The following is a 103,312-nucleotide window of genomic DNA, read 5'->3' as shown; positions in this document are numbered from 1 at the left end:
CTCAAAGTTGAATTAGATAACTCAGGCAATACTTGCATGTATTTCTTCTTTCTAATCTCTCTCAAAGTTTCATTAACCTTTTTTTTTTTAACTAGTTCATGCTCCATTTGGTTGCATAATGCTATGTGAAAAAGGAAATGGTCATTTATTTCATAACTCTCACAATTAACCATTTTCGATTTTGGCCCTTTCATGATCCAATTTTAAATTCATCTTCTTCAATCCATATTACAAAGTTTTATTTCATATAAGAAGTATACAATCACTCCCTTGTTTCCTCTCTCAGTGAATATAAACTACATATATCAGAAATCCACTTTCGAAACGAACACGGTCACAAACCCGCAAAACCCAAATGCAATAGGTACGTACCATAGCTGAGGGCTCAAAGCTTTTTAATGAATTCAATGATATAGGTATTGAAAGCAGAACACACTACTCTGAACCCTTGAAATCCGGCCCCTTTAGCCAAGGCCTCAAACTCCTTTTCGGTCCTCTCTTTCCCACCAGGATTATGAGCCAACATGATAACGTCAATGTGGATGACTCCCTTAGCAGCAAGGCTAGTGTCCGGGGCTACAGGAAGAATGCATTCAGCAAGAATCACCTTTCCATTGTCTGGAAGAGCAGCATAGCAGTTCTTCAAAAAATTCGAGCAGTGCTCATCACTCCAATCGTGACATATCCACTGTACGTAGGAGCACACACATGTCAATAACATAAATCAAGGATAGAATGCCTTTGACTAACCAAATTTTCTTATAATTTCATTTTCACTCTATGATTCATGTACTAGTTAATACAATTGTTTGCACACCCTATAGTTGAATTAGACTGTAAAGTTTAGTGCTAGTGGTGCCTTCCAATTGTCAACTATCAATTGCACCATTGAAGTTTTATAAAACTGGACCCAACTAAAAAGTCAAGCAAGTATGTGGGTAAGAAAGTCAAAGGATCTCGGGTAAGTTTAAACCCACCTTCATGAAAATGGCATCTCCTTTAGGAACACTAACAAACATGTCTCCCCCAACATGCTCCACACCTGCAGCCAACACTCATATCTAGCCCATGAGATCATTATTAAACCCAAAAAACATTACAAAAAGAATAGCATTATAATGCATTATACAGGGTTTTAGTTTGGGAATCAAGTATTACATATTAAAAAAAAAAACTTTACAATTGACCACCAATCTGCATGCAACAACCCTCCAGAAAAAGTCTTTAACTTATTAAAAACAAAGGTCTAAATAGGCAGGCGCTTAACTCTACTTTGCCATATAAAAGATAGCTTAAGTTAAGCATACAAATAAGTATATGGCTTTACTAATGGACAAGAAACATCATTATAATAATAATTAAAAAAAAAAAAAAAAGCATTATGCTGCGGTACATATGGTTTTAGTTTGGGAATAAAGTAATAAATATAAAAAAGACTTTAGAATAGGCCACTGCCCACCAGTCTGCATCCAACAACCCTCTTGAAAAGTCTGATTTACTAAAGACAAAGGTAATAGGCAAGCGCTTAAATCTACATTGCCATTATAAAATATAGCTTAGATTAAGCATACTATCAACCATATGACTTTTACAATAGATACTATAGATTTGAACCTATGGACAAGAAACTTTGTCAGATGAGATAACTTGAAACTACTTAATTTAATATATGACATAAATAAAAATAAAATAGTGTCAATACCGGGATAAGATGGTGCATCCTCGATCACGTGGGGCAAATCAAAATTGATGCCCTTAATAGAGGGGTATTTTGCGACGATCATGCTAAGGACAGCTCCAGTACCACCACCAACATCAACCACTGATGTGAGACCCTCAAAGCCTTTGTAGGTCTCCAATATTTTCTTCATGGTAATGGTAGAGTGATCAGACATTCCCTTGTTGAATACCTTGTTGAATCTAAGATCTTTACCATGATACTCAAATGAGGTCATTCCATGGGCCTTGTTAAATGGAATCCCACCTTCAAGAACTGCATCTTTCAAGTAGTACCTATAGAAAATAGAATTAGTCAATTAAGTGAAAATTTTAGTTTTCTACTTTTCTTTGGCTGGAAGGTGAATGAATTCTCATGTAAAATGCCAAAATGTCTATGCAATACAATACACGTAGATGACAAAGTACCATCTTTTTCCAACTTTTACATCAAATACAAGGCCTATCTTTATTTAATAGTAGTTGACAGTTAAAGTCCTAGTTTTTTCTCAAAAAAAGAAGTCCTAGTTTGGTATATACCGTTGTTAATGCTCAAAGATCTAACGAAGCATGGACAGGTCATAAACATCAAGTCATGAAGCTAGTGTGAATTGAAAGTGAAAGGTGAGTCCATTATTGAGGCCAGAAAAGAAGAGCTAGTGTGAAATGGTGGACTTTTCTTAATTACAAACCTGATCCATAGCATTCAAAAATGCAAAACCAAACCTTTCTTTCATTATTTTTTTTTTCAATTTTTCTTCACCTCTTCTAGAAAAAAATCTTATGATTATGATACATGCATCATCTTTCTCACATCGTATGGATCCCACATAATTATAGGTCCACGTACTAGGAGATGGATGATACATATTTTTTTTAATGATACATAAATCCAATACTATAGATAATTGTTACTTCTTTTATAGGAACCTGTGAAATCTATACACCATAAAAGGGAATATACATATGGAAAATTCTTAGCTTACATTACTAGTACAATGTGTTTTTTTCAGAAGATTACTAGTAAAATGTAAACCTATAAAAGCCCTATACATATATCTAATATCTTTTCTTTAGAGGTTACATATATCTAATATCTCACACATAAGATACTTGGAATCATGTTGTGCAAATTGTTAGGTATAATGATTTGATGCATACAAAATAGAAGTTATGCACAGCCTTAGTAAAGCACTAAGCAGTAAGCAATCATTGGAATCATGTAAATGCCAATTGTTGGGTATAATAATTGAGGCATAGAAAATAGATCATGCTATGCACAGCCTTAGTAAAGCACTAAGCAGCAAGCAATTAGGAGATCATAGATGCAATGGTGGTTGATTGTTTTAGACTCCTAAGTGGAGGGTCCCCTATGCCCATCAGCATCTAGTGACTATCTATCCCACAAATCACCCTAAACATTTTTTAAGGGTCCCACTAAGGTTTTTCTTTCTAATTTTTCTTTGCAAAGTGTCGCATAAAGAAAGAGAAAGAAACAAAGTACAACTTATTAGTAGTCCTAATAGTAATGTTATGCTATTAATTATAAAAAGAGTGAAAATCACTCTGACTAATCTAAAGGGACTTAAAAATTGTTGATCATGACTCATGACTTCATTTATATATATCACAATCCACCACCCAATCCAAGTTGGTTGAAGCAACTACTTGGCACGGCAACTTGCCTAGCGATAGACAATAGTATACTCCAAATCCAATTGATTGTATATTATTATCCCCAAATATATAAAATAAAAAAAATTTTGACTCGCAATCCACCTTGGTATATTTAATGTTGCCGCCATATCTTTTGTTTTGTTTATTTATTTATTATAAAATTTTAATCTATGATTTTAGAGATTTTATCAATTTAGCTCTAAAACTCGATAGACACAATATTAATAATTTTTTAATTTAATTTTTTATTTGATTTGAAAAAAATGGATAGCCTTATTTAAACTGAATTTATTTTATATGTTTTTTCATTTGAAAATTGAAAGACAATAAACCCTTTTTTTTTTTTTTTTTTTGTCTTTTAAGGATTGCTTGAGGTACTGCGGCTGGACGTAATAAGATTAAGCATCAACTGTACTTTTTTATTTACCAAAAAAAAAAAAAAAGATTTGGCACCCACCAACAACTCAGGGAAAAAGATAATAAAAAAAAAAAAAAAAAGTTACAAAGGCCATTTTCAAGGGGCGGGCCCTTTATATTTTTCTTTAAAATAAAAAAAAAAACCTTTAAAATTATAAAGGATGATTTTTCCAAGTTTCAAAAATGTTGGTGGGGCCCTTTTACCAACCCATTGAATGATTCACAAGTTTCTATTTTTTTTTTTTTTTTAAAGAAAAAATATATATTGGTCATCACTCGTCACTAAACCCAAGAGACAGGACTCCAACCTGTACAGACCGAGGTAAAGGTAAAGGAAAATTATATGAACAAACTATTCATATATTCAAACTTCCTAATCATTTGATGACGGAGGTGTTTTTTAGTAGGAAAAAAAAAATGGTTAGAGGCACCAGTGTAGCTTTCTTGAGCATTATTATAGTAGCATCCTAATGATCTCGAGTTAAAATCAACTCTGTGTATGCAATGATACAAGGAGAGACCTCGTTGTGCATGCAAATGCAACCCATTAAAAACAACATCAAGAATACATTACTATTTTTCATTATAATGAATTGTTGAAACAGACCCACTTCTCTCCATTGATTGAAAGTGAATAATTTCTCAGACGACATAGGAGAAAGGCTTCTCTGTTCAGCTTAAAAAGAATGACAGTGTGACTCTTTTAAAATCAAGGAATAATTTTTTTTTTTTTTTTTAGGAATAAGTAGAAAAGAAAGTGTGACATGTATTTTATTATCAACTATTAGCCCAATTAATCAATAATTTCAATTCCACCAGTTTATAAAATTATTTAACTGATGTTTAAGAAATATTTTTAGAATATTTTTATAAAATTTATCAAAAGAAAAAAAAAAGGGTATCAAAATTTTTCTAAAATCATTTATAAACTGGACCCATTTGTCCAAAAAAAAAGAAAAAGAAAAAGAAGAGGATGAGATTGAGAAGAGATTACCAGCTCTCCATGAGGACCTTATCTTGATTCATGAGAGAGAGAGCAGCAAGAGACACACCTTCTTCATTCTTGGTCAAGAACTTACACACAGGAGCTGTACCATACAGCCTCTCAATTTTCCCATCAGGGAGTGTGCGCAGAGAGTATGTGAGAACAGAGTAGCTAGCCAGGAGCCTCAATATGCGGTCCACAATCACAGGTGCATCTGGGTTTTTTGTAGGGAGCTGGGAAGCAATCTCTGCAGGAGAAAGGTAAGCCCCCGGTCCAGCCTTGGCTATGATCTCCAAGAGATCAAGTTCTATGGCAGATTTAAGGACCATGGGGAGCACTGAAGCACTGGCTAGTTGCATGGCAAAGAGGTTGGCTTCTTCATCTGAGACTTGGGTTGGAGTCATCTGGGTTTCGCCACTTGAGCCCATTTTTTTGCGGCTTGGGTATGTGGGTTTTGAGTATGAATAAGAAAAGCTAAGTGAGAGAGAGAGAGAGGTTTGAGAAGATGAGTATATGCTATGACAAGGCTGGAATCGTTAATATATATGGTTTTTCCTCAACCACCACCAAGCATTTTGACTCTACAGCACCAACTATTTGACCTTTGTCTCGGTAATCGTTTGAGAGTACTATAGAAATATTTGATGAGATTCATAATTTATATGAGATTGGAAGTATATTTTTATGTCCTTTGTTATATTTTTTACTTCAAAAGAGGAAAAAAAAAAACTTTTACTCGTTAGTCTTTGTTTTTTTTGCTACTTTGTTAATATCAACTCTTGGTCTTTAGCATATACTCACCTCTGTCTTAAAAAATTTTATAAAAAAAAGGGTGTCACAACCTTTGATTGGATTATTTCACTTTTTGTTCAGGAGAAATTGAGATATTCCAAATATTTTAAGAACTAACTGTGGTGGTTTATTTTTATAACCTCTAAATTTATGTTACATAAACCCAACACCCAGGTACTATATTTCAATTTTCTTTTCCATAGTATTAACTCTAGGTCTTACTTTTAGAAGGGCTGAAGAAATAATCTAACCACTATATATATACTTTCACATTGCAAAAAAAAAAAAAAAAAAAAAAACCCAGTATATATATACACGCACTAGACATTTAAGATGTCTTATAAATCCAAATCTATTACTTTTAGAAGAAGTATTCTTAATTTCTTACCTTTGGTAATACATTTAAAACTAGATATTTAAGACGCCTTATAAATCCGAAGTATATTACTTCTAAAAGAAGTATTCTTAATTTCTTACTTCTAAGGCATTTAAAACTAGACATTAGGAGCTCTCATAAAGCCGAAGTCTATTACTTTAAAAAAAAATATTCTTAATTTCTTACTTTTAAGACATTTAAAACATCTATTAAAACTGATAAAGAGTTATTATCAAAAGCAGATGCTTTAGGTAGAAACTCTCTTTAAAAAAAAAAAAAAAAACTATTAAAACGCTTCTCATTGCTCTCCAGAGTAGATGAGTGATTGGTCTCCAAAGTAGAATTGCAAATTTTGTAGAAGAAAAAAAAAAAGGACAAAAGACTGAAGTTTATAGGCATCCTTTGCACCACTAATCCTCACATCTAAGGGTGTTCACCAAATTGCACAAACCGCAAAAATTGCACCAAAACCGCCCGTAAAATGGCATAACCGCACCGCACTACAAGTAATAGTGCACCGCACCGCACCACACCTCATGGTGCAGTGCGGTTTGCGGTTTTATCATAAGAAAATTGCACTGCACCGCACCCTCTCTATATATTACTATATTTATTTATTTTAATATTAAATATATTGATAATGTTCGAAATCAGTAAGGTAGAATGGCCTGGCTTCGGTGGGCTGTTCAAGCGATTGATGGCCTGCAAGGAAGAGAATGCGATCAAAAGAGGAGACCGGAGAAGACCGGTCGAACCCCCTCCGATGGCGAAGTTAGATTTGTAGAAGAATAAGTTCCAAGTGTTTTGGAAATGTGTCTGAGAGAAAAGACTTACCTCTGTCGGGTCCAGACCGGTCTCTTATATAGGGAGCCAGGGGCGGTTATTTGTTCGATAACCTCCCCAGGTTTTGTGGAATCCAACAACTCCGGAGTAACCTCCCTCAACGGATATAAAATGGTAACTGCTAAATGGAGGTTAATTTATTCGAAGGGTTTGTCGAGATAGTTGAGGGTTGCTGAAAGTCTAAGTGTTGAGGGTTCGTCCGTCTGGTGTAGGGTGGTTTAGTCGTCCAAGGATATTTGACGACTTCTCATGGACGAACCTCATGGACGATCTTTTCGTCCTTGGGAGACTTAAACTTATGGAGTGGTGCTATTATTTAATGGACGTCTCTCCTTCTTCTGGGTTGACTCTTGGATCAATCTGCGCTGTAGGCTCTGGACGAACCCTTTGGACGAGCTGGAGATGGATTATTTTCCGCTTCTCTATCAGTTGCCCCTTTGTTCAAAGGGTCGTCCAGGACATCGTTGTGATTTTGGCTAAATTTCACTTTTTCGTACGCCACGTGTCGCGAGACTGTTGGTTGGCCAGTCCTGTCGATCTCGTTTCCCAAAAGAATCGCCACGTGTCTGTCTCTGAGTGGCGAACGTCGTTTCGTTGACCCTGTTGCTGGGGCCTATAAATAGTACATTCTCTTTCATGCCCCTCACTTTTTTCCTCATTCTCTCTTCTGCCAATTCGTCCAAGATTCTCGTCTAGCTCTCGTCCTAGTTTCATCAGGTATTTCTTCTTTTTTTTTTTTTTTTTAGGCTCTCATTTTAAGTCTTCTACATTCCAAACATGTCTTCATCGTCTAGTTTAGAGAGAGAGATAGACGACTACCTGGACGGCTCTGAGAGTGAGGGTAGTATAAGTAGTTCGTCCTGTAGTGATTCCTCAGACGAGCATTACTCGTCTGGGGTTCCTGGCATTCCTTTAGAGGAATTTCAGGAACAACGACGTAGGGCAGCTTCTGGATCTAAGGCTAGTTCGTCCAGAGAGCCATCTAGTCCTCCTCAAGACGAGGAGGAGGACGAAGAGGATGTAATCTATAGTTGTGCCCCAGAGGTAGCATCCACCTTAGACGGCGCTAAGTTAAAAACTCTTGTAGATAGATACCAAATCCCTAAAGAGCTTAACCCTCGTCTACCCCAGCCTGGTGAATGGTGTTGTTCCCCTTCCTCTGGCTTAGGGGTATATACTTCTTACCTATTAGCTGGCCTTAGGTTTCCCTTAAACTCTTTCTGCAGAGAACTCCTCCAAAGGTTGGGTATTGGGCCAAACCAGCTCAATCCCAATGGCTGGAGGACGATTGTTGCCATGCAAGTATTATGGCGTGAGGCATTGGAAGGGAACCGTCCAATTACAGTGGACGAGTTCCTTTACTGCTATAAACCCTCAGAGATCAAAAAATCTGCTGGGTTCTACCAGTTTTCGTCCAGAGGTACATATTACAGTTTAATAACGGGCCGTAGTTCGTCTGACCGGCTTTGGAAAAAAGAATTTTTTATTATTTCTGGAAATTGGGCTGGGGACCCAGCTGATGTGGGTATTCCCCTCTTCCCACCTTTTACCAGCCCTCTAGGTCGTCTTCGTCCTGAGGGTATGTCTTTCTTTCCATTTTACCCTGTTTGTCCCTTAAAATTTCTTATCTGTTACTCGTCTAACCATTTATCTTGGTGATGCAGCTGTTGTTCGTCCACGCTTGGACAAGTTTTCCTTGGACCGGATAGACGTGGTTCGCACCTTTCCAGGAAGGACTTTCCACGACTTAGTTACTCTTAGTCGTCTAGCAACTTGGGGACTTGGTCCACTTCCTACGGCTGAGAACCTAAGTCACGAGGAGGTCACTCGTCGAAGTAAGTGTCGTCCATAATATTCTATTATTTCAGCTCTTCTTTTTTTTTTTTTTTTTTTTTTAATTTTTCTGATTAATTTTTCTCGTCATAGGGATAAGCACAATGAGGGAAAACAAGGAAAAAACAGTGGCTAGCGGGGACGAGGATGTTGCTGCTCCAACTCCCAAAGTGGCTTCCGTCCAGGCTGGGAAGAGGAAGTCCAAGGGTATTTCAAGCAATGTGGACCTGGACGACCTTCCCAGTCGTCGTGGCCACAAGAAGCAAAAACTAAGTAAGAATTCCCTTCCCAAGGTTCCAAAGTTCGTACCACCAACAGTGAACTTGGACGAGCCTGTGGACGTGGAGCCCGTCCAAATAGTTCATCCTGTCCAGTCTGATCCTCCCCCTGCTCCCAAAACTTCTTACAAGCCTAGCCCGTCTGAGCCTTCTGATCATCCCTCTAATTTGGTTCTGGACGAGGGTTATGCATGGAGGACGTTCAAAGGGATCGTCACTGATCATGAAGTTAACGAATGTTACAACATGTCAGTGAAGGAGTTTGAGCGTTCTGGCATCCATGACCTTTTCAAGGTAAGTTTTTTTTTTCTCGTCCTTGTGTGTAAACATTTAACTTTGAATGAAATGTCTAACTCCTTTTCGTCCAAATGCAGGCTATGTCAAAGTTTTATACAGCGACTTGCCAGGCCAAGGAGCTTGCTACAGAGGCCAAGACTGCCAAGGATAAGGCTAAGGAGCTAAGCCATGAGGTCTTATCCAAGAAGGGGGAGGTCATTAGGTTGACCGAGGACTTTAATCGTCTGCTGGGAAGCGAGACGAAGCTGAAGAACGATGTTGAGGAGCTCAAAGCTGACAACTTAGAGAAGGATACCCGCATCGTCCATCTAGAAGGACAAGTTGCAGAGCTTACCTCGTCCTTGGAGAAGGCACGTGAAGAAGCAATTGCTGCTTTTAAGAAGTCTGACGAGTATAAGAATCGTCTAGACAGTCATTATGCAGCTGGTTATGAAGACTTCCGTGCTGATGCAAAAGACGCGTATCCTGATTTGGACTTTAACTCGTTCAAGCTTCCTCTTGCTACAGAGAGTTCTGTGTTGCAGACGAGTTCCGAGGACGTCAACATCATGGACGATGCTAACACTGAAGTTACTCAGGACGAACCCAAGTGAAGTCTATTTCCTTAGAGAATTTGTTTTTATTTGCTTTTCATGGAAGTGCCCGTTGTTTTGGGCTTTTTACTTCTCCTTTTTTTTTTTTTTAATTTTAAAGCTCATGCAAGTACAATCATCTCGTCCAGGATTGTGGACGAGCTTTATATACATTCAAAACTAAATGGGTTTTTGGACGTTGGTCGTCCACCCTTTAAATGAAAGAAATGAATAATTCTATTTTCACTTCCATTGTTGCTTGAATATATATGTTTTCAGCTTTATGTATGAACTTTTTATTATTATATCAGCAATGTGGTTCGTCCATCTAGGAATTCAGTTCACCTCATCTTGGTCATGGGGGTGAATTTTATTACATCACCAAGATAAAGTATGTTGATTCCTTTGGCTAGATTTTCCATCATTCCGAAATTATGGACGATCATTTTGTCGTCCTGGATGATTAGACTTTTAGCGTTTCTCGTCCAAGGTAATGGATTGTTAAGCTAATTTTGAAGTCTTGGCTCGTCTGCGTTTCGGACGAATACTTTTGGGAATTCATCTCGTCTTGGGGTCTAGACGAGTATGCCCTTTTCATCTCGTCCCATGTTCTGGACGGATGAATCATGCTTTATTTTTCGCATGGGTTTCATCTCGTCCTGTGTTCTGGACGGATGGACTTATGTATTTGGGTTTCATCTCGTCCTATGTTCTGGACGGATGGACCTCTGTATTTAGGTTTCATCTCGTCCTATGTTCTGGACGGATGAAACTTGCTATGTATTTAGCTTGGGTTTCATCTTCGTCCTATGTTCTGGACGGATGAACCTCCGTATTTTAGCTTAGGTTTCACCTCGTCCCATGTTCTGGACGGATGAAACTTTTCATATTTCCTTTGGAGAAAGGTTTATGGACGATATATCCTTGCGTCCAAGGATTTCATTCGTCCATGCTTTCTTTTTGCGGATCAATCTGAATGAACATATAAGGATTCCAATAATATATTTGAAAACAATATATATATATTTGAAAACCCAAACTTATGTAATCATTCGTCCACAGGCATGGCACATGCTTATTAGCTAGTGCCTTATTGAATTTAAAAATACAAACCAATTCGTCCATGAATAGCACAAAAGTGAAAACACTAATGTACCTTCTAGGGGATTATTAAAATACTTAAAAACACTTAACAGTAGTAAAATACTTCTTCTCGTCCATACATCTCGTCCAAGGACATCGGTGAAGAGTCAGCACTTATTGATGGTACTTCCTGAGGTGCTCAACATTCCAAGGGTGTTCCAGCCTCCGCCCATCCAAAGCTTCCAAATAATAGGATCCTTGCCTTTTGCAGTTGACAACCCTATAAGGTCCTTCCCAATTTGGGCCAAGTTTCCCGTAGGCTGGGTTTCTTGTTGCCAAGGTAACCCTCTTCAAGACAAGATCTCCAATGTTGAAACGCCTAGGCTTTACCATAGCATCATATTGTCTTGCCATGAGATTCTTGTACCTTGCTGTCCTTTGTTCTGCATCCATCCTGACCTCGTCCATAAGGTCAAGGTTAAGACGGAGCTGTTCGTCATTTTCTTCAGTTTGGTACTTTCTGACCCTGTGGCTCGTCATGTGTACTTCTGCTGGTATAACTGCCTCGCTTCCGTAGGCTAGCTTAAAAGGAGTTTCTCCTGTTGGAGTTCTCGCTGTAGTTCTATAAGCCCATAAAACACCTGGTAATTCATCCGGCCATATCCCCTTTGCCCCTTCGAGCCGAGTCTTGATGATCTTTAGCAAGGATCGGTTCGCTACTTCTGCCTGGCCATTGGCCTGTGGATGGGAGGGTGAGGAGTAATGGTTCTTCATTCCAAGCTGTTCACAAAATTCCCTGAAGGGTGTGTTGTCAAACTGTCGTCCATTGTCAGACACTAGTACTCTAGGTACTCCGAATCTGCATACAATGTTCTTCCAGACGAAGTTCTTGACATTCTGCTGTGTAATTTTGGCTAAGGGTTCGGCTTCCACCCATTTCGTGAAGTAATCTATTCCCACCACCAGAAATTTCATTTGCCGAGTTTCAGTCGGAAAGGGCCCCAAAATATCTAGTCCCCATTGTGCGAAAAGCCAAGGGGCCATCATTGGCGTGAGATATTCTGCTGGCTGTCTGGGAATGTTACTAAAGCGTTGGCATTGATCACAGACTTTGACATATGCTTTAGCGTCAGCTTGGATGGTTGGCCAATAGAATCCACTTCGGATGACTTTATGGACGAGTGATCTGGCTCCCGAATGGTTCCCGCATGCTCCTTCGTGAACTTCCCTCAACATGTAATTTGCCTCTTCTGGAGCCAAACATCTTAAGAGAGGCTGGGAAAAACCTCTCTTATATAACACCTCGTCCATAAGCACATACCTTGCTGACTTGACCCTGAGCTTTCTAGCTTCATCCTTCTCTTCTGGAAGCATTCCGTCCTTTAAGTATGACACTATCGGGGTCATCCAATTTCCTTCTCCCTCTATCTGCATCAGTTTTGGAAGGTCTATGCTTGGCATGTAGTGTACATCATTCATCTCGTCCAAGGCCTCATTCGCAGATGCTTCCTTCGCCAGAGTATCTGCCTCCACATTCTCTTCCCTTGGGATTTGAACAAAATCTGCTTTTTTGAATTTCTTCACAAGGCGTACTACCTTCCTTAGATATTTCTTCATTCTGTCTTCCTTGGCTTCACATGTCCCATTGACTTGGCCTATGACCAGTTGAGAATCTCCCAGGTCAAGTATTGAGTCTGCTTCTACGGACTTGGCCAGTTCCAACCCCTTTAAAAGGGCTTCATACTCCGCTTCATTGTTAGTAGTCTGGTATTGCAGACGGGCCTTGTATTTCAATTTGTCCCCTTCTGGCGACTGCAAAACAACTCCTATTCCTCCTGCATATAATGTAGACGATCCATCAACATGGACGACCCATTTGTTGTTGTCATCGCCTTCCCCCAGGTCTTCATAACATGGAGTGAACTCCGCAATGAAATCTGCCAAGGCTTGAGCCTTTATTGCACTTCTCGGTTGATACCGAATGTCGAATTCACTAAGTTCAACTGCCCATTGAACGAGTCGTCCTGCGGCTTCCAGCTTGTTCATTGCCTTCTTAAGCGGATGGTCCGTCATGACATTAATGATATGAACTTGGAAGTAATGTCTTAACTTCCTAGAAGCCGTTATTAGTGCGAAAGCCAATTTCTCCATGAGCGGATATCTTCCCTCTGCTCCTCTGAGTGCCCGGCTAGTGTAGTACACCGGCTTTTGTATTTTCCCTTCCTCTCTGATTAAAGCTGAACTTACGGCATGTGGGGACACCGCTAAGTATAGGTACTGTTCTTCTCCTTGCACAGATGGACTTAATAATGGGGCCGTTGTAAGATAATCTTTCAGGTCTTGGAAGGCCCTTTGGCATTCGTCCGTCCACTCAAATGCCTTCCTGAGGACTTTAAAGAAAGGTAAACACTTATCTGTGGCTTTTGAAACAAACCTGTTCAAAGCGGCAACTCGTCCTGTGAGGGATTGGACTTCCTTGATGCTCTTCGGTGGCTCCATGTTCAATATAGCCTGGATCTTATCCGGATTTGCTTCAATTCCTCTTTGCGAGACCATGAACCCCAGAAACTTTCCCGACGACACTCCGAATGCACACTTGCTTGGGTTCAACTTCATCTTATATCGCCGAAGTGTTTCGAAGGTTTCCTGTAGGTCATCTAGATGGCTTCCCTCGTCTATGCTCTTCACAAGCATGTCATCGACATAAACCTCCACATTCCGTCCTATCTGTGGACGAAACATGTGATTCACTAACCTCTGATAAGTTGCCCCTGCGTTCTTCAAGCCGAAGGGCATTACTTTGTAGCAAAACAAGCCTTGGCTGGTAATGAAGGAAGTTTTCTCCTGATCAGCTTCATCCATCCTGATTTGATTATATCCTGAGAAGGCATCCATGAAACTCAGCAACTGATGGCCAGCAGTAGAGTCCACCAATTGATCAATGCGTGGTAGAGGATAACTATCCTTGGGACATGCTTTATTCAAGTCCGTGAAGTCTACGCACATTCTCCACTTTCCATTAGCTTTCTTCACCATCACCACATTGGCTAACCAATCCGGGTAATAGACTTCCTTGATGAACTTTGCTGTGGTCAGTTTTTGAACCTCTTCCTTGATTGCTTTGTCCCTCTCGGGAGCGAATACCCTCTTCTTCTGACGGATGGGCTTAAAAAAGGGGTATACATTCAACCGATGAGTGATCACACTTGGGTCGATTCCTGGCATGTCGTCGTGACTCCATGCAAAAACGTCGATACTTTTTCTCAGGAACTGGATGAGGTCTTCTCTTGCCTTCTCCTTCATACATGTTCCAATTCTGGTAAATTTCTCTGGATCATCTTCTTGCAAGAGAACATCTTCCAACACTTCCGTGGGCTCTGCAATAACTCTTCTTTCCTCGATGCTCATTGTCTGCACCTGTTCGTCCAAAGCCATCATGGCTAAGTAGCATTCTCTAGCTGCCAACTGATCTCCTTGTGCTTGTCCTATCCCGTACTCCGTAGGGAATTTGACTGATAGATGGTAGGTCGAAGTTACCGCCTTCCAACTATTAAGAGTGGGTCTTCCAATAATGGCGTTGTATGAAGATGCACAATCTACCACAAGGAAATTGATTTCCTTGGTTATCTGTTGCGGGTATGACCCTACCACAACTGGTAATGTAATGGTACCCACAGGCTGCACCTTCATTCCTCCAAATCCTATCAGTGGCGAGCATGCTGGACGAAGTTGATCTCGTCCAAGCCTCATCTGTTGGAAGGCGGGGTAGTACAATATGTCTGCTGAACTTCCGTTGTCAACTAACACTCTCCTGGTTGTATAATCTGCAATGAGCAGTGTAATGACGATCGCATCATCATGCGGGTGATGGATCCTCTCAGCATCTTCGTCGGTGAAGGAAATGGTTGGCTCGTCCATTGATCTCGTCCTTGGTGTTCGTCCAGAGAGCTGGACGCTTTGTACCGCTTTGAGATACGTCTTCTTTGACTTGGAAGATTGCCCCGTCGAGTTCCCTCCAACGATAATCCTTATTTCTCCTAGTGGGGGCCGGGATGACTCCTCCATTTTGCCTTTCAGCTTCTCATCTGTACGATCCCTTCCAACAAAGTGCTTCAACTTTCCTTGTCTGATAAGGTTCTCTATTTGCTGTTTTAGGTCATAACACTCATCCGTGTCATGCCCATGGTCCCTGTGAAAGCGGCAATATTTGTTCTTATTGCGCTTGTTGGGATCCCCTTTCATCTTCTCTGGCCATTTTAAAGCAGGATCGTCTTTGATTTGCATGAGCACCTGATTAAGTGGAGCATTTAGGGGCGTATAGTTCTGGCTTCTTCCCGAGGGACCTGTCTTCCTGCTATCCCGTTCCTTCCTATCTTCCGTCCGTCCCTTCTTTGGACGTGGGGCTTGTTCTGAGTGTCGAGCTGGGTGCGCTTCCATCCTTTCAGCTCTTTTCCTCTTCTTGGCTATGATTGCATCTTCTGCATTCATGAAGTTCTGAGCCGAATGGACGAGCTCGGCCATGGTTTGAGGCTCCTTCTCATATAGCTTGTGGATAAATAAATCCGAATTAATCCCGTTGTGGAAGGCTGCCAGTAGAAGCTTGTCGTCCACCTCGTCCACACTAAGGGCTTCTCTGTTGAAGCGAGTGATGAATGACCGCAGGCTTTCATTCTCCCCTTGTTCTATGGTCAGCAAGCTGGACGAAGAGCGCTTGTGCCTCTGTCCCCCGATGAAATTGTTAACAAACAATTTGCTTAACTCTTCGAAAGAACTTACGGAACTTGGGGGGATTTTACTGAACCAAACCCGTGCCGGGCCTTTAAGGGTAGTAGGGAAGGCTCGACACATGATTTCATCAGGGACCCCCTGAAGGTGCATTGTTGTCTTGAATGTTGCAATGTGATCGAAGGGGTCACGCGTCCCGTCATACGAGTCCAGGGAAGGTAGTTTGAACTTTGATGGTAGAGGGTGGCCATTGATGGAAGCCGTAAAAGGAGAGTCAGTCCTGTGGACCAAATCCTCTATAGGATTCGTTCTTCTCATGTTCTCCTTCATCTCCTCCATGACTTTCTTCATTTGGTCCATCTCCTCTTTCAGGTGTGGCACTGTCCGTGAAGTGGTGCCTCTAAACTGACTTCCAATCTCAGTATTCTGTGTGTCACCATGGCCTTGCGTCTGCCCTGCATGCTCCTCACGTGTCTGTCTCCTGTGAGTGATCTCCATCCTTAACTCCTGGTTTTGGCGAGTCAATTCCGCCATTGCAGCCGCCATGGATTGCATATTTTGAACGGAAGACGTTTGCATGACTGGTGCGGATTGGCGATCACGCTGAGGATCACTTGAAGTGCCTCTGCTTCCCTGACGGCCAGGGCTAGTAGCCCTCGACCTGGTCCTGACCATCCTAACCTTTTTGTTGCGGAAAAGAAAATCGCAAAACAACCTTCGCTTCCCACAGACGGCGCCAACTGATAATGTTCGAAATCAGTAAGGTAGAATGGCCTGGCTTCGGTGGGCTGTTCAAGCGATTGATGGCCTGCAAGGAAGAGAATGCGATCAAAAGAGGAGACCGGAGAAGACCGGTCGAACCCCCTCCGATGGCGAAGTTAGATTTGTAGAAGAATAAGTTCCAAGTGTTTTGGAAATGTGTCTGAGAGAAAAGACTTACCTCTGTCGGGTCCAGACCGGTCTCTTATATAGGGAGCCAGGGGCGGTTATTTGTTCGATAACCTCCCCAGGTTTTGTGGAATCCAACAACTCCGGAGTAACCTCCCTCAACGGATATAAAATGGTAACTGCTAAATGGAGGTTAATTTATTCGAAGGGTTTGTCGAGATAGTTGAGGGTTGCTGAAAGTCTAAGTGTTGAGGGTTCGTCCGTCTGGTGTAGGGTGGTTTAGTCGTCCAAGGATATTTGACGACTTCTCATGGACGAACCTCATGGACGATCTTTTCGTCCTTGGGAGACTTAAACTTATGGAGTGGTGCTATTATTTAATGGACGTCTCTCCTTCTTCTGGGTTGACTCTTGGATCAATCTGCGCTGTAGGCTCTGGACGAACCCTTTGGACGAGCTGGAGATGGATTATTTTCCGCTTCTCTATCATATATTATTAATAGTTTAATAACCCTAGTTTTCCAAAAAGAAAAAGTTTAATAACCCTAGCAAGTGTTGACTAGAAAAGCCAACCCAAAATAAAGAAAAACTAGCTAAATAATTTAAAACTTAGCCAAAAAAAGGGGAAAAATTAGTTTTGGGGTGAGTAGAAAAAGCCCAAAATTTGAAAAATATACCGACTTCAAACTGCATCTTATACATAGTATTGCACATGTGACTGCAAAAATGAGGTGCGGTACGGTTATAGTTTTGGCTAAACTCTAAACCACACCATACCGCACCGCATATGTGATCGCAAAAATAAGGTACGGTACAGTTATGGTTTTAGCTAAATCACATCGCAAAGTATGGTGCTAAAAATGGCCCAAAACCGCACCGCACTGCATCACACTGCGAATACCCTCACATCAAAAAGTAAAAAAAGATTTAAAAGAACTGTTATTTATTTATTTATTATTATTATTATTATTTTAAGAGTTTAAAAACCATAGAATGAGTTTTGTCAATATAACTTATTTTAGTTCGTTTTTAATTGGATAAGTTTGTTTGTTACCCAAAAAAAAAAAAAATTGATTCAAAATGGTATAAACTATTAAATATATTATCTGATTCAAATTTTAATTATTCTCGTAAGGAAAAATAAGTATTATTGAGCTATAAAACTCTTAGCAAATTGGTTTTATTTTTTAGTTCGATTTATATAAGTAATTTTCCAAACATCCGAGCTTAAATAGTAGCTTAGCAAGAAACAAAAATATATATGGAAATTGTGGCCACCGATACTCCTCCAGTCCTTTGGTAACCTTTACAATTTAGTGAGCGTTTGGGGAGTGTTTATTCTTGCGTTTTCATTTCCACGTTTTGCCTTTTTTTTTTTTTTTTTTTTTTTTTTCTGCACGTGAACAGTAACCTCACATGGGTTCACTGTTCACATACTGTTCATATACTGTTCACGTATTAAAAATATTAAAAATGGGTCACACGATACTATTCACACATTTAAAAATTATTTTGCTACAGTACTTTTAGTTTCAACAACAATAAGCTCAATCCAAATGGACCCTTAGTGGCTAGTTTGTGCTTATCTTTAATTGACTTTTTACTCTCTTTTTTGCTCTTTTTTGCTTGAATAATAGACACTTTAGTCTGCTTCCTTCTCTAACCAACTTTGATTATTAAAAAAGAGGAATAAACTTGTGGTTAACTGGCTATTAATTTAGCTTTGGAATTAACTGAAACATGGTTGCTTTCTGTGACCGAAGAATCACTCCAGGATCTGAAATTCAAATCTGCTCAGGCCTTAATTGCACTAAGCCACATTTTTTAAGTTCTAGAAGACACACCTAATTAGATTTGCAGAAAACATCAATACGTGGAACAAAATGATGAGAGAAAAAAAAAGTTCGTAATCGCTATAAAATTCAAACTGAAATCTTCATTAAAAAAAGTCATTTTGACTTCCATTAAAAAAAAAAAAAAAAAAGTCAAAATGACTTCTTTAAAAACAAAACCCAAAAAAGTTCATCCAAAAAAAAAAAATTTATCTCAATAATTAATGAGTCACCAAACAAAAATTCATCATATGACTTGTAATACATAGGTTGAATACTTGCAACAAACATGAATTTTAGAACTTTTTTTATTATCATAAATATCTAATTTATTATTTTTATTAATTAAATAGCAGTAAGTGTTAGTTGAAATTAATTAAACCTAATATGTGGCTAGTTTTTTTTGACTAAATCAACTTATTACTAAAAAAATGTGAATAAATTACGTTTAATTCTCTCCAATCTAAACCAAATTTAATTGAGTTAATTTGATATTTTCTAACAAATTTTTTGATTTTATTTTTTATTTATTGATATTATTAACTATATCATTTTGCAAAACCATTCCTCAATTGCATTGCACAAGTTAGTGATTAATACAAATATTTTTTTAAATCATAGTTAGAACAATGCTATTCCATTAGTTTATACATCTATGGTACGTGTTCTGTTTATCAATTGAATAATATAGTATACAAAAAGACTAATTGTCTTTGGGAAAATTAGTTTGCAAGATTATTTAAAGCATATAAAATTTGTTGTCATTTCTTTTTAGCAATCAAACAAAGTGGTGGATATTTTTCTCATTTAAGGATACACAAGAAATAGTACGGTAGACCTTTTCCGTGAAGCTTTATGGCCTGTTTGGATCAAGAAGAGTAGAATAGAGTTAGTCAGAAATTAGTATAATATTCAATCAACTCTACTTTAATTGCCTCTACTCCACCTCCCACCCCTCAATCCAAAGAAGTTAGAATGTTTCTCAATTTTCATTTCCTAGTTTCCCAGAAAAATTCATGGGCAAAATTATTAATTATTAGTCACATTCCTAACTTATGATTGGGGAACCAAATTAGTTGGCGAGTGAAGTCAGTGGGCTCGACCAGAATATTGTACTAATTGTTATTGGATCATCCAACTATAACATCACTTAAAAAACAATTGTGGCTTGTTAGTTGCTCCATCATATCTTCACCTGTTTATTGATTTCTTGCAATCCACTTAATAACCTACCTTATTTTCTTAGAAATTAATCATTACAATATTGACTAGATTACTTATACTTGCTAATTTTCTAACTCATTGTCGGATTGCATTATTTCAATCTGCAGAAGGAAGAATGCTAAATAATACAATCCATGCATATATATGCTATGGTTTATCCAAGAAATTTGACGGTCCTTAGAGAATTATTTTTTCACTTCCATGAAAGGGTGCTTCGAAAGCTACATACATGGCCTCCACTACTGTTTTTAGTTCCCATTCTGAGAGTGCTATGCTTGTCCTAAAATGAAATAGGGTCACTGAAAAAAAGGGTACTGCAGGAAACAATAGATGCAATTGTCTAAAGTTTCCAAATAAAATAAGGCTCCCACTTATAAAAGAAATTATATATATATATATATAAATAATATATTTATCAATATATTTTAACCCCTTTCCTCTCCTTGTGTGTTTATTTATTAAAAATATATATATATATTTTAATTACAATTTTTTTTTTTTTTAGTCTTTTTTTTGGTCAATGACTCAGTAAAAGCTATTAGCTAGCCCCCACCCACAGGGCTACACTGCCTACACACTCACTAACCCAGTAACCCACCCACACGGGCCACACCCACACCCAATGTATGCCCAGTTACCCACTCAAATTAATAATTTTTCTTTTATGCAAGCTTTTACTTTATGAATTATTATAAATTATCACACTAACTAATAATTTGATGTATATTATATCAACTCAATTGTGTTATAGTAATACTAATTTATTAAATCATGTAATAAATTCATTTTTATTTGTAAAGGTTTAGACTTTAAAGTATAAAATGGTCATGGCTCTAAAAAATTTGCAATAATCAATTAGTAATTTTACATCTTAAAAAGTAAGGAAAATATATTTTAAATAAAATAATTTTAATAAACATTATTTAATTAATATTTAAATATAAAAAAGATCCCACTTAACATTTTTGCCTAACACTCTCAGCCGGCCTGAGCTTGTCTTTTGTGGACAAGTATGGCTTTTTATTGATTGGGTGGCATTGACATTTCAAATGGGATAACATCTCACCTAACCTTTAGAACTTAGATGTTAGAATTTAGGGAAAAAAAAAAATAGAAGTTGGAATTTAGAAATTAGAAGATAGAAAAAGACATGGATCGCAGCTATTGGCGAAGAAAAGTGTTAACAGGACTTGACCCCATCGTCTTTCTGGAAGCTTGCACAATGTTCTCCAAAACCATATAAATCCCAAGAAAATTCAGAACCAAATCTTCACCCACTTTCCCACCAACCCTGGATTCTTTTTCATATAGTATTTTTTATAATTAAAATATATAAGCTTAACTTGATAGCACAACTAACCCTCGGTCAAAATAGTGAATGTCTAGTATATTTTAGTATCAACTATCAACCTTTAAGATAATTTCAATCTCGCATTGAAGATGTCAAAATTTATATGAATTAGTTACCAACCCTGTTCACTTAAACTTGAATTTAGCATGATGTGGAGTGCCTTTAGGTAGATTAGGGCTATCCACACCACAGTACAACTTTTTTTTATTGAAGCATATAACTCGAACCAGCACACTCTTCAAATATCACGTGCTGAGACTCCTACCAATACGCCATGACCCAGATGGCGAATTATTATTTTTTAATTATAAACAAGAAAAGGTGACCATTTGATACAAATATTATTCTATTGCGTGTTAATTCATAGATTTTCTGGACAGACATCTGACTTTGGTTAGTTTCTACAATCGAGAGATGGTCATTACTCATTATGATATTCAGGTTTGGGTACGCAGGACGTGCCACCAGATCCATCATCTACAATTCTACATAGCCATGTACTAAGCAAAGAGGTCTTGCTTAGATGCTTAGTCGCAAATAACAACGAAGGGAAATGCCCAGAATTTGGTTTCAGCATTATTTTAAGCCTAGAGACAGTGGTCTTTACAGTGTAGTTTTCAATAGCTTATATTATGCTCTATAAAAAGCAGATTTCAAGATACGGCACCTGGCCTTGACTACTCAAAATTACTCATCTTTCTTTTTATTATTCCACCAAATCATATCATATGTAATACAAAAAGATATCGGTCTTATTCATCAAACTATATTGTTGTGCGATTCAATGAAAACATTATCATAAAAAAAACGTTTTAAAGAAAAGGACTGCAAGTTGTAGTTATTGCAATTTGAAGTTTCAATTATTGTGCTCTTTGTGTTCTCTTTAATCTTTATTATAGAAAGTGTGGTTTAAACTTTAAAGTTTACGCCAATAAGATTCATAATTAGAAAATTTTATTAATATAAAATTTTATTAATTTTATTTTAATAATTAATTTTTATATCACAATGGCATAGTGCTACTACTAATATATAAAATACAATCCTTTTATATATAAAACACATCTTTACCATTGACATCATTACAAATGGAATTAAAGTTTTCATCGAAAATATCCTCAAATGGTGTGTTCTAATCAGAATAATTATACTACAAGAGTTAAGATTTAAATTGACAAATTATCTGTGACAGTGTAATTTGAATTAAGATTGTAATTATGTCAATGAAAATTCAAATGTGAAGCTGCTAAAAGATTTGGCATCTGCAGGATTAATTTCGCTCAAGCAAGTCTTAGTTATCAATCATTCACACAAAAATTTTGTTCCAAAGTCTACCTAACACTTGCTTTAAAGATTTTGTTTTTTTGGCTGAATACTTACTTTAAAGATTTAAAGCTTGCTTGAGCACACTCTTTAGGAATAATGTTAGAGATACAACATTTTTTACAATTCACAACAGTTAAGTACTTAAGTTGACAATTATTTCCTATAAAAAAAAATTAAAAGTTGACAATTATTTTTTTTTTTTATTATTATTTTTAGTTTTCGTTTTCTAACTTGGATTTTATTTTAGTGCCAGCCATTGTTGAAATAAGAGGATACACATAGAGGCTTTTGGTTGTGGAGGTCAGCAGTCATTTTCGTTCTCTTGGAATTAGCTTGGGGTTTTTAGTTCATCATCAGCCTTTATGGCTAAGAAAGCAAATAGAGAAGGTTTTGGGTTCTTGAGCCACTGATCGATCCGTGAGGACTTTACAGAAAGAGTACAGAGATTTGTTTCTCTTGAACTTGATAGAGGCAAGATTGTGGGGTTTCACTCTCTGAGCATTTTCGTTGAAACAGTAAACACACAACATTTTGTTTGGTCAAAATAAGGAATAGAGGAGAAAGTATTTCCTGCACAGCTGCGCTGGATGTATGAGACGCATATCTCACTGACATATAGAGACGCGTGAGATCCACATGTCAGTGAGACATGTGTCTCATAGGTCCAGCACATAAAGGATTTGATGGAAATAGAGAGAGTGAAGCTTCTTAACCCGGCTGGTCTGCTCGTGCAAAAAGAGAAAAACTAATCCTCTCTCTCTTACTTAAAAAAAAAAAAAAAATTGAGCAAACTCTCTCTCTCTCTCTCTTACTTTGGTCTTGATCATGAGCCTTATTTTTCCAACCAATGTTATAGTCAAGATTATATAATCCAATATCCAGTGTTTGATAAAATACATTTGATTATAAAAAAATACTCCTTCCATTATCCCACTCATAAGTCAAACCCACTTTGAGTTTATGAGTTTGAAACCACAAAACTACAAATCTTTAGTGAAGTTCACTACAATGTCAAAGGTTCTTGTTAAAGAAGGATTCCATTGAGTCTGAGATTATTGAGGTAGGAATACAAGCGGACGTTTATAATTGTTCGCAAGCTTTTCAGAACCGGACCGAATTGGAAGGTCGGACCGTGAAAACCGGGAACTAAGATGAAAACCGATTTTTAAGCCTAAAGAACAGGATTTTTTGTTAATTCCGTGAACCCCTAAAACCGGGGTTGGACCGTACGGTTCTCACCGGTACCGTGCGGTCCAACCCCTTAGCAATTTTAAAAAAAAAAAAAAAACTTAACACAATTTTATTCTACTTAATTAAATTATCCATCTCTTACAAGGAATAAAAAAAATTATAATTAAAATCCTTCAAAGATATTCAACTTTACTTCAAAAATTAATCATAAATTTTAATGTTTTCATGGTTATTATTTTATTTTATTAACTTTCTTATTTAATTATTAAATATATGCTTGAAAATCATTAAATTTCCCTCATATATATAGATATATTGTCAATTTTGCTAGTTTTATAAATTTAATATCTATATTTAGGCTTTAATTAATTATGACATCATCACGATTCAACCCCGATTCGACCTTGGTTCTACCTCAAAAATCTTGAATCTCTCTCTTTTATGGTTCAATGAATGGTCCGGGTCTGAAAACCTTGGCTGTTCGAGTGTTCGTTACATGGTAGATTTTAAAAGGATTTGTTTTGTCCCAACAAGTGGTTTTTATTTTTTGAGAGATTCTCCTTAGGTTTTCCAATTCCTGACTAATCAATCTTTGTGTGACTATCTTTATATAGTTTCAAGTCAATATATATGCTGTTGGATTGTTTTATTTAATTGATGGGTTTAACTGTTAATTTTATTAATTTCACATTATTAAACATGTAGGGGTCTAAATTGAATTTTTTCAATAAGGAAAATTAAGAAAAATAAAATAAAATAAAAGAAGATGTCTCATGTTTTCAAAATCTCAAAAGAAGTTAGTAACTTAGTATAACAGCCAAACTGCTCTACATTTGGTGTTTCTTGGTAATTCCATTAGGGTGAGAATCACCAACACTGTTAAAGAGAGAGAGAGAAAATAATCTAAAATGAATGAGGAGTTCCAATATTTATACTCCTTCGTATTTCTTGGAAAGAGATATATCTTTTTATTTAAAGATGTATCTTATCTAATAACATGATTTTTCGATAAATACTAACTTGAATGTTTGATTAATTACCTGTTATAGATTGGTGAAGCAACAACATGAGTGAATATTCACTATATTATGATGTAATCAAACATGGAACTACCCTAAAGATAAAGAAGAGAAAGTGTGTTTTTTTTCCTATTGTATATATGTATTTTTAGTTTATATTCAATACAATAGTTTGGCCCCAGGTAAAAAATTTTGGTGCCATCATTGCATAATGTACTAGAATTTGTGTGGAAAATGATTCTTTTTGTTTGCTTAAAAATTAAGACCTTATCCCCTCTTTTTTTGTGTGTGTTAAAAATACTTAGTATTCTATAAAAAAAATTTAAAAAAAAAAAAAAAAAACAATGGGGTAATCTTACACTGAAAAATGAGTGTGAGTTAAAGAAATTTAAAACTTATGTTGTGTATGTAAGAGCTAGATCTTTTTGGATATACACCACTGTTAGTTTTGTTAAGACCTTCTTCTCTCTTCTTGTATGTATATGTTAAAAATACTTAGTATTATTAAAAAAAAAAAAAAAAAAAATGGTTCATTTCGTGGTAAAAATTTGGTAGTTAAGAAATCAAAAAGTAAATATACACTTCATTTAAATTGAGTTATTGTTGCATTATTTGGTGGCATAGAATTTTAAATCATATGACACTATTTATATCCTTAGATTCATGGGAACTTAATCTAATAGCCTCCATCTTCATGGTACTTGTTGCACATTGGTTGTGCTCCAAACTTTGATTCTTAGCAGGGAAATTGAGTTCACTAACCTAATTGTTGAATGTGAAGACTTAGCCTTGATCAGGTTGCTATGTCAAGAAGAATTGTGTCTCTCTGAACTGAACTTGGCCTATTAGTAGACGATGAGGCACTTAAATTTACACACTAACACACATCAAGTAGTGCCTTGAGTGTATCTCAAAAAAAATAAAAAATAAAAGTAGTAGTGCCTTGAAGAATGTCCTCATTTTCTTCAATTATTTTATAAATTCTAATATTACAAACAATCGAGGCATCCACTTTCAAACTTTCTTTTTACCTCAAACTCTTCATTCTTTTTTTTTTTTTTTTTTTTTTTAATTTTTTATTTTATGAAAAATATTGGGGACATATAAAATGGTACAACTTACTACGTGACGAGTTATGAATAATAGATATAAAGTTATGTCATTTTATGCGTGCACGTAACATTACCATTTTTTTATTAATCCTTAGCCAAAAGAAAAATCTTGATCAAATTTATATTCCCTTGATAATCTCAATCTTTTATGATGTTGGGAATTAGGATAGATAAGATGGAGATGATAGAATGATAAACTTGAAAAACTATTTTTGTTTTGGGAGAATACTTTTTTTAATGAAGAAAATATGAAAAGTGAGATATTTATTTATATATTTAATATTTCCCCTTTCTTTATGATAGCTAGAAAGTCAAAAAAAAAAACAACCAAAAACAAAACGGCGTCGTTTGCTTCCTCCATTTTCACTTATTATTGTGTTTGATTTGTGGGGAATTCCAACGGTCCACTCCACGAATTCCAAAACCTAAATATTTTCGAAATCCGAGTCGCTCTGCTCACAGTGTTAATAGCAGTAGTAGTCGGTGGCATCGCTCAAATCACAGAAAGGGAATCATTTTCTCGGTTACCAAACAGAAAATGGCAAAAAATGGGATAGAGGTGATTGAGATATCTCCCTCTTCGTCTGATGAGAGATATTCAGAAGAGGAAGAAGATAATGGGACTCCGTTGAGACCCGTGTTTTGCGTCAAAAGAAACACCGATATCAAACGCATTGAAGAGATCGAGGACTGCTTCATATTGGACTTCGATCCCTTTGACTCCATTGATATCTCAAAGCTCTCTGTTAGCAATAGTCCTGTTGATAATGAAGTCTCTGTTGTTGCTGAGAAAGGCCAGGTTTGGATTCTTAATCACACACCCATTTCAATGATTTTCTCTTTTCTGTGATGGGTTTTCTTTTTTTATGCATATTGGGTCTTTTTGGTTTTGGTTGTTAAGGAAATGTAGAACACGAAAAGACCCATTTTTTTGTTGTTATTGATGAAATTGAATGATGGGTTTTTTGTATTTCTTTGCTTGGTGTTATCATGGAATGGCAGCATAGGAGAGTTTGGCTTTCATTTTCTGCGTTCGTTTAAAATATAATTAACTTATCAAACACCCTAAAAGGACAAAAAAATTGTATTAGTGTGGAAGAGTTTGGTTTGAGAGTGAGAGATGTGTACCCATTGAAGTGTGTTAGGTACACTTGGGATAGTGGTTCATCTTATTGTTCATTTGCCCTACTCTTCGTGCAAGTATATGTAACATCTAACATGTCTATAATTATTGTTGTTGTTGTTGTTGTTGAGCTTCGCCATCACACCAATCATGTGATGTTTCATTGGTTTGAGGTCAAGTTTAGTTGGTGGTATGTGGGCTTAAATGAAATTAAATTGTCAACATGGCTTGTGCGATGGAGAAGCTCAACAACTACAATTATAGTAATTGATGCATCTACATAAAGTCCTATTTGGAGTGTTGTGTAAGATGGTTGATGGCAGTGAGACCTACCCCGAAGGCGACACAGAAGATTTTAAGAAGTGATATATCATGGCTGGAAGGATGTTGTGTGTGAGACTATGTAAAGATAAAAATTTTAGGAGTTGAAATTCTAGGTGTCATCGTGTGACTAGGTAACAACTATGTTAAACACTAAGGAGGTGTATCTTTTGTGCAACAGTGCCTGGCACAGGTGCGAGTAAAACCCTGTTGGGATGTTTGGAGGAGGAAGGGTTTGAGGGGATTTGAAAGGGATATCTTACCCCTCCAAACCCCTCATGTTTAATTTCCCTAAATCAGATGAATTTGGAGGGGGAGGGGAGGGGTTCCACTTATATTAAAAAAAATTCAATTGTCAATTTATATCTATTTCTTGTAATTTAGTGGCATTGCCTAGTCTCCTTTATGAGGAGAACCATGGTTCGAATTCCCCTCCTCCACTTGTAAGGGAGGAGAGGGGTTCCACTTATATTAAAAAAAATTCAATTGTCAATTTATATCTATTTCTTGTAATTTAGTGGCATTGCCTGGTCTCCTTTATGAGGAGAACCATGGTTCGAATTCCCCTCCTCCACTTGTAACAATTGAATTAGCAAAAAGTGTTGTAATTGTCAATTTATATGACCATATCTCTCACATCTCCTCCACATACTTAATTTTTGGAATATCTAAACAAAGTACTTAATTTTTAAAATATCCAAACAAAGGGGAGGGATATCTATATTTTAAAAAAACCCAAACAAGGGGAAGGGATAACCATTCCCCTTTCCTCTCCTCTCCTTCCCCTGTTACCCTCTACTCTCTTCTCCTTCCAAACATCCAAACATACTGTAAGATAGAGTGTTTTTTGTGTGCCATCCATGTGGCTCAAAGTTGTGTGCAGGTGAGTCTAAGTGCGTGTGCAAGTGAGTAGGCAAGAGTGCCCTTGATTGGTGTGCTTGTAAAGTAATATAATTAAGGGATGGTGTTTGTTGTTTTAAGCCCACGAGCTGCGTGTGTTTTACTCAAAATCTTTCTGTGAATGTGCTTTACTAAAATGTTTTCATTTTGATTGATGGTAAATAGGTGGCTTGCAGAGATTATCCACATTCAAGGCATCTCTGTATGAAATTCCCTTTTGAGACAACACCTCATGAGCAATACTGCAAGCTGGTAATGGGATTTAAACATTTAAGCAATATGGGATGTATACTTTGTCTCCATTCTATAATAAATTTCAATCTATGGAATTATTGCAGTGTTACTGTTATGTTTGCGATTCATCTGCCCCGTGCAAGTATTGGATGCAGCATGAACAAGCACACTGCCATGCTTCAGAGAAGGTTGGAGATTGGAAGTCCCGGAGAAATTTAAGGAAAAAACTACCAGCTGTTTGGGATTGAAGAAGTTTTTCTTTCTTCGTGCTTTATTGTAGTTAATGGGTTTCTGACTTCTGGTATAGTGGTACATGACAAAAGAAAAAGTAAATTGTTTTGCTTTAATGCTGTCAAATTAATGCTTAGAATTTGATATGTGGGTTCTTTAGATATGTTTCTACTGCAGGAAACCTTTTTCATTTAAAGAGGCATATGTGCTATTATTCCATCATTTTGGGTTGTTTTATATATGAATATATATACATGCTATGATATATGTAAAGGATGGTGAGAGACTGATAGTTGGGTGTAAAATGTTTGAAATTCTATTAGTTAAGGAACTGGAGTCTGATTCCTGGTCTTTTGCAGAAGGTAGGATTTGTGTACCCCTCCCCAAAAAATTGTCAGCATTCAAACCCCTTGCACATGTTGGAAGAGTTCATAAGTTTTTTGGAGATGAGTGGATGAAATTGATTTACTTCCAGTACTTAAAAAAAAAAAAAAGGAATTGAATTCTTGTCCAGATCAATGTCTTATATTATTTTAAACAATGCAGTTCTAAATTAGAAAATTTATTTAAAGTTGTGCCCACTTCCTTTTTAGTGTTAATTCTGAATGAAATGCCTACATCAATGTAGGCCTTCAAGCATGGACTGTAGAGGAGAAATGTTTGTATTTTTAAAGAACTGACTAGATACCCTAATTTTTACCTCTAATTTATAGAACTGGATGCTATTAATGTTTCAGAAGTAAATTTGACTACCAGTGGATTAGTATGTGGGATTTGAAGGAAACAATTTTTTCAGTTAATTATTATTAGTATTATTTTATTTTTAAAATGGGCCAAAAGGGAGGAGTAGATTTTTTCCCCTTTTGAGTAAGCAAAACTTTCATAGAGGAGAGAAGAAAAAGATGAATCAAGACCACATTGGTTAAGCTTATAAAAAAAAAAAAGACTACATTGGTTAATTCGTCAGTACAATATCTTTTTTTGTTTAGGACCCCAACGGTCCACTTATCATTGCCTTTTTAGAAAGTTTTCTTTGCTGTAGTAGTAGTAGTACACTCTCTGCGTCTTGATTCATAGGGACTCAACTGCATGGTAACCAAACAGAAGAAAGAAAATGAGTGAAAATGAGCTTAATATATCACCCTTCTCATCCGAGAAAGAGAGAAAACTTGTTTGTCAGATGAAGTCAATTACTTCTTCAGATGAATCAAGTTATTATGAAGTCGGAGGCATTTCTTCTTCTTCTTCTATTGGGTCTCCAATTAGATCCATATTTTGTCTCAAAGAAAAGGCGGACATGAAGCGCATAGAAGAAATAGAGGACTGTTTCATCTTGGAGTTCGACCCTTACGAGCCCCTCGACGTCTTCAACCTCTCCACGAACAATAATCTTATTGATGGTCATCCTGATGGTGCTAATGATCTCTTTGTTATTGCTGAAAAAGGCCAGGTATGGATTGCACTTTTTTTTTTCACAAACTTGATGTCTGGTTAACTTGCTTTTGTGTTATCAGTGTGTTATATTTACAATCTCAATAAATTAGTATCATTGGAAGTGTTTGTGTTTGTATGTGTGTTTTACTGAGAGGTTTTGATATATAATTTGATTAATGATAAATAGGTGGCTCTTAGAGATTATCCACATTCAAGGCATGCATGTCTCAACTTCCCCTTTCATACAACACCTCATGAGAACTACTGCAAGATGGTGATAGTTTTATTTAACAGCTAATTTAATCAGTGTTTAAGTGCATATAGTTTATACCTGTTATACATAAAGATATACTGATAAATTTTCGAATATTGATGGAATGCAGTGTTATTGTTACGTTTGCGATTCAGCTGCACCATGCAAGTACTGGACAGAGCCTGAACCAGCACATTGCCATGCTTCAGAGCACGTAGAATATTGGGAGTTCCAAAAGAATTTGAGAAGAGGCAACCCACCTTTAATGGCATATGGCAGAGATTAAGTAAATTATTTTGCTATGAGGCTGTCAAATTCTAGCTTTAGAGTTTAATGTTTGGGTCACATATAGCTTTCTGTTTTTTAGAGGTCTTTTCATTTTGAAGAGGAATATGTGTCATCATTGACATATGTAGATATCCTAGTATTTGTAAAGAATGGAGAGAGAGTTGGGATCAAATGAAATTCGTCCATTTTAGTTATAAGTGGAGTGCATTTTGTTTTGTAGTCTGATACAGAAGGTGATGTAACAGCATGAAATTAGTGCATTAAGTAATTTGAAATTTAAAAGCTAGCAGTGACATTTATCTGAAAAGAAAAAGATGGATAGCCTAACCTTTCTAAAAGCAGTTCTTTTTCTGTACCTGTATTTTTCTTAGCCTTTGAACTGAATTATGCTTGTAGAATTAGATTATCTTTCTTTCTCATTAAGTAAATCAATAAGTATTGGCACCTATCATTTTCAGCAACATTTTTTTCACAATTGTTCACATGGTCCGTTATGATTGATGTATAATAAAAGCAGTGTTTGTGGTTGCCCTGAGTGAAAGGATTTTATTTATGAAAAAAACATGATGAAAATTGTTCTGTAACTAACATTATTCTTAGTAAATGCATTCTTTATGTAGATATACTCGCATTTGTAAACTATGAATATCCTTTTGTTTGTGTGGATATGTTTCAAACATCTTGTATTTATCACAATGTGAAGAATTAATAAATATAAGTAATTAGTGCTTTGTCTAATGAGTTATTTGATATACATCACCATTTTCCTATTGCTAAAGATTTCTGTCAAAGGAGATTGTTTGTCTTGTGTAGTGGCCATCAACAACTTAGGGAGGTCATCTAGTTGGAAAATTGCAAGTAGTGTGTGTGGATATATTATTGCATAATTAAACTTAGGATTTTGCTCTGTTCTTTTGGTTGGGTTCCTAGAGATTCTACCCACGTGTTGACTAAATGGGCTCTTTTTAATTCTTTTGTGGGCCGGGCTCCCTCCCCCTAATGCATTTTTTGCAATTTTAGAGGAGAGGAACCTAGTTTTTTTTTTTTTTTTTTTTAACCCTTGTCACCCATGCAATAAAAGTTTTATTTCACAAGAAAAAAAAAAAAGATTTAGGGGATGAATCAATTGGTGTATATGTATTTGAAGATGAAGGTACTGAGAAATTTGCAGATTAATGACCTAATGTTTGTGCAAAAAATTAGAGGACTCTTGGAAGGGTACAAAATCCATTTCAAGCTAGTGTGTGTATATATATATATATACTTTTCAACCAAAAAAAATAAAAAGCTTTCATTGGTCTTACTCAAAAGTCCAAATTATAATAGAAGAGAGTGTCAATAGTCAATACCGAATTCCAGACCAACCCTCGCTTAAAAGCTTAGATGATAACTATCTTAAATTAAAAGCTTAATAAATAAATAAAAAGAGAAAAAAGAACCTGTATTCTTCATCTTAGTTATCTTCTCATAATCTTTGCTTGAAATTTGTTTTTCATCACCAATTTGTAAAAAAACTCATTCCTAAAATTTTAAAAACATTCTAGTTTATATCCTTTTGTCAACTTATTTTGACTTTTATTCTATGTCTTGAACAGAATGCCATTATGGTATATTTATAGCATTAGATAATCTAACATGGACCAATTCGTTTAAAATAAAGATACAACACATGGCACCAAATGATTAGTCACACATTTCTCAAAAAAAAAAAAAATGATTAGTCACACGCAATATTGGATGTTTGAAATTTATTGAAACACACCCCTCCCACTATGTACCCAATCCAAATTGGCACAAAACTATCTCTTTTTTTTTTTCTTTTTTTGATGTGAATACCAAGACTTTTATTCAAACTAAGACAAAAATAATACATCCTGGGACACCACGTTCTCAATACAACCCAGTGTTTCTTCAACCCAAGCATGCAGACCTGACAAGCCTCTAGCGACTTGTGCTAATATGTGGGCAGCTTTATTCCCAGCCCGAGGCACATGACTGAAGCTGACAGCACGGAACTTGAAGAGATGGGACAAAGACCCTGCTATATTATTAGCTATGGTCTAGGGTGGGTCTGTGAGGCGAAGCATAGCATTTACCACTATTAGAGAATCACTCTCAAAGATGCACTCTCGAATCCCCATATCCCATGCGAAATTAACGGCTTCCTCCATTGCTTTAGCTTCCACCTCAAGAGCGCCCAGAGGAGCTTTCAGCTTCTTGCTTACTGCCGCCACCACCGCACCGAAGTGGTCCCGTATCACAACCCCCACACCGGCCTCCTTTTGCTGGGCAAATACCGCACCATCCATGTTAGCTTTGAACCATGGAGGTTTGGGAAGTTGCCATGTTGCTTCCGTTGACTCCTTGTAGGGCCTAGTGGAATGATTAGCCATTAAATAATCCTCCAAATAGCTTTCTGTCCACTTAGCAAGAACAGCTGCTGGCTTCCTATTCTTTTCGTGACGTACCTCATTCCGGTTTGTCCAAATACCCCATGCCGTCATGACCATCAATCCAATATCTTCCTCCGTCCACTGATTCACGTTTCGAGCATACCACACCAAGTCTAGGAACTCGGGACATTTGTCCATGACCTTGTCTGTGTCCAAACCCACCTCCTTCCATACTTCCTTCGCACGGTGACAGTGCCAGAGCACGTGACTTGTTGTCTCCTCAAAATTGCCACATACCTCACAGATGCTATCCGGTGTTATCTTTCGACGAAAAAGGTTGGTTTTCGTGGGCAGAATATTTCTGCAAGCACACCACGTGAAACTTCGAATTTTATTAGGGACCCTTAGTCGCAAAATAAACCTCCAGAACTTCTTCATGCACGTAGCATTTGAGCTTTCTTGAACTCCATGGTCAGTTCTCTCCTCCAATGCAAGCCTATATGCCGATTTTACCGTGAATTTCCGCGATGAAGTGAGGGCCCAGATGAGACGGTCCTCAGGTAAAGTCGGACTGAGTGCTATGGTGAGGACAGACTCAACATCCTTGGGGATGAGAGTGCTTTGGAGAGCATCAAAATCCCACTCTCCTCTCTGGCCATCAATCAACGTTGCCACTAGTAAGTCATTCCCCACAGTTGGGCAAGGCTGACCACTTTGTAAGTGGATGACAATGGAAGCCAACGGTCTCCCCAGATATGAACTTTTGCTCCATTTCCTATCCACTAGCGACTACCTTTCCGGACAATCTGTTGTGCAGCGAATATGCTTCTCCAGGCATACGACGGTTTAGTGCCCAAGGTGGTTGAGAGAAAATCTCTATCTGGAAAGTATTTGGCTTGGAAGACTCTGTAAAATAAGGACCCGGTGCATGTTTGAAGCCGCCACCCTTGTTTGGCAAGTAATGCTAAGTTAAAAGCCTTGAGGTCTCTAAAACCCATACCACCCGCCTCCTTCGGTGTGCACATCTTCTCCCAACTAAGCCAAGCCATTTTGTCCGCCCCATTGTTTTGTCCCCACCAGAATTTGGGAACCATGCCAGCAAGCTCATCACACAAGGAGTCCGGGAGTTTAAAGCGACTCATTGTGTAAGAGGGAATTACTTGGCCTACTGCTTTTATTAGTATCTCCTTACCTGCATTCGATAAGAGCTTTTCCTTCCACCCTGATAATTGGCACAAAACTATCTCTTAGTTATGGAAAACCTCCAAAACCTTAGTGATGGTCTTAGAAGACGATATATATATGCATACTTTACGCCACTGAATAAAGGTGCTGTTATGTTAGAATTCTCACATGATTGCCTTTTCCTTCTGTGAAGTAAAAACAAAATGTTCACACAAAAACAAAAATGCATATGAATTTGGGGTTTTCATTTAGTATTTGGCGGGTTTTCTCTGAGCCCTAATTTGAGATTTAAGGATTGTTTTTTGTCAATCTGAGTTGACAGTCTAGATGGAGAGGGGTGTTTTTGTCAATTTATAAAGTTAGCCGTGCGTATAATCAATCATTTGGTGCCACGTGTTATTTCCTTTTTTGTATTTTTTTAATGATATTGGTCCTTGTTAATTATCTAATGATAAAAATATATGATCTTAGTATTTTATTTATTTTATTTTTTTTATGATACATTAGAGCACTAGTATCCAAAGATGCAAAAAAATGTCTATTTTATATTTTCAAAACCTATTTTATCTATTTTATCAACTCATTTTACAACTCACACAACATCTTAGTTTTTATTTTTACATATAACTCATTAAAATAATATAAACTATTACATCCAATAATATAAACAACTCATTTCTCTCTCTTCTTTCCCATCTTTTTCTTCCCTTTTTTTTCCTCTCTTCTTCTCTCTCCATCAAATCTACACTACCAGCTAGAGAGAAAGTGAATTAAATAAGTATATTTATGTTTACATCTCAACTACAGTAGGTTGTAAATTTACAACCTTACTGTAGCTGGGTGGGAAAAAGTTTTGGATTTACCAACCCGGATGTTGGTGGTTTTGGACATATGAGGAGCTAAAATAGCCACTTGGGGGGTTTTACACCCTCCACTGCTAATGCTCTTATACATAAGATAAAAAGTTAACATGAGATGATGAAAAGATATATGGTGGAATGTTTTCAAAGTTTATGTAAAAAAAAAAAAAGGTAAAATACAGTTAGTAGCTCTAAGTTTTGCCCTAATTTCATCTAAGTCCAGACTTTTCAAAAGTCAAAACTGACAAACTTGATTCCTAAGTTGATAAATCCAATTTAAACCTTATATCATTACTCATTTTTCTTATTTTTCATAGTGATTAGGAACTAAGTTGGTCAATTTTGAAAAATTTTGAATCTCACTAGCATTAACCTAAAGTTCAAGATTGCTAACTGTATTTTACCAAAATTTTTTTTAAAAAAAAAATTTTGTGGATAAAAAATGAACCTCTTACAAAAGTTTAAGGACAAAATATATATATATTTTTATATTATATGTTAATGTATTTATTTATTTATATATGGATCCTTTACTTATGGGCTCCTCACATTCAAAATGGACTCAAAGTTGGCCCAATTCATGAGAAAACCCTTATCTTATTTCACACACAGTCCCCCGCACACAAAACAAAAGCCTCAGCTTATTATTCACAGAGACAAAAGAAGGCTATCACCTATTGATACCTCAGTCCCTCAATTTTCTCTCGCCTCCTCATCTTCTTCTTCCAAGCACCAAAAGATAAAGACCAAACCCCTAAAAATCAAAGTGCTTCAAAGCCATGTCACCAGGACCAGTTGTTGAGGCCGCCGAGCCCGAGACCTTGCTCCAGACCCCAACCACCGACGAGCCCCAGAAGACTCTTGAACCCCAGGTAACCCATTCTTCACTCTATGCTTCATTTAGTTTCTGGGTCTTTTTGCTTTTTGGGCTTTGAGTTTTGTGTATGTGTGTGTCTTAGCAGAACGACGAGGTTGTTGTTGAGGATGTGAAGGACGAGGATGACGAGGATGATGACGATGACGACGACGACGACGAGGATGACAAGGAAGATGGGGCACAAGGTTTGTCAATTTTTTGTTTTCATTTTTATTTACTGTGTTTTTTTTATGGGTTTTTTCTTTGTTTGTGTTTTAGGGTTTTATGATATTTACTTGTTTGATATGAGTGATTTTGTGTAGTTGGGGTGTTGGGATTATTTTTTTGAGCAAGTGGGGTTTGGTTTATTGGGTAAAGGTTTTGACTTTTGAATTGGGGTTTGGGGCATTTTTTAATTGAAGATTTTGGGGTATATGTTTTAGTCATTTTAAGTGGAAATGTACTGATTGAGAAAATGTAGGAATAAAGGAAGGATTTTTATTGGTATCTAGGAGGACTGAGCAAAGTAAAAATGGAAAGAATATAAATTGTTTGGTTGAGTTGGTCATACTTTAAGCAATGGCAAAAGAAAGGATTGTTTGTGTGAGATAATTCTGTTCATTTGCTAGAAAGTATAAAAGAGTGGGTTGCATAGTATTCTTGTTCTTTGTTATTTTTTAAGTACATATTGTAGAAAATTTGACTTTTGAAGTAATGGAAGAGACTTAATGTTTGATTGTTGTAGTTGTTATTGTTTGGTACAGCGAGATACAACTGCTTCCTAAATGATAATGAATTGATTTTATTTGGTTTCATTAATCAACTATGATATTTATCCATGTGTTGCTTGAAAGCCAGGGTTTATTTGGCTGTTTAATTATATGACTATTTTCTATATTGTCCAAGATTTTGATTGGAGAATGAGTTGCAGGTGGGAATGAGAGTTCTAAGCAGAGTAGAAGTGAGAAAAAGAGTCGCAAGGCCATGTTGAAGCTCGGCATGAAACCTGTTACTGGTGTTAGCAGGGTCACCATCAAGAGAACCAAAAATGTAAGCTGTTATCTTGTTCTCGTTTGATGTAATCAACTGTGTACATGATGGATGGAAATTCACCATAGTTTTCTTGTTATTCAGATACTGTTTTTCATCTCAAAACCTGATGTCTTTAAAAGCCCACATTCTGAGACCTACGTCATATTTGGGGAGGCAAAGATAGAGGACTTGAGCTCACAATTGCAGACACAGGCTGCCCAGCAGTTCAGGATGCCTGACATGGGATCTATTATGGCAAAATCAGACGTTTCTCCTTCAGCTGCTGGGGTGCAGGCTGATGAGGAAGAGGAAGAGGTGGATGAAACTGGCGTGGAGCCTCGGGACATTGATTTGGTCATGACACAGGCAAGTGTGTCAAGGAGCAAAGCTGTCAAGGCTCTCAAGACTCACAGTGGGGACATTGTCAGTGCTATCATGGAGCTCACCACTTAGATATGCTCCATAGTCTATCCTGCAGTATTTCTTTTTGATGATTTTTGAAACTTATTTCATCATTTAGTTATTGTAGTCTATTTGGCTCACATCTATCTGGTGGTTAGGTTACCTTTCTCTTTTTGTTGGACTTGAGAGTCTCAGACAGTTTTCAGTCACAGTGAGGTTGTCTTCCCGATGAGTTATTCTACTCATGAGTAATTAAGGTTTTCATTACTGGTTTTTTTGGTTGCTTGAAAGGCTGCAACTTAATTAATTGGGTTATGGATTCCTTAACAAAATTACTCTTTCTACAAGAGCTTGTAAGAATTGTCTGCTAGAATTGCTTAGAATGTCTGAAAGGATGTGTTTAAAGACTCCTTACATAACATCTTAGAATTAAACTCTAAGTGATTATCAGACTTTTGAATTTGAGCTCTATTTTTTGTAATATTTTTCTGGGGCAGTTGGGTTACTGAACTAGATCTAAAATGTAGGGAGTAGTGCGGTTTATGCTATCTTGACTGCAATGGTTTGACAGGTTTGGTATACTTGCTAGGTTTTAGCCACTTGGTAAAATAACTCGAATGTCCAGACTTTAAACATTAAATTCTCGTTGGTTTCCATTCTTTTTATTTTAAGTGTTTTGTTTAATAATTCAATAGTTGAGGTGGGGAGATTTGAATAGGGGATGTCTTTCTTGGTAACTGGGTTGTAACTTATAAGCCTTGTATAGCCTGTTTTGGTTTTAATTGGGCCTTTTGGCTACCAAGCAAAATGTCATGTATGTGGCGCGGCTTTGTGAAAGTTGGGCTGGTGTCCATGGAGTAGCTTCTCTCTAGCTGATAAGAGGTTCCCCTAAATCCTAAATATCAATCAGTTCTCTTTATTGTAATCAACGAGGCAGTAACTAATCCAAAATAAGAGCATCAAAAACTTGAATAATTATTGCTTGCCTTGTGATTATACTGATTACAGGCACAATATGCATCTAGCTTTTAGCTTAAAGATTACTAAGCTTCCCTCTCCGCTCTCTCTAGCTATTTATCACCCGACAATTTGAACGTATCTCACCAGCATCACCCGTTAAGACATCAAGTTGACTCATCTTCAACATTGCAGCAGCAAATTTGCTCCTCCAAAGATTGGGGTTCCTGGCATTTTGATTCACTTGGATTGCTGTTGCTGCGTTTGTCATGAGTGTTTGGTCTGATGTGAACAGTCCACGGTTAGCTAGAACATTCTTGTAGTAGCCTGCATCACGGAAGCTAGGGCAATCAGTGTTCATTGGAACCACCAAATTAGGATTTTTGCTGCCTTGTGGACACCTCTGCTTCAACTGAGTCGCATATGTAGAATCTAAACTTGGGTCCTGACTTGTGGTTCCATTGAAATTGTACAATCTTTCAGTGAAAGAAGTGCAATGAGAGCGGCCAATGGTGTGTGCTCCTGTTAGCACATTTTATGTTAGGAAAGTGCTATATTTACTACAAAATAAACTGATGTTGTACTAATATGATTGGTATTACTCTTTTGTGATTAGTGATCGTCAGTTCTACAGTAAAATTTAGTGTCCCTAACTTTAGTCTTTATGTTATTTAGTAGTTTCTTCTTCAAAATTTCTCAATAATATTGACTATTGAGTTGGTGGTAAATGGATTTGGATAGTTTTACAAGATAGTAGTGTGAAGTTCTTACCAGTAAGGGTGACCATTTCTTCTTGTGTGAAACCCTTCTTTGCAAAGGCTTGAGTGAGTTGGTCAACATTCAATGTAGGGGGAGGTAAGTTAGTAAATGTCTCATTAACTAGAGAAATTCTGCCATCTCTTCGTCCAGCAGGAACCTCATAGCCAAACCCTCCAGCCTGCATGAAGAAAATAAGAAAAACTTGCCTAAAATGTTTCAATAATGTAAGCAGGTTAGGTATCTCTTACTATCATTATGCTATCCCTGGCTGCAAATGCGACTATATCCGCACAGGAAACAACACCCTTACATATGGCTTCAAGTCTAGCCTTGGCTCTATCGATGACTTCAAACCCTCGTAGACTGGGATCATTTGCTGGAGAATCTTGCTCTGCTGAGTTTCCTGGAGTGGAGTCAATGAGTACTGATGCATCACAACCCTGAAAGTTATACATGTTAGTTACTCTTGTCAAATTGCTCAATATTTGACCCACCACATTTGAGAATATAAATTGGCACCATCACCTGCTAGGTACTACTCAGCTCCTCTATGTTACCCACCAGAAGTTCTTTATTTTGATGGATTAAAATTTGATGCTTTATACCCCATAGATGGTTTGAACTGTACATGAACAATTATCAATTTAGCTCGAATGGTTACTAGCCTCTTTGAGCCATTCCACGTTTCATGGTTCCAATTAAATTTTGCAAATATATCTAATCTCACGTTATTTCATTTCATGATTAAAATTAAATATTAGATATAGAGATGTATCTAGTGTAACATAATTTGAAATTTTAATTATTGTCCCCATAGCATTATATACAAGAAATTAAATCTTAAGGAACAACATTTTTTGCAATTGCTGACACGGTTTGTTGTAATTGGAATAACATCACTTTCATTTGGGTTTATCACTGATTATTATGGACCAATCAACAATAAACCATATCAACAATGTGAAAAATATTGTGTCCCTTAACTCTCTCCACTTCACTTTAAATATTGAGGGTCACTCATGGATCAAATTAAGCTCTAATTGTCATTGATTGGAAATGAACATGCTTACTAAGTTACTATACTTAAAATGGAGTGTCCAAGAGCCTTATAACTCAATTAACACATATTAGTGTTTCCAACAAAAGCGTCTAATGTTCAAATCTCCCTCCTCAACTATCGAATCATCAAAAAAAAAATAAAAGTATGCTGTGATTGGTGAGAGAGAGAGAGAGAGAGAGAGAGAGAGAGAGAGAGAGAGAGAGAGGAAAACAAGTGATTAGCTGCATTAGCACATTTGCTTACTCTAACAAAGCAGTCATGGAGGTGTAGTCTCACAAGACCAGCAGCCACTCCCTCGTCCCTACTGATGCCTTTTCTTACCTCCTCTTTAACTATGGTGTCAGCTAAGTTACATAAATTTCTATAAAAGCCTACTTGAAGCTGAGAACGCACACTTTGACATAACAGAACCACAGTCAAAGTTATAAATGCACAAGTTAGCTTCCTTGCACTCATTTTGTTTAGAAGCTAGTAAGACCTGAAGGCATATTAACAACGTTATGTATAAACTATATATAGTTGGCAAAGCAGTACTTCGTGGTCTTATTGTACAGACTAAAATATGCGTCCGCATAAAAAAAAAAAAAAAAAAAAAAAAAAAAAAAGCGTCCAGTGCCATGCGATAAAGCAAAATGAAAGGTACAAGTATAGTGGGTCTTGACGAAAATCGCACTATTTATCTATATAAACTATATAATACTAAAAGCTAAAGTGTAGAATTTAATATTGTTACGCTCATGTTAAGCTACGTCAACAGTCATGTCATTTACATTATAATTTTTTGTATTTGTCCAACAATTTAAAAATAATTTTTATCAATTTAAAAATACTAAAAAATATAAAATAAATCCCACCCCTATCTCTACCATAAAACCCACTTCTGATCTATATCTCTCTCATAACTCCTCATCTTCCTCTTCTCAAAAAAGAAAAAAAAAAAAAAAATCATCTTCCCACCAAACAAATTGCTAATGTTTCTCCTATTAATGACTTCACCATTAAATCTCAATTGCCTTAAATTCAACAATCAATCCTCTCTCTTTCTCTCTCTCTTTTTGACTTATTATCTCCTTATCTCCACCATAAAGCCCACTTCTTATCTATATCTCTCTCTCAACTCATTATCTTCCTCTTCTCAAAAAAAAAGAAAAAAAAAAAAGAAAAACACATCATCTTCCCACCAAACAAATTGCTAATGTTCCTCCTATTAATGACTTCACCATTAAATCTCAATTGCCTTAAATTCAATAATCATTCCTCTCTCTCTCTTTTTGACTTATTATCTCTTTATTTTATGGTTTGTGCTAGATTTTTTTTTTACAATGTTGTAATACAGTGTTTTTTTTTTTTTTTTTTTTTTTTTTTTTTTTTTTTCACTTTTCAATTTTTAGTCTTTTTCTTTATATTCATGTTTACAATTTTTCTATACATAATTGCATTTTAACCATTAAAATTGTTTGTCTAAAAAATTGGAATGCATTTTATTGATTCAGTACATGTGAAACAATTAAGCTTTTTTTCTTTTTTTTTTTTTTTTTGGTTTGGTAATGTTTTGTTTTATATTGTCTGCTACTATGCCTGGATTCTATAGATAAAAAATAAAGAGTATAATTTTAATCTATATAATACTAAAAGTTGAAGCGTAGCATTTAATGTTGCTACGCTTATGTTGAGCCACGTCAGTAGCCATGTCATTTCCATCATTTTTTTAAAATTTTTTATTTGTCCAACAATTTAAAAGTAATTTCTATCAATTTAAAAATACTAAAAAATATAAAATAAATCCCACCCTTATCTCCACCATAAGCCCCACTTCTTATCTATATCTCTCTCTCAACTCATCATCTTCCTTTTCTCAAAAAAAAAAAAAAAAAAAAAAAAAAACACATCATCTTTCCACCAAATAAATTGCTAATGTTTCTCTTATTAATGACTTCACCATTAAATCTCAATTGCTTCAAATTCAACAATCAATCCTCTCTCTCTCTCTCTCTCTCTTATTATCTCCTTATTTTATGTTTGTGCTAGAATTTTTTTTTACGATGTTGTAATACTTTTTTTTTTTTTTTTTTTTTACACTTTTCAAATTTTAGTCTTTTTCTTTCTATTCATGTTTACAATTTTTCTATACATAATTGCATTTTAACCATTAAAATTGTTTGTCTTAAAAATTGGAATGCATTTTATTGATTTAGTACATGTGAAACAATTAAGATTTTTTTTTTTTTTTTTGGTTTGGTAATGTTTTGTTTTATATTGTCTGTTACTATGTCTGGATTTTATAGATAAAATATAAAGAGTATAATTTGTTGGACATAATACTAAAACCTGAAACGTAACATTTAATGTTGTTACGCTCATGTTGAGCCGCGTCAGTAGACATGCCATTTCCATCATCTTTTATTTTATTTTATTTTTATTTGTCCAACAATTTAAAAATAATTTCTATCAATTTAAAAATACTAAAAAATATAAAATAAATTCCACCCCTATCTCCACCATAAAGCCAACTTCTTATCTATATCTCTCTCTCAACTCATCATCTTCCTCTAAAAAAAATAAAAAATAAAAACTTCCCACCAATCAAATTGCTAATATTTCTCCTATTAATGACTTCACCATTAAATCTCAATTGCCTTAAATTCAACAATCAATCCTCTCTCTTTTTGTTTCTCAAAAAAAAAAAAAAAAATCCTCTCTTTCTCTCTCTCTTTTTGACTTATTATCTCCTTATCTCCACCATAATGTCCACTTCTTATCTATATCTCTCTCTCAACTCATCATATTCCTCTTCTTAAAAAAAAAAAAAAAATCATCTTCCCACCAAACAAACTGCTAATGCTTCTCCTATTAATGACTTCACCATTAAATCTCAATTGCCTTAAATTCAACAATCAATCCTCTCTCCCTCTCTCTCTCTGACTTATTATCTCCTTATTTTATGGTTTGTGCTAGATTTTTTTTATTTTTTTTTATTTTAACGATGTTGTAGCATTTAATGTTGCTACGCTTATGTTGAGTCACATTAGTAGCCATATCATTTCCATCATTTTTTTAATTTTTTATTTGTCCAACAATTTAAAAATAATTTCTATCAATTTAAAAATACTAAAAAATATAAAATAAATCCCACCCTTATCTCTACCATAAATCCCACTTCTTATCTATATCTCCCTCTCAACTCATCATCTTCCTTTTCTCAAAAAAAAAAAAAAAAAAAATACACATCATCTTTCCACCAAATAAATTGCTAATGTTTCTCTTATTAATGACTTCACCATTAAATCTCAATTGCTTCAAATTCAACAATCAATCCTCTCTCTCTCTCTCTCTCTCTCTCTCTCTCTCTCTCTCTCTCCTTATTTTATGGTTTGTGCTAGAATTTTTTTTACGATGTTGTAATACAGTTTATTTTATTTTATTTTATTTTTTTTACACTTTTCAATTTTTAGTCTTTTTCTTTCTATTCATGTTTACAATTTTTCTATACATAATTGCATTTTAACCATTAAAATTGTTTGTCTAAAAAATCGGAATGCATTTTATTGATTTAGTACATGTGAAACAATTAAGATTTTTTTTTTTTTTTTTTGGGTTTGGTAATGTTTTGTTTTATATTGTCTGTTACTATGTCTGGATTTCATAGATAAAATATAAAGAGTATAATTTTAATCTACATAATTCTAAAACCTGAAACGTAATATTTAATGTTGTTACGCTCATGTTGAGCCGCATCAGTAGACATGTCATTCCATCATCTTTTATTTTATTTTATTTTTATTTGTCCAACAATTTAAAAATAATTTCTATCAATTTAAAAATACTAAAAAATATAAAATAAATCCCACCCCTATCTCCACCATAAAGGCCCACTTCTTATCTATATCTCTCTCTCAACTCATCATCTTCCTCTAAAAAAAAAAAAACAAAAAAAAAAAAACTTCCCACCAATCAAATTGCTAATGTTTCTCCTATTAATAACTTCACCATTAAATCTCAATTGCCTTAAATTCAACAATCAATCCTCTCTCTTTTTGTTTCTCAAAAAAAAAAAAAAAAAAAAAATCCTCTCTCTTTCTCTCTCTCTTTTTGACTTATTATCTCCTTATCTCCACCATAATGCCAACTTCTTATCTATATCTCTCTCTCAACTCATCATCTTCCTCTTCTAAAAAAAAAAAAAAAATCATCTTCCCACCAAACAAACTGCTAATGCTTCTCCTATTAATGACTTCACCATTAAATCTCAATTGCCTTAAATTCAACAATCAATCCTCTCTCCCTCTCTCTCTCTCTGACTTATTATCTCCTTATTTTATGGTTTGTGCTAGATTTTTTATTTTTTATTTTATTTTTTTTAACGATGTTGTAGCATTTAATGTTGCTACGCTTATGTTAAGTCACATTAGTATCCATATCATTTCCATCATTTTTTTAATTTTTTATTTGTCCAACAATTTAAAAATAATTTCTATCAATTTAAAAATACTAAAAAATATAAAATAAATCCCACCCTTATCTCCACCATAAACCCCACTTCTTATCTATATCTCCCTCTCAACTCATCATCTTCTTTTTCTCGAAAAAAAAAAAAAAAAAAAAAAAAAAAAAAAAACACATCATCTTCCCACCAAACAAATTGCTAATGTTTCTCCTATTAATGACTTCACCATTAAATCTCAATTGCTTCAAATTCAACAATCAATCCTCTCTCTCTCTGTCTCTGACTTATTATCTCCTTATTTTATGGTTTGTGCTAGTTTTTTTTTTTTTTTTTACAATGTTATAGTACAGTGTTTTTTTTTTTTTTTTTTAGTCTTTTTCTTTATATTCATGTTTACTGTAGTTGCACAATTTTCCTGGCCCAAACCCGATTGATCAGGCCCTGGCTCAAGGCGCAACACACAATAAATACTTGTAGAGGATGGGTCAAAGAACTTAGCCTCAGTGAGCTTAGTCGGCCTGAGGTATGGAAAATGTTGTTGCAGGGATAAAAACACCAGAATGGATACTCCACAGAAGATTCTATTCCCTGAGTGATGAATACAGTTTTCTCCGTCCCTTTCTTTGAGGGACCCCCTTACATTATATAGCTCTCTCATTCTTATCTGAACCTTACACTTGTTGATCATCTAAGCCCCCACTTGAGCACCTGTCCTATCAGACACCTTTATCACTCCCTTGTGAGTTGCAGTGGCCAAGGTAGTACTGTTCAGGGGTCTTTTCCTCATTAATGCGGCCAAGAGGGTGGTTGTGACACATTTAATGTGGTGGCAGCAGCTTTCCATGAGATATTTTGGGTTTTATTCTTTTTTATATGCTTGGAGGATGAGCTGCAGTGGTTGGGGCGAGCTTTCTGATCTGGACTTCGTGGTGTCCGAGGAGGTGTTACTCCTCGGACAGGTTTCTTTTACCGCAGTTGGGCTTGAATAATGTTTTGGCTATGACTTCTCCTCGGACACGATGCTTCTCGGATGGGCCTGTATTTAACTAGCCCATTATTTTGGGACGGGCCCCACAATAGCCCCTCAAAACTCTGGTTTTTATCTCCTTCCGAGGAGAAAAGCGGGGTTTTGATGTCAGTGAGAGGATGGAAGTAAGGAAGGCTTGGGGCGCGCGTGCGGGCAGTTACTTTTGGACACGCTACAATTTATGAGGCGCGGCCATTTACTTCTGGAGGTTTCTTGTCCCCTTCATCCAACAGTGAGACGTGGATCGAACGACCATCATTATTTCTCGACTTTTTAGGCGAGGTCGATCTTTTCTCTCTCCTCCCGGCTATAAAAGACGTCAGACAGGCTCCCTTTTTCTTTTTTTATCCGCACATCAGAATAGAGACCTCCAGAGAACTCCAGCGCCCAGAAATCCTTGAGCACATCCTTTCTTCAAATCTTCATAGTCATTCCTGCGAAGCACCCTCCATAGAAGAGCTTTCCGATCACTTCATCGGTCATTTGAGAAGACGCCTGTAAGTTCCGTTCGCTTTGTCGCTTCGATTTCTTCCTCGGACTTTGTTTTTCCTCTCGGTCTTTATTTTCATTTTTCCAGTACAGCTCAGATGGGTAGATTCGAAAAATTAGTAAATACTCCGGCCGCTATGGAGGCCTTTAGGGCAAAATACCACATTCCCCCGGGGGTGGGGCTGCAGTACTGTCCTCTTGAAGGAGTATTGACAGATAGAGGCGAGGGAGAGGTTGTTATCCCTATGATTGCTTTCATAGAGGGAGGGATGACACTTCCCATGCGTAGGATTACAAGGGAGTACCTGTTCAACCATAGGTTGATGCCGCATCAGTGTGCCCCAAATATGTTCAAGATACTAAGCTGTGTAGATGTCTTAGACGAGCGGATGAATCTAGGCCTTACTTGGCACGACGTGGCTTATCTGTATGAGTGTCACCGCCTCGAGAGTGGAGGGTATTATCTTAAATCCCGATTCGAGGTTGTTAGATTGATCTCTTGTCTTCCAGTATCCAATAAGACCGTGAAGAGTGATTTTCTTATTGCTTCGGGGGAGTGGTTCGATGGTATTCATTGTCCGACCCGGGCAGGAATCCCAGGTGCAGCGTCTTTAGGGCCAATCCCTTTGGGGAAAGGGTTTAGCATTGGGGGGTTATTTTTCTTGCTTTCCTTACACTTGGAGAATTTCATGCACTAATCCCACTTTTCTTGGATGTTTGTAGATAAAGTGCACGTCGCTCCTCGGCTAAACTTCGTGAATGTACCGGCGCTGAACTACCTTCTGAGGTCGGAAATTTACGTTGCTGAGGACGGACAGCTACGTGCGGCTCATCTGGTTCTGGGCTATCAACCTCTAAGCCGCTCTTTCCAAGCTATTGGTCACGCCATAAGGGCTGGCAGTCCGCGGTTGGCTAGGATTGACGTGTCCAAGACCGGGTTCCTAGCTCAACGTGATCTTCCACCAATCGTACTACTCGGCGTTCGGCATCCCTATATAGCAGAGCAACTACCTCCGCCAGAAGAGCCTGGTGTTGCTGTTCCAGTTGAGGGGCAAACCGAATCATCTCGTCTTTCCCTTGAGGAAGAAATAGACGAGTTTTATTTTGAGGAGGAAGTTCAGCAAGACCCCGTGGTTGAGCTTTCTGATCCTGAAGGAGAGCAGGACCGCAACTTCGTGGCTGGTGGTCCAATCATAATAACCTGCTCGGACGACTCCTCGGACGGAGAAGGAGGTGATATGGGAAAGTCTCTGCGAGAGTTGATGTCCAGCCGAGGCAAGGGTCAGTCCTCGAAGGCGCTTGCCAAGGCGCAAACCCAGGACCCACCTCCAATCGCCCCTCAGGTCCCTACTGATCCTGGCCTCAAGGCTATCCCCGACCTGAAAAAGAAGAGGCAGACTGACATCCCTGAGGAGGGTGAGCTGGTTACCCGACCTGCTAAGCAGCAAAAGGCTACAAAGGGACAGAGGAGTAAGAGGGCAAACTCCTCTGAGAGCAGGGACGAGGAGAACCGTGCTGAGGTGCGCGCTACCCCGCGTACGTGGAGCCCTAAGTTGGAGTTGGATGGGGTTGCTATCCCCTACAACTCGTCGATCCGAGAGTACAACCGGGGCCGAGCAGGGTACGTGGCTGATGCCTTAGAGCAACCCCTACTGCTTCCTCGGGATATGGAGGCCTATAGGCGGTTCTCTCAGCCCGAGATTTTCCTATCCCTTAAAAGGGATCTTGCGATGGTAAGTAATCCTTTTACTGTTTTATTAATTTATTTAACCCTGTTAAATTCTGAACTGATTTTGTTTCGTTTGCAGATTACTCAGCAGGTATTTATGGCTGAGGAATTTTGTCGTGATAATCGAAGTCGGGCTGAGGCTGAGGCTCAGTCTCAGACGGAGATGGAGAAAGCCTTGGGGTCCCTCAAGCACGATCACCTTGAACTCACTGAGAAGTTCAAGGAGTCGGAGAAACGGTGCAAAAGTGCTGAGGCTGGTCTAAAGAGTGCCGAGACCCAGGCGGAGGACCAGCGCAAAGAGCTATATTCGACCCAGATCAACCTCGCCACCGAGAAACAGGCAGTGCTGGATCTCAAGACTGCTCTGCAAAAAGTCGAGGGTGAGCTGCGACAGGTCAAAGAGGAGGCTCAGCTGATCCGAGAGGCTACGGAGGCTGAAAAGAATGCTGCTCGCCAGCTTGGAGTCCAAGAAACGGAGGCCAGGCTATTCGAGGAGATCCCCGAGGTGTGCAGGGACTACTGCAGCATCTCATGGGCTCAGGCCCTTGATGCTGCAGGAGTTCCTGCAGATTCGGTGTTAAGACTGCCTGAGAACGTCTTCTACCCTCAGGAGATCCGAGAGAATCCTGATGGCGTCCAAGCAGCTTCTGAGCAGGATTTGACGGTGCCAGATGCCGTCCCCATGCCTGACAACTCGAAGGATTCGGCTGCGGACCCTACCATCGAGGCTCCTCCTCTCATTCAGAGCAGAAAGAAGACCCTCTTGCCAAGGCTTAGCTTTTAGGCTTTTTAACTTTTATATTTCCTTCCTCTCTTTATTATTATTATTATTTTTTTGAACGAGAGTCGTCCTGCTTTTGCGCTCTTTTGTAATGACCTCTCTTTTTGTATTGATCTCAGAGTATTAATATAGAATGTTTCCTTCATTTTCATGGATTTATGTTAGCACCATCCCTTTATTTAACGCTGATAACGATATAAACGGTCAGGGTGAAGAGTATGTCTTGTAGCGAATTTGAATGAGGGTTGCAACGGTGCTAGACTGCGCACACGCCTTAAAATGATTTCCCTTAGGTAATAGTTTCCCAAATTGTCATGAGTAATAATTTCCCCTAAGTCTGTGGTCCGAGGATCCATGCAGGACTTAGGTTCTGTTTAAAACTATGAGTAGTCGCCATAAGTAATAATTTCCCTTAAGTGTGTGGTCTGAGGATCCATGTAGGACTTAGGTTCTGTTTAAAATTTGTATGAATTGTCATGAGTAATAATTTCCCCTAAGTCTGTGGTCCGAGGAGCCATGCAGGACTTAGGTTCTGTTTAAAACTATGAACAGTCGCCATAAGTAATAATTTCCCCTAAGTCTGTGGTCCGAGGATCCATGCAGGACTTAGGTTCTGTTTAAAACTTGTATATAAATTGTCATGAGTAATAATTTCCCCTAAGTCTGTGGTCTGAGGAGCCATGCATGACTTAGGTTCTGTTTAAAACTATGAACAGTCGCCATAAGTAATAATTTCCCCTAAGTCTGTGGTCCGAGGATCCCTGCAGGACTTAGGTTCTGTTTAAAACTTGTATAAATTGTCATGAGTAATAATTTCCCCTAAGTCTGTGGTCCGAGGAGCCATGCAAGACTTAGGTTCTGTTTAAAACTATGAATAGTCGTAGATAGATTAGCAGGCAAAGGATAATCACGAAACAAAACATGGGCGAAGCCATTTTCATTAATAACAATATCTTCTTAGGTTATTTACATTCCATGGTCGAGGTACGGCTTTTTCATCCAGATCTTCTAGGTAGTAAGCGCCTATCCCGGCCACGGATGTGACACGGTATGGTCCTTCCCAATTGGGCCCCAACTTGCCCCAAGAGGGGTTTTTCGCGCTGCCGAGAATCTTTCTCATCACGAGATCACCTGGACCTAGAGGTCGCGGCTTAACATTGGCATCATACCCTTGTCTCAGCTTCTGGTGATAATAGGCCATATGAATCGTGGCTTTTTCCCTTCTTTCCTCGGCTAGGTCTAGACTTCTTCCCAATAACTCGTCGTTACCGCTTGGGGTAAACGAACTAGACTACAGTGTGGGGAAGTTGTTCTCGATTGGGAGCACGGCCTCAGCCCCATAAGTCATCGAAAAGGGGGTCTCATCGGTTGAACGTCGCGGCGTTGTCCGATAGGTCCATAAGACGTGTGGGAGTTCTTCTACCCATCTTCCCTTTGCCTCATCTAGTCTTTTCTTCAGTCCGTTCACTATGACCTTGTTCACGGCCTCGACTTGCCCATTTCCTTGGGGGTATGCGGGGGTGGAATATCGATTAATGATTCCAAACTCGCGGCAATACTCCCTAAAGCTCTTACTGTCGAACTGAAGACCATTGTCGGAAATGAGTGTACGTGGAGTTCCGAAGCGGGTGATAATGTTCTTCCAGATGAATTTCTGGGCATCCACGTCCCTAATGTTGGCCAAAGGTTCAGCTTCCACCCATTTAGTGAAGTAATCAGTTCCGACTATTATGTACCGCTTGTTCCCTGCAGCTTTGGGGAAAGGTCCGACAATATCAAGACCCCATTGTGCGAACGGCCATGGGCTAGAGAGTGGGTTGAGAACCCCTCCGGGTTGGTGGATATTCGGGGCAAATCTTTGGCACTGATCGCACTTTTTAGCGTATTCTTGAGCCTCTCTTTGCATGTTCGGCCACCAGTATCCTTGGGTGAGTGCCCTGTGCGCCAGCGACCTTCCTCCGGTGTGACTTCCGCAAATTCCTTCGTGTAACTCCTCGAGTAAAGACTCGGATTCTTTTGGATGTACGCAGAGTAGGTATGGTCCAGAGTAGGAGCGCCGATATAGTTTGTGGTTGTTTGATAGCCAGAACCGAGGAGCATTTCTACGTACCTTCTCGGCCTCTAGTTTTTCTTCTGGTAAGATATCGTCTTGGAGGAAGTTCTTTATGGGGTCCATCCAGTTGGGACTCTGTCTGATCTGATGGACTTGGGCCGGGTTTCTGCTGATGGGACTCGCCCTGACTAGATCTTCTACAAGGATCATTCGTGGCAGATTATGTGCCGAGGACGTGGCAAGAGTGGCCAGCGAGTCTGCATGAGTGTTTACGCTTCTGGAAACGTGCGTCAGATTGAATGACTCAAAACTCGTTTGCAGGCGTTTGACTTGTCCTAGATACTCTTGCATCCTAGCATCTCTGGCTTCCAGCTCACCCATCACTTGTCCGACGACCAACCTGGAGTCCGAGAATGCTTTTATTACTCTTCTGCCCAATCTTTGAACCATTGTTATCCCTTGAAGTAAGGCCTCGTATTCGGCTTCATTGTTCGTAGCTGGAAATCCGAGCCTCATCGATTTTTCAATGGCGGCACCGTCTGGTGATATTAAAACAATCCCAACTCCAGATCCTCTCTGGTTAGCCGTGCCATCCACGTAGACCTTCCAATGCAAGGTCCCCCCTGCTGAAATTACGCCAACCCATTTTCCATCCATGTCTTTCTTCTCGGTTATTGTTTCTATAGAGGGTTCAGCAAACTCCGCTACCAGGTCTGCGAGGACCTGACCTTTGATGGAGGATCTGGGCATATATTTAATGTCAAAGGCTCCCAAAAGCGCACTCCACATGGAGATCCTTCCTGTGTAGTCAGCGCTTCGAAGCACTGCTCGGAGGGGAAGCTGAGTTAGAACGATAACCGTATGCGCCTGAAAGTAATGAGGGAGCTTCCGGGTGGCATGTACTACCACAAGAATTGCCTTTTCTAGAGGTAGGTATCGCACCTCGGCCTCATGTAATGATTTGCTCACATAGTACACTGGTCGCTGCACCCCATTATCATCCCGTATTAGTACCAGGCTTACGGCATGGGGAGCTACAGCGATGTACGCAAATAACACCTCGTCTGCCTCAGGGCTGGACATGATGAGGGGTCGTGACAGATATTCCTTAAGCTGCTGGAAAGCCCGAACACAATCCTTCGACCATTCAAACCCTTTCCACTTATTTATCAGGAGGTAAAAAGGTCGGCATCTATCCGCTGACCGTGATATGAACCGGTTTAATGCTGCAATCATACCAGTGAAATTCTGCACTTCCTTTGGGTTCCAAGGAGCCTGTAGGCTATTTATTGCTTTGATTTGATCGAGGCTCACTTCTATTCCCCTATGGGTTACCATGTACCCTAGAAATCTCCCCGACCCAACCCCGAATGAACATTTGGAAGCGTTCAACCGCAACCGGTGTTCCCTTAAGATAGCGAAGATTTCTTCGAGGTCTTTCATGTGCTCGAACACCCTTTTACTCTTTACAACCATATCGTCTATGTAAACCTCGATGATCTTGCCTAGCTGTGATTCGAACATCCGGGTCATCATCCTTTGGTAGGTCGAGCCTGCGTTCTTTAGCCCAAACAACATCACCTTATAGTGATAATTTCCGATGGGCGTTATGAAAGCCGTCTTCTCCTGGTCTTCTAGCGCAAGGGGGATCTGATGATAGCCCTGGAAGGCGTCCAGGAAGCTCATCCGAGGATGACCCACGGTTGCATCCACCAACCTGTCGATTCGGGGTAGGGGGAATGGGTCCTTTGGGCACGCCTTGTTCAGGTCCGTGAAGTCCACGCAGACCCTCCACTTCCCTGTCTTCTTCCTTACCACCACCGTGTTTGCCAACCATTCGGGGTAAAAGACCTCTTTGATAGCCCCTGCTTTTTTCAGTTTTGCCACCTCGTCTCTCACGGCACTAGCGTGTTCCTTTGAAGGGCGTTGAGGTGACTGCTTCTTCGGAGTGGAAGAGGGGTTGACGTTCAGGTGGTGACAAATAAGGCTAGGATCAACTCCCGGGGCGTCGTAGGCGTCCCATGCAAACACGTCGACATTTCCTTTGAGAAATCTGACCAGTTCCTCTTTTTCTTGAGAAGGCAACTCAGATTGACCTGAAAAAACTTGTCCGGGTCGTTGTTGACAGCGATCTTATCTAAACTTTCACACCTGATCTCCTCGGCTAGCCCGTCCCCTTGCCCGGCCAAGGAGGCTGGTTGCTATGAGCTCTGTGGGGCCGAGGGCTCGGCAACGGGCCGATGTAAGATGGCGGCAACCATACACTTCCTGGCTATGGCCTGATCTCCTCGGATTTCTTCTACTTGTCCTCTGGATGGGTATTTTACTTTTTTGTGGAGTGTGGAGGATACGGCTTCTAGGGCGTGGATCCACGGCCTGGCAACTATTGCGGTGTAGGGGGAGTAAGCGTCGACCACAATAAAATTTACCTCCACCACCTCCGACCCAGTCTGCACGGGTAGCCGGATCTGCCCTTTCGGTGTAACAATCCTCCCTTCGAAGCTGAGAAGGGGGGAATCATAAGCTGCCAAATCTTCCGACTTCAGGTTCAGCCCCTTGTATAGATCAGGGTACATTATTTCTACCGCACTTCTTGAGTCTACTAACACCCTTCTCACATCGAAGCCTCCAATTCTTAACGTAACCACCAAGGCGTCGTCGTGAGGTTGAATAGTTCCCCTCTTATCCTCGTCCGAGAATCCCAGTATCAAAGAGCTTCGCTTTTTCGACCTTTTGGGTTCCCTATGCCTGTCCTCGGAGTAGAGTCGATCTACAGCCAGTACCCTGGGGATGGGTGGCCCAGTTCTTCCTGGTGTAGCGAGGATGACATGTATCGTTCCAGTAGGGGGTCTTAAGGACACATCCTTTCGAGACTCTGGTATTTCTTGACCGGGATGTCCACTCGAGGGGTGCAGAAGGTGACGTAACTTCCCTTCTCGGACCAACTGATCTAGGTGATTCCATAGATTCTTGCATTCCTCAGTGGTATGCCCATGGTCCTGATGGTAGTGACAGTATAGGTCCTGGTTACGTTTGGAAGGGTCTCCGGCCATCTTTCCTGGCCATCTAAAGTAGGGCTCGTTCCTTACTTTCTCCAGCACCTGTTGTACTGGCTCCCTGAACACGGCATTCACTGTTTGTAGGTGGCTCTGTCCAGCCTGTCGCGAGAAATCTCTCCTCGGCTGGCTAGGGTTATACCGTTCCGACCTAAAGTCATTTGCTTTGGGGGGAATGACCTTCTCCTTTCCCCTTCCTTGCAGCTGATCTTCCTCCACCCTTTTGTACTTGTCGATCCTATCCATCAACTGATGAACGTCGGCAACTGGTTTACCAGTGAGGGATTTCCTTAAGCCATGTTCGGTGGGGAGGCCGCTTTTGAACGTGCTGATAGCAACATCATCATGCTTGTCATCTAAGTCGTTATACACTTCCCAATATCTATCCGAGTATGCTTTCAAGGTTTCTCCTTCGTGCATGGATAAGGACAATAATGAACTAAGGGGTCGAGGGACTCTGGTGTTTGTGATAAAACGGGAGCAGAAAGCCTGAGTGAGCTGCTTGTAGGAGCCTATGGAATTTGTCTTCAAGCTGTTAAACCACCTCATCGCCATTGATCCCAAGCTGGATGGGAAGATTTTGCACATTAGGGCTTCATTTTGGGAGTAGATTGCCATTTTCTGGTTAAACTGGCTCACATGCTCTACCGGGTCTGCTCGGCCATTATAGATGGCGAACGCCGGTTGGTTGAAGCATCGAGGCAGCTTAGCCCCTTCAAGTCTATACGTGAAGGGTGATCTCGAAACCTGGTCCAGCGCCTTCTTCATAACATCGTTCCCTGAACCCTTGCTGGATGGGTTCTCATATTTCCGTACAGGGCGTGGTTCCCTTTCGTAGGAAAAGGTTTCACTTGGGGGGGTCCTTAACCTCCGTCGGTAACTCGCATCCTCCGCATTAGAAGACTCGTCTGAGTCAGAGGGGGATCGTTTTCGCCGCACACGTCGTAACTCCCTTTTCAGGTCGTCTATTTCCTGCTGCATGGCCTGATGACTATTTCGCCTCTGGGACACGTGACTACCTGTCTGAGTGTGACTTTGGCTCGTCTGGATAGTATGCACACTTCCCTCACGATTCCCCCTGCCGCCTGGGTTGGTGGGGTTATTTTGCCTCTGGGACTCGACGGGTTGTGTTTGTTGGGAGTTTGCCTGGTGAGGATTCTCTTGGTGTGGGCCTAGTTCTGCCATACTCGATCGTTGTGCTAGCTGATGCTCTAGTTCTTCCCACAGACGGCACCAATTGTAGTTGCACAATTTTCCTGGCCCAAACCCTATTGATCAGGCCCTGGCCCAAGGCGCAACACACAATAAATACTTGTAGAGGATGGGTCAAAGAACTTAGCCTCAGTGAGCTTAGTCGGCCTAAGGTATGGAAAATGTTGTTGCAGGGATAAAAACACCAGAATGGATACTCCACAGAAGATTCTATTCCCTGAGTGATTAATACAGTTTTTTACGTCCCTTTCTTTGAGGGACTCCCTTACATTATATAGCTCTCTCATTCTTATCTGAACCTTACACTTGTTGATCATCTAAGCCCCCACTTGAGCACCTGTCCTATCAGACACCTTTATCACTCCCTTGTGAGTTGCAGTGGCCAAGGTAGTACTGTTCAGAGATCTTTTCCTCATTAATGCGGCCAAGAGGGTGGTTGTGACACATTTAATGTGGTGGCAGCAGCTTTCCATGAGATATTTTGGGTTTTATTCTTTTTTATATGCTTGGAGGATGAGCTGTAGTGGTTGGGGCGAGCTTTCTGATCTGGACTTCGTGGTGTCCGAGGAGGTGTTACTCCTCGGACAGGTTTCTTTTACCGTAGTTGGGCTTGAATAATGTTTTGGCTATGACTTCTCCTCGGACACGATGCTTCTCGGATGGGCCTGTATTTAACTAGCCCATTATTTTGGGCCGGGCCCCACATTTACAATTTTTCTATACATAATTGCATTTTAACCATTAAAATTGTTTGTGTCTAAAAAATTGAAATGCATTTTTATTGATTTAGTACATGTGAAACAATTAAGCTCTTTTTTTTTTTTTTTTTTTTTTTTTTTTTTTTTTTTTGGTCTGGTAATGTTTTGTTTTGTATTATTTGTTAATATGTCTAGATTCCATAGATAGAAAATAAAGAGTATAGTTTTAATGGTTCCATTTTTTTTTTTTAAATCTATGGCAAACTAACCTTTCTCCTAGCCTCCTCCACAATAAAAATCATTTAATGCATTGATGTTAGTGTTATGGTATTTGTTCATCAATATTAGCCCAATTGATGGAGCTTTCTTAACATATCAGCTAATAAAGAGTTTTTTTTTTTAGAAGAGTCAAATAAAGAAGTTAATAATTGATTAAGGTAAGGGAGTCATTAATTAACACATGGAAGCCATTTTAAAATGGCTTCTCTCCCCATCAAAACATTCATTTGCCTCCTTTTGTATTTAAAACCCACTTATTTATTTATTTATTTTTATATAAATTTTGAATTGCTCTCTTTCCACCCCATAAGTCACCAAATTACAAATAGAATTGGAAACTTCCTTTGAGTTTAGTTTTTTCTTTTCTTCCCCCTCAACTTCTTTGCTTTTCAGCTACAAATTTTATGGTTTGTGCTATATATATATATATATATATATATTTACGATGTCGTAATACAATGTTTCTTTTTTGGTTTTTCCAATTGTGAATTGTTAGTCTATTTCTTTATATTCATGTTTAAAATTTTCCTATACATAATTGCATTTTAACCATTAAAATAGTCTAAAAAATTGGAATGCGTTTTTATTAATTTAGTACACGATCATTTCCCTCCCATTTATTTATTTTATTTTCTGAATGGCTTTGTTATTTGTTCTATTTACGTTTACTATATAAATTCTTGCTAATTTTCTTTAGTCTCATCTAATGCTAACTTCTAACTTCTTAGGATACTTTGGAAGAAGAAACATAATCTTCTACATATTATGATCGATAGGTATGGAGCATATGGTGTTCATCTTTTTCTTTGTATTTGAGATTATAACTTAGTTTTGTATGGTTTTCTCATTAATTTTACGATGTAAATAACTTTACGGCAAGTCCTACATACTAATGTATTTAAAAAAAAAAAAAAATCTAATCTCTAATTCTTACCATTTATCATCTCAAAAAAAAAAAAATTCTTACCAATTATAATTTTTAAGGAAACAACTCTGGGACACTTACAATGTTTAATTGTTGCTTTATATTTTCCATGATAATACTAATATCCATTACTCTTACTTGAAGCATATACCTTGATGTGATCTCATTCTCACATAAAAAATTTTTGGAAAAAAAATAATGAATATGGAAAGTCTCTAATTTTCCATAAACCAATATGGTAGTCCAAAAGTTCTCTATTCAGACATGCTATTATGTTACCACATTTAATTCAATGAGTGTCTATATATATATAGACACACACACACACACACAAACACCTATATATGCAACTTAGCAGTTACAAATACAATTTTTAATTACCAAAATATACAAGGTCTCTTCCTCTTCTCTAACCTTTCCCCTCCCACGACACTTATGCAGTGGCGGAGCCACACACAAGAGTGGGGGGGGGGGGGGGGGGGGCAAAGGCCCCCCTAAAATTTTAAAAAATTATTTTATAGTATATATATTATTTACATTTAAAAAAAATGTAGCATGTAAAAATTGAAGTTGGCCCCCCCAAATTTTGAGTCATTTCAATGGTGCTCTTAAAAGAAAGAGAAATTATATTAAAATCATATAATTTAAGAGGTTTAACAAATTAAACTATGTAGAAAATGATAAATTTTTGTACATGTCTAATAGAAGAAATATATGACTTTTATATGCTCATTAAAATTTAGAAGATAATAAATTCTCTTAGTAAATTAATTTATGTGTGTGTGTATGTGTAGAGGTTTGTATTAACTGATATAATAGTATCACAACTTGGCCCCCCCAAACCAAAATTTCTGGCTCCGCCCCTACACTTATGTATCATTTATACCTTTTCCCCTTCCCCTACATATCATATATATATAAATATATATATATATATATATATATATATATATCTCTTTTAAAACCAATAAGCTTAGTATTTGTGATGGAAAAATTTCAATTATCAGTACATGTTTGTTTTTTATATCTACTACATATCAAAGGTACCTCTCTCTCTCTCTCTCTCATTTAGATTTCTCTATAATCTTGACATTCTATTTGTTTTAATGCTTTATGATAGGCATTTTACAAGTTCTAGAAGTTCTTGGATTAATTAGAATGGAGAAAATTAATATATGAAGATTGATAAGTATTGTCAAGATAATAACAATAGTTTTATTTATTTTTTTTTTTTTATGTCAGTAAAGCAATTTGAATAACATAGCTTAAATGATAAATGGTTGTTAGGTTGTCTATATGCTGGTATTACTAATCAAATTCTCTTACATTATTTCACTTTTTGATTACTAAATTTTTTTTTTCTTTTTTTCACATAGGTCACACTTTTTAGCAAGTTTTCCTGGCCATATATATATAGTCATCTACTTGGATGATTTCCTTAGAAATTCTACAATCATCAATGCATTACTCTTGCAGTACAATTATAGATTATAGCATTGTTTGTTGACACATGATAATTTATAATTCAAGATCTTTTCCTTCTATTTTCTTGGCTAATTTGTTAAAATTTAAAAATTGTGTTTGGCTTCATCTTGCTAGGTTCTTTTTTCATGATCATTTGGTATTACTAATCAAATTCTCTTACATTATTTCACTTTTTGTATTACTAATATATATATATATATATATATATATATTTTTTTTTACTTTCACATAGGTCACACTTTTTAGCAAGTTTTCTTGACCATATATATATATATATAGTCATCTATTTGGATGATTTCCTTAGAAATTCTACAATCATCAATGCATTACTCTTGCAGTATATAGATTATAGCATTGTTTGTTGACACATGATAATTTATAATTCAATATCTTTTCCTTCTATTTTCTTGGCTAATTTGTTAAAATTTAGAAATTGTGTTTGGCTTCATCTTGCTAGGTTCTTTTTTCATGATCATTGGTATATATGCTGTGAGTTAGACTAAAGTTGAAGACCTGGGAGAGATCAAACAAGATATAGTTGTACAACTACTACATGAATCTTTTAGAGAACATGAGTATTAAATGTTTAAATTTCTCAGTAGCTTAACATAATGAGGTGATTCCATGGTATAAAAAAACAAATATGGACATGTATAAACAATTATATCATGAATACGTTTGCTTTTATCTACCCCTTTTATATTTTTTATTGATTGACTAAAATCAACTACACATTTAGCTTCTTCTCAAAAGAAAAAAAAATACTACACATTTAGCTTCCTTAGTTTTTCAAAATTTTTAAATTGTGTGTAAAGGAAAAATATATATCAATATATGTTTTTGGGGAGAAATTTTTTTGTTATAGTTGATTCTCATATATGAGTTTAGTGATTATCGAAATATAAATTGTTATAACTTTCTTTAATAGTTCTTATGCGAAAAAATGAAAACAAAGTTTGGATAAATTGCTCATTAACATCTCCAAAAATGCAAAATAATGTTAACTTTCATATGAAATCATCAAGATTCATTTTCATGTTCTAATAAAAATTATACATTCTCTTTTTTTTTTTTCCTTTTTTTTTTTTGTTGTGTTGCATTTTGGTGCATATCTCACTATATTATAATGTATTACAAAATATTTTGCCATATATAATAATTAAAAATAAAACGCAACATGTTTCCTTGGCAAAATATATATATATACAAAAAATCAAGATATAGACTTCTTTAGTTACAGAATATATATTATGGATAAAATTGGCTTCTGCCCTTCTCGGGAAAAATAAATAGCATTCTACCTCATTTCCTAAACTAATTAGGGAAATGTCTGTCTTTTGAAAATTGATTTTCTCAAAATCGAGTAATGTCCTATAGTGATATTTTTAAGGATCTATAGTGGCGTTTTTTAACTCAATCTCCATGAAATCGAGTTATAGGTAAAAAAATTGCATGTAACTCGACTTCATGAAAATCGAGTTACAAAATGCCACTATAGGTCATTAAAATATCACTATAGGCTCCTTAAAATGCCACTATAGAGCTCCAGAATTTTTATTTTAACTCGATTTTGAGAAAGTCGATTTTCAAAAAAATGACATTTCTTTAATTAGTTTGGAAAATGGGGTAGAATGCTATTTATTTTGCTCAAAAAAGGTAGAGGGCAATTTTGTCCTATATATTATATACTATAGTGTAATCCCATTATTGTGAGATGGGTTTGGGACTATTATTTATAAGTCTTAACCACTATTTTCATTTTTTACTTAACATAAAAGAATATGATGTCAATTTTTTCCACGTATTGCGCAGGTTTGCGACTAGTACATATAATATTAAAGTCCCTCACGTGCAATTAATATTTGTTATATGTTAGTTAAAATTAAGAGTAATTAAAGTTTATTCACATAATCACATGTGGTTAGTCCACTTTCATATTATTTATTTGTGGTTTGAAATGTATCATTTTACCTGCTCAAGGTTGGTTCTATTATGCAGTTGTTACATACCTCATTACTTTCACATTTAAAAACATAAAAAACATTATAAAAAAAAGAAGAGAGAAATTAGGATCTAAATTGGATATTTATAAAAATTGTAGAAGTTACTTATACTTTGGCTCAAGCACACTACTAGTAAAAAACTTGGCCAAAATCTAGAAACCCTGTTCATTGAACGGTACAAATTCAAATTAAAAGGATTCAACTTGTGTCCAGTGCTTTTTTGCACTGAATACAACATGTACCCGAATCGTATTGTGTTCAGTGCAAAAAGGTGACACAAGCTTCACCCAAACTAAAATACCCCTAATCTTCATAATCAACCTCCATCCACACTACTGGCAAAGCATAAGCAAAAAGCATATGCCATTAATACTTGATCAAAGGAGTTAAAAAAAATGTTTTTGGCAAAGTTGGAAGAAAAGGACAACGAGAGTGGGTTTTGATGACAATTGCACTCGTATAGTTATTGTTGTTAGATCTATCTATATGAATATATGAAAAGCATAATCTAAGAGAAAGTGTAACCTAACATTCCAAAGATTGTTCATTATATATTTATATGTCACATGTCTATGCTAATTTTTTTAAATTATGCCACCTAAATAGCATGTTTATGTGATATAATAAATATTAAAGGTATAAATGGCAAAAAAGAAAAAGAAAATGAAACAATATTAGTCTTAAGTTTAATTACAATTAATATATAATGAACTTTGCGGAAATCACATGTAAAAAAAAAAAAAAAAAAAAAAAAAAAAAAACTAACTGCATGTACCAAATTGCCATTACAAATCGGGGTCATTATATGGTACCTTAATTGTTTTCTAGGACATGAACACATGATACTCATAGTGGAGTTATTCTTCAATGTAACATGAGTTACAAGCTAATACTACAAATTTTTTGTTATATATGACCATGCTATTGCAAATCTAAAATCACTTCAAAGAAAGAAAGAGGAAAAGAAACATAGGTTATCATATGACATGACAACATTTATCATCAAATTTGATATAAACACAATCTTATTTAACCTTACCATAACCCAACATGAAAATAAAAAAAATGACCATATAGCATTACTACTTGGTATGATGTAAGTAAGCAAAAGATGTGACAAAGTTATTGTCGCATGTAGCTTATTATCATTAGAATAAGAAGTGAAGTGATTTCATAGGTACAAAAAATCTTGCAAGTGGGGTTGGGTTGACCCATGAGTCATATGGGTTGACTTTTTTTCTTCCTTTAGAGGGTTTTATTTTTGTTTTTGTTTTTGTGTTTGTGTTTGTGTGTAGCATGTCTTTTTTACTCTTTTCTAGGTTTTTCCCCCTCATAAACACTTGTAGATTTTTTCCTAATGAGTTTGAGATTTGAATGCTTCAATTAAGTGAACCTTAAATTGTGTAAACTTAAGTGTTTATGTATTATATTTAACTTTTTTTTTGAGTGGTTTTGTTTACTTATTCTCTTATTTGTATTGAAAAGAAGACACAGTTTTTTGCATGTGAAAAAATATGGGTCATATTAGGTTGATGCAACTGAAAAGACCAAGTAAGAGTTATAGGTTTGGCAACCGGTGTAGGACAACTTGTTATGACCCAAACTCAATCCAACCTAATCCCAAGCCCAATTGACCAAACCCATTTTCTAGGTCTAAGAAAGACATGACCTTTTAGGCCATTTGTTTCCTAAAAGTTGGGCCGAAATACATGGGGATGGGGTAGTTTTTATGTAGTTGATAAAAAGGTTGTCCTTTAAATCGGCTATTACATTTTAATTCATTATTGACATGATATTTTTTAGATTTGACTTTATACATAATACCATATAATTTAAAAGGTTAGATAACTTAGTATAAAATACACTTTTTGATTTATAATATTTAGCATGAATTATGAAATGAATCAATTTTAAATAAAGAAATCCTGATTCTGCTATATCCTATTTAAAATAAGACAGCCTTAACTTAGAAGCATTATTGCTTGCTTTGTGATTAAACAAATACAGGCACAATAAGAGTCCAGTTTTAGCTTAAAGAGTACTAACTATGCAGCTTCCTTCCGCTCTAGCTATTTATCACCCTGCAATTTGAACGTATCTCACCAACATTACCCGTTAAGACATCAAGTTGACCCATCTTCACCATTGCAGCAGCAAATTTGCTCCTCCAAAGCAGGGGGTTCCTCTTACTTTGATTCACTTGGTTTGCTGTTACTGTATTTGTCATGAGTGTTTGGTCTGATGTGAACAACCCTCGGTTAGCTAAAACGTTAACATAGTAGCCTGTATCTGTGCTGCCAGGGCTAGAAGGGTCCATTGAAACCACCAAATTAGGATTTGTGTTGCCTTGTGGACACAGCCTCTTCAACCAAGATGCATATATGAAATCTAAGCTTGGGTCCTGACCTTTGGTTCCATTGAAATTGTACAATCTGTTGCTGAAAGAGGTGCAATGAGAGCGGCCAATGGTGTGTGCTCCTGTTTATAACATAATCTTTTCATGTCATTCAAGTATAATTCGCTTTCCATATCATTAAACATCAAATCAAGACATTAATTGTTAGTGAAAATCATGGTATTAGTTAATAAGGGATTGATTTCTCTGACAATCAATATCTTGATTTGATATTCAATGACATGGAAAGTTGATTTGGAATGAAGTTGCAAAAAACTCAGAAATTTATACAAGTGAATGAAGTTCTAACCAGAAAGCGTAACCATTTCTTCTTGTGTGAAGCCCTTCTTAGCAAAGATTTGAGTGAGTTGGTCAACATTGAAAGAAGGGGTAGGTAAGTTTGTGAATGTATCTGAAGCTAGAGAAATTTTGCCATCTCTTCTTCCAGAAGGAACATCGTAGCCGAGCCCTCCAGTCTACATGAAGAAAACAAAGGTCATACATATGTTCAACCAAATTTACCAATATATAATGTTTCAAGAATGTTAAGCAAACTAAGAATCTCTTACTATCTCTATGCTATCCCTTGCTGCAAATGCAACTATATCAGCGCACGAAACAACTCCCTTGCATATGTCTTCAAGTTTAGCCTTGACATTATCAATGACTGCAAACCCTCGTAGACTGTGATTATTTGCAGGAGAATCTTTCTCTGCCTTGTTTGATGGAGTGGAATCAATGAGCACTGATGCATCACAACCCTGAAAGTAGCTAGTGAACACTACGTATTAGCAACTCTTATCAAATATATATAGCTTAAAACTAATAGATTGGCACCGATCACTCTATGTTAGCCACCAAAGCACACTGGTTAAAGAGGATCCTAATATGTCTCTAGTGATAGGTCACTTAAAATTTTAAATAATGAAGCATATGTCTTCACATTAAAAAATGTAAATTTTAACGGTGAAATAGACTCTCTCTCCAATATTTCAAGTGAAATGTAAAAGAGATCCTATCAGAGAAAACCTTGAAACCAAAGGGAGAAGAATAAGGGAAATAGCAGCATGTTTACTTACTCTAACAAAGCAGTCACTGAAGTGTAGTTTTACAAGACCAGCAGCTACTCCATGATCCCTAATGAAGCTGTCTCTGACCACATCTTTGACAATTAATTCGACTAAGCTACATGAATTTCTATAAAACCCTATTTGAAGCTGAGAATGCACGCTTTGGCATAACAAAACCACAACAAAAGTAATAGATACAAAATTTAGCTTCCTTGACCTCATTTCTTTTAGATGCTAATAAAACTTTTTTTTTTGAGAAGATGATGCTAATAAAACTTGAAAGCATCTAACATCTAATCTAATTAAATCTAATTATATATTAAAAAAATTGGATCCAAACAATTGATTGATGAATAGAATGATGTCACATGTTAGAACTCGTCTATTTCTTCTTATTTTCTTGAGTTATTGCCAATTACTTCTAATCAGAGCCATTTATGAGCACAATAAATTTCTTCCATCAATGTTTTAAGAAAATGAGGTCCCATTTGGTAGAGTTGTTTAACAACATATTTTCAGTTTTTAAACAACATTATACGCATTTCCACACACTTTTTGTATTTCAGAAAAGGGAAATACTAACGAGTGCCCTTAGGGCATTGGTTAAGAATCTAGTTAAAGGAAATTTTTATGGGAAAAGAAAAAAAATAATTAATGTTTTGATAGCTTTTTTCATTTCCCGTAAAAGTGATATCAAAACTTTCTTTAGAGCACTTGTTAGCATGACCCTTCAGAAAAATACAAACAATGTTATTAGAACAACATTATCAAACGGCCCCTAAATTTCTCCACAAAACTTTCCATAAACTTTTTGGTAGCTATAAAGCGGAAAAATAAATAAATAAAGGAATCTAAATATCTTCTCTTGCACCCTTTTTTTTCCTTCTATTTTGATTCTTATTCTCATTTGAGCTACATATTAATGAAAGAGAAATAATATGTTCATAACATTGTCACAATAAATTCTAAGTAGCAGGTTGTTAGAAGCTGTTATGAGTGGGTAAAAAAGTAATTTAAGATGTTGAGTTAAATTAAAACCAATAACAACTTATCATTTAGGGCACATTTGGTAGATTGTAATAGGCACTATAATGTAATAGTTATTCCTATGATTTAGCTATTCAATAGTTTTGTTATGTTTTTATTACAGGGAATAGTCATTTCTTATAAATAATTATTCTTTAAAATGAGGAATAACTATTCATCTCTAAAAGAGTTGTAATAGCTATTCATTAGTAGATGTAATAATTTCTAACATTAATATATTTCCAAATAAATAAACTTTCCATATCCACCTAACAATTATGGAAATAAAAAATCATAAAAAAATAACTCATCTCTCTAAAATTTAAAATATATTATTTTCTAGGAAATATATTTGTATGAATGAGATATTTCTTAAAATAGATCATAAGTTTTATTTTAATGTTACAACTCACAACCAAACTAATGAATAAGTTTAATTATTCCATTACAACACCTTTCATTCCTGGTAATAAAGATTACCATTCCTGTTGTAATCCACATTCAATGTACCAAATGTACCCTTAAAATTTGTTATGAAAGTGTTATGAAAATATTGTGAACATAGTATTTTTCATTAATGAAAACAATAATTGTTGTTACCTATTATTTTCAATTAAAGCCCATTATGAGGATAATAAATTTCTACAGTCAAAGTTTTAAGACACTATTTCTCTCCATAAATTTCCCATAAACGTTTTGGTAGCTAAAGTGGTAAAAAAATAAAAAGTTAAATGTCTTCTCTTGCACCTTTTAAAAGTTAAATGTCTTATGAATAATTATTCTTTAAAATGAGGAATAACTATTTCTCTCTAAAAGGGTTGTAATAGCTATTCCTTAATAGATGTAATAATTTCTAACATTAATATATTTCCAAATAAATAAACTTTTCATATGTACCTAACAATTATAGAAATAAAAAATCATCAAAAAATAACTCATCTCTCTAAAATTTAAAATATATTATTTTCTAGGAAATATATTTGTATGAATGAGATATTTCCTAAAATAGATCATAAGTTTTATTCTAATGTTACAACTCACAACCAAACTAATGAATATGTTTAATTATTCCATTACAACACATTTTATTTGTGGTAATAAAGATTATCATTCCTGTTATAATTCACATTCAGTGTACTAAATGTATCCTTAAAATTTGTTATGAAAGTGTTATGAAAATATTGTGGATATAGTATTTTTCATTAATGAAAACAATAATTGTAATTACCTATTATTTTCTATTAAAGCCCATTATGAGGATAATAAATTTCTACAGTCAAAGTTTTTAGACACTATTTTTCTCCATAAATTTCCCATAAACGTTTTGTTGGCTAAAGTGGTAAAAAAATAAAAAGTTAAATGTCTTCTCTTGCACCTTTTGACTTTTTGTCTTCTATTTTAATTATCATTCTCATTTGAGCCACCTATTATTAATGACAATAAATTTCTCTCCCCAAATGTTTTGGTAGCTAAAGTGAAAGGAAAAAAAAAAAAAAAAAAATTAAATGCCTTTTCTTACACCTTTTCATCTTTTGTCCCGAAAAAGATTTAAATGCCTAAGCTTTGCTTCTTTTCTATTGTGTTTGTAGTTCTCTCTCACTAATTCCATAATCACTCATTCCAAAAGCCTTGTAACTGAATTGGCACTTCCCTATGTACAAAGTGCTTGGGGGTTTAAGGGGAAAGAGTTTGAACTGCGGGGTTAGCAGCATGTTGTAATTATTTCTCAAAAAAAAAAAAAATCTATAGTTTTTTCTTATTCGTTTTTATATTTGTAGTACCAGTTCATTGTCCAATAATCCTATTGGCCAATCCCTTAAGGAAAGTAGAGCTAATTGCTCAAATTTTCTATTCAGAATATTTGGCTGAATTTTTTTTGATGAAATAAAAATTCAAGTGTTCAATTTAATTGGATTTTGTGTAATTGTAACTTTCACTCTTTGAAGATGGAGTATATTATGATGAAAAGGTTCTTCTTCTTCTTCTTCTTCTTCTTCTTTTTTTTTTTTTTTTTTTTTTTTTTTTGAGGAAATGAAAAGGTTCTTCCTAATCGTTCAAGGATGGATTTGTCAAACTATTTAAAGATTTTATTTATTTTTCAACACTTTCATTGGATGAATTTTTAATGTATATATAATGTCATTTTTGGCCTTGTAAGAGCATTCTCATCAACACTCTCAAATGCTATAAATACTAAATTTTAGCATCAAAAGATCAAAAAGCATACTCCATTAAAATTCTTAAATCCTATTCATTTTGCAATCCAGCTACAATGGATTGCTAGAGATAGCAGCCCACTGTAGCAAGATTGTAAAAAAAAAAAAAAATTTGTTTAATAAAGAGAGAGACAAAGGACAGAAGGAGAGAGATAGAGGAGAGAGAGGAAAAATAAAAAATGAATAAAAATAATAAAGAAATAAAATTTAAATGGAGTGTTAAAAAAAATAGAAGTTTTGATAGAAGGGATATTGTAAAATGATGTATTATATATTATAAAATTAGTTTTTGAGATGGTAAATGCTAAATTTTTTAGAAGTATTGATGGGAATGCTCTAAGGCTATTTGCAGATCTAACAAAGAAGTAGCCAAGAAGGTTTTTTTTGTTTGTTTGTTTTTTTAAATTGTGAGAAGGACATAAAGAATTCAGGTAATTTAATACATAATTAATTTACATTGAAATATTTAGAAATTTCTTTTTTACTTGTTGCACCTTACCGCTTTCATGATGCAATACTTTGAATTATTTTAATTTTATGAAAATTTTAATTTAATTTATCGATTAATCCACTATAACTTTGTTAACCAAAAAACAAATCTTGAAACATGTTTGTTCAATTAATGTTAGGAAATGGATGGGTGACCCAATAGATAGGAGAGCCTTTGAAACGTTATTGCTTGCTTTGTGATTAAACAAATACAGCAATAAGAGTCCAGCTTTTAGCTTAAATAGAGTACTATGAAGCTTTCCTTTCGGACCTTTTCTCTCCTCTCTAGTCTCTAGCTATTTATCACCCTGCAATTTGAACGTATCTCACCACCATTACCCGTTAAGACATCAAGTTGACCCATCTTCACCATTGCAGCAGCAAATTTGCTCCTCCAAAGCATGTTGCTCCTCCCATTTTGACTCACTTGGTTTGCGGTTGCTGCGTTTGTCATGAGTGTTTGGTCTGATGTGAACAACCCTCGGTTAGCCAGAATATTCGTGTAGTAGCCAGCATCTGTGATAGCAGGGCTAGACGCGTCCATTGGAACCACCAAATTTGGATTTGTGTTGCCTTGTGGACACTGCTGCTTCAACTGGGATGCATACATGGCATCTAAGCTTGGGTCTTGACTCGCGGTTCCATTGAAATTGTACAATATCTGTTGCTGAAAGAGGTGCAATGAGAGCGGCCAATGGTGTGTGCTCCTGTTTATCACATATATTTTTCATGTCATTCAGTTGTTTCTTTCGATTTGTATGGTCTTATAAAAGACTTTTATAAGACCATACAAATCGAAAGAAACAACTGAATGACATGAAAAAGAGATTGAAGTTCTAGCTTACCGGAAAGTGTTACCATTTCTTCTTTTGTGAAGCCCTTGTTAGAAAAGAATTTAGTGAGTTGGTCAACATTGAAAGAAGGGGGAGGTAAATTTGTCAATGTTTCTGAAGCTAGAGAAATTTTGCCATCTCTTCTTCCAGCAGGAACATCATAGCCGAGCCCTCCAGTCTGCATGAAGAAAATAAGGGTCATAGATTCATATATATGTTCAACTAACTTTACCAATAATGTTTTCAGAACATTCAGCAAAGTGTCTCTTACTAACTCTAAGCTATCCCTAGCTGCAAATGCAACTATATCAGCACAAGAGACAACTCCCTTGCATATGGCTTCAACTCTAGCCTTGGCATTATCAATGACTTCAAACCCTCGTAGACTGGGGTTATTTGCAGGAGAATTTTTCTCTGCCTTGTTTGATGAAGTGGAATCAAGGAGCACTGATGCATCACAACCCTGAAAATAGTAACGTGTACTTGATAGCTACTCTTATATAGGCATCCATCACTCCTGCAAGTACTATTGAACTCCTCTATGTTGGCCACCAAATCCCACAAGTTGATGATCAAGAGGCCGTTTGGATTCCACTGAATCCGGCGTCTGCGTTTTCAAAGTTTTACGTTTTCATTTTTTTTTTTCCCCATTTGTTGACTTTGGGGGGCAGAATTTACTGTTATGAACAGTGTATGCACTGTTTACACACGGTGCATACACTGTTCACGTATTAAAAAATATTAAAAATGGATCCCACAGTACTATTTACACATTTAAAAATTATTTTGCTATAGTGTTTTCAGTTTTCAGTTTCAGCAACAATAAGTTCAATCCAAACGAACCTCAAGTCCACCAGTCAATTATTGAAAATGAACATACATACTGTCCTAATAATGCAGTGTGCTGTGGTTGGTCATTTGAGGACTTCGAAATGGGTTCCATTTTACAGTTAGCTTAGACATTAAAAATATGATCCTCCATTTTACCATTAAGATTTTAGTTTTGGGACTTAACAGTATACATGCAGGTTGCAAAGTCATTTTAAAATTTTAAATGACGTGATATTGGATATGGAACAAGATATACCTTTATATTTGTATTATATCATATGAACTATGGAATGATTCCATTTGAAATGGAGAAGATTCTAATATGCATCTAGTGCTATGTTATTTAAAATTTTAAATGATGTGACACTAAATATGTCGTTAGATGCAAAAAAATTAGATCTTAATTGTAAAATATTGACTCTCCAATATATTTCAAGTGAAAAGGAGAAGATCCAATTGGAGCTATCAGCTAATCCTGAAACCGAAGTGACAAGAATAAGTAATTTTAGCTCGTTTACTTACTCTAACAAAACAGTCGTGAAAGTGTAGTCTAACAAGACCCGCAGCCACTCCCTGGTCCCTAAAGAAGCTGTTTCTAACCTCATCTTTGACTATGAATTCGGCTAGGCTACAAGTTTGCTTCCTTGACCTCATTTCGTTTTAGATGCTAATAAAACTTGAAGAGCATCCTAATAAATTATACTTGCTTGTAAAAGTAATACTTGGTCGGTTATATAATTCAGAGTAAAATATGCTTCTAGTGCCATGTGAGAAGGAAAAAGGCTGGAAAAGTTATTGTTATTTGATTGGTGAAATGAAAGAAAATAAACTGTTTAGAGAAAGTAGAAAAAAGGACAACTGGAGTGGGTTTTGATATGACAATGGCACTCCTATTGCTGTTGTATTAGTTTAGAGGCCATATCATGGTTTAATTAGGATTGAATTTAAAATAAGTGAATAAATCAATCTCATTTGACTTGAGTGCAACAAAAATCCAAAGGTGGTTGTAGAAGATCAGATTTTGTTGTATTTTAATGAGTATTGCTAACAATATTGAAAAAAAATCATTGAATACATCATATTCATTCACAATCATTCACCTCACCTAGAAACTCGACCTGCTACACTATAAAAACAATAGGGTGTTAAATATTTGGACCACTTTTTCATATCTCTAGCAATTTCATATATATTTTTTTCAACAAATACAGAAGAAAGGAAAAAAAAAAGACACAGCTAAGCAATATATGATTGTTTGTTGATAAATGGTGCAAATCCTCTTGTAATATTTTTATTGACATGAGATATGATCAACTTGTATGCATGGTTTTCAGAAATGGACCGGACCTGGAGGTCGGACCGTGAAAACCGGAAACCGAGATGAAAATCGGTTTTTTAAGCCTAAAGAACTGGATTTTTTGTTAATTCCGTGAACCGCTAAAACCGGGGTTGGACCGCACGAACCAGTGAGAACCGTGCGGTCCAACCCCTTAGCAATATTTTTTTTTTATTTTTTTTTTTTATAAAAAAAAACAACTTAACACAATTTTATTCTACTTAATTAAATTATCCATCTCTTACAAGGAATAAAAAAAATTATAATTAAAATCCTTCAAAGATATTCAACTTTATTTCAAAATTTAATCATAAATTTTAATGTTTTCATATTTATTATTTTATTTTATTAACTTTCTTATTTAATTATTAAATATATGCTTGAAAATCATTAAATTTCTCTCACATATATAGATATATTGTCAATTTTGCTAGTTTTATAAATTTAATATCTATATTTAGGCTTTAATTAATTATTAAATTAATTATGACGTTATCACGGTTCGACCTCGGTTCGACCCCGATTCGACCTTAAAAACCTTGAACCTCTCATTTTTACGGTTCAATGAACGGTCTGGGTCTGAAAACCTTGCTTGTATGTATACCATTATCGTACTTTTTTCAAGATTATGTGACATAAAGATGAAGCACTTGTTTCAGGGTTGGCTCATTATGACCCTGAATCCTTATTGCAGTTGGGTCCTGGATGAAAGCCAAATATCCTTCCGTTGAACAAAAGGTCAACTTAAGGCTTAAAAAGTCTCCTTAACGATCTCTTTAGCAACAAAAAACACAAAGCTAACTTTCACGGATTGTGATCTCCTGCATTAGCTAGAAACTATGAATTAAATTTCAACATTTAGTTTCCTCCTATATTTTACCCTTTTTTTGTCCTTACAATAAGTGGGTGAAGAGAGGGTTGTTCTTTTTATTGGGAGAATCGGGCAATACCACTTAAATTCAAGACTATTGACATCTCCTATATGGCTATTGTAAAAGGTGAAATTCAACATGTTGTGTAATAGTGGAAGCTCTAATATCAATTTTTGTGATTTGAGACTAATGGAAGCACACTCACATAAAGTGAAAAAAAAAACGTTCACAAGAGACAACAATATTTAACATGGTTTGGCCAACTCCATACCTATATCCACAGGCAATGTCAACCAAAAATATCCACTATCAACAATAAGGATTACAATGACATTAATCAACACTAATAAATTTACCAATATTAACAAAGAAAATCCAAACCAAAATTAATTAAGAATTTGAGGCAAAATTCAGATGGGAATATTTATTACAAATCCACTCTACCTCTAATTTGATTTGTTTGCCAACTAAAATATATAGGAATTACATGCATAAGTCATGATAATGGATACATTAAGCATGAGCAAGGGTATCCATCTTAAAATACATGTGATATAGGAGTATACATCTAAAACTGGTTCAATTCTCATACAAGATTAAAAAGTAAGATCATTTCAAAATCCAACAACTGCAATAACAAGTAAAACATATATGTTCTTCTCCTATTAAGCCACATCAATGTAGCACTTTGGTCTACTTTAGTCAATTTAAGTTCATTTCAATTGTAAGGTCTATTAGAATAAGTGCTTGTGGGGTGTGGGGCGCAAAGGCTGGGGTTTAAGTTTTCAGGAGGGAGTTTCACATACATTTACACTTAGATTAGGTTAGAGTAGAATCTTATCTTGTATAAAAAAAAAAAAAAAAAAAAAAAAAAAAAAAAAAAAAAAAAACTAAATGAGTTAATTTGATTATTTGTCCAAATCTATTAGTACATGAAGTTATTTAAGCATTTTTAAATTAATATAAGTTAAACAATAATATCTATTAAATAATGCATCTTATGAATCTTTTGATTAAAATTTTTAATAGAAAAAAAAATTTAAACAATATCGTTTACTATAATTTTTTTTTTAAACAAAATGACATGATTTTTTAAAATCAACAAACATAATAAACAAATTCCTAATTATATTTTTAATGATATTGTACTTAATACACATAAGTCTTAAAAATCTACATATCTAGATAATATATAAAGTTTAAGCGTAATATTTATTGTTGCTACACTTCTTTTGAGCCACATCAATGAAGCATTTGGATCCATTCGGTTTAATTTGGTCCAATTCAGTCCATTTGGTCAATTCGATCTAATTTGGTCTCGTTCAGTCCAACTAGGCGCACTTCGGTCCAATTAGGCACACTTCGTTCTAGTTGATCTACTTTAGTTCATTTTGGACTAAGTGAACCTTAAATTGATTTTTTTTATGTTGCCTTTCTGTTAGGTTCTAAGACTTTAGGAACTAATGTATTAGAACTTCAATTTGTATATGTTGGCAAACCATGATCAAAACATTTAGTTTAGGTTTAGACTTGCTCAAAGATTGGTTTAATGTAAGTTTGGAATCGAGTAATTGCAAGAAATTACTGTTCAATTTCTGCGAGGCTCGATTGATCAAAAATTAGACTCGATCAATCGAGAATCATGGATCAGCAATTTTCTGCAAAATTCTCAAACCAGCCCAAGCCCATATGACGTGTAGGGTTAAGTGTTTCACTCCTAGTGTAAAAGGAAAAATTTTAGCTACGTTTTAGAAGTCTTTGTTGAGTTATGTGTTGAATCTTTTGTAAAATCTGAGAGGTGTTTACCTTCAAACACACACATAGAGCTATCAAGATCAAGATTCACATCAAGAACTTGATGGTTGTTTCAGTTGCTGTATAAAGGACTTTCAAGAAGATCTAAAACCTTTGAGTGGAGTCTCAAAGTCACAATTAGGAGAACTTGTGGTTGTTGCAGATCAAGGAAAGAAGTAGTCTGTGGACTCGGAGCTGTCACGTGGTCGTGGTAGTAAGTTTTCTACACTAGGTAGTAATAGGATGTTAGTGGTCTAAGTCTTATTGTACAAACTTCAATTCTTTCATAGTGTATCTGTTTTTATCTTGAGGATAGCTAGGTTAAATCCTCCGTAGGTTTTTTACTGGTTTGGTTTTCCTGGGTCATCAGATCTGTGTGTTCTTTACTTTCCGCATTATTTTTGTTATACACATATTTGTTTAACCTAGACTTAATTAACAAACTTGTTAATCAACTTGACTTAATTTTAGGTTAAACATAGTGTGTTAAGGGGTCTAAAAACTAACACTTTTTGTTTTGTGCTCAATATTCTTTTTTTTTTTCCTTAATTTTTGGATTGAAAGTCAAACTCTTTAGTTTTTGGCTAAAAAATACAAAAAAAAAAAGTTATTAGAAATTAGAGATATGAGCCCTTAAAAAGCAATAAACATGATAAATATTCAAAAAATTGTCTTCAAATTCAAGTTTTAATAATATAGACATAATATTTATATTTGGAAAGAAAAAAAAAACTTTAATTCTAAACTTATATAATAATTTAAACTTAACGTAACATGTTACATATGTTCCATGGAATGAGGGTACACATTTAAAAAAAAAAAAAAAAATTCTTGGATATCTTCTCTATTTATATAAAATAATATTATAATTAAGTAAGTTAAATCTTTTTATTAAATTACATTTTTCATATATATATATATATATATATATATATATCACTATGTATTGTTGTTGAATACAAAATACATTATTTATTTCATTGCATAAAACTTATAAAAATATAAAATACTTTTAAATAATACATGACTATTTAACCTACAAATTTTACATTATATTATTATAAAATAATTATATTGCATTTCCCATGCACTACCTGGGTTAGCTACTAGTGTTTATAAATTACAGAATTAGTTTAGTTCTATAAAAGCTAAAAAAAAAAAAAAAAAATCTGTCCAAAATCTAATAATTGCGATCAAGTGATGAGTAATAAATGTTTACCCTTTGCAAGTCAATACTTATAAAACCTTAGAACTAGTTCATCTCTAATTATAAGATCAACGAAAAATAAAACTAGTTCACAACAGAGTAATGGAGGTACTGCTCGCCTTGATTTATTCTTTAAGATTACAGCCGAACGTCTTATGCCTAATTCTCCCAATAAATAAAGAGAACACAGTTTCATATCTCTTTTCACCCACTTACTGTAAGAAGAAAAAAAGGATTATTATAGGAGGAAACTAAATGTTGAAACATAATTTTAGCTAGACTTTCAAGGAATTTTGTTAGTCGTATTAATGTAAACAATCCTATCCATATGTTGGGAAAGTATCTCTTACATAATGCCCATTTGGGTAGGGGAGAAACATATCAGAGAACATTCTATACTAGCTAATGAGATGGTTGAGCAATACCACAGGAACATGGATCTAGCTAGATGTACTATAGAAATTGACCTAAGGAAGGGATTATGATTCCATTAAGCATGGAACTTCATTTTTATGTGCTTGGTGGCTGTAGGTGATGTGACAGGCAAGGAGATTTTTATTTATTTTTGAAATAAGGCAATTAGGATTTCCTTGTCAATTAGAATTAGGATTTAATTTTTCTATATAAGCAAACTATTGTACTCATTTTGGAGATAATTTAGAGATTATTTTAACTTGCACAAGATTGAAATAAAACCACTTGATATAACTTAGAGAGATATACTTCATGATATTTTTAGAATTCACTTAGAACTACCCAAATACAAGTAAAGTGCATTTTGTTTAACATGTCAAGATATGAAAAATATGACCCTAACAACTTGGATGTTTTATAAAGGTGATTTACCAATTCACTATGAAATGTAACAGGGGGAAACAAAAAAACAAAAACAAAAAAAGAAAAAAAAATCTAACTAACAAAATGCAGAGGAAAAAGATGTTTATGGGAGAAATGAAATTCAAATTATATTAAGGTCTCACCCGTGCCTCTACACGAGCATCACATGGGATGATCAGGTGTAAGATGTTTTCCTAACATTGCAGAATAATGTTTGCACATGGCATAAGGCCATTTAGTAATATAACTATTCAATACTATTTATTATTCACAGTATTTGTTGATTTTCATTAATGAAATTGGAACTTTTTGAACATTGACTTCAATCACAATCATAAATTCATGGTGCCTGCCTCTTGCATCTTCACCTAATTTGTTGATTACTATAAGTGACATTATTAACTTTCCAAACTCTGTCTTCAATTGCAATTATAAATTCATAGAATTCTAGTTTATTCATTTTGAACTTGTCCAAGAAAGAATTAAGCTTATTGTGCTTGTGGACTTCTAAAATGAGGACAACCCGGAAGCATAAGAAGAAAACAACATGAGATAATTAAGAGTAAAAAAATACTGTGAACTTGAATTAAGAAGAAAGACAGTGACATTGATTTATAGGTAATCAAGAGAAAAAATTGTTGATTGTTGCCAATTGTTTAGCTCTTCACCACATTCCTTGTATTGACTTGACTCCTCACAATCAAATTTACTTTACCATGGGCCATAAATTCAGGGACTCTTCCAATCCTTTTGGTTACCTTCCACAACCATTGCTGAATTGTCAAAATAATGATGGGGAATATCTAAGCCCTTGTAAGGAATGATGTTGTTGTTGCTACACTCAGCCATAGTCTGGTTAAGATCTTCAATATCTTTCTTGTATACCACACACAACCCGCATTTCATTACAAAGCTTGAACATGTGCCTTCAATTTTAATTCCAATCTCACAGAATCCATTTGCATCACATTCCCACAATAATTTTCTGTCCCCCATCCACTAACGAAGATAATAATTTATTCAAATATTATGTGGGAAACCAATATAATGGATTGGTGCAATTTTTTTTTTCATTGACTATCAAAAAGCATGAAAGTGGACCGCCATAGTAATTTTGGTGACCTGAACGAAAACAATTTACAACACAAATTATATTAAGGTCTCACCCATGCCTCTACATAAGCATCACATGGCATGATCAGGTGTAAGATGTTTTCCTAACATTGCAGAATAATGGTAGCACATGGCTTAAGGCCCTTTAGTAATATAACTATTCAATACTATTTATTATTCACAGTATTTGTTGATTTTCATTAATGAAATTGGAACTTTTTGAACATGGACTTCAATCACAATCATAAATTCATGGTGCCTACCTCTTGCATCTTCACCTAATTTGTTGATTACTATAAGTGACATTATTAACTTTCCAAACTCTGTCTTCAATTGCAATTATAAATTCATAGAATTCTAGTTTATACATTTCGAACTTGTCCAAGAAAGAATTAAGCTTATTGTGCTTGTGGACTTCTAAAATGAGGACAACCCGGAAGCATAAGAAGAAAATAACATGAGATAATCATGAGAAAAAAAATACTGTGAAATTGAATTAAGAAGAAAGATAGTGACACTGACTTACAGGTAATCAAGAGAAAAAAATAGTCGATTGCTGCCAATTGCTTAGCTCTTCACCACATTCCTTGTACTAACTTGACTCCTCACAATAAGATTTACCATGGGCCATAAATTTAGAGACTCTTTCAATCCTTTTGGTTACCTTCCACTACCACAGCTGAATTGTTGAAATAATGATGGGGAATATCCAAGCCCTTGTAAGGAATGATGTTGTTGTTGCTACACTGATCCATAGTTCGGCTGATATCTTCAATGTCTTTCTTGTATACCACATGCAACCCACATTTCTTCACGAAGCTTGAATCTGCATCATCAATTTTAATTCCAATTTGACGGAACCCATTTGCATCACATTCCCACGATGATTTTCTGTCCTCCTTCTAGTAGAATTGAGGAAGACAATAATTTAGCCAAATATGATTTGATAAAACAACAGTTTTATTAATGGCTGGGCTAAAATACTTTTTTTTTTTTTTTTTTTTTTTTTCCATTGACTGTCAAATTGCACCAAGTTGGATCCCATCTGGAAATTTTGTGATGTGGACGGCAACAAAATATAACGCAAAAAGCAATTCCTATCCATTCATTACACAAATGAGAAAAATGTTCCATTATATTCACTTCATTCCCCATACATTGATGGCTAAACCACTCTGAAATTTCACTTCTAGGAAAAACAATCTCATATCTATTATCTTGATATTAGGGGAGAGTCCTTGAAACATATAAAGCAATATGCTTAGAACCATAAGAGAGAGAGAGAGAGAGAGAGAGAGAGAGAGAGAGAGACTTGGGGGGACTTTTTTATCACTGCAAAAAACAAGTCAATGAAGCCTTGATTGTTAGCCAGTTTATTGCAATGTGAAAGATTAAGTTCTGGCTCACACAATGAATTTGGTTTCAATAGATTTGGTACTGTTTCCAGTGAGGAACAACTGTTTCCCCATATATAAGCTATACTTAATGGAAGCTTCGGAAATGATCGAAGACTTGTGCAATTTATCAAGTTCAAATTTTTCAGGATAGATAGTTGACCGATGCTTTCTGGAAGGTCACCAAAATTATTTCCACTTAGATTTAAGTCTTGTAAAGAGAATAAGGGGAAATGATCGAAGACTTGTGCAATTTATCAAGTTCAAATTTTTCAGAATAGATAGTTGACCGATGCTTTCTGGAAGGTCACCAAAATTATTTCCACTTAGATTTAAGTCTTGTAAAGAGAATAAGCAACCAAAACTATTGGGGATTGCCTTGAGATTGCAATTACTTAAATTCAAAGTGGTCAAAGAAGACAAACCAAATAGAGAAGACGATAGCAAGCCCATGGGATCGGAACTTCTCGACATTGAATAAAAAGGGATGAGTTGAAATCCACCAAAAGCTATTTTTCTAAAAATTTCAAAAAGAGCATTAGAAGAAGGCATCTATCCGTTCACATCAAGCTCCTCAACACTTTCTGCATTTCCCAAGTTCTCTAGTAGTTTTGCGCATCCGGAAAAATTGAGATCTTTAAGTGACCTCATATTAAAAAAAGTGCTAGGAAGAGACATAAGATTTTTGCAATCTTTTACATTCAATGAAGAAAGGCCAATCAAATTTCCAATTGATATGGGTAGTTTTGTAATAGCAGTACCATCCAAGTAAAGTTCTGATACACGTTCCATGTTCTCCCCAAATTCTGGAGTTCTTTTTAAATTTGAGCATTTAGACAGAATAAGGATCTCAAGAGACTCCATTTCAAACTTAATTGGTATAATTCTAAGGTTTTTGCAACATTTTAGATTAAGAAGAGTAAGCTTTCTGTGAACTCCAATTGATGGATGCATCTCTCGTAAGTTTATACAGTCTTCAAGAACCAATTTCTCAAGAATTGGGATTTTGGTGAAGTCAGGGGTTTAAAAAAATTTTAGAGAGCTTTTCAAGTTGATGAATTTCAACATCTCACAAGACTGTAGAAAGCCAAAAAGACATAAAAAAAATTTTAGCTTCCAAAAATATTATAGTTTAATGAAACTATTAAAAGAAAAGTTGTAGAATGTTATCTATTACCTTTGTTCCTTTCCAAAGTTGTTCAATGTTGCTACAATACATGTGAAGTTCAATAAACTCATTTGGTTGGAAACTTGCTGGCAAAGATTTTGAAGGATACCCACTCCAATCAAGAAATACCAAGTCATTAGGAAGATGTTTGGGATCATGGCTAAGCTGAAAATTTCCAATTATGAGGAACTTCAGACGATGCATCTTTGAAAAGGATTTAGGGTCCCAATGTGCCTCTTTTGGTTTGGGTAACTTTAAGACTATGCCTTGAATTGTTTCTGTTCCCTAATAATCATAAACAAAAGGGATTAGTGAATTGCAAAATGCATAATTACCAAAACTACTTTATGTTAAAGTATGTTGAATGATATAATTAATAAGGTATATTTTTGGTTTCTTTCAATAACCCCTTACCGTATTTTTTGTTAGCACACTATCAATATCTTTATACAACCATAATCTACTACGCTTTCCAGGGTCTTTGGGGCAGTCTTTACGAACTATATCTCGACCCATTTCTTGAAATAAATCATGCATCCACAATTTATCATTTTGCAATTTGATGAGAGATTTATAAATAAGAACCCTTAATCCAATTTTAGGGTAAAGCTCAAGATGATCTAATATTGCTATAATAGTTTCTTGATTTATATAATTCAAGAAAAATTCCTTCTCTGTTTCTTTTAGTCCATCAAAACTTATTTGAAGTACATTGAGAATTTCTCCTTCAGGAAATTCTTTAAGCCTATCTAATTCACTTTTCCATTCATATGTGCTTCTATTGTACAGAAAGGAACCCAAAACCTCAATGGGTAAAGGAAGGCCATTAGCATAATGTATAAAAAGCTTGGGACAGCTCTAGATAATCTTTGGTAGGATGCTAAAAGCTTTTGAATTAAAAAGATGAAAAACTTCATCATAACTCAATCCTTCAATCTCATATATTCCATCAACTTTACGTGTCATTAGCAAATGCACATCTTCTGTTTTGATGATAACTCTACTACCTGGACCAAACCAATTGTGCTCAGCAACCAATTTGTTCAATTGGCCTAATTCATTTACATCATCAAGAACAAGAAGAATCTTTTTGTGATGTAACCTATTCTTGATCATGAGAATTCCATTATCGACATCTTTTACATTCATATCTCTAAGAATCAAAAGATCATTCAAAAGTGTTTGTTGTAACTGAAGTATGCCATGTTTTTCATTAACTTCCCTAACATTAGCAATAAAACTACATGTTTCAAATTGATTGGAAATCATATTGTTAACAACTCTAGTAAGAGTTTTTTACCCATTCCTCCTGTCCCCCAAATTCCTATAATGCGAACATCGTTTGACTCTATAGCTAAATGTGACATCAATTTCTCAACTCTGGAAGTCATTTCTACTTTTCCCTTGGTATCTATTAAGAATTATAACTGAGTTGATTTAATATCACTTTCACAATGTCTTCGATAACTTCTACCTTAGGCCTGAAAATAATAGTGAACAATATGCAGTGAGTCTAAACCTCTCAAGATAGGACCTAAATTAGAAATTTTGTAGGTATATAGCATTTTGTTTAGTTGATTAAACCGAAGTTTCAACAAATAAATGTATATACACCCTATGGTATAAAATCTAAATGAAGCATTTAGTTTAGTTTTATTCTTTTCTATATATATATATATATAAAAAAAAAAGTATTGTTTTACTCCGTAACAAAACCAGGTTTAAACTGAGAGATATGTAATATACACCTTATAATAGAAAATCTGAATATTAGTTGGATTAAAAAAAAAAAGAGTTAATCTAATTTCATTGCTACCTAATGTTTCCATGTTCGGGTGGGTTTTGAGTCTAACAAGTTTTCGACAGAAACTTCTTGATTTAGGATAGTATAAGCAACACCGGGATTTTCCCCCCTTTTATCAACCATATACATATAGGATTCAGATCCTCTAGATTTCCTAGAATACTCTACCAATAAATTTTCTTAAATCCTAACCATTCTTTTATGATTTAAGAGTTTAGATTCTGCTATGTCAGCATTCCACTACTAATACTATATATATATATATATATATATATTGAATGCAAGATTTGCTTTTATAACACAATATGTTCTCTTAAAACAAAGATCACTTTGTGTTCCGTGGCATTTAATCTATATCTGTATATTACTAAAAGCTGAAGCGTAGCATTTAATGTTGCTACTCTCATGTTGAGCCAGATCAGTAGCCATGTCATTACCATTTTTTCCTAAATTTGTCCTACAATTTAAAAATAATTTTTCTAAATTTAAAAATCCTAATAAAAAGAAAATAATTTCCAACCCTATCTCTTTCACGGTTACAATTTCAGACAGCAACCCTTTGTGTTCCACGGTTACAACTTCAAACAGCAACCCTTTGCGTTCCACAGTTACAATTTCAAACGGCAACCCCTCAGCTTCCTAACACTAGACTTTGGCTTTCTAAGTCCTTCATTTCTTCCTCTCCTCACACTATATTAATATTGAAATCTATATCTATCTATATATAATATAAAACACCACTCCTTATTGTTTGCAATTCAGTATTGTTGCTGATAGTCCAATATCACTTTTCTTCTAATGCATGCACAAGTTTAGTTTCCATGCACAATATATTTTAGATTGTATTTGGTAGGGAATGATGAAAAATTAGTTGTTTGCAAGGATCGGGGAGCTAATGTTTGCATCGATTACAAGATGGAGGATTTTGTTAAAAGGGTGAAGGAAGAAACTGGAGGACAAGGTACTTTCTCTAATATTAAAACCTCACTTTTCTTCAACTATGGATTAGTGAAGCTAAAGAATATGATTATTATTTTGTTAAGTGGACATTTTCATTGGGAGGTCTTTGTTATTGTCAAGGAAGTTAATAAGTTATTTCCTTTTTCTAGGCATATAAGCTGCACTTTTATTGTGAGTATCTAGGGTACCATTGAAAAGAAAGAACACTGCTAAGGGCCTAAAAACAACTTTTTGTTGCTCTTTGGGGCCATGTTTAACTTTGCCTTGAGGTGAAAAATGAGACCACATCATACAAAAATACAATCCCTTGCAGAATGTACAACAATATAGAGATGTGACCGTATACAGTAATGAAAATTTCCATCCATGAGAAGTGGAAGCATACAAGCATAAACAAATTATTTTCGTATTTATTTGTATGTGAATTTTTGTTGTTATATTATTGCAATTTTAATTTGGAAACTATTATATGAACCTATGAAATATCCGTCAAGTTACTATTAACCTTGATTTATTTGTTCATATATACTTTAGAGATAACATATATAATATTATATCAAGTTAATATGAAATTAATTGACATTTTTTGATTTATTAGTACTTAATAAAGAAAAAAATATGTATAATATATTAAAATAAAATTGTCAAATTTTTCCGTGCATAGCACGGATTAGCGACTAGTTGAGTTAAAAATTGCTTGAATTGAATATAATTTTTACCATTTAATACTCGGGATTAAGTCTAGCCCGCGAATAGTTTGGAGGTTTCTAGTTTGACTTGATTACTTATTTATTTAAGTTTTATTAGGATATAAAAAAAGTTTATTATTTGTCAACAATTTTATGTCTTTCTAGACCAGGTTTTAAAGTTTTATATATAACCACACTGCAAAGAGTTTGAAGGTATAACTTGGGTGACTGTGAGAGTTGAACAGAAAAGGTTTCTCTCCAAACTTCTATAACTTTGGTGAGTGTGAGAGAAACCCTTTAAACTTCTATCTATATATATATATATATATATATATATATATATATTTTATTAGGTGTGAAATTTGAAAATCTAATCATTGGATTACAGGTTCTTATTATATTTTCCATGCTTGCAAACAGTTAAGAAAATCAAAGATCGATTGCTATGTAAGTCATCAATCAAATGTTTAAATTTCAAATTTTGGTGGTCTAAAATTATGCACAAAAAATAATTTTATTGATCAAATAGTAAATAACATTTGATTTGAACAAAATTTGACATGCATGTTAAAAACATAAAAAAACATGTAATTTAATGGTTATATTTTTAAAATTTACACCCACTAAAAAAAAAAAAAAAAATATATATATATATATATATATATGTGGGGCCCAATAGTTTATGGGCCAGGCCCACTTGCTCATGGGGAGCCCGCAGGCCCAAGCCGAAAAAAGTTATGGCCCAAACTTAAAAGTATAAGGCCGAGGATGGCCCAGATATGCAGCCGAGGACGGTTTAGTCCTCGGCAAGCCTAAAGCTCCCTTGACAAAAGGGGTAAAAGAGAGCTATAAGAACAAATTCGGAAGAAGATCTAAAATATCTTGGGAAAGTTACCCTTATTACCCTTCCCAGATAAGACTATACACCTAACAGAACCGGATTCTTAGGCTTTATCTACCATCCCCACCAATTCTGGGATTAGACTGACGGGACAAATGTCAGTCTTGAAAAAGTTAATCCTACACGTGGACGAAGGACAGCAAACGCAGGATAATATAAAAGGAAACATAAGGTAACGAGGCGGGGATCCCCATCTCACTTCCTGGGAAAAACTCCAGGGATGAGAATGCCCGGATAATATATGTACACCACCACGAAAAACCCACCGCCGGGTAACCGGAGAAAGACATTAGTGCTCCTCGGACATGATTCGAGGAGTCCAATCCCTCAAGTTATAAAGATGAAGGGCTTGGATATCCAGGCTGAAGCCTTTTCTTATCTGAGTTTCCCTAAAGTCCGGTTCGGACCAACGCCCTGTGACCAAACGCTAGCCTTTCAAGCCCACTCTCTACAAATCTTATTGTGAGGGATCCTTCACGCACGAGCTCAACGTCATTGTTGGGCCGTTTGAGAATCGTGTCCCTACAATTGGCGCCGTCTGTGGGAAGGCTTGCGCGTTGGCACGGGTGGCGTATGAGTCAACTCTCTAGCAAGCAGAGATTCGCGAGTTTTTCCCATCTCCGGTGACCTTCAGTTGTCGTTCCGATATAAACTGGTGCCAGGGCTTACATCCTGTAGTGCCAACGGCACGGGCAGCTTTAGGGGCTTCCGACGTCAAGTCAGCTCTCCCAGTTATGGCCAAGGGGCTGACCTGCGGAAAAAAAAAAAAAAAAAAAAAAAAAAAAAAAAAAAGCAAATAAGAAGAAAAACCATAAGTTTTGGATAGAACCAAGGCCTTGCATGGTCCTCGGACTCAAGCCTATGGGGAAACCAAGTACACAAAAGAAAAACCATAAGTTTTGGACAGAACCAAGGCCTTGCATGGTCCTCGGACTCAAGCCTATGGGGAAACCAAGTACACAAAAGAAAAACCAATAAGTTTTGGACAGAACCAAGGCCTTGCATGGTCCTCGGACTCAAGCCTATGGGGAAACCAAGTACATAAAAGAAAAACCATAAGTTTTGGACAGAACCAAGGCCTTGCATGGTCCTCGGACTCAAGCCTATGGGGAAACCAAGTACACAAAAGAAAAACCATAAGTTTTGGACAGAACCAAGGCCTTGCATGGTTCTCGGACTCAAGCCTATGGGGAAACCAAGTACACAAAAGAAAAACCATAAGTTTTGGACAGAACCAAGGCCTTGCATGGTCCTCGGACTCAAGCCTATGGGGAAACCAAGTACACAAAAGAAAAACCATAAGTTTTGGACAGAATCAAGGCCTTGCATGGTCCTCGGACTCAAGCCTATGGGGAAACCAAGTACACAAAAGAAAAACCAATAAGTTTTGGACAGAACCAAGGCCTTGCATGGTCCTCGGACTCAAGCCTATGGGAAAACCAAGTACACAAAAGAAAAACCATAAGTTTTGGACAGAACCAAGGCCTTGCATGGTCCTCGGACTCAAGCCTATGGGGAAACCAAGTACACAAAAGAAAAACCCATAAGTTTTGGACAGAACCAAGGCCTTGCATGGTCCTCGGACTCAAGCCTATGGGGAAACCAAGTACACAAAAGAAAAACCATAAGTTTTGGACAGAACCAAGGCCTTGCATGGTCCTCGGACTCAAGCCTATGGGGAAACCAAGTACACAAAAGAAAAACCATAAGTTTTGGACAGAACCAAGGCCTTGCATGGTCCTCGAACTCAAGCCTATGGGGAAACCAAGTACACAAAAGAAACCAAGTACACAAAAGCACAATCGGAGTTCCCTACTTCCCAGTCGACTACTCGGATGGATTATTTAGAGATTCAGCCTTGGACGGTATTCACGCGCTTATCACAGAATATTCAACTGTTACCCCGGTTAGTTTCCTAAATTTGATTTACTATGAATTATCGATATAATGCCTGGTAGTACTGGTAAATTAGAATTAGTTAGATTATGTTTCAAGGTATCTTGCTCTAAATATTCTTGAAGCAACACACACATGGAGCACACCCATTCACAAAGTGATGTTGCCCAAAGGATCAGTACTCAAAACATGTAAATAAATTTCTATTTTTACTAAAACAAAGAAGTAGTACAGCGTACAATGAAAAGCTGGAATCAGCTTATGTCAGAGCTCACTACATAATTAAGTAGGAAGATGCAGAGAATAAAACAAAACCGAGGAGCAGTACAGACGAGAGGTTGGCTACTAAAGCTAACCACATAACCAAAAAAAAAGATACAAGAGAATAAGAGAAAGCCGATGAGGTGGGCCAGAGGAGAGGTTGGCTACTGCTCCAAGACCTTGTTCTTCCTCAATGCTTTTACATACCCATGACTCAGGCAGCAAAAGAAACCCAACTTGAGCCTGACACCGCTGAAGGAAAGGTGCAGGGAGTCGGAAGTTGAGGGGCTTTCTCTAAATATTTGCTCGCCACAAGGCAGAGGCGCTGACGGCGGAGAACCTTTCTTCTGACACACCAAAACTCTGGCATGAACAGAACCTGCTTCGGATTTTGACTAAAAGAGGGAGAGACACCCTCTCCCCTCGGTTGAAATGGAGTATTCTCTTGAACTTATGCTTCCTGTGCCCGTACCTCACTATTTTGAGTCTCAGGAGGACACGACGATTCCGTGGCGGAGAGAGTTCCTTCTGCCCAACCCTCGCCTCAAACATGTTATGCTAAGGGAGGACAGCACTGAATATAGGAGCTGTGATTTGGGAGAAAGCTGAAGGAGTTGTGTGTAGGGAAAGCAACTATCTCTCCCATTTATTTAAGGGAATAAGGTGGTGACAGTTAATTCATGTAGCATCCCAAGGGACGCTACAGACAAAATAGTTCTGGCTCAACTTCCAACGTCAACTGCAGCCACAAGATTAAAGAAGTCTCGTAAAGGCGCACCTCGATCATTGGGACGTCAGAGAGTACCGCGTGGTCAAAGGCTGCAGAGATACCTCTTAATTCGTGGGCCTAGTGAATTCGCGGCCCAGGCCCGTTCTGCATGAGGACCCAGGAACTATGGCCCACGCCAAGAAATAGCCATTGCCGAGAGCAACCCCTACTCGGCACCTCGTGAAATACCTGAGGAAGGGAAGAATCTGAACTCAAAAAAGTTTTGGACAGAACCTAGGATTTGCATGGTCCTCGGACTCAAGCCTATGGGGAAACCAAGTACGCAAAAGAAAAGAAAAACATAAGTTTTGGACAGAACCTAGGACTTGCATGGTCCTCGGACTCAAGCCTATGGGGAAACCAAGTACGCAAAAGAAAAGAAAAACATAAGTTTTGGACAGAACCTAGGACTTGCATGGTCCTCGGACTCAAGCCTATGGGGAAACCAAGTACGCAAAAGAAAAAACACAAGTTTTAGACAGAACCCAGACGTTGCGAAGTCCTCAGACTCAAGCCTTTTGGGGGAAACCAACTACTCGGATGTGGAAGGTTCTCAGCTCAAAATACGGTAAAAGGTTAAGGCCAATGTGTTAAGAAGATGGCGAAATGACCCAATGTTCATTAGCCTAAGGAAACTGATCATTTTGCGGGCGACATGTCCTCGGATGGTTACTCCTTACACCGTATCAAACACTCAGTCCTTATCTCGGCTAATTTTAAGGTGAGTCTCGTTCCTCACTGGTCGGCATTGCCATGTCGAATAATTTTATTAAAGTTATGGTGGCATCTTCTTATTAGCAAGTATTTTGGCCTTAGTTGTCATTGGTTCAAATGCTATACTATTGTGCCGAGCAGTGCTCGCAAATTTATTAAAACATATAAACAGAACATGCGAAGTAGAACAACAATAACTTTTATTAATATGAAAAATTATTACAACGTACAAAGAAGGGCTTAAACAAGCCTATACAAAAATGAATTGTCAAAGCAACAATAGCATCTGCAATACAGATAAGTAAACAGTCAGATGTCTTTTAAACCCGCTTTCAAAATCTCTCCAATCTCTGCCTCAGTACTGCTCATATCAGGAGAAGAACCCTCTTTAGAAAAAGATGAAGGAGAAGGAAGAAGAAAGAAGAATTGGAACACATGGAAGCACTTCAGCAAGCTCTTGTCATCAAGGAGTGCAAAGGAAGAAGAGGATGGAGGAGATGAATGAAGAAGATGGAGGACATGAGTAGGAAGGAGGAGAAGAAGAGAGAAGAGATGAAAAGAAAGAGAAAGGAGCAAAAGAGGGAGAAGGAAAAGCACCAGGATGGATCTGGTGGTGGATAGAAGAAGAAAGAGAGGCAAAGGGGGGCGCCAGTGAACGAAGAGAGGAAGAAGCAGGGGCACTTAGTCCCTGCCCCAGTCCTGACTCCTAACACGCTGGCGCCATGTTAGATATGCTCATGACAGAGCGGATGGTGGTGATAATGGATGTCTTTGACTCGGTCACGCCGAAAGTGAGATGTGACGAGTCCCTGCTTTGGATTTTGGCTAAAAGGAAGGGGAGACAAATCTTGAGTCTCCGCCATCCTTGCCTTGACCGAGCCATCTCGAGTTTTATTAGGACATGGTGTTTTTGGGAATGAAAGGGTTTATTCATGGCTGACTACTGTGGTGAACCTTTTATCGGATAAGGTACAACCAGAGGGAAGGAGTGGACTCTGGGAGGAATATGAAGGATTCAAGTATGATAAAATCAGTTTTTGTCTTCTCTCTTTATATAGGGGAAGAAGACAAGGGTACATAACACGTTCGGATCCCCAGGGAAATCTACAATTAAGAATGCGCCGTTTCGTTCTCCCACGCCATCAATAGCCGTTAGATCTGGGAGGTTTCGTAAAGGAAAGATATTAAAGACGCACCTCGAATACCCAAACGGCATAAGGGCAACGTGCACAAATTCAGGGGAACGGCTCATAGACCGGTACATTCTCTAGGTTGTTGAAGGGTCGCCAACGTCATTCAAGGGCTGAAATAAATGAACCATAATAAGGCTCGGTATCACCAAAACCAACCTTTCCAACCAAGATGTTGGACAGCAGGGTTTTGAGGGGCTATTGTGGGACCCAATAGTTTATGGGCCAGGCCCACTTACTCATGGGGAGCCCGCAGGCCCAAGCCGAAAAAAGTTATGGCACAAGCTTAAAAGTATAAGGCCGAGGATGGCCCAGATATGCAGCCGAGGACGGTTTAGTCCTCGGCAAGCCTAAAGCTCCCTTGACAAAAGGGGTAAAAGAGAGCTATAAGAACAAATCCGGAAGAAGATCTAAAATATCTTGGGAAAATTACCCTTATTACCCTTCCCAGATAAGACTATGCACCTAACAGAACCGGATTCTTAGGCTTTATCTACCATCCCCACCAATTCTGGGATTAGACTGACGGGACAAATGTCAGTCCTGAAAAAGTTAACCCTACACGTGGACGAAGGACAGCAAACGCAGGATAATATAAAAGGAAACATAAGGTAACGAGGCGGGGATCCCCATCTCACTTCCTGGGAAAAACTCCAGGGATGAGAATGCCCGGATAATATATGTACACCACCACGAAAAACCCACCGCCGGGTAACCGGAGAAAGACATTAGTGCTCCTCGGACATGATCCGAGGAGTCCAATCCCTCAAGTTATAAAGATGAAGGGCTTGGATATCCAGGCTGAAACCTTTTCTTATCTGAGTTTCCCTAAAGTCCGGTTCGGATCAACGCCCTGTGACCAAACGCTAGCCTTTCAAGCCCACTCTCTACAAATCTTATTGTGAGGGATCTTTCACGCGCGAGCCCAACGTCATTGTTGGGCCGTTTGAGAATCGTGTCCCTACAATATATATATATATATATATATATATATATATATATAAGGAGTTTGAAGAGTTTCTCTCCAAAAGTTTCTCTCCAAATTAATTTGGAGAGAAACCTTTTGAAGTTCAATGGAAAAGTTTTGTTTGATTTAAACAAAATTTGACGTGCATGTTAAGAACATAAAAAACATGTAATCTAATAGTTATATTTTCAAAATTTACACCCAGTACAAAAATATATATAAGGAGTTTGAAAAGTTTCTCTCCAAATTAATTTGGAGAGAAACCTTGTTGGAGTTCAATGGAAAAGTTTTATTTGATTTGCCTAGTGCTTTTTTATTTTATTTTTATATCTATGTGAGACTTGTGAGCGCAATTATTTTTTCTCATTATTGTTAGTGAGATTTTTTTTAAGAGTAATGTATAGTATGTACACAACATTTTCACAACAAATTATAAGTGGTAAATTATTACTAATTTTATTTTTAGCCCACCACTAAAATTATTTTTTTGCCCAACAATAACAACTTACCATCTAAGATTTATTGCGAAAATATTGTGGAAGTATCATTTTTTTTTTTTTTTTTTGGTTAGTGTTGTCATTGAATGTAGCCACCAAGTTTGTCAAATTATAAAAATTTTTCTCACGTAGGGCTCCCTCGAGAACCTTACGTTGATGAAAAAGTTTTCTCTATTCTCTGAATAGAGTTCTTTTTCCCACGGTGGAAGCCCGGTGACATTTTCTTCTCTGCTCTTCTCCCTATACCCTCTCCCCGTCTACCCTCACCTCTGCAATGGATGACCCTGCAAAACAATGGGCACGACTGTCTCTCAAAGCCAAAGAAAACCAAACTATTGACCTCCCACCTGCAGTTGAATGTAACAGCCGCATCCTCGTCGCAAAACTCTTCACTAAAAGAAAGGTCAACTTGGAGGCTCTCACAAGAACCTTACGGAGTATGTGGCGCTCGATTCAGACTTTTGAAGTGCGAGACTTGGGATCCAATACAGTATTATTAATCTTTGAAGATGAGTCCGTTCCACAGAAGTTGATGATGCAGGGGCTGTGGACTTTTGACAAGTATTTGATTGGCTTGAATAAACCTTTGGGTGAAGAATCAGTGGAGGACGCTACATTTGATAGAGCGTCATTTTGGGTCCAGATGCATAACCATCCCCTTTGCAGAATTTATACAGCCACCGTCGAACAGGTTGACGCTTCCACCATTGGAGAATGTCGTGGCCGTTTTCTTCGGGTGCGAATCCAATTGGATATCAACCAACCTTTGTGCAGAGGACGCATGGTGAACATCGGCGAAGCGGAATCTCAGTGGGTGGCTTTCCAGTATGAGAAGCTTCTGATCTTCTGCTACTGGTGCAGCGTTCTTAATCACGATGAGAAAGACTGCCACCTTTGGACAGATGGTAGTGCGACTGTGAGAACTGAAGACCAGCAATACAGCGCGTGGTTACTTACGCGCCCCCACCATAAATCTTCAACAGTCACAAGTGGTTAACGGCAACAACACTCCGAAACACAAACCACCTAGCGGTCCACCACAACCCCTTCGCCCTTCACCAACACCCACTTCTGCAATTGCTCCGACGGCAAACCCCACCAACCCGATAACCCACAACACCCCGATACAGCCCCTAGCTCACACCGACATAGGAAACCCGAAACACATGCCATCCCATCCCGATATGGACCCACCCACTTTCTCGGAGAAAGTTACGCACAGTACCTCAACCAATAAGGAAATTCTGGCTGACAAGAATCTCTATTGACGCGCATATCACAGACATTGATAAGGCTTTAAATACCTACCCTTTCCCGTCACAGTCGACCACTCCTTAAAAGGAAACTGCATCATTAAACCATCCCGTGATTATTTCCGCCGACCAAACACAGCTTGTCCCACCAACACCTCATGTAAGTGACAGCCACCTTGGTGATAACCCAATCATGCACGTGCAAGACTCTAACCACGTGCCTCTTCATGGGCCTAAAAAAACTATTAACCCATCTCAAGGAACATGGAAAAGAATTAGGCCTCCAAAACAAACATTAGACTTACAACTTCACTCACCCCCTGTTGGACCCAAACGAAAGCCCGAAAGTCAACCTCATTCAGATGCAATGTCCATTGATAAGAAACAAAAACCAGATGAAGATACACGTACTTTGGAAAAACTCATGGCAGACAATTTAGGATCGGCGGTGGCTGCTTGGCAGCACCGTCAGGCTCAATGAGTGTACTAAACTCGAACTGTCGAGAGCTTGAAAACCTCCTAACAGTTAATGCTCTTAAGAGAGCATGGAAGAAAGAAGCTCCCACTTGTGTCTTCTTAATGGAGACAAAACTGTCCACGGATCAACTGAACGCCAAGAAACAAAACTGGGACTACAATCAAGGCCTCGTGGTTTCTAGTGATGGTCGAAGTCGCGACTTAGCTCTTCTGTGGAAACCAAATACAAAGGTACACGTAAAAAATTTCTCGTATTGGTTTATTGATGCTCATGTGTTTTGTGAAACAACAGGAATGTGTTGGAGATTGACAGGTTTTTATGGGCATCCCGAAACTAGCAAGCGTGAGGAAACTTGGACTCTCCTTGAGTCTCTCGGACAATCTAATCACCTTCCTTGACTGTGCGTTGGTGATTTTAATGAGATTACAAGTTAGTCCGAGAAAGCGGGTGGATGCTTACATCCAACTCACCAAATGGATTGATTCCGCACCGCCATCCATAACTGTAATTTCATGGACCTTGGATTTTTTGGCTCTCCCGTCACTTGGTCTCGCAACCACCATACTGAAGGCTGCATTCACATACGGCTAGACCGTGCACTTGCCAATTCGGCATGGAAATTGCTATTCCCCAAGGCTGCTGTCCACCATGTTTCGATGTCTTCTTCGGATCACTCCATGCTTGCCATACGTCTGAATCAACCCAGGTCTCAACAACCACGCCCTAAAATTCTCTTCCGTTTTGAAGCCATGTGGCTTCAAGATCCCTGGTGTGCCGAAATTGTCCAAGATGCATGGCATGAAGGTTTTTATAATCCGGATGGTTGCAATCATCAACTGTCATTCTAGTTGTTGTGACCGTCTCTCAGTTTGGAATAAAACTGAATTTGGCCACGTTGGAAAACAGATTGAGAGACTAAACTAGAAGCTTCAAACATTGGAGCAACACCCTATCTGTAATGAGTCTGCAATCCAAGAGGTACGAAGGGCTTTGAACCGATGGCTAGACATTGAAAATACTATGTGGCACCAACGCTAGAGAAATATGTGGCTCACTAATGGGGATCGAAACACCTCATTTTTCCACCAAAAAGAATCTAATAGGAAGGATAGAAACTCCATTCGTGGCATCTGTGATGAGGCGGGGCAATGGCAGGAAGATGCTCAAACTACTGAGACCATCATTTTGAACTACTTCGCGGCTATCTTTGGATCCAATGGACCTACAGATTCATCACTCCTTGTTGATGCGGTCCAACCTATGGTAACAGAAGAGATGAACAGCTTTCTTACTTGGCCTTTTACACCTGAAGAAGTTCACAAGGTACTCAAACATATGCACCTAAAAAATTCCCCAAGTCCTGATGGTATGCCTCCTCTCTTTTATCAACATTTTTGGTCTCTTACAAGTGATTGTGTCACAAAAACTGTTCTTGATTTTCTGAACTTGGGTATCATCCCTCCAAAATTCAATGAAACACATATTGTCCTTGTTCCAAAAACCAAAAACCCCACGAAGGTGACTCAGTACAAACCGATAAGTTTATGCAATGTTATTTCCAGACTCATGTCCAAAGTCATTACAAATAGACTGAAGCGTTTTCTGCCACATATTGTAAGTGAAAATTAGAGTGCTTTCATGTCTGACCGCCTCATCACTGATAATATTATTGTTGCTTTTGAAACTATGCATCATCTTAATCAAAAAAGAAGTGGGAAAGTTGGGGAGATAGACCTAAAACTAGATATGAGTAAAGCTTTTGATCGTGTTGAATGGGGTTACTTGGAAAAGATTATGTATAAGATGAGTTTTAATGATAAATGGGTAAATCTTATGATGCAATGTATTACCTCTGTTACATACTCTGTCAGGATTAACGGGCAACCCCGAGGTCACATACTCCCGTCTAGGGGTTTGAGACAAGGGGACCTTATCTCTCCCTTTCTATTTCTTTTCTGTGCAAAGGGACTATCCGCTCTTCTAAACCAATCTATGGCTGCTGGTCAACTTCGAGGTGTATCAGCTTGCCCACTTGGACCACGTATCTCCCACTTATTCTTTGTGGATGATAGCATCATTTTCTGTCAAGCAACTCTGGAACAATGCAACCACTTGGAACATCTTTTGACTATATATGAGCATGCTTGAGGTCAGCAGCTTAATAAGGAGAAGACTGCTCTTTTCTTTAGCAGAAACACCCCACAAGCCACACAAGTTGAGATAAAAAATCGCCTTAGAGTGGAGGTTATTTGACAGCATGAGACTTATCTAGGCCTTCCATCTTTAGTGGGGAGATAAAAAAAACACACCTTCAGGGCTCTAAAAGAAAAGCTTGACAACAAACTTTCTGGCTGGAAAGAAAAACTATTATCCCAAGTCGGTAAAGAGGTTCTCATCAAAGCAGTAGTGCAAGCTCTACCTGCATACATGATGAGTGTTTTCAAGCTCCCTGATTCACTATGTGATGAGTTAACTGGAATGATTCAGAGATTTTGGTGGGGCCAAAAGGAGGGAAAAAATAAAATGGCATGGTTGAGCTGGGAAAAAATGTGTGCACCAAAAGACAAAGGATGGTTGGGATTCAGAGATCTCAAAGCTTTCAACTTAGCTCTTTTAGCTAAGCAAGGATGGCGACTACAGATGAACTCTCATTCTTTGGTTCATAGAGTACTTAAAGCCCGTTACCTTCCAGAAACAGATTTCTTACATGCAGAGTTGGGTACAAAACCATCATTCGCTTGGCGAAGCATCTTGGCCGCTCAACCTGTTGTGAATTCGGGTTACCGTTGGCAGGTAGGAGATGGCAAATCCATTGACATTTGGACTGACCGTTGGCTTCCAAGGCCTTCCACTTTTCGGGTCCTAACACCTTCTTCCCAACTTCCAGCAAATACAAGGGTAGAGTCTCTCATTGACCAAGAGAATGGGGATTGGAACCTTGACCTGATCCACCAAACCTTTCTCCAAGATGATGCCACCTCAATTCTTAGCATTCCACTAAGTCGCCACAAACCACAAGACCGCATGATCTGGGCATACACACCAAAGGGGCGCTTCACTGTCAACAGTGCCTATAAAGTGGCGATATCTATAACTCGAACCTCAGGGTTGGTAGAAACATCCCATGACAGTGAGCAGTCTCGGTTTTGGCACAAGCTTTGGGACCTCCACATGCCAAACAAGAGAAAGCTCTTTGCATGGAGAGCATGCAAAAACATCCTACCTACCAAAGCCAACCTCTACCATAGAGGAGTCATTGACAACCCCACCTGTGAAGCCTGCGCTCTTGCACCAGAGACCGTTGGGCACTTGTTTTGGGATTGCACTATCACTAAAGAAGTATGGAACCTCTCGAACATACCGCTTGATAAAAATGGACTCCACCACAGGGACTTTATGGACTTCCTTTGGCATTTAATTTTCAAGCAACACGTGGACACTAAACTGGTTGAACTGGTCATCATCACGGCATGGAGTGTATGGCTCAGTCGAAACAATGCTCGCCTGGGGAAAGCTTGCCAATCTCCGCTTGAAACCACGTTGCGAGCTCGGTCATTGCTGCACGAATACCAATTGGCCCACACTCGGCCCACCCAGCTCAAGGAAGCCATGGATGGTCGTTGGGTCCTACCTATATTCCCATGGTACAAGGTTAACGTGGACGCTGCTGTTTTTTCCCACCTCGGCGTAACTGGAATCGGTGTGATCATACGAGACCATTTTGGATCGGTCGTTGCTGCCCTCAGCAAGCGCCTCCCACTTCCTTTGGCTCCTTTAGAGGCAGAAGCTAAAGCACTGGATGAAGCTACGGTTTTTGCATGGGAGATAGGAGTCAAAGATGTGATTTTTGAGATGTATTCTGCTACTGTTTGTCATGCTATAGAGAGCCCCACGGATGCCCCAGTTTCTATCTCTACTGTAGTCTCCGGACTTTGCTCCAGATTACGTGAGTTCCGAACATTCCAAGCCTCACACGTAGGACGCCAAGGGAATAAGCCAGCTCATATTTTGGCAGCTTTTGCTAAAAATATTGATTCTTTTGTAACATGGATGGAATAATGTCCACCTTTCCTTATATATGCTGTTTCTCAGGATGCTATGTTATTTTATTCTTCTTAATGAAATGAAAGTATTTCTTATCCAAAAAAAAAAAAAATTTGTTAACATTTTTGTTTAGTATTGCTTACCTTTTTTGTTTACACGTTTTTGGGAACAAATTAGTACTAGAGCCATAGTTGTCAAAACACGAATCATATTGTGAATCAATTTTTGATTTTTTTAGTATCATGTATCGTGTTGTATCATGTATATCATAAGATAAACAAAAACTTAAGAAAATTTGTACAGAAATTATAAAGATACATATATAATGGGTATATTCATTATAAATTCAAAATATATTCTACTAATGACTAATTTACTTATGTAATAATATTTAACAAACTAACTAAATAAATCAAATTCACATGTGTTAATTTATAATATACATTTTTAAACTGATTAAACTCAAAAGTATTAATACGTGACAAATAGGCCAACATAATAATTTATGTCCATTATATTCATCATCCTGCCTAATCAACTCCATCTAAATTAGTGTTATTTATCATTTTACAAATTTATTTCTTCATTGATTTTTTTTAATCATAATCAAAATTTACTATCTCTTCTTGTTCTTTAAATTTTAATATTTTTTTAATATTTCTTCTTGGCAATTTAGCTTCTTAGACTTATAACAATAATGACAAAAATAATTATATTGTTAATTAATACCTTATTCATAGTATAGAAAAGAAATTTGCAAATATGAAAGTGAAGTGTAAGTGTGTAGTTCGAATTTTGTACAAAAAAAAAAAAAAACACCTTATAGACATGTTATTGGATTCTAATAAAAGCACAAATTTTAACCAAAAAAAAAAAAAAAAAAATTAAAGCATATGTTTATGTATCATACAATACATACGATATGATACAATTTTACAATTCGTATGATGCGCACCACTGTATCATATAGTTCATAAGCACTTACGATATGAAACTTTTTGTACACAATAATTACGTATCGTGTATCGTACAATATTGACAACTCTAATTAGAACTTCTACTATTACAACAAGGATTTTGCAATTGCTTGAGCTAATGAACATTTCAAATTAGTAATACAATAAAAAAAAAAGTACATGAAGCATGTATTTTGGTTGAGCTTTTCAGGGCTTCACAAAGTCCAAGTGCATCTCAAACTATTGATGCATAAGATATATATGTCTTATTTTATAAATATAATCACTCACAAAGTTCATTAAAATTTATATGTCAAAAAGTTTTGTAGCTTAATTAGTATCTCCTGGTGTTTTCAATAAAAATGTTTGGTTCAAATCCTCCTCCACTATTGTAACTATTGAACTATAAAAAAAAAAAAAAATATATATATATATATATATATATATATTTCACTTCTATCAATAAATTGAATAATAAAATCGGTAGTAAAAGTTAAATAAAAAGTAATTTAAGTTACATTGTGAAAATTGATTTTCAAGAATAGTTCACTGTGGGTTTGTTTGGGAATAACTTATTTAGTTGTAACTGAAAACTTTTTTGCTGAAAGTGTGCTAAAATATACTTGTACGGTTGTATCTTGAATTTTTTTTGAAAATGTGAGAAAATGCAAGAAAAAGTGGGGTTTAAAAAAGCTGTACATAAAAGCTAAAAGCTGAGCTTATAAGCTCATACTAAACACACTCTACATATACTTAAAAATTATGCTATATGATTAAAGTAACTTAAAAATATTCTTTTATTCTTTTGAAACCTTTAAATGTATAGTTTTTTTTTTTTTTTTGATAAGCTTTAAATGTATAGTTTGAAATAGTATTTAAACGTCTTGATTCTCTTGAAGCTTTGTTAATAGAGTTTAGTTTAAACCAAATTAATAGAGTTTGGTTTGTCGACATTAGCGCTTTGAGCAACATATAATGCTATTATACACTGAACCACAAGTTTTCTCAAATAATATATATATAGACACACACACTGAACCGCAAGATGCATATACAACATGTATAACGTATACCTTGGTTTTTTAGAAGGATTTTTTAGTTCTGCAGCAACTGCAATGGGAGGTGAATTGGTTGTTTGCTAAGGTTACTAAAAGAGTCTAGGACTAAAAAGGTTTTGTAAGTATAAACTTATTGTAATTGTTTCTTCTTGTAGAATTTTCCCATGGAATTGATTTTCCAGGAATAGTTTTTATTTTTTACTCCATCACCAAATCTATGTGTGCTCTTTAACGTTTTCATTGCTTTTAGATTTTGGTGATACTTGTAGTGATTGTGCAATAGATCAAATTGTTAACTTTGAACGTATAAGAGATTTGATCATGGTCAATACGTTAATCCACTGATTAGGCTATTGGGTTGTAAGTAGGATTTTTGTAAGTAATTATGTTTGGTATTATTGCTAAAAAATAAACACCTCTTTATCATCCCTATTTTAACTCCCACTTTCCCAACACTAGAGATTTCTTTTTAGTCTTCCTATTTTAACAATTTTATCCTTATTATTGCTTTAAATTCTATAATTTTATTTTAAACTATTTCGTGAGCTATTTCTTGATAAATTAAAGGATGAAACTATGAAAACTTACTCTGTATAATAATCAAAACAATGTATCGTTGATAAATTAAAGGATTTAACATAACATATATTATAGTCAAAATATCGTACTGTTGATAATGTAATTCATAGTATATATATAGGAAGAGCTATTTGAAACATTTAAAAAAAATGTTAAGTTACATTACCTATCTTGTGAATGCCAATGCCACCCGGAGAGATTGGCACTTCACTCAAAGTGGCTCGCCAAGTTTGCACCTTCTCTGTGTTCTCCTTCAAATGTTCTTTATGCTTAGCAAAGGCTTGTGCAAAAGTTCCCATATGCTTTCGTACATTAGATGGGTCCACTTCGTAAAATATAGGCAGAACTGTCATTTCCTTCTCTTTCATGCATTGAATGATCTTTGTAAGTTCATCCAAACTCCATGTAGAAGATGCATAGGTTTTTGAGAGAATAACAATAGCAAATCTTGATTCTTCTATTGCTTTTAAGAGCTCCGGTGAAATAGATTTTCCTCTTTCAAGTCTTTCATTGTCTCTAAAGGTAAAAGTACCTGAACGTTGCAAAGCAACATACAGATGGTCTGTAAAACTATTACGTGTGTCCTTACCTCTGAAACTAAGGAAAACGTCATAAATCCACCGTCTTGAAGAAGAAGATGATGATGTCAACAGTGAGGCTCCTTGAGTACTCATTGAAGCCAATGAAAATATGTTGGTAAATCTTGAACCACAATAAGGATAAAAAGAATTAGTAAAAAAACAATTTGAAGGATGTGTGTGGAAATTAAAATAACCAGGGAGGAAGAATATGATTTAAGATGGATTTTTTGAGAATAAATAAATAAAAGAGATAGATGTGTTTGAAAAGTGAAAACTTGCAATACTCAAAAGTAGCTTGAAACAACACTGCCTTCCAACCTTTCTTTTCTTTCTTTTTTCTCTCTTACTAGACTGATTGATTATTCTTTGAAACAGATATTTATTACCCACTAACAATAGAAACCCTTTTTATTTTCCTTTAAACACGGTAGGTGTGCAAGTGGCCCTTTTCTTCGAGGAATTGTCCTAGCAAAACACCGACAATTTTTTAAAAGGCTGAGCATTCAACAATTTTCTCTTGCATCTTCCAGTCAAAAGGATGACCGGAAGTTATCAAATTGATAAAAAATGTAAATAAATAAAGACCGTGAAGACTTCTTTTCTTTTGGCAAAACAGGGTATGCAAGCGTGAGGGGATCAGTCTCCAAACCCACGTTTTGTTTTTTAAACATTTTAGGGCCCGTTTGGTTGAGCATCTTAGTAACATGTTTTCAGTTTTTAAACAACATTACACGCATTTCTATACACTTAAAAACAATTCATTTTAATAACATCTTCTCCATTTATATAAAATAATATTACAATTAAGTAAATTAAATCTTTTTATTAAATTACATTTCACACACACACGCATGTGTGTATATATATATCACTATGTATTGTTGTTGAATACAAAATACATTATTTATTTTATTACATAAAACTTATAAAATAGAAGAAATAACACATGCACTATTTAACCTATAAATTTTACATTATTTTATTATAAAAATAATTATATATCATTTCGCACACACGGCTTGGGTTTGCAACTTGTGTTTATAAATTACATAATTAGTTTAGTTCTAATATAAGCTAATGATGCCTAAATCGTCAGTTGGATCACTCGTCCAATTTAGAGCTCTCTTTATCTCGCAGGTCCTACAAGATTGTCAAGAGCTCTGGATTGGATAAGTGACCCAACTGACGATATAGGCATCATCATTAGTTTTAAAAAAAAAAAAAAAATCATTTTAAAATCTAATAATTGCGAATTGCGATCAATTGATGAGTAATAAATGTTTACCCTTCGTAAGTCAATATTTGGTAAACCACAAAACTAGTTCATCTCTAATATAAGATAAACAAAAAATAAAACTAGTTCACAACAGAGTAATGGAGGTACTGCTCGCCTTGATTTATCCTTTAAGATTACAACCAAATGTCTTATGCCTAATTCTCCCAATAAATAAAGAGAACATAGTTTCATATCTCTTTTCACCCACTTATTGTAAGGAAAAAAAAAGGAAGTAAAATATAGGAGTAAACTAAATGTTGAAACATAATTTTAACTAGACTCATGGAGATCTACTTCTCACTTTTTAAGGGGTCATATATAAATATATCTTTTGTTCCTGCTAGGTAACTCTTATCTTTGGCTGCTGAAGCTAGGCCATAATATTGCTCCAAGGAATTTAGTCCTAAACCACTTCAGATAGATCAAAAAGTACCAAAATATATGCAGAACACAGAAACAGAAAGCTATACAAACAGTTTAAAAAAAAAAAAAAAAAAAAAGACAAACAAACACATAGGTTCTGAAAATCCAGACACGTTTATGAGCTTTTTACAAGTTCAGAGAGCAGTCATATACTCTTTATAATACAAGTAACTTCCATGTTTCTTTACCAGAAACAGAATATAAATAATGTCTTACAGAGGATACAGAGCCATTATTACCTGAGGGAGATTCAGGTCTAGCTTGATAGTTCTACTCCACAAAATCCTCCTACATTACATGTTCCCAATCTGATGTAGTGTCAAACCAACCTGCTGGAAGTGGGTCGCCAAGCCTGTTGGACTGACAAGATTGGATCACTGGATCATCCTTACACAGATAGAACTCCATAGTTAAACCGTCTTCATTACCGTCAGCAGTGTGGTGCTGCAAGACAGGTGCCAATGTTACATCCACACTTCCATCCTCTGGTTTGTCTCTAATAATTGGCCTATGCTTACTCTCACCACCAACTCCAAAATTAAAATTAAGCCACTTATAAAATGAAATGATTTTTTTAAATCAACAACATAATAAACAAATTTCTAATTATTATTTTAATGATATCACATATAAGTCTTAAAAATCTATATATTTATATAATATCTAAAAGCTTACACATAATATTTCTGGTTGCTACACTTCTTTTGAGCCACATCAGCAAAGCATTTTGGTCCATTTGGTCTAATGTGATCCAATTCAGTCCATTTGGTCCATTCAGAATAATTTGGTCCGGTTCAATCCAAATTAGTTTAATCGGTCCAGTTAGGCCCACTTTAGTCCAGTCGGTCTACTTCAGTCCATTTCGGACTAATTGAGTCTTAAATTGATTTTTGTAAGTTTCCTTTTCTGTTTTGTGCTCAATATTTTTTTGTTCCTTCTTAATTTTTGGATTGAAAAGTATGAAAGTTTATTCTATTTGAACCGACTCTTTAGTTTTTGGCTAAAAAATACAAACAAAATAGTCATAAGAAATTAGAGATATGAGTCCTAAAAAAGTAATAAACATGATAAATATTCAAAAAATTGTCTTAAAATTCAACTTTCAATAATATAGAAATTATAATTATATTTGAAAAGAAAAAGAATGCTTTGATTCTAAACTTATGTAATAATTTAAACTTAATGTAACATGTTACCTGTGTTCCATGGAATGAGGGTATATTTTAAAAAAAATATTCTTGGATATGTTCAATTAGCCAACTGATTACAATATATTTTTAAAAAGTCATTTTAATAACATCTTCTCCATTTATATAACGTAATATTATAATTAAGCAAGTTAAATATTTTTATTAAATTACATTATATATATATACACACAAAATACATTGTATATTTCATTACATAAAACTTATACAAATAGAAAACACTTTTAAATAACACATGCACTATTTAACCTACAAATTTTACATCATTCTATTATAAAATAATTATATTGTATTTCCTATGCACCACGTGGGTTGTAACTATTGTTTATAAATTACAGAATTAGTTTAATTCTAATATAAGCTAAAAAAAATCAGTTCAAAATCTAATAATTGCTATCAATTGATGAGTAATAAATGTTTACCCTTCGTAATTCAATATTTGGTAAACCACAGAATTACTTCATCTCTAATATAAGATAAACAAAAAATAAAACTAGTACACAACAGAGTAATAGTGGTAGTGTTCGCCTTGATTTATATCCTTTAAGCAGATTACAATCAAATGTCTTATGCCTAATTCTCCCAATAAATAAAGAGAACATAGTTTCATATCTCTTTTCACCCACTTATTGTAAGAAAAAAAAAAAAAAAGGAAGTAAAATATAGGAGGAAACTAAATGTTGAAACATAATTTTAACTAGACTTTCTAAGAATTTTGTTAGTCGTATTAATGCAAACAATCCTATCCATATGTTGGGAAAGTATTTTTTACATAATGCCCATTTGGGCTGGGGAGAAACATATCAGAGAACATTCTACTAGCTAATGAGATGGTTGAGCAATACCATAGGAACATGGATCTAGCTAGATGTACTATAGAAATTGATCTAAAGAAGGGATTTCCATTAAGCATGGAACTTCATTTTTATGTGCTTGGTGGCTGTAGGTGAAATGAGAGACAAGGGGATTTTTATTTATTTTTCAAATAAGGCAATTAGAATTTTCTTGTCAATTAGAACTAGGATTTAATTTTCCTATACAAGCAAACTATTGTACTCCTTTTGGAGATAATTTAGAGATTATTTTAACTTGCACAAGATTGAAATAATACCACTTGATATAACTTAGAGATATACTTCATGATATTTTATAATTCACTTAGAACCACCCAAGTACAAGTAACGTGCGTTCTATTTAAAGATTTGCAACTTATGGTTCCATATTCGGGTGGGTTTTGAATTTGATAAGTTTTTTACCTAGGATAGTATAAGCAACATCAGGATTTTTTCCCCTTCGTTAACGATATATATATAGAATGTAATATTTGCTTTTATAACAAAAGTTACCTGGGGATAAGAGATTTATAGTTCAATCCCCTTCTACTCCAAAAACCAATTGTTATCATAATCGGATGATAAAAAAATAATCATTAAGAGCAGACGTCATATGTTAAATTTATATAAAAATAAATAAATAAAAATAAAAACAAAAGTCACTTTGTGTTCCATTGCATTTTATTTAGTTAGATATTGCCCATATGGAAATAATAAATGTCTTATAAAATGATGAAAAGGTGGAGAACACCTTTGGCTGAAATGATAACTTGTATTACTTTATCTTTATGACAGTTGGGACTTGGGAGTGCAGTTTTTTTTTTTCTAATAATTGTTAGTGAGATTTTTTGTGAGTAATGTTATATTCACAACATTTTCACAATAAATTATAAGTAGAAATTTATTACTCGTTCCAATCTGAGCTCACAACTAAAATAAGACAACTAATTATAATTTGCTACCTAGGATTTATTGTGAAATTGTTATTGTGGATGTAGCGTTTCATTTGTTTTGGTTAGTGTTGCTATTGAACGTAGGCATCGAGTTTGTCAAATTATGTTACCATTTGTGTCTAGTATGGCTTACCTTTTCTTTACTTGTTTTTCACAACAAATTAGTATTTGAACTTCTACTATTACAACAAGTGACTTATAATGAGTTTACCAGATTTTTTTTTTGACAGCTCTGTTTCCACGTACATATAAGTTTGACAATTCTCTCAATCTCTCTCTCTCTTCTTTTTCCATTACCAAATGAGCTAGTTAATTTCCTCAAAAAAAAAAAAAACAAAGAGCTAGTCAACAACTAATAAAATTCCTTTCTTTTGAAGAAAAAAGAGAATATGATATTAAGTAGAACGGCCACTAGAATTTGTAATTGCTTGAGCT

At 36.2% G+C, this 103,312-nt stretch overlaps 10 protein-coding genes and 1 pseudogene across 11 annotated transcripts; 5 read left to right on the top strand and 6 right to left on the bottom strand.

Moving 5' to 3' along the window:
* Positions 1-214: 214 nt before the first annotated feature.
* LOC126700151 (caffeic acid 3-O-methyltransferase) lies at positions 215-5,403 on the bottom strand. Its single transcript, XM_050398166.1, has 4 exons — positions 4,805-5,403; positions 1,703-2,013; positions 978-1,042; positions 215-688 (listed from the first exon to the last, which is right to left on the bottom strand). The coding sequence occupies exons 1-4, from the start codon at positions 5,221-5,223 to the stop codon at positions 386-388; spliced, it is 1,098 nt and encodes a 365-aa protein (XP_050254123.1). The 5' UTR covers positions 5,224-5,403; the 3' UTR covers positions 215-385.
* A 3,681-nt stretch (positions 5,404-9,084) lies between these two features.
* On the top strand, positions 9,085-9,807 carry LOC126700666 (uncharacterized). The gene is made up of 2 exons (XM_050398876.1): positions 9,085-9,211; positions 9,292-9,807. Exons 1-2 carry the CDS (start codon positions 9,164-9,166, stop codon positions 9,805-9,807), a joined length of 564 nt encoding a protein of 187 aa, XP_050254833.1. The 5' UTR covers positions 9,085-9,163.
* A 16,102-nt stretch (positions 9,808-25,909) lies between these two features.
* On the top strand, positions 25,910-28,568 carry LOC126699640 (RPM1 interacting protein 13-like). The gene is made up of 3 exons (XM_050397582.1): positions 25,910-26,336; positions 28,047-28,133; positions 28,220-28,568. The coding sequence occupies exons 1-3, from the start codon at positions 26,076-26,078 to the stop codon at positions 28,361-28,363; spliced, it is 492 nt and encodes a 163-aa protein (XP_050253539.1). The 5' UTR covers positions 25,910-26,075; the 3' UTR covers positions 28,364-28,568.
* A 229-nt stretch (positions 28,569-28,797) lies between these two features.
* Positions 28,798-30,607, top strand: LOC126699639 (RPM1 interacting protein 13-like). The gene is made up of 3 exons (XM_050397581.1): positions 28,798-29,796; positions 29,968-30,054; positions 30,164-30,607. Exons 1-3 carry the CDS (start codon positions 29,461-29,463, stop codon positions 30,317-30,319), a joined length of 579 nt encoding a protein of 192 aa, XP_050253538.1. The 5' UTR covers positions 28,798-29,460; the 3' UTR covers positions 30,320-30,607.
* A 4,783-nt stretch (positions 30,608-35,390) lies between these two features.
* On the top strand, positions 35,391-37,322 carry LOC126698273 (nascent polypeptide-associated complex subunit alpha-like protein 2). Its single transcript, XM_050395381.1, has 4 exons — positions 35,391-35,631; positions 35,722-35,821; positions 36,547-36,665; positions 36,750-37,322. The coding sequence occupies exons 1-4, from the start codon at positions 35,539-35,541 to the stop codon at positions 37,098-37,100; spliced, it is 663 nt and encodes a 220-aa protein (XP_050251338.1). The 5' UTR covers positions 35,391-35,538; the 3' UTR covers positions 37,101-37,322.
* Positions 37,323-37,990: 668 nt separating this feature from the next.
* LOC126698269 (peroxidase 5-like) lies at positions 37,991-40,325 on the bottom strand. Of its 2 annotated transcripts, none has more exons than XM_050395378.1 (4): positions 40,069-40,325; positions 39,014-39,205; positions 38,778-38,943; positions 37,991-38,528 (listed from the first exon to the last, which is right to left on the bottom strand). In XM_050395378.1, exons 1-4 carry the CDS (start codon positions 40,279-40,281, stop codon positions 38,116-38,118), a joined length of 984 nt encoding a protein of 327 aa, XP_050251335.1. In that variant the 5' UTR covers positions 40,282-40,325; the 3' UTR covers positions 37,991-38,115. The 2 variants fall into 2 exon arrangements, with proteins under 2 accessions (XP_050251335.1, XP_050251336.1); XM_050395379.1 differs by having other exon boundaries at positions 39,076-39,205; positions 40,069-40,227.
* A 21,708-nt stretch (positions 40,326-62,033) lies between these two features.
* LOC126698270 (peroxidase 5-like) lies at positions 62,034-63,693 on the bottom strand. Its single transcript, XM_050395380.1, has 4 exons — positions 63,481-63,693; positions 62,971-63,162; positions 62,712-62,877; positions 62,034-62,484 (listed from the first exon to the last, which is right to left on the bottom strand). Exons 1-4 carry the CDS (start codon positions 63,691-63,693, stop codon positions 62,072-62,074), a joined length of 984 nt encoding a protein of 327 aa, XP_050251337.1. The 3' UTR covers positions 62,034-62,071.
* Positions 63,694-67,350: 3,657 nt separating this feature from the next.
* LOC126698274 (peroxidase 5-like) lies at positions 67,351-69,533 on the bottom strand (annotated as a pseudogene).
* A 9,030-nt stretch (positions 69,534-78,563) lies between these two features.
* LOC126700665 (disease resistance protein RUN1-like) lies at positions 78,564-79,736 on the bottom strand. The gene is made up of 3 exons (XM_050398875.1): positions 79,500-79,736; positions 79,002-79,391; positions 78,564-78,872 (listed from the first exon to the last, which is right to left on the bottom strand). Exons 1-3 carry the CDS (start codon positions 79,734-79,736, stop codon positions 78,564-78,566), a joined length of 936 nt encoding a protein of 311 aa, XP_050254832.1.
* A 9,773-nt stretch (positions 79,737-89,509) lies between these two features.
* On the top strand, positions 89,510-90,232 carry LOC126700664 (uncharacterized). The gene has a single exon (XM_050398874.1). It carries the CDS (start codon positions 89,510-89,512, stop codon positions 90,230-90,232), a length of 723 nt encoding a protein of 240 aa, XP_050254831.1.
* Positions 90,233-97,755: 7,523 nt separating this feature from the next.
* Positions 97,756-100,291, bottom strand: LOC126700663 (TMV resistance protein N-like). The gene is made up of 2 exons (XM_050398873.1): positions 100,213-100,291; positions 97,756-98,135 (listed from the first exon to the last, which is right to left on the bottom strand). The coding sequence occupies exons 1-2, from the start codon at positions 100,289-100,291 to the stop codon at positions 97,756-97,758; spliced, it is 459 nt and encodes a 152-aa protein (XP_050254830.1).
* Positions 100,292-103,312: the final 3,021 nt, after the last annotated feature.

Source organism: Quercus robur, chromosome 9 (assembly GCF_932294415.1).
Source record: "Quercus robur chromosome 9, dhQueRobu3.1, whole genome shotgun sequence".
In the NCBI taxonomy this organism is placed as follows: Eukaryota; Viridiplantae; Streptophyta; class Magnoliopsida; order Fagales; family Fagaceae; genus Quercus; species Quercus robur.
Note: the sequence above shows the minus strand (reverse complement) of the source record. Positions and strands in the feature narration are given on the sequence as shown.

What these genes read in the sequence shown, in the direction of transcription:
- LOC126700151 (XM_050398166.1), bottom strand. Translation starts at nt 5,223, where the DNA reads ATGGGCTCAAGTGGCGAAACCCAGATGACTCCAACCCAAGTCTCAGAT. An exon ending in AAGGTCCTCATGGAGAGCTG is followed by an intron (nt 2,014 to 4,804) that starts GTAATCTCTTCT and finishes TATTTTCTATAG; the next exon opens with GTACTACTTGAAAGATGCAG. An exon ending in GAGATGCCATTTTCATGAAG is followed by an intron (nt 689 to 977) that starts GTGGGTTTAAAC and finishes TCCTACGTACAG; the next exon opens with TGGATATGTCACGATTGGAG.
- LOC126700666 (XM_050398876.1), top strand. Translation starts at nt 9,164, where the DNA reads ATGTCAGTGAAGGAGTTTGAGCGTTCTGGCATCCATGACCTTTTCAAG. An exon ending in GCATCCATGACCTTTTCAAG is followed by an intron (nt 9,212 to 9,291) that starts GTAAGTTTTTTT and finishes GTCCAAATGCAG; the next exon opens with GCTATGTCAAAGTTTTATAC.
- LOC126699640 (XM_050397582.1), top strand. Translation starts at nt 26,076, where the DNA reads ATGGCAAAAAATGGGATAGAGGTGATTGAGATATCTCCCTCTTCGTCT. An exon ending in TTGTTGCTGAGAAAGGCCAG is followed by an intron (nt 26,337 to 28,046) that starts GTTTGGATTCTT and finishes GATGGTAAATAG; the next exon opens with GTGGCTTGCAGAGATTATCC. An exon ending in ATGAGCAATACTGCAAGCTG is followed by an intron (nt 28,134 to 28,219) that starts GTAATGGGATTT and finishes GAATTATTGCAG; the next exon opens with TGTTACTGTTATGTTTGCGA.
- LOC126699639 (XM_050397581.1), top strand. Translation starts at nt 29,461, where the DNA reads ATGAGTGAAAATGAGCTTAATATATCACCCTTCTCATCCGAGAAAGAG. An exon ending in TTATTGCTGAAAAAGGCCAG is followed by an intron (nt 29,797 to 29,967) that starts GTATGGATTGCA and finishes AATGATAAATAG; the next exon opens with GTGGCTCTTAGAGATTATCC. An exon ending in ATGAGAACTACTGCAAGATG is followed by an intron (nt 30,055 to 30,163) that starts GTGATAGTTTTA and finishes GATGGAATGCAG; the next exon opens with TGTTATTGTTACGTTTGCGA.
- LOC126698273 (XM_050395381.1), top strand. Translation starts at nt 35,539, where the DNA reads ATGTCACCAGGACCAGTTGTTGAGGCCGCCGAGCCCGAGACCTTGCTC. An exon ending in AGAAGACTCTTGAACCCCAG is followed by an intron (nt 35,632 to 35,721) that starts GTAACCCATTCT and finishes GTGTCTTAGCAG; the next exon opens with AACGACGAGGTTGTTGTTGA. An exon ending in CAAGGAAGATGGGGCACAAG is followed by an intron (nt 35,822 to 36,546) that starts GTTTGTCAATTT and finishes AATGAGTTGCAG; the next exon opens with GTGGGAATGAGAGTTCTAAG.
- LOC126698269 (XM_050395378.1), bottom strand. Translation starts at nt 40,281, where the DNA reads ATGAGTGCAAGGAAGCTAACTTGTGCATTTATAACTTTGACTGTGGTT. An exon ending in TCCATGACTGCTTTGTTAGA is followed by an intron (nt 39,206 to 40,068) that starts GTAAGCAAATGT and finishes TATAACTTTCAG; the next exon opens with GGTTGTGATGCATCAGTACT. An exon ending in CCAGGGATAGCATAATGATA is followed by an intron (nt 38,944 to 39,013) that starts GTAAGAGATACC and finishes TTCTTCATGCAG; the next exon opens with GCTGGAGGGTTTGGCTATGA.
- LOC126698270 (XM_050395380.1), bottom strand. Translation starts at nt 63,693, where the DNA reads ATGAGGTCAAGGAAGCTAAATTTTGTATCTATTACTTTTGTTGTGGTT. An exon ending in CAAGGGATAGCATAGAGATA is followed by an intron (nt 62,878 to 62,970) that starts GTAAGAGATTCT and finishes TTCTTCATGTAG; the next exon opens with ACTGGAGGGCTCGGCTACGA. An exon ending in AGAAATGGTTACGCTTTCTG is followed by an intron (nt 62,485 to 62,711) that starts GTTAGAACTTCA and finishes TGTTATAAACAG; the next exon opens with GAGCACACACCATTGGCCGC.
- LOC126700665 (XM_050398875.1), bottom strand. Translation starts at nt 79,736, where the DNA reads ATGAATGTAAAAGATGTCGATAATGGAATTCTCATGATCAAGAATAGG. An exon ending in AAGGATTGAGTTATGATGAA is followed by an intron (nt 79,392 to 79,499) that starts GTTTTTCATCTT and finishes TTACCCATTGAG; the next exon opens with GTTTTGGGTTCCTTTCTGTA. An exon ending in GTGTGCTAACAAAAAATACG is followed by an intron (nt 78,873 to 79,001) that starts GTAAGGGGTTAT and finishes TATGATTATTAG; the next exon opens with GGAACAGAAACAATTCAAGG.
- LOC126700664 (XM_050398874.1), top strand. Translation starts at nt 89,510, where the DNA reads ATGGATGACCCTGCAAAACAATGGGCACGACTGTCTCTCAAAGCCAAA.
- LOC126700663 (XM_050398873.1), bottom strand. Translation starts at nt 100,291, where the DNA reads ATGGAGTTCTATCTGTGTAAGGATGATCCAGTGATCCAATCTTGTCAG. An exon ending in TGGCGACCCACTTCCAGCAG is followed by an intron (nt 98,136 to 100,212) that starts GTTGGTTTGACA and finishes TGCAACGTTCAG; the next exon opens with GTACTTTTACCTTTAGAGAC.